Source organism: Martes martes (genome assembly GCF_963455335.1).
Source record: "Martes martes genome assembly, chromosome: 9".
Classification (NCBI taxonomy): Eukaryota; Metazoa; Chordata; class Mammalia; order Carnivora; family Mustelidae; genus Martes; species Martes martes.
In genome coordinates, this window is record NC_137896.1 from 10135791 (window position 1) to 10277938 (window position 142148).

A 142148-nucleotide genomic window follows, 5' to 3' on the forward strand; every position below is an offset into this window, starting at 1 on the left:
CACCAACTGCAAGCCTGTCACACCGAAATGCTCCCCCCCCCCCACCCCGGAAGAAGAGGGTGCTCGCGCCACTCAGAAACGGCATTCCAACACACCAGTTACCAGTTGGCCACCGTGAGGTGGTCTAGAAAGACACAATTAAATTCTTGATGGTGCATCCAGTTAGGAAATAAGGTATTTTCTATCAACTACTAGTAGAAGGTCAGCTTGAAAACAGATCCAAATTTGAACCAGAGAAGGGTCACTGGTCTGGAATTCTTTACTATTTCCCATCAATGTACTCCACTTTAAACAACTGTAACATTCACTAGAACTTAAATCTAAGTGGAATTGCAAATTAGCTGGGAGTTGTGTTCAAAAAATTAGTATATAAGGCAAAAGTTGCATATCCTGGAAATCCTCCAGTCGTGATTTCAAGTGCAAGTAAGAGAAGGACAGAGGAAGGAAGGTCCATAGTCATTTCCAGGGCAGATGATCTATGAATGGAATTAAGGGCAGAATCTTCACTATTTAAACGAGTTGCTGTAGCTGTGTGTTTTTCAGAATACGAGGTTCTTGGATCTGTGATGGAGGCCAAGCACCACCACCTGCCCAGCACCATCAGGCCTCAGAGCTGTAAGGCCATTTAAAGCTCAGCCGGCTTTTGCATGAATCTTGCTGGAACTTTATTAAGGTTTTATTACTAAGTGAGGCAAAATGGATATCCTAATAAGCCAATTGTAGTACATGGTACTACATTGTACTGAGTGTATGTGAAGCAGCCAGACATGAGAGCCTGGGGATTAGTGATCAAGGTCTTACATGACTTGCTGGTGGCTGCCTCTGCTGGCAAGGCTAGCTGAGTGGGGTTCCCTGGGAAGAGGGAACCAAGAGAGGCTCAAACACAGAGCCCGGTCCTTTAAGGACCCATCCTCCAGACTAGGGACATGACTACACCTTTCCTAGGAGCTCAGCACACACCGCAAGTATTCAATAACTTTCCGACATTCCTGAAGTGTTCTTGGGACTAGTAGCATAGGTACTAAATTCCAGGATAATTTAAGTCCTCAAAATAGTCCTGCCCTAGTGCTCCAATAACCCCCACCCCACCTACCCACCCACCCCCAAAAAAAAGTCCTGTGAAGGGAATATCAGCTCCAGGTTTGAGAAATGAACTTGTCCTAAGATCCCAGCTGGCAGAGGAGAGATAGATGCTGACTCGGACCCAGGACATCTGAGTCCCCAGCCACTGGCACTCCAACTGCACCATGCAGCCTTAACCTGGGCTACGAATGAACCTCTTAAAGTCTTTCCCCGCTGCGAATGCAGACACACAAGCCCTGTCTCTAAACCAACACACCATGCTTTTCCCGACGCAGCATCTCCCACACTACTCATTCTCACTGCCATCTTGGTCATCTAACAACTGCTTTATGTACTTCGTATGTCTCAAGGGCCCTTTTTAAAAAGGAAAACTTTGTTTCTACAAGAAAGGACAGCCAGCAGAATTGGCCATTAATGAAGACGTTGGTAAAAATAAATACAACACTTTAGACTAAAACTTTGCCACCTGTTAATTGCTGGCTGAGGGCTGTGAGCCTGAGTCTGGCTCTGCTTGTTAAAAAGGAAAACCAGAGGGATTCAAGGCACACCAACACCAAAATGAGACTTCTTCCTTGGCCCAGGCAAGACTGAAAGAATTGGGGGAGCTGCGTGTCTTGGTGTCACTTAACGTCTCCTAGTTCATTCCAAGGGGCCCCGAAGAGCCCAGGAGCAGCTCTGGCTCGCAGTGCTTCCCAGGGAAGTCCTTGCCCATCAGTGATGACCTTACTCTCCTTATCCAGCTTCAGACACCTTTTTTATAAGTGGGACTGTCACTGCCAGGGGACAGGAGCTCCAACTCAGACTGTGCTGGATAAAGGGGACACACAGATAACAACTATGCTCGGTGGTATCGGCAAGGGCTGGGGTCCTCTGTCCTTCCACCCACCCACATGGTCACTCTCATCCTAGGCCGGTCCCCTGGTGTCCACACGGTGCTTCCCATTCACCTTCCCTCACTATTGAACAAGAGTCCTGACCTTGAGCCAAGCGGACCATTCCTGAGCTGGTCTCTGTGGCTGGAGGGCTTAGGTCAGAGCTAGCTCGTTGAGTCCCTGGGAGCTCGGAGGACCCTGACTGGCTTAGATCAGTCAGCACCCACCCATCTCTGGAGCTGGGGTGGAATCAGTTCAACACAAACCAGAAACCAACTCACACCCAATCCCGTGCCACACACAGGAAGGTGGGAGGCGGACGCTGAGGCCCCCGCACCCTTCAAAGGAAAGCGAGCTCGTGCAGATTGTAAGACAGAAGAAGCCGTGTTTGCTGGAACGCAGGTAGCCAGTCGCAGTAAACCTCCTGTTCTGCCACCGCGGCAGTGTTGGGCGCCCACAGCCTGAAATGCCCAGGGGAGTTCTACCGAGCCCCTCCCCCGCCCCCAGGGTCGGTGGTCCCCTGGCCCAGCTGATTCCTCTGTGCGGCCAAGACTGGGAAGCCCTGTTTTAAAGACACTTAAAGACACACACGTGAATGTGGCCTACAGCCTGAGCCCTCCCCTGAGTCATACCCTTGCTGCTGGGCTTCCTATGTAAGACCATTTGTTCTGTTTCTCCCCATTCAACAAACACCAGCTGGACAGCGGAAGAACCCCCAACTCTACACCCAGAGAGGCGACCTGTGTGCAGAAACCAATTGAAAATGATTTTTTTTTTCAGTTTATCTCTACACCCAATGTGGGGCTCAAACTTACAACCCTGAGATAAAGAGTCACATGCTCTACCAACTGAGCCAGCCAGGACCCCCCCCACCCCACTTTTTAAGTTATCACCACACCCAATGTGGGGCTCGAACTCATGACCCTGAGATCAACAGATTCTCCACCGACTGAGCCAGACAGGTGCCCCTGCAGAAACCCATTTCCCATGTGCAAGCAAATGCCCCAGCACCTCCTGGGGTCCCGGTGGGGGGGCAATGAGGAGGCTGTGGGCTCCCTGGGTGGGGACCCTGTTGCCCCTGCCCCCCACCTAGCCCCGAGTCCTCAGCTCTTTCACTGATGAGCCGATGGAAGAAACGCACAAACCTCGTTCTCGGGCGCATCCAGCTCTGCTCCCTCTCCTCCGTCGGGGGCCCGGCTCCCCAGTAGAGTGGCAGGGATGAACCCCACGAGCAAGTCCTTCCAGGGGGGAGGCCTTGCCTGCCACTGTCAGATGTGGCAGCACAGGGCCGCCAGCAGCCTGTCCTGACTCCACACCCGGGTCCGCTCAGTCCTCCCTCGATGCCCTCCTCACACTCGGCTTGCGTGCGGCCAGAAGCGCCCGGGCCCTAAGTCCCCGCAGGGAGGCCCACGCAGCCTCCGCCCCATGGCCATGCCGCGCCGCCCACAGGCCTCAACTGCGTCCAGCTGACCTTCCCTGGGAAGAACGTGGACGCTTCTGAGGCCACAGTGGGCCCGCAAGCCTCACAGAGGAAAGTCTGTAAAGTGGCCGAGGCAGAATTGCTGTGAGTTCTTCCAAAGCCAAGGACGGCTGTGCTCTTGACCAAGAGACAAAGCGGGCCCAGCATATCCAGGAGGCTTCCCAGAGCCCCGCGGACTTGGAGGGCCCCTCTGCAAACCTCCCCCCACCACGCCCCGCTACTATCCGAGCTTCTGCCTGAGCCTCTCTCTGTCCCTACCAGGCAGCTAAGTCACATCGACACCCAACACGGGGCTTGAACTCACCACCCCGAGACCAGGAGTTGCATGCTTTACCAACTGAGTCAGCCAGGTGCCGTCACCAGGGAGCTCTTTAAGCAAATTCTTCAGCCCTTATTCGAGCTGTGGACCAACTAGAAACAATAAAGCTTTCTGCAGAAGGGGAAAAAAAAAAAGATGAAGTGGGATTTTGCTTTAAGATGGGGAGGAAAACGCCTACTGCGTCCAGCTTCTTGGTCAACAAATCAACCCCAGAGAGCTGGTAATCCTATCAGTAGACACCTTTTGGGGTGTCGGCCCAGCCTCTAACCCTGCTGAGAACTGCCTTTACCACCCAAGAAGGACAGCTTTCGTCTCGCATGGATGTTCGATTTTGGCAGATGCTTTCTTCTGCATCTGTGGAAATGACTGTGTGGTTACTGACCTGTATGAACACAGCGGGTTACACTGATTGATCTTCAGATGTTAAACCGACCTTGCATTCCTGGGAGAGATCCCACGTGGTTGTAGGGTATAATCCATTTTCTACGTTGCTGGGTCCAGTCCGCCAATATTTTTTTTTAAATTTATTTATTTGACAGACAGAGATCACAGAGAGAAAGAGAGAGAGAGAGGAGGAAGCAGGCTTCTCGCTGAGCAGAGAGCCCGATGCAGGGCTCGATCCCAGGACCCTGGGATCATGACCTGAGCCGATGAAGGCAGAGGCTTAACCCACTGAGCCACCCAGGCGCCTCCGCCAATATTTTGTTGAGAACTTTTGCATTTGTATTCATGAGGGATATTGGTCTCTAGTAGGTCTTCATCTGACTCGGTTTCAGTCACTTCCAAAAGGAGGGCCATGGAACGCACACATTCTGCAGTAAGACCACACCCCCTTGTCCCCAGGAAATTCGGAATCGGGGCACCGAGAGGCTTGCTGGCGGGCCAGTTGCTAACTACACATAATGCTGTCACAACAGCAGCTGTCCCTTCCCTGCATTTCTCCACATACTCCGTATCCTTGCAGTAAATTCTCCATGTCGCAGGGCCTCCGGTTCTAAGGCTCTCAAATGCAGATGCCCACAGGGGCCAGGCAGATAAAATAAATTAGCGGAACACTTGGGATACAAGAGAAACCTGGAACTGCGTGGCCATCTAGAGCGACTCGGCTTTGGTTCATCAATTCTGACAACGACGTAAGCCTCGTAGTGCCTTTTATTCCAGTTTTCAAAGACGGGTGGGAAATCCAGCTCTGTCAACTGTCCTCATTTTTAATTGCTGGCAACTGATTTGGGTTAAATTTTTTTTGAAGAGGTAAACACCAAAATAACAAAAAGGATTAAAAAAATGGAAACATGAAAAGTCTACTTCTGCCTCAAGATGAGGGACTCACTGTTCTCAGATTTCTGTGCACCCTTCCAGGGAATGTCAGTGCCTTTCTCACACGGACGGTAGCATATCGTGTGCAACTTCTCTGCACCTTGGCTTTCGTGTGTTGGTGACATTTCCAGACCAGCTCATAAGAAACTCCTAACTCATTTTTACAGCTTCATCGGATTCCATCCATCTGTGTGCATGTGGACGTACTAGGACTGAACCAATCCCACTACTGATGGACACTTAGGTGCCTTCCAATCTTGGGTTATTTCAACACCTGGACAATCACTGTTTGGGTTTATCATTTCTCTCGTGTGTGTCTATTAGGAGGCGAAATCCCTAGAAGTAGAATTACAGGTCCAAGGGCATAACATTTCTTATTTCGATCAGTGATGCCCATAGCCCTCACAAGCATATCTCACTAGCAATGCATGAGAACATTTGTTTCTTCAAAATTTCACTGACAGTGTCATCAAAAATGTTTCATGTTTGCCAGCCTCACATACTGAAAATGAAGGAATTTCAATGTTATTTCATACTTATTGGTAGAGATTGAGTATTTTTTCATGTTTTAAAATGCCTTTTACATTTTCTTTTCTGTGAGATGCCTGTTCATATTCTTTCCCATTTTTCTACTTTGTCTCTTATTTATTTGTAGAAGCTGTTTATATATTAAGGAGATTTTCCCTTTGTAAAATGAGCTGCACATAGATTTTTCCCAATTTGTCACTTGTCTTTTTGATCATTCATCTTTTGAATTTGCTTAGGGTTTCTTATTTGTTTGGATTTTTTTTTTTTTTTTAGTTTTTGGTTTGTTTTTTACCATTCAGAGGATTTAACTTTTTTTGATATAATCAAATGTATCTTTAAAGCTTCTGGATGTTGAATGATTCTCCAATGTTTCTGCCTTCTTACATGAATTCATTTTATACATCTAACTCGTCCTTAATCCATTTGGAATTTTGGAAATGTTCCTGGTGTACAGAGTGAGGTATGGAACTCGCTTTATTTTTTCCAGATGGTTACCCAGTTGTCTCAACACGAAAACATTTTTAAACAGTTCAGGGTAAACCACACATTTCTGCCAACGCGTGGGCCACCTTCTTGAAACCTCTTGCTTTGACAGACATGAAGTTCACATCCACTGCAAAGCAGGGAGGCGGTTGAATGAAGAAGAGCCTGGTTCTTCTGAAAATTTGCCCTCCCCTTTCTACTGGCGTCCCATAAAAGAACCTTTTCCCAGGCTGCACCCGAGCTAGTGGTCAAGGCTTTCCTCTACTTGACAGGACATAGCTCACCTAACACAAGGACAGTGACTCCAGAACACCAGCAAAGGACTGGGGTCAGAATTGCTGGCAGGCTCCGTGTCCTCGCCTTCCCTCCCCACCAAGGTGTCCCCAAATGTCCCTCAAAGGTCACTGTTTGGCAGGCTCTGTGTCCTGGCCTTCCCCCCACCCAGGTGTCCCCAAATGTCCCTCAAAGTTCACCATTTGGCATCAGGAGTCCCAGCAAACTTGGAATGACCAGTCCTCGCTCATGAGTCAGCTTCCCACAGATGTTCTCATGCAACCACTCCTGTCCTCGCTGCCCTGGGGGAAAGCGGGTGTCCCTGAAAGGATCCAAGAACAGTGAAACACAGAGAGGGCTAGTGCACACCTCCACCTGTTCTTACTCCATAATTTAAGGGTGGTCCCTAAGTCACTTGCTGTTGACACTGCCGGATGCCACCGATCAACTGAGAAACAGCACAAAAGTTGGCCCTTTCCCGGCCAGGCTGATCGCCATAGCAACGCCGTTCACTGTAGCGCCCGTTGCCATCCCTGAGACCAGCGCTCACAGCGGTCCCCCCATGCCATCCACACAAACACCCCCCAGGGGGCATGTGCCCTTGTTTGCTGTATTCCCACTGAGGAGGGAGCTGGGCTCAGAGAGGGTAAGCAACTAGCCCAGGGCCACACAGCTGAGGTGAGCAGGAGACAATGGTACCACCCAGGCAGGCTGACCTCAGAGCCTAGAAGCTCTAAGCCACAGTCCTGTGGGTCTCTATTTTAGGACACTCACAATGCTGTGGCTTGGTCACATGACGTTCCCTTTCACCTCTCCCTGGCCCCTGCTTCAGGCCCTGAAAGGAGAAGGGCCTGGGCGTCACCAGCAAGCCACATATACTCGGCCTTCCGGAAACTGGTGTCCTCACCGCTTGTCTGAAAAATTAACTTTCCCCCGGATCCCGGCTCTCCTCGAGTGGACGCGCTGGGGCCCAGGAAATACCTGGGCTTCCTTCATTAAAAACAGTCCTGATCAGTACAGCACAGCCACAGGGATGAACATGTAGCAACAGGCATGGTGTCAGCCACAGGGAAGCCAGACACACAGACCATACCACGTGGGCCCCGTCCACCCATCTGCCCATGACACAAAGTACATCACCGACATCAGCGTGCTGGTGGCCCGGGGCGCGGTTTGTGAGAATTCCCTGAACCTTCCGCCTAGAGGAAACTATACCTCAGTCATTTAAAATAGTGTATACAAGGGGCGCCTGAGGGGCTCAGTCCGTTAAGCGTCTGCCTTCGGCTCGGGTCATGATCTCAGGGTTCTGAGATCAAGCCCCACATTGGGCTCCCAGCTCAGCGGGGAGCCTGCTTCTCCCTCTGCCCCTCCCCCTCCTCCTGCTTTCTCTTTCTCATTCTCTCTCAAATAAATGAGTAATCTTAAAAAACATTTAAAAAAATAGCATACACAAGTTTTTTACTAAAAAAAAATAATCTCCACAGGAAAATAGCTCTTCTTGAAACAAGGCACCCACCTTTTTTTTTTTTTTTTAAGATATATTTATTTTAGAGAAAAAGAGAGAGAGAATGTGAGAGCAGGGGGAGGGGCAGAGGGAGAGAGATCCCAAGCGGGCTTCCCGCTGAGCTAGGAGCCCAATGCGGGGCTCAGTCCCAGACCCATGAGACCGTGGCCTGAGCTGAAACCAAGAGTTGGATGCTTGACCTACAGAGCCACCCAGGAGCCTCTGGCCTGTACCTTTAACTCCAAAACCATCCTAGACTTGTCAAGATCCAGCTTTATTCCTTGTTTTTCTGTTGCTCTCTCTCTCTCTCTCGGTTCATTATGTGAAATTTCCTTGAAATTTGAATGCAGCTCTGCAGTTTGGCTGTGTGTGTATGTGGACTCTAGGCTCTTTGAGGAATTCCAAACACACACGCACACACACACACCGGAATTATGCAACACCAAGGTGAGAAATCTGGAATTCCAGGACAAGAGCAAGAAACTCATTTGCCTGAAGCGAAATTAAGGCCAACACACCTTTGAAGACCCCTAGAAATCCCTAGGATCTCCCCGTTCTCGCTGGGAACCTAAAGACCCAGGGAAGGGCTTCCCGATGAGCAGACTCCTGGCCTCGGTGGCAGGAAGAAACATTTGCACCCAGACCACACATGACTTCTTGACACCTTTATTGAGATGATTCACAGGCCGGCGGGCACCGGGGATCGCAGACAGATGAGCCACTGCAGGTGACCCTGGAGCCGTGTGCCTGGTGGCAGCGAGCGGCCACCAGGGGCCTAGAGCCACGGTGGTTGCTTGGACCCGGCCGCACGGGCCCCAGATGGGTCTCCGAACCCCGTGGTTCCACATGCAGCGAGGGAGGGGATCACGGCACGAAGGGACAGCATGAGACAGGCTCCCCGGCTTCAGAGGCTCACACCCGCCGGCGCCGGGGGCGGGGGGTCCGCAGTGCGGCAGGGCCGGTGGCCGGGGGGAAGTAGTCCTCCGTGCGGTACAGCGCGGGCAGCTCGAAGGCCGGGGCCGCCAGTGGCTTCTGGAATGACAGAAACGAGGTGCCCCGTGAGCCTCTGGAATTCCCTTGCTCTGTGACCCAAGACTTCCAGTCGTTGGAACGAGCTTAGCCCACGGGCAGTGTGGCCGCTGTGACAAGGAGACCACAGTCGTTTGGCAGCACTGCCCAAGAGAGCCAAGTTCCCCCCTCGCCCCCCAACCCAGGGCATCCGGCCACCAGTGTCGGGCCACCAGTGTAGGTCCCCATCCAGGGTGGAGCGCTGCCGGTGTGGGGACGTGCCGTTCTGAGAGAGAGTGACCGAGAAGGCAGGTGTGTGCGTGCGTGTGTGTCTGTGTGTGTGCATGCACACCCACGTGAGCTCTGCAGGGAGCCCCAGAGCCGGGCCCAAGGCCTGCCGCTGAGCAATTGGGGGGGTGCTGAGTGTGCTTTCCCTGGGTCCCCATCTGCACCGCCTCGAGCTGGTGCCATCTGAATGTGTTACTTTAAAAAAAAAAAATCAAACCATTTTAAGAAGTGCTCACTTATATCTGGTGTGGGTCTTTGTTGAGAAGGCTGGGAGAAGAGCTTTTCCATCAAGCAGCCCTCCCCTAGTTCGAGCTGCTGAGACCCTTTCTCGGGGAGAAACTGGCTTCACAGACGACCACGTCAAACAGGGCTTCTCGATTGTGGCTGCGCTGTGGCCCCCCCTGGTAGAGCGAGGAAACGCCTCAGGGCCCCACCGCGCATCTGAGGACACTGTTGGGGGTGGGTATGGCCTGCCCTGGGGGTATTTCAAAGTCTCCAGATGGTTCTCATGCAGAGCCAGAGCTGATCCCCATGACAATGGTGGCCCCCTTGGAGGAGGGAGACCCGGGCCCTGCCGGGAGAGGGGCAGGAATGACGAGGTTCTTCTGCGTGTCTCCACTGGGCATCCCTCTCACTGCCCTCCCCGTTTCCCCCTCCCTGCTCCCCGTCTCCTCCCCCTTCACTGTCCAGCCTCCTGCCCCCTCTAGCTGAGACCCCCTCCAGCTGAGACCACCTGCAGGTACAGGTGCCTGGGCTGGGGTTGAGGGGACTCTGGCCCATGACCAGCAACAGCTCCCCCAAATCCCAACACCTCCACGTGCTCAGCACCGCACCGCGAGCATCCTGGGCCTCCCCGCACACCTTTTCCCCCAGCGACGCCCTGACCATCATCCCCATCGTGGAGGTGGGGAAACCAAGGCTCAGGGGGGTGCCTGACCCGTGACCTCCAAGTGTCTGGCCACTCCACCCCCAGCTCCTGAGTGCCCGCAGCAGCCGGGGCCCACCCGCGCACAAGACGGCAGCCCCAGCCATCCCGGGCTCGCTGGCGGGGAGACAAAGGAACCAACGGAACAACACGGCCATGTGAGGGCTAATGGCGGGGAGGCGCAGGGACCTGTGGAACCTGGAGGAGGCCCTACTCCCCCCGGGGGAGGGGGCAGGGAGGTTTCTGGGGGCTTGAGCAAGCAGGGGGCTTCCAGACTGAGGGCGTATCACAGTGCATGGCGGTGAGGGAGGGGCACTTGGGGACTCCAGCGGCTCAGTCTGGAGTGGGGCCAGGTCACTGTGCAGAGAGGAGGCTCTAAAACCAGGGCCAGATCGCATGGGCTCTTGGAAGCCATGCTAAGAATTTCATCCCTAGGGACCAGGGAGCCACTGAAGTCACTAATGGGGAGTACAGGTGCAGAATTAGGTGTTTTAGAAAGAGAACTGCGGGGAGCAGGAAGGAGGCTGTGGCCAGGATCGCCTAAAGGGGAGCAGCCAAGTTTAGGGCAAGAGTGGACAGATTCTCATGTCTGAGTTCAAAGCCCTAGAACTTCCCCGCACATCAAACTATTTCAAGTAAGACAGAATGTGCTCAGGTGTCTGACCACGTACCTCCCTGTGTCACCATCCCACAGCTGGAAAACCAGGATGAGCCAATCTCCTTGGCCAAGGGCCAGCCTCACGAAGGGCAACAGAACATTCCATCCATCAACCCTGTATCAGCCATTCTTGGTTCAGCCTACTTGGGGGCACTTAAGGCCCAGGCCTTCCACCTGCCCCCTCTTTCTAGCACCTTCCTAGGCTGCCCCCGCCGCCACGGACGGGATGCAAGGCCTCCAATAGCTCCATGACCGGGGCACGACTGAGAAGTGAGCCACAACATCGACCTCCCAGCCTTGGGGGGTGTAGTCTGTGGGTAGCCCATGGGCTTAGGATCTCTTCACCCCATTTCTCTTGAAAACTGGTCATTGTAGTAATCTAGAAAATGCAACTTTCAAGTGAATAATGACAGCACAAAGACCAGCTGCCTGGTCCTGACACACGGAGGTCAAAGAACATTTTGTGATCCTGAAAAGCTAGGTCCCTTCTCCCAACCCTCGGGGCCCAGGAAAGGGAAGGGGGCCCATGAGGGACCAGTGTGGCCTCATCCTGACCCCCTGTTCTTTTTGAAATAGTGCCACCATTCAAAAGGGGGTGCCTCTGAATGGGTAAGACACCCCTCCCAGGGGCGGGGCTTCTGCCTCCTCCCTCAAGGAGAGAGACTTCCAAAAAAGGGAGAAAATCAATATAATTATAACAGAACTAAAGAGAAGTCATCCTAAGAGCCTCCTAGCAGGCCTGGACCAAACCCCCGCCAACATCTTAGAGCATGTGGGGAAATGTGGGCTGTGACTCATGGCTGGCTGGAGAACTGAGCCTGAAGTCAGCCAGGAAGGGGCGACCTCTTATGAGCCAGGGGGCTCCAGATGGGGTCTCCAGGGTACAGATGCTGCACTTAGAGAGTGGGTGCAGGGGCCCGTCCAGCCTGCACTGCCCCCTGGGATCAACCTCCTGATCTTCTTGCAAGATCACTTGGGCCTGTGCTGGACCCTGCCTCCCTCCCCACCCACTATGGCTCAAGTGGGGCCCCAGAGGTGGGGGGGGGGGCGGGGGTGGGGGCGAGGAAGGCCTGACCCACCCAAGCTGTGACAGGTCCGGGGCTGAGCCTGTGACCCGAGCTGGGCCAATGGGAATCAGTCTTGGGGCTCTCACTACTGAGACAAGGATGCCGCCCCCAGGTTCCAGGTGGGGGGTGGGGGGCTGGGGGGGGGTGGTGAGGGGGTGGGGAATGGGCCATGAACCTGAAGGCCACCTCTGCCACCACAATGCAGGGCCTGCATAGGATTGAAGCCAACACAGGGACGCAGAGCTGGGGACGGAGTGAGATAAAGTCCTAACAGCATCGTCTGAGCAGCTGAATCCATTATTGCCTGAGGCGGGTGTTACCCTGGGCTGTCTCCTGTCCATGAGCCATGGACTTCTCGTTTGCTCCGGCCAAGTTGACCTGTGTCGCTGTCACTTGCCGCCTAAAGCAATAAACCCACAGCGAAGCCAATGAGTACTTGCCAACCAGCAGCTTGAACCCGCAGGTAAGGGCTGGTGTGCGAGGCTGAAAGGAGCCAGATGCCCCCGCTGCTGTCAGGAGGAACAGACCACATCCTGGAGGCCAGGCCCCAGTCACAGGCACGTCAGGGTGCCATGGAAACCCAGTGCTCCACGCCCGTTTTCTCCCGGGTTCTCCTGGCAGCCTGCCAAACAGGTGTCTTCCCTGTGTCTCAGAAGTGGCAGGAGCCGGGGGACCAGGGCGTGGGGTCCACCAGGCCTGTCCAGCTCGAAGCCCAGCCTCTGCCCATCCCCACACAGGGCCCAAGTCTTGGAGCAGCAAATCCAAACCCTTGGGACTCTCAGAGGGCACTTCAGAGATCTCTACCTCCCCCACCTCTCCTTCTACAGATTCCCGGCGGCGGCGGGGGGGGGGGGGGTGGGGTGCTGCCAGGTGAGCAGGGAGGAGTGTCCTACTGCTCCCCAGCTCCCAGCCTGCCGGCAGGAATGTTCCACCAGCCTGGGACTGGTTGGGAGACCAGGGCCATCCGACCCTGCAGGTCTCGGATTCTGCCGCACCCCCTCTTGGAGTCTCCCCTCACTGTCCCCTCTGCCCCCAGCCCAGAGCTCACCTGCAGGCTTATTGCGCCGGGCCTAGCCTGCTCTCCCCCATCTACCCACATCCCTCCACACATCCTCTCTCCCACCCTGGACACCCGAGTTCTCAAACCTGTAGCCCACACGCCAGGCAGATGTACTTGGTGGGCTTCATGATGTCTAAAACGTGAATAATTGCAAACATGTAACCAATCAGGAGATTTCTCATGAACACCAGACTGCCAGCTTGTCTTGGGCAGATCACTGTCTCCTAAAGCAAAGCTCACCCACCTCAGGGTCCTGGCTCGCCCTTGCCACCTGCCCACTTGTTTCCCGAAATCCCTTCCCCCTCCTTGGAAGTCCTGGCCCGCCTCGTGCCTCCGTTTGGGGAAGCCCTAACTGCACATCCCGAATCCTGGTCTGCTTTCTGCCTGGGCCAGGGTCTGCAAACTTGCTCTGTGAAGGGCCAGACGGTAAACGTGTTAGGCTTTGCAAGCCGCAGGTCTCTGTCGCAACGACTCAACTCTGCCCTTGAAGCCCCACAGCAGCCGCAGAGAAATGTGCAAACCGGCAGCTCGGCCGGGCGCCAGGAAGACTTCCCTCAACAGTGGCCAGATGGGGACCCCCGGCCACGGTCTGCCCCCGAATGAAATCTATCTTCCTAAAGAGGTCAGGACAAAATTCCTTCCCCCATCCTCCATACCATGGACACTGGGTGACAGGTCACCTGACCTGTGCCAGAGGATTCCGCGCCAGGCCCACCGTGCTGACTGTCCCGGGCCTGGGTGCTGTTTGGTTGGCTGCCCTTGGCCATCACTCTGGCTCTAGCCTGTCCTTCCTCACCCAGCATCCCCCCTGCCAGAAGCAGCAGGCCACGGGTCAGCACCAGTCGGGACCTGGCTTCTGAGGTCCACGGGGTCAGCCCCAGAGCCTGGTCAGCCCTTGGCAAACAGAGGCCCCAGGCTGAGCTTGTGCAGGGGAGCTCGGGTGCCCAGAGGCCCACAGTCCTCCCCTAGGTCACCAGGCACTCCCAGCTCTCCGGGGCTTGGGAGAGGCTCCCCCGACTACAGTCACTACACCTGCCGTGCCCCAGGTTCCACACGGTGTCTGTGACCCTCTCAGCCCTCTTCAAGGTAGGGTTTTCTCTGCCCTTCGAACCTCACCGGAGCTTAGCTGTCCCTCCCCTTGATGGGGCTATACTTGGCATGGCTTCCAAGGAGCAGACTATGGAAAGGAAAAGGAACTGCTCAGGAGGGACCTGGAGATCACTGCCCGAGCCAGGTGGTCAAGGTCAACAGCATCAGTGACAATCCTGTTGGCAGCCTGTGCCCTGGGTGGGATGGAGGCACTTCACCTCTGTGGTCTTCCTCCCAAAACCCATAGCCCCGATCCAACCACGAGAAAAACAACAGATCAGCCCTAATTGAGGGGTACTGTATGAAATACCTAACCGATATTCCTCAAAGCTGTAAAGGTAATCAAAATCCAGGGGAGTCTGAGAAGCTGTCCTAGACCAGAGGTGGCTAAGGAGGCATGAACTAAACAGAATGCGGTAGGTAGCTTGGATACCATCCTGGAACAGAGAAGGACATACGGGAAAAACGAGTAGAATCCGAATAAATTGTGGAGTTTCACCATTAGCAATCATTCGGGGCTGGTCCCCGGGTTGGGACAAGGCACCCCAGTAAATACCATCGTAACAACGAGGGAAAGCAGGTGACGGGTACAGGAACTCTCCGTATTATCACAGCAACCTGTCCCTAATTCTCAAATTTAAAAAACATAGCTGGGGGTGGGGGAGAAAAGCAACAGAAGGAAGAAACAGCTCTATCCACACAGACTGGACCCCAGCCTCTCCACAACGGCCGTGACCGAGTACCGAGCCCATTCTCAGCCTCCAGCCCAGGATGGGCCCTGAAGGTTCACAGCCCGTCTGCTCTCACAACTGCAAAGAGAGGCAAGTAGCCTTAATCCCATTTTGCAGAAGAGGAAACTGAGGGTGAGAGAGGTACTTGCCCAAGCTCAGCCAGGTGGGAACTGGCAGAGCTGGACTGGAACCCAGGGGCCACCCAGCCCCAGCCCGAGCCTGGAGGCAGGAAGCCCTGGGGCTGAGTGGGGCTGGGGGTGCACTCTCAGTGCAGGGCTCAGGATGTCCCTTTATCACCTGCTTTCCAACCATAGGGACATCGGCAGCCCCAGACCACCCCCCTCCCCACTTTTCAGCCGACTCAGAGATCGCGAACTGGTGGCCTTTGGTTAGCATCTGGCCCACAGACGTGACTGGTTTGGCTCATGCAAATTTAACATGAGTAAGCTGCCAACATGGAAGAACTGGGATGTTTCAAATAAATACCGAGTTCCTATTTCTCCTGCAAGGAGCCATCGGGCCACGCTGGGTCCGCATTCCTGCGGGGTGCAGGGAGCTGGCCCCCCGAGACAGGGCATGTGCTGCTGGGCTCGCCGCCATCCCCGCCTGGCCCGACTCGCTCCTCCGCAGGTCCTGCCGAGCCCCGTGGGCATCGGAGCCGGCAGGGGCTCCAGGCGCATGTCCCATCGCCCAGACACGGGGCTGTCGAGGAGCCGGGTGGAGAAGGCCTTGCTTCCCGCCCCTTGCCCTGGGCCCCACGGGCTGGGAACCGCCAGCCTGGGGCTACTGCCAAGCCCAGCGGCTGCTGCCCTTCCGGGCTCCCCCACTGCTCACCAGAGCCCGGGAGGCAGGCACTGAGACGGGGCCTATTTTGTGCGGGACAAAGCAGGCTTGGAGAGGGGAGGGGAGGTCACATGCCCAGGGTCACCCAGCTGGTGAAAGGCCGAGCTAGGAATCCCAGTGGGCTCTCCTGAGCTTTGGACCTGGCCCCTGCCACAGCCGGCCCCCAGGACCTTCCCCTCGGTCCCAGCCTCCCTGGTCCGTCCCGGCCAAGGGCTTTCTGCACCTCAGGCCACGCCTGGCAATTCTGCCTGCAATGTTGTGTGTCTGCTCCAGGGCCCCAAGTCTTCCAGAAGGCTCTGACAGCTGTGAGCAAAGCTCCTCCCACTTCTCTGTAAGCAACCCGTGTGTGTCCAATCCTGCCCGAAAGGGCTGCACGGGCCAGCCTCGCCGCGCCCCTTCCCCTCCGAACGCTCCCACCCAGCTGGGCCCCCGGCCCCAACCTCCGCCAGCCCAGTGACCAGAGCAGCTGGTGGCAGGGGGAGGCTGCTGAGGCTCTGGTGACAGAGGAACAGGGCTGGGGGCTCCCACAGTGGGCAGCCCCTGCCCTGAAGGACCCCAGCAGCAGGGACGAGATGGTGCCATCTCGCCATAGGTGATGCTGACCCTGGGCAGCAGCTCTAGAAGGTTCGAGGATCCCCAAGGCTTCTGCTTTTAGCTGGAGGAAAAGCGTTAACATGGAAACTAGCAGAGGAGGAGCCCCTGGAAGTCCTGCCAAGATCCGGCTGCTAAATGCAAAGTCACAGGCGGTCTGGGAGGGAAGACAGGACGGCCAGGAGGGCGGGGCCATGTCACGGCCTCTTCCAGAATTAGACCTTCCTGGGGGCCCCAGCTCCCGACCCAGAGTCTGATCCCTCCATCCTGGACCTGGGCTCTGCTGCTGCAAGCCCGGCCCCTCCTTCATCAGGGCCCCTCTTCTGGGGGTCCTGCCTCCCCCACTGGCTGGTGCTTTCATTGTCGCCAAGGGCCCTGGGCCTTGCTTCTCAACCCATGGCCACTCGCAGAACTGTCTTACCGCCACATACTTCTATGTATGCTTTTAAAAATATTATTTATTTTTAAAGATTTTATTTGAGGAAAAGGGTGAGAGAGACAGAGAGGGCATGAGCAGGGAGAGAGGGAGAGGGTGAGGGAGAAGCAGGTTCCCCCCTGAGCTGGGAGCCCGATGTGGGGCTTGACCCCAGGACCCTGAGATCATGACCTGAGCTGAAGGCAGAGGCTTAACTGACTGAGCTGGGTACCAGGCATCCCTGCGTGTGTGTTATTGAGCACCTGCCATGTTCCGGAGGCTCGAATCTGCACAGGTGTCACAAAGCCCTTCTACAGATGAGCAGACTGAGGCTCTTGGGTTATGTGACTCCCTGTGAGGCCCCCCCACTGCCCAGACTGGACGCCCGCATCCCGCCTGTCCTCCATCCCTCCTGCTAACTCTTCCCGGATCCCTCTCGCCATCGCCGCTGTCATCTCATCGGGGCCACCTCCAAGCTGCTCCCCTTGCCCTTAACCCACTCTCCACATGGCAGCCCGAGGGACGGTCCTAAGAAACAGACCTGACCCTCTGGTAAGTACAGGGCTTAGAAGAAAATGCGAGTCTCCACTGTCACTGTCAGGCCCTGCCAGCGAGGTCACCGATGGGTGCTCGTCCAGCCAAACCCAGACCAGAGCTGTGTCCTGCTTTGCCTCCACTGGGCAGAGTGTCCGCACCAGTATTGTTGCTTCTGTTTGTTTGGTCATTGGTGTTCTCCTGTTTTTGAATGAAACGCCACTCTCTAGAAAAGATGAATCTCCAGCTTCTCGTTTAAAACCTCCAGAGCTCTGGGGCACGGAGTGGTGATGACGAGCTGGTACTGAGCTCTGGTCACACCTTTTCAAAGGGGACACGCGCTCCCACCTCAGCCACCGGCCTGGCCCTGAGAGATGGCGTTTGCCACCCCAGAACCTCGTGATCCTGGCTGGCAGTAAACTCGGTCTGTCCCCTCCCAGCACTCATAACCCTCCAGCCTGAAAATCCCTTCCCAAACTTCCCCGGGGTCTTTCCTGACTTGAACCCTTACATCTGCTACTCCCCGCTCAAGGCTTTGTCGCCAGGGTCTTCTCGGCTTGGTGTCTTCCTTCCGACCCTCCTAAGGGACCCCCAATTTCGCCGGTCACCTTCCCTCCCCCACTGCACCACGAAGGAGCGTATCCTGTCTGCCTCTTTCCTCAGTCTCCCCACTGCGCTGAGCTCCACAGGGATGGGACCCGTGTCAGTGCTCAGAGCCACAGCTCCGGGGAGAAGAGAGTCTAGCGACGAGAAGCGAATGAATCAGAATGTGCCCCAAACCCGAGACAGAGCAGGAAGGGCTGGCCTCTTGCCAAGTCAGGGCTCGGAAGCCTGAGACCAACGGTGACACACATCATCGGCAGAGAGGGACACTTGAAAGGGCCCGTTCTGGAGTCACCAGGTGGCCTGAGGCTGGCCTCCCTGCCTTGAGACACCAGACCGTGTTAAAGATAAAACACACACAACACAGCGCCCTGGTCTGGATGGGGAGCCTGGGACGGAGAACGGTCGTCTACGAAAATTCTGGTGAAATCCAAGCCAGGCCAGAATTTTCGTCAACAGTAAGGGACCCCCGTCGGTGTGTTGGTGTCGCCGCCGCCGCCTTCGTGCCGTGAGAGGACAGCGAAGGAAAGTGATTAAGGCGCCGACGGGAACTCTGTTTTGTCTTTACGAGCTTCCTGCAGGTCTAAAATCATCCGATACAGAAAGGTCATTTAAAAATAAATAAATAAAGCGTGTCCATGGCAGCATCTGCAAAACACGGAGCCAACGACCCAGAGAAGAGCTGTTAAATAATGACCCAAGTGTCACCAGGAACAGGAACAGCCGCTACACCTTCCGTGACTTGAAATCACGGCTCAAGACGACCCCTTGCAGAGGCTCGAACTCTAAATCCTGCTGCACAGGTGTGGGGAGCGAGACTCAGCTGGCTCGGGACCTCACTCAGGGTGTGACGCCTGCAGGTGACAGACACACGGGGACAGCCTCGTGGCCGGGTCATCCCCCCACCACCCCTTGCCCCGTGCAGTCATACTCTGTCACATGCTCTGTTGTCCCTGCCTGGAAATTCTGAAAAACTTTTAACAAACTCCTGCAGCCGGTCCCAGGATCTCTGGGCTCCCAGGATCTCTGGGCTCCCAGGGGGGTGTTCACACCTCAGAAGGGTCACTCATGGATGGCTCCATGGGGAGCCTGGGGCCCGCACCCTTGGCTGAGGAGACACCCCCGGGGGGCAGAGGGTGGCAGCAGGAGCCGTGGTGTATTTGAGGGGGATGGGGACAGTGGCGGTTGGATTTGGGCGGAGCCAGGACTGACCCACTCGTGTCAGGGAGCAAGGAAAGAAGTTTCCTTCCCAGCCCAGAGCAGCAGACCAGCCGCCCCCTCCCAGGGGTCTGCTCAGTCCAGCAGCCGCCTTGTCAGGTTCTCGACTCCCCTCCGGAGGCCCGGTCATGCCCGGATGCCAGCCAGCGGTGGTCCAGCTCCCGACGAGCGTCCACGGCCTCGGTCAACATCGGGCCGAGGCCCCAGCTGGCCACTGTCGTGTGGGAGCTGTACGGCTCTCACTCTGATGCTGGTCACCAACAGACTCCTTGGAGGTTTTGTCGGCCGGCCTCAAAGGTGGTTGGGTCCACAAAAGAATGTTGAAAATAGCACCAACAGCTCCGGGAAGCAGAAAGCAAACACAGACAGGTGCAACCATTGGGTCAGGGTCCCTAACAGGGGCAGCTGTTCTCCATCAAAGAATCAAGCCATTAGGGCAAGAACAGAGGCATCCCCCCGAAGCAGCAGGTGTCAGGAAGCCGCCTCCACGCCTGCCCCATGCCCCTGCCCAGCGGGGAGAAACACTCTTCCCCGAGGGCTGGGCAGCCGCCTCCTGCCAGCCCAAGGAGACTGCCTCACAGCCACCGCCCAGACTGTCCCCTGTCCCGGGCACCCGGGCAGCCTTGCGAGCCTCCTCTCAAGCCACCCTTTCTTCAGACCCAGGGGCTCTCAGAGTTTTAGTCTGGGCCTACAAACCTCGGCTGGGCCTGCCTCCTCCGAGCAGGCAGCCTGGGCTGCGGCCACCCCATCAATGATGCTATTCCCCGCGGCCCCAGCACTCGCCTCAGGAAGCCCTTTTCCAGGAGGTTGCGCCTCCCCCCCCCACACACCCCCTCCGCCAGCCCCTGTGCTTTCCTGGTCTGATTAAGACATTTTATCCACTGGGCTCCCTGAGAGTGACAAGGGATGATTTTGAAGGCCTGGAAAATAACATCTGAAAGTGAGAGAAAGAAAGAAAGAGGGTTCGAGATGGGGAGAGCAGGACGTAACTGGCGACGGGGAAGGAGGCTCAGACAGAGAGAGGGACAGCCAGAGGGGGACAGAGACACACCTGAGAAAGAGAGAGAAGATGTGGAAACAAGACAGGGGAGGCGGAGAAAAAGCAGAACTAGATGGGAGGCAAGAGCAGGAGGGAAAGTGAGGGAAATGGGGAGAGGGGGGGAGACGCAAGGAAGTAAGACGAGAGGGAAGGATGGGGCCCGGGAGAAGAGGGAGGCACGCCAGGGAGAGGGTGACGGTGGAAGGCTGGGGACAGGAACCTGGAGGGGAGAAGATGGTGACAGGAGTGCGTTCAGGGTCTCCCCAAACCCCAGCCAGGTCGCTGCGCCAGAGGCCATGAGCAAACACTCGCCAACCACCCCCAGCCCCAACCCTTCGTCAAAGAAATAATATTCCCGAAGGACAGAGGCCGTGAGATGTCAGTCATTGTGGAAGGGGACTCTGTCTCATCTCGGAGGCAACGCTTTGCTGTTTTCCCTTGTGGTTCAAGACTCGTGGAAACTCTGGTCTAAAACCCTGAGCCAAAGAGCCCAGCCAGTGGGGCCCAGCATTCTGGTGGCAAAGGGACAAAGTGGGGTAAGGGAGAGTTCCTAAGCACACGCCCTCTCTCGCGCCGCCCCCTGCCACCCAGCCCTCAGGCAGCCCTACCCCACCTGCGGGGACTTTATCGGTCTGTCCATCTGTCTGGCCAGGGCTGGCCACATCCCTGTGCCTGGTGCATTTCGAGGCTGAATCAGTTCACTCTCAGTCCTCAGCCTGGAGCCCCTCTGCCTCCCTGGGTGACCTCATTCAGCCTCCGGGCCAAAGCCTCAGCTCCACAGCGGGACACCTCCAGGCCTGAACCCCACACTCGCATCTCCAACGGGTCTCCGCCGGCAAATACAGCCACACAGACTCTCGAACCACACGGCAACTTGGACGAATCTCCGGGGAATGATGCTGAGTGAGAGAAGCCAGTCCTGGAAGGATTCCGTTTATAGGACGTTTTTGAAATCGCAAAATTTGAGAAACGGAGGGCAGATCCGTGGTTGCCGGGGACGGAGCAGAGGTGAAGGCGGTCATGAAAGGATGGCGGGAGACCCCTGTAATGTTGGAGATGTTCCCCAGCCTGACCGTAGAGGCAGAGACAGGAACCCAAATAATAATGTAAAAACGTACAGAACCGATACAACTGTAGAGAACCAACTGTTTCAATGTTAAGACCTGGCCAGGATACTTTACTGCAGTTTTGCAAAATGTTACCACTGGGGAAAAATGGGCCAAGTGCATAAGGGATTTCTCTGTATTACTTCTTAACTGCCTGTGAATCTACAATTTACAATTTAATCTACAATTAAACACCGTGCCCCCTGCCCAACCACGCACACACACAGGAAGAATGGACCCTGTTTCCGCAGCCCCACCCTGCTCCACCCTGGTCCAGACCATCGGCATCTCTCCTGGACCATCCCAGTGGCTCAGACCTCCCAGTTCCACTCTGGCCCACAGGAAGCCTCCAGAGCTGAGTCACAGCCCCGGGCCCAGGTCTGATCTCTCCGCTCCCTCCACCTTTGCCTCTGGCTCCCGAGGGCTGCCTTCTCAGATCTCACTGTTCCCGAAGTTGCCCAAGACACCGGCATACCCCCTTTCCTACCTCCTCCAGTGTAACCCCTGCTCGAGTCACCCTCTCAGGGAGGCCTTCCCTGACCACCTCCTGCCCTCAGCCCACTCCCTACCTACTGCTTCCTGATCTTCTCTGTCCCCTGGGGCCCTAGGGGGTCAGCTGCTGGAGGGCAGGAATATTCTCTGTCCTCCTTGGGTCCTGAGGATCTGAAAGACCAAAAGCTCGTACAGGTGGGTGGCTAAGTATTTGCTGAAGGAGGAAAGGAATGTGTGAATGAACAGAAGAACCAAGGGGAGGTCCGTGGAGATCTGGCATCAAAGGAGTTAAGTCTGGCCCAGGGGCTGGGGTCCTGGAGCAGCCCAGGACGTCTAATAGGGGAATGGGGTTGGGGGGAGGCCTATGTGTGCCTCAGCACAGAGGGGGGATGGGCAGGGCCAGCTCCAGAGTAAAAGCCCAGGGGACAGAGAACATCATGTGCCCACCCCCAGCACACATCCCAACACGCTTTCAAGAAAACCCGGAAACTGGGTTTAGGTGGAGGCTGAGCTCACTTTCTGGGGCCTCCTGGGGATACAAGGGTCAAGACTGAGGGGTCAAGTCTACCATCTGCCCAGTTCCTCCCAAGTGGCTCACTGTTTTGGGAGCAAGGATGTGCGTGAAGGCGGGGATGGGGGGCGGGGGTCACAGAGGGCCTTGGATTTGCTCTGAAGTGGTCTCCAAAGCCCCACCGTGGACCTACCAGTGCCGAGAGCTGGTCCCTCCATCCAGCACAGGAAACTCCCACTCCCACATCCCTCGGACAGCAGTGGTCCCCCTGCCTAGCTGTATGATCTCGGCCAAGTTACTTACCCTCTCTGTGCCTCAGTTTTCTCACCTGGTAACAGGGCTAATAATGGTTTCTCCTTCACAGGGTGTTATGCCTACGTAACCGTGAAGTACTTAGAAAGCAGTAAGTGCCCAACGGTTCCCAACTAATGTGATTATTACTATGGCCCCCGGAATTCATATTCTTTTTAAATACCGTCAGTAGCTTGGAAAGAGCCCAAGCGTACAATTTCATAACATTGCATTTTTGGTATTAAATGCATTCAGTTTCAAAACATGAACATTTAAACTAAATCACAGTTGTGGGAACCCATGCTGGTACTGCTCCGATTTTTAATAAAAAGGGGCCTCAAAAATTAATAAGCATGGGGGCCTCTCCCGGCCACTGCAAGGCAGGGCTCATTTATCAATCACGGCAGCTCACAGTAGATACTCAACAAACGCCTGCTGGTCACTGACAAGTTACCGGAGGCCACACCAGGCACGGACATGCTGGCGGCCAGCCCCAAGAGCAGCCCCTGGCCGTGGCCTCCCATTTCTCTCAAACCGATGACTGATGCTATCTGAGTCGCTCCTGGCCACCCTCCCCCCAACCCACTCCTGGGGAATCGCCTGAGGCCTCTGGAGCCAGGTGCCAGCGGGAGAAGAGCTGCCAATCACAGGAGGGGAAGAGAGGGTGAGTGCCGAGACCCCCAACCCAGGCCCCAGGGGGCACCTCCCTGCCAGTGTTCAGCAACATCCAGGCCTGGAAACAGCCCTCCCTGCTCCCGCTCCTCACTCCATCTAAAAGCCAGCATCACCCCCTTCTGACTGAGGCTCCAGGTTAATTATTAGGACTCTCCAAGTAACGGGAACTTTGGCCTTGACTTTAGGTCTGGCAGCAAGACCAGGTGTGATGGTATCGGCCGGAACAGGCACCTGGACAAATTTACTGCTTAATGAGACGTGGTTTATTTTCCCAGAAGAAAGCTGGCCGTGAACACAGGCAAGTTCAAGAGCTTCCCAGGCTCCTTGGGCCTCAAAGGGATCACACTTCCTCCAGAAGCCCCAACCCCAGCTGCGGGCATCACACACGTTTCTGCGCTAACCGAGGGCTGGCCTGCGCGCGTCACGTTCCCTCGGAACCAGGATGGCCCGTGGCAGCTGCCCGCCCTCTGCCAGCCCGCCCTTGCCTGCGGGCGCCGAGCAACCCAGCGTCAAGCCAGTCCTCCCTCTCTGTGGCAGCCACTCTTCTGACCGCTCAATCCTTCTCTGTCACATGCACGGGTCAGAGGCAGGCAGCCCTTTTCAGCTCTATCTGCTAAGAGCACCTGCCCGGGAAGCTTCACTTTCTGGGGAGAACTTGAGACTAGGCGGGGACCCAGTCTCGTCATTCCATCATCCGTGGGCACTCAAGTCACAGCTGTAATCACTAAAGGCTCCCTGTAGCGTGCGTCACCGTGGGACTCCCTCTCCCAGGGTGCCTATGTCCCCAAGGATGCCGGGGCTCTGAGGGGGCGGCGGTGTCCACGGTGCAGCCCAGTCAGTGCACGCAGAACCAGACTCAGCCCTGGGGTCCCTCCACTCCACCCCTCTTTCCATCTGAGGAGGGAGGGGCCCTTATGAGACCCCTGAGGGGAGGATGAGGTGAGAGGGAGGGAGGGTAGGGGGCTCGGTGAAGCTTTGTGTGGTGCGTGTGACACAAGGAGACAGAGAGAAGCCCAGAGACACGTGGAAAGAGGCAGAGACGGGCAGATGAACGCTTCAGAGATGGGGATCCAGAGGGACACGGAGCCTGACAGGGGCTGACCTCTCCACGTGTGGCCAGTATGGCCACCAGTGTGTTCAAAGTGGTGGGGACTCAGAGGGGGACCCCAGATGTCCCTGGTGCCTTCCCCCCTCTGAGTTGCCACCTGGGCCAGGTGAGCTGCGGTCCTGGCACGAGTGGGGGAGTCCGGCCCGGGGAAGAGGGCTGTGGAACACCAGTAGCTCAAAAGGAAGTTTCTACAAAATGGACCCCAGCAGCGCATACTCACAGAGCAGCTGAGGGCCGCACACACGGATCCCCATTCCCAGAGGCAGTGTGCAAGCCCGCAGGTGCTCTGGGGCAGGACGGCCGGGGGCATCTGGCTGCTTCTCTTCCCTCTTCCTCTGCCTGATTCTGGGTGAGCAGCTCTACCTCTGTTGCTCTTCTATAAAATGGGCCAGGGATGGCCACCCACCTCTCTACAGCAAACAGGAACTGAGGCCCGAGTTCAGCAGGGAGCACCCAGCACAGCACCTGCCCTGCGGGAGTCCTCCCTGGCTCCTCCCCTAGTGAGTTATGAGCCTCATCACCCAAACAGTGCTCCCGTCAGAGCAAGGGCCCGATGAAAGAAAAGCTTGCTGAGTAAAGAGGGAATCCTGCACGCTGAAACCCTCACCTCGATTCCAGGAGGTGTGAGCACTGCTCCCCCATTTCATAGAAGGGAAAGGTGAGACCCTGTTCCAAGGCCACGGAGCTGATGAGCAACTCTGCCAAGACACAAACCCAGGCTTGCTGGGCTCTAGAACCCATGCTTTCACGTTTTTAAACTCCTATTTTGGAGGGTGCTGGGGTGGCTCAGTCAGTTAAGTGTCTTAGGCTCAGGTCATGATCCCAGGGTCCTGGGAACTGGGCTCCCTGCTCAGCCCTCTGCCTCTGCCCTTCCCCCTGGTTCATCTGTGCTCTCTCTCGCTCTATCTCCAATAAATAAATAAATAAATAATATTTCTTAAAATTTATTTTAAAAAATAATAACATTAAATAATATTATTTATTATATTTATTAAATATATATTACTTAATATTATATAACTATATAATATATAATTTTATATAATAAATATATTTACATTACATAAATATATTATTTAATAAATAAATATTAAATATTATTTAATATTAATAATATTAAATAATAATATTTTTTAAATTATCTTGGAAATTTTCTGTATTTACAGGAAACACAAGAAAGCAAAGAGGGGACGATGATGAGCCCCACATACCACCCACCGTCTGGCTCTGGGAACTGTCCTTCACCTGGGCCAGCGGAAGTTTCCTAACCCAGGGCAATTTTGCCTCCAGGGACTTTTGCAATTTCTGGACTTTTCTGATGGTCATAAATGGGGGCATCTGGTGGGCAGAGACCAGGGATGCTGCTAAAATCATACGACGCACAGGACAGCCCTGCAGCAGAGAACGATCTGGCCCCAAATGACAGTAGTTTCAAGGTTGTGGAACCCTGGTCTGAACCCGTGCTTTCAACTATCCACCTCTGAGGACCACAGGAGTTTGGTCTACACTTGGGGAGGGGCGGGGGCAGTGCCTTATAACCAGAAACAGGGGGAGCGGGATCGAGGAAGGATGACTTTGAGGGGGACACTCCCACTCCCTCAGCCAACAGGCATTGACCCTACACCTGGGCAGGCTCTGTAGGAGCCCGGGGGCCAGTAGGTTCCCTGAGATTTCTCTGAGCCTCAGATTTGTTTTCCAAATCAATTGATTGCACATAAAACTCTGCATTCCCAACCTCTCCTTTTTAAAAGAAGGTCAAGGTCAGGCTACTCTGAGCCTTAGCTCTGGGCTGGCGTTGAGGGCACCCGCCTCTCCCGTCGGCAGCGCCTGCCCGGCCCCCAGTGCCGCACTTAGGGCCACCGGACCCCAGTGTCTGAATTTCAACCCCCGGAGCACGAAGAACATAGGGCTCTAGAGTCAAAGGAACGAAGTCCAGTGTTCTAACTCCCGAGTCTGTTTCCTCATCCGTACAGCGGACAGGGTAAGAGTACCTGAGTGACAGGTGGGCATGGGGGGAACCCAGCCCGGGCAGGTAGGGTACTGGCTCCCACTGGCCCTTCCGGCTGCTTACCACTAAGTCAAAGACAAGATAGTCCCTCCCCGTGAGAAACTCTCAGTCTGGGGGAACGACAGGGGAAGACACAGATGACACCCTGCTAGGACACCAGAGGATGGACAGGAAACGGGGAGCCCAGAAGAATGCTGCCCAGGGTGGCGGGGGCAAGGGCAGCTTCCCAGGTGTGGTAACGTTCAACTTGGCCTTGAGCAATGAATCAGGATTACCAGGGAGGGTATTCAAGGCAGGGGACCAGCATGTGCAAAGGGCAGGGTGTCTACCAGCCCCAGGGATGCTGCGATCACAGAGATGCTGGGGGTGGGCACCGAGGCTGATGGTGGTGGTGCTGGAGAGGGCGCGCCGTGTGCCACCCCCCAGGGAGACGTTGGAAAGCTCCTACATGGGCTTCAACGAAGGGCCCGTGAGATAGAAACCCCTTCTCATTGAAAGGAACTTTCTTCTCAGTCGCCATCAAAATCTCAACAAGAATGTAATGCTTTAAAAAAAAAATCTGGTTCGCAAACCAGCCTGCCGGGAGCCCTCTGTCCCTCCCCAGCACACATGCCACCAAACAACCGGAGTCAAGCAGATCCATGAACGTGTGAGTATGTAGCTCCCGGAGGGACAGTGTGGTGGGGAGGGCGGGGTGCTGGTGAGTAGGGGGGCTGGGGACCGAGCGCCACTCAGCCCTCCATTGTTGCGTTAATATTTGCCATCTGCTCGTGTTGCATTTCCACCGCAAGGGATGACGGGACAGAAGGAGAAGAAGAGGCCAGTTCAGGGCCCGGGAGAAGGAGCCTTGGAGCCTCCTCTGCCTTCTTTGTGTTGGTGCCTGGCTCAGCCTCCACCGCCAGATAAAGCCCCAGCCAAGCCATGCCTCCTTCCGGGAGTCACCCCTCCAGGGGGATTGGGCAGAGGGAGGGGGAGGCGCCCTGGCCAGCCAGAACCTCCCTCCCTCCCTCCCTCCCTCTGCTGGACTGGGTGGGGAGGGAGCTGGGGGTGCACAGAGCAAGCGAGCTGGAGGGGAGGAGACACCGAGCCTGGCACTGCTGACTCCTACAGGCCAGCCTGGGCAAGGCTGCTCCGCCCACAGCCTCCATTACCTCCAGGAAAACCCAAGAGGCGGCCCCAAGCTGCAGGGGAGAGGGGCAGGCCCAGACACTCACCCCAGCTCAGCACAGCCTGCAGGACCGCCTCCCAGGAAATCAGCAGGGAGGCCGCCAAGGGCCACGGATGCCAGAAGAGCATCTGCCGATTAATACTCACTGAACACCTACTATGTGCTCCACTGGGGTAGGAAACTCAAAGGCCCTGGGGCAGGTACCCAGCAGGGGTGGCTTGGGCCAGATGGTGTCTCGGCAGGGATGCTGCTTTGTCAACAGAAGACAAGTACAGATGCTTCTGTGAAATGTGGTTTTTAAATGCTGGCAACTCATTCCAGTTACACACACACACACACACACACACACACATACACATCCCCCAAGTGGGGCAAAGAGCGTACTTTGGTAGGGCCAATTGGATCTAAGGATCTTGCGTGCACCACCGTGGCTACTGAGGCAGGGGTCTGGGGCCTTAGAAACAGAAAGGGGACAGACGCATGGAACAAGGTCCAAGTTGGATCAAATCCTGGCTTTGCCACTGACGCTCGGTGACCGTGGGCGAGTATATAGACCCCTCTGAACCCCAGGTTCCTTCCCCATGAACAGGGATGACAACAGCTCACTTTGGGCTGGTTGTGGGAAGCGGACTCAGGGTGCAGAAGGCCCTTCGTGTATGTGCTCGCAAGAGCTCTAATAGTTGGGGCTGTAGTAGATGTTCACGGAAACTGCAGGCTGGGGGTTGCCCGCTGGCACCAGCGCAGAGAAGGCGAGAAGATGCCTCTACGTGCTCCCTGTCTCCAAAAGCCTCTAAGGAGGTGTGGGCCATCAGCCTGACATCCAGAGCTGGGGAGGATGCCAGACACAAGGCGCCATGGGTTTTCCCCACCGTGCTTACCATTTAGAAACATTTCCTGCTGACTTTGGACATCAGAAGGTTCAGGGCACCTGGGTGGCTCAGTGGGTTAAGCCTCTGCCTTCGGCTCAGGTCATGATCTCAGGGTCCTGGGATCCAGCCCCACATCTGTATCCGGCTCTCTGCTCAGCAGGGAGCCTGCTCCCCCCGCCCCCCACTGCCTACTTGTGATCTCTCTCTCTCTGTCAAATAAATAAATAAAATCTTTAAAAAAAAAAAAAAGAAGAAGAAGAAGAAGGTTCTTAGAAGACTTTCGAGGTCTAGCTTTCTCTCCAAAACAGGAAAACTGGGTCATCCCAGCGAGAATGTAGTTGAGTAGCCAGACAATCCGTCCCCCTTTAGGTGGGGTGTGGGCTCTGCAGTCCCCTGCGGGTCCCACTACTCCTTGCCATGTCAGGGCGGTGGACATGGTCCCATGCACAGCTGGGCTGCCCCTGGGCATCTGTCGGCTGCGGAGGGGGCCAGGCCGGGCTGCAGTGCCCCCCACCCCTGGGCAGCCTGGCTCTGTGTGGGTGTCACGACTTGGCCCCGAGTGGTTTTGCTATTAGCCAAAGAGATTTCCTTGGAAAGCATCACACTCTGATCCACCAGAAAATGAATCAAAATGACACCTCCTGAACAAGATGTTTTGGCTCAATGGAAAACAAAACAAACAAATTAGCGGGGCTACTCAGGGCCTCCAGGCACCGGTGCAGAGAAGGAGGCCTGGTGTGATCCGCAGGACGCTGGGGATGGCCACGCCGTACAGGGCGTGAGCCCCAGGGACACCCGACATGGTCTCCCATGCCCTTCCAAGGCCCCTGACTCCAGCTCCATCTCACACTTCCAGTCCCACACACGTCTAGAAAGATCTCCAGGAGCGAGGGGCCCTCTGCATTGACCTGGGTTGACAGTGTCTGCTCAGGTGGGGTCCCTGGAACCAGACAATTGTCCAGGAGACCTGGGTCCCCCACCTGGAGCCTCTGTTCTCACTTTCGACTGGACAGGGGCCCTGATGCCCAGGGAGGCAAGGACTCTGGCGAGCTCAGGGCACAGCATGCGACGTTTCTAGGCTGAGGACTCTCCCTCCTACCAGCTGAACCCGGGAGCTTGGACGGTACCACTCACCCGCCTCGATTCTCACATGACACTGTTCAGGTCTCAACACAACACGGCCGACCCTGGACGCCAGCCCGAGCTAAGGGGAGAGGAGCCTGGTGGTTCTCCAAGCGAAACAGTCTTACCACGTCGCTCGCCTGCTATGAACCCTTCCATGGCTCCCCATTGCCCTCAGAATAGTGTAAAACACCCCCGTGTAGCCTGAGACACCGCCTATCCTGGCTGTGACCTCATGTCCCCTAACTGTCCCCTTTGTTCCCTCGGCCAAGCCACACAGCACTTCCTGCCGTTGCCCCGCCCCATGTGTCCGCCCCATTCAGGGCCCTTTTCTCCCAACTTCACCCGGACTTCCTCGTCATTCGGGTCCCAGCGAACGTGGCCCTTCCTCAGAGGCCATCCTTGGCTCCCTCAGAGCAAGCCAGGGCCCCCTTTCCAAATGACTATGTACTGAATTTTCTTAGGATTTGGTCACTGCCTGTATTCTCTCCCACTAGACACAAACTCTCTGAGGGAAGAGATCACAGTCCTCTCCCAAGGCAAGGCAGGACAGAGTTAAGAAAGTGGGTTCATATCCGGATGCCCAGCCGTGTAACCTGGGGTAAGTTACCGAACCTCCCTGTGCCTTAGTTCGCCCGCCTGTGCAATGGCGATAAAAGCAGCAACCCCCCCCCCACCTTCTGGGGCGCTGACCAGCCGAGGACAGCGCGTGCCGCCACAGGCCTGGCTCTATGTCTCCGTCGCCGTGATACCCGTGTCCCGCTGAACAATTGGACACTCTGTCCGGGTCACTCCGTTCATGTCCAGGCAGAGCTGGCTTCTCGGGTCTTACTGATGCTCAGACTCAGAACCGTCCTTCGGAGAGTTCTGGAGTCGTTCTCTTCCTTTCCGTTCCTCCCGCCTGGGTGGAGGCCCTCGTCCCCATGCATCAAACACCGAGCCAGGTCCCTGGCAGGCTGAACGTCCCTGGTTGTGCTCCGGTCAGTGAGCCAGCAGCTGAGCGGTCTGAGGCTCCCGGAGGCCGAGGGACCTGCCCACAGACACGCAGCCGCAATTCGCCGGAGACGGGGCCTGGCTACCGCAAGAGAGAAGTGTCATGCTTAGCCAAAGGCTATAAGTTAAAAATCTTGGAACGTTGTAAGAATCAGTGTAACAGTGTAACGGGAAACGCAGCACATCATGACGCTAGACCATCGTCCCATAAGCACACACGCGTGTGTCGGCCGTGAAATCCTACCATGAACCACACACGTTCTTGGGCCTGGGGTGGCCTGGGGTGCCAGCCCTGCCCTCATCTCAGCCTGAGGACAGATGGCCTGCTTCTCGGGCGGCTCGGGTCAGAGGTAAAAGGCCTGGGTTTCAGGCGAGCCGGCGATGAGGTGCTGTCCTCAGGCCAGCCCAGGCTGCAGCCGGCACCCTGTTCTGGGTCCCTGGCGCTGGGCTCGGGGTGGAGGGACCACTTCCCGGCCCTGTTCCTGGGGTGCGGGGAGACCCCGGTCCAGCTACCCTGCACCCTCCCTGGGCCTCCAGCTATGTCTGTAAAGTGAGGAAGGAGGGAGAGGAGGAGGGTGGAAAGGAGGGAGGGCGGGCTGGCCAAGTTAATAAAAACAAGGACCAGTTTTCTCTCTGGGCCCCCCCTCCTTCCCAGGAGCTTCTGTTCTAACTCATGGACTAGCAGGAACAGGGCAAAACATACCCTGAGAGGCCCCTGCCCGACTCTAGGGGTGAAGGCTGAGAGCCCTCCCTCCTGGGCCCCACGAGGGTGTCCCCACCCCTCCCCTGACTCCAGAAGGGTCACAGGGAGCAGGGATGGTTGGTGGGATTTGGGGGAGTGCTATGGCTCATCTTATAGGGACGGGACCCCTTGCCAGCACTCCCACAGGGCCAAGGGAGACTGAGAGCCCTTGCCTCGTCCTTCACTCCACAGGGCCCTCAGGGACCCTTGGGGACCCTTGGAGGGAGTCTAAAGAGGGTGAGCGAGGGTAGGAGATGGAATCTGGGGCGGTGAGGGGGGGCTTCCCACCGTGGAGGGGAGGAAGGCCTGTGTGGACTCACTGAGAGGAAGCGGCTTGAGCCCAGCGTGGAATCCTGGCTTCGGGGGAGCCCACTCCGTACTCTGCGAGAGCCCCCATCTCCCAGACAGCGGTCCCAGGGCCAGAACTGGGCATCGCGAGGGTGCAGGGCCGAGCGGAGCAGGATAGCTGCCCGGAGCCCAGGCCGCACTCACGGATCTGAATCCTGGTTTCCCGACTTTCTGGGTGGACAAGCAATTTGAGTCTTTCTGCCTCAGTTTCCTCCTCCGTAAAATCGGGACAGTGACAGACCTACCTCCTGGGGGACATCTGTTGCCTGCAGAGTCAGGGCCCCAACACGAGCTGTGACGACCACTGTGCTCGAAGGGCTCCTCCGGCTCACACCCTCGGGGCAGGTGCAGCCCTGGACATCCTTGGGTCTGCACACACTCGTGTGCACACACCAACGGGCACCACCTGCCCCAGACAAAGCCCTCCTGGGGCCAAGCTGAACCCGCTGGGTTGCTGAATGACTCACCACCCCTGGCTGGAATGCATTTCCTGGAACAAGTCACCGCAGGTAAGCCTGGGGGGCCCCCTCCCCGCCGGCTGGTAGACATGAGAGGGCGCAGGTCCCAGCATGCCCAGCCACACCCACGTGGGATCCTGCTGCAGGAGTGGGCAGGGGAACCCCAGTTTCAGAGGCCTGCGGGCCTGAGTTCCAACCCCAGCACTGAGTTCAGATACATGATTCTCTGTCTCTGAGCCTTAGTCTCCGCCTCTAAATGGGGACACTAGTGCCAACCACATGGGGACAACAGCAGATCACAGAAAAAGACTGGAAAGTGCAAAGACCAAGGGCCCAACAGAGCCCACTGTTAGAAGACTTGCTGGAGGCCACGGGCAGCCCTCTGACTTCCCCCCCGCTGTGCTTCTGAACACCAGTGGGAAGAGCACTGCGTGACTGGGTGGGTTCCTGTTTGCCAAGGAATAGTCACCACAGCTCAAGGGAGAGGAGGACAGAGAAGCAGCTCCGGACTTCATCATTGTTGGATGACAGAAGGTAGCCTTGGTCTGGAGATGGGGCAATCCCAGAGGGCTTCTCAGAGGAGGTGGTGTTAACTTAGGCCCTAAAGGATTAATAAGACTTTCAAGACCACGAGCTCTGCGACGCCACTGTCTGGCTGTCACTGGCCTTGGGCGAGTGACTCACCTGGAGGCAGGCAAGTGAGCAGCACATGCCTCAGGCAGGGGTAAGACAAGATGGAGCAACCGGGTCCCGGCGGGACTAGACAGGGAAGCCCAGTCAGGTATCCCAATTCACACCATTGAAATAGCATTGCCCGGCCAAAGGGAACGGAGTACACCAGCTAAATGCTGTCCGTGGGCCGCGAGAGCGTAGCCGCTGAAACCTTCCGAACGTCCACTGCACTTCCCATCCGGTCAGAATCACGGTCATGGCCAGCGCACGTGACGGCTGGGAAAGGTAAATGAACCCACACCCACGAAATGCATAGGGCAGCGCCTGGAACACCGTCAACAAAGTAGAGATGTGCAGGCAGGCAGAGGGTCGGAGGAGCGGAGGGGGGACCCCCCAGGCAGACCCCAGGAAGAGTGAGAGACCCTGCTGAGGGGCAGGACAGGGCAGCTGGCTGAGCTGTGAAGGGCAAGGCCCCAGAGACAGGTCAACCAGGGTCCACTCCTGCCTTGCCACACCGGGCTGTGTGGCCTCCCACAAGTCCCTTCCCCTCCCAGAACCTCATCCATCGGTAAAGCGGGGGCTGATGATACAGGTCTTTCCTCCAGAGACTGGTCTGAGAACAAGGTGCCCCAGAAACCAGCATACGGAGCACTTGGAAGAGACCTGACAGGAACCGTGGTGACAATGACCGGAGGCGGCTTTGGGCGGGGTTTCTCAGACTCGGCACTACTCAGGTGCACAGCTAGAGAATCCTCTGATGTGGGGGGTCTTCCTGGACAGTGCAGAGTGTTTAACGGCACCCCTGGGTTCTTTCTTTTATAAAAAAAGTTTTATTTATTTGAGAGAGAATGAGAGTGTGTATACAGGGAGAAGCAGGCTCCCCGCTGAGCAGGGAGCTTTATGTGGGGCTCAATCCTGAGACACTGGGATCATGACCTGAGCCGAAGGCAGACGCTTAACAGACTCAGCCACCGAGGTGCCGCATCACCCCTGGTTTTTACCCAGCAGATGCCAGCAGCAACCCCCTACCCCACATCCAGCTCACAAACAAAATATCTCCAGACACTGCCCAGTGTCCCCTGGACTGGGAGGCCAGCAGATAACAAGTGGCAAAGACAGATGTGTCTTAAACACTGAAGATCTCCACTGCAGAATCAGTCTGGCCTCAGCCTTCCCATTGGTAAAAAGGATACAATGATAATTTCTTTGGGCCTGTAGGGAGGATCCCAGGGAAGCAGAGATGTGGAGGGAAGACACCTTTGCAAGGTATGAAGGGCCACGAGCAGGCTGGCCCTCCATCCCCCAGCCCTCCATGTCCCCAACCCTCCGCCGTCCCCAGCCCTCCATGTCCCCAACCCTCTACCACCTCGGCCCCTCTGGTCTGCTGGAGGCTAACTTGTGCCTTCAGGAGAAGGACCCACCCTGAGTTCTGAATGTCACCCTGAGCCTGTCCTTAAGGGTGTAAAGACGGGACAGGAGGGCAGGGGCTGTCCCTGCTTACTGCGGTAATCCCAGAAGGACCACAGTACTCAGTATACAGCAGGCGCTCAATGGTGGATGAATAAGCCCATGGTCACAGCACTGAAGCTCAAAGCTCAGGGCAAGAAGAGGTACTCAAGGGAGGGACAGAGACACTCCAGCACGCCCCCCCCCCCCAACCCTCCGCCCGCCCTGGGTCAGCGCTCCCTCAGCCAGCCGTCCAGACGCCTGTTTCCGGTCTGTGGAAGCGAGATGTGCCCTTTGAACTCTCACTTCCCGAGCCCCTCCCCCACTCTGGGGCCGGGGAGGAGGCGGGCGGTGGGGAGATACTCACGCTCCCGAAGGAGGGAAGCCCCGCGGAGCCCAGCCATCTCCGCAGAGCCTGCGGGAAGGCCCCGTGGTCCCGCTCGGCCCGGAGCACGTGGGCCTCCAGGAAGGAGACGTGGTGCCCAACCATCTTGACGAAGGCCTGGCGGAGAGAAGGGAGAGCCCGGGATGCCGCAGCTGCCACGGACTGGGGCACGGTCCTGGCCACGCGGTCCCAGCCTGTGGCGAGGCCAGGCCCTCCCTCGCGGTGGCCTGCGGGCTCCTGAGGAGGTCACCCAGGGCCCGCTCGGCGGGGGACATCCTCAGACACCCTGACTGTAGCTGTAACGGCTCCGCGGGAGGCCCGGCCACCTCTGCTGTGTCCTCTCACCTTCTCCCCATGGGGACCCTAGTTTCAGCCTCTGTTTCATAGCGGAGGGACACTGAGGCTCAGAGAGGTCGGGTCGCCTGGCCAGTCACGCGGCCAACAAGCGGCCGAGAGGGGACTCGGGGCACATCCCCCAGACCGCAAAGCCTTCTGTATTAGAAATGAGTTTTTTAGAAATTGCCAAAATGCTCACTTTCATAGTTGATGGCTTTCAGAGTCTCACAGTCAGAGGCCGCACGGGGCAGGCCGGAGACTAGCAGGTAAAGGAGGGCGGAGGGGAGGCCAGGATGGCCCAGAAAGCTGGGTCCAGGCCCACGGGGGCCACTCCACGCAGGGCCTCTGACACAAAATTCCCAGTGGCAAAAAAGAGAGAGATGGAGAGGGAGGGAGAGAAGTCTGGGGTCACACTTTGTGGATTAGAATCCAGGTTCTGCCACTTACTAATTATGTGCCTTCTGGCAATTTAGTTAATTTCTACAAGCCTCAATTTCCTTATCCCTGAGATGATGCTGATATCGCCGTCCTGACTACAAACAATAACAACCTTGCTAAGCAGTTAGGTGATCAACAACACTGAGCTCAAGAAATGTCTGGGTTCAGGGTGCCTGGGTGGCTCAGTGGTTAAGGCCTCTGCCTTCAGCTCAGGTCATGATCTCAGGTTCCTGGGATCGAGCCCCGCATCGGGCTCTCTTTTCAGAGGGGAGCCTGCTTCCTCCTCTCTCCCTGCCTGCCTCTCTGCCTATTTGTGATCTCTGTCTGTTAAACAAATAAATAAAAACTTAAAAAGAAAAAAGAAAAAAAGAAATGTTCGGGTTCGCTTTGAAAAAAAAATTGTTGATTTTATGAAAAGTCTCCCATTTTAATCCACGCTAGTAATAAGTTCACAGTTTAAAAAAATAACACTGTGTAGGCCCAGAAAAATTCAACCCACTCATCTGCCTCCTTTTTTTTTGGTCTCTCTGCCTGCCTTTCTCTATACTGAGCACACGTGTGTGCCTGTGTTCACGTGTGTGTGTTCATGTGTGTGTATCTAAGTGTGTTCATGCGTGTGCCTGTGTTTGCGTGTGCATGTATTCACGTGTGTGAACGTGTTTGTGTGTTGCGTGCATACATGGCTAAGGCCACCGAAGGTAGCGACTCCAGAGCTGTGTCAGAAGAGCCTCACCTCTGTGGGCCTCCCTTGAACCACCGTGGACTGGAAGAGAGTTTCTCTCACCAGGAAGGAGGAGGACATCTCAGTGCTGGGCCCTAACGAGGGAGCCTCCCTTCAGTAGAAGGAAGCTCATGGCCCCCAAGGCCTACCAGGAGCCCACCATCCCCAGCTCTGCCCTCTCCTCCTCCTGCACACCAGGCACACAGGCCTCCCTTGGGTTCCCTGAAAACGCAGGCCCCACTCGCCACAGGGCCTTTCCACCTGCTCTCTCCATGCTGGGCCCTGCTCTCTGTCCTTGGTGGGGTGAACACGGCCCATCTCTCAGGCCCTGGCCTGACCGTCCCCTCCACAGAGAGGCGTGCCCTCACTGCCTCATCTACCACAGCCCCCGGCACTCTGGAGACCCCCAGTGTCCCTGTCTTCTTAGCCCTCTTGAGCCTCCCAACTTCCTGTCTGCTGATTCATAACCCGTCTGCCTCTAGCATGTGGGTCCTGAAAGGTCAGGTGTGGAGTCCATGCTGTTCACGAGGCCAAACCCGGAGGCCGGTCCGCCTGCAGGGGCTCCGCTGGATGGTGGGGGCGCGGAGGGGAGCACGTGCAAACGAGGGTGTCCTGAGCGAAAAGACGCTGTGGCACGGCTGCCACCCTAGGTTGCTGGTGGGGCCAGAGCTGAAAGGTCCAATGAGCCTCACGAGACCGGGGGGCGGGGGACGGGAGATAAGGGGTCCCAGGGCCAGGGAGCTGCCCCCCAGCCAAGGGGCATCAGCTTGTGAAACCCAGCACAGAGTCCCATGGTGTCTGTCCTCCCTGTCCTCCCCGTGGTCTGGTGGGGAGCGTGAGGGGACACTGAGGAATGCGCGTTCCCGAGGCTGAAGGACCCGCCGGCCAGGGAGAGGCCCGACTCAGGGAGGCTCTGGCACAGGCGGGGCAGGGGCAGCAGGAAGGCGACCGCTTCGTGACATCGGCCTGGGGGCTGCACCTTCTAGGATGAAAATGTGCGACTTTTATTATCAGGAGGGAGGGAAGAAGGGAGGAAGGAGGAAAGCCCCCTTGTTTCTGAACATACTGGTATGTACTGGTGGGCGTAAATACTTCTGACAAAAGGCCCCGGCTTCAGACCAGGGCGCTGGCCAGCCGGGAGAGCCAACACTGGGCACAGGGGAGCAGTCGGGAGATGTCTGCGCCCCCCCCAACTCTACCACCTCCCAGCTGTGTGACCGTGGGCAAACCACCTCACCTCTCTGTGCCTCCCCTGCTTCCTCTCCCAAATGGGACCAATAACAGGGCTTGGCTCCTGGGGCTGCGGGCCGACAGGGTGCCTCCTTCCCGGGAAAGCACTTCAGGTTCCTAATTCGCAGCAGGTGCCCTGTATGGACTTGTTTTTAATACTAAACCTGAGAAAGGCCCCAGTGCCTGCCTGAGGGGTCACCCTGTGGTCCCCAAGTCTCTCCTGGTAGGTGGCACTGATCTGAGGGTGGTCCTGAGCTCCCGGGAAGGCCCTGATTCCCTCCCCCCCCACCCCCCAGACAGCCGGGGGTCCTCGGCCAACTGGGCAGAGCGGCGAGCAGCTGTCCCAGACCCTCTGCTCTCCACCGGTACCAACGACCAGCAGAACAGCGGTGGTCCTCACTGAGCACCTGAATGTCCCCCCAGAGAGGTCCACGTCCTCATCCCCTGAACCTATGAATAGATCACCTTATAGGGCAAGAGGGACTTCAAGGACGGGATGAAAGATCCTGAAATGGGGAGGCGATGCTGGCTTGTCCGGGTGGACCGCATGTCGTCAGAGGGTCCTTGTCAGAGGGAAGCAGGAGGGGCGGAGTAAGAGAGTCTGGGAGATGCTACGTGTGGGTCGGAAGGAGAGGCAGAGGCTGTGGGCCGAGGAAGGCAGGCCGCCTCTGGAAGGTGGACGAGGCCAGACACGGAGGCTCCCCAGAGCCTCCAAAAGGAACCGGCCCTGCTGACAGCCCAGTGTTAGCCTGTAAGACCCATTCTGGGTTTCCAGCCTCGGGAGGATCGTAAGATACACATCCGTGTTGTGTTAAGCCCTTGAGTCTGTGGTTATCTGGTACTGGTACAGCAGTGCTTTGGGGTCGGGTCTCTCCTGCTAGAGCAGGACCAAGGACGGCACCTGTCTGTCTCACTGGGAGAGCCCCTCCGTGGCACACAGTAGGTCCTCAGTATTAGTGGACTGATTGCCACGGGAAGAGCCGGGCCAGCCCAAGGAGGGGAGAGCCAGGGAGGGCTTCAAATCTTCACGTTTTCTTTCCTCTGTCAAACGTGTGGAATAAAATTCAAATGAATCAGCTATTCCAAGGGCAAAGTTTTAATTATATTCCTGCCTCATCCTCTGCTGACAAGAAGTTTAACTCTCTGTTAACCCCAGCGTGGACTGCCACGTTCCTTTCCTCCATGGCTTGGGGTGGGGGGGCTCCCAGCCCCTTTGTCCAGGCGACCACGATTAAGTGGCAAGCTCCTCCCAGCCTCCCGGGTTCTTCCCTGTGTCAGGATCCAGGACCCCAGGCGGAGGGGCACAGGATGATGGAGCGCTTGGGCTCCAGCGGATGCCAGCAAAAGTCTCAGCTTCAAGGCATCTGTGGGGGGACACCGGGAAAGTGGCTTCCTTCTTGGAGTTCATGCTCCTCCTCTGGGAGAAGGGACAGGAGGCTGCCGACTTTGTAATGCAGCAAGGAGAAAAAGGAGATACCCCGAGGCTTAGCCTGGGGCTTCCACAAAGAGGATGCGGGTGAGGTAAGTCAGCAGTGAGACAACAGGGCATGGTGGGGACTGCGGCCAGCTGCAGGACACGGGCCCCACCGGAGGGGTGGCTGCCATTGGCTCCACAAAAACACAGCCCACGGCTTGGAAACGTTCTGCTTCTCAATGTGGGTCATCCTCACAGGGGAGTTTATGTGTGTAAAAATTCCCTGAGCCATACGCTTACAATGTGTACACTTTATGTACTTATACCTCAAGAAATAAACCTCGAGATTAAAGTATTTAAAGTATTTAAAGAAATGTGGGCTAAGTGCTATCCAAGCTTTGACTTTACAAAGGTAGCTTAAAAGTCAGATTTTTATTTTAAAAAGTACCCTGATTTTTAAGTGGGATACTTTATATAAATTTGTATTTGTCATATTTTTAAAAATACCACGTAAATGCAGACCCCCTTTTGCCACCAAACCCCTGCACTGGGTCTCACGCCCGACACTCTCGAGGCCAGATTAGCGTTTCGGAAGACAGGACAAAAGACCCAGAAAGAGCCCACGGATCTCACAAAGAAAGCTCACAGTCCCGGACCCACCTCTAGCTGGTTCACTTTGGCATAGATGCCACGCATTTCTGTCACTTTGGCCTGAAGAAGCGGGATGTTTTCCTCCAAGATCTGTGAAGTGTCACTCCTAATCTGCAAGGAACAAGACAGTTCATCAGGCCCCCTGCCCGGCTACCCCAGGCTCCTGCCCGCCTCTCGGCCCGCCCCGGGGTCTGCCGAGACCTGGTGGGTGGCCAAGTTGCCGAACGGCGTCCTGCACGGGGATGGGCCCGGGAACAGCCCAGACTCCCACGTGGGAGCCAAGCCCACCGCCTCTCAGGCTCCAGACCTACCCAGCTGTTACTTACTGAACCATCAGCTGGTTCCCCCACAAACACCTGACGATACCAGTCCCCGACGGAAGGGCCCCGTTTTCCGAACCACTCAGCCGGAGCCAATGGAAAGAAGCCGAGTCTCTCCTTGGAACCCAAGTTGAGAATAGTCACTGCACTGAAATTAGTGGTACTAAGTTGACCGCGATTGCTGATGTCGGTGAACAACGGGAACGGAAACCGCAGCTCTCGTGGATCCAAGGACGCCGTGACTGTCCACGCCGCGCCGAGTGTCCCCCCCCCCACAGCATCTCATGTTGCTTCTGCTTGGAAGGGCTCCAAAAGTGCCTATGACCTTTACAAAGCCACATGCTTCCCTTGATCTCCGAAATCGGACACCTAGGCCTCGATTTTCTTCAAGAGCCAAAGGACCAAGCCTAACCCCTCAGCGTGTGAGATAGAGAGAGAGAGAGAGAGATTGAGAGAGAGACTGTCTCTACATTAGCATCTCCTTTCGGAGCAGAGAGGTGGCGAGGCTCGCTCTCAGATGCCAGGTAGCATCAGGATCCCCCGAGGGAGACCCGTCCCGTGCGGATTCCCAGGCCCCTCCCCATCTGGGGTCAGCTGGGAATGTGTTTTCAGGCAAGTTCCAAAGCCGCACTGGAGTCAGGGTGTGGCGGGGACCATCGGAGAACACCAGCGGGGACGCTAGGAGCGGGACGCAGGACTCGGCCTGCTGTGTGCGTTCGGGTCTACCCACCCGTGAGCTGTGCGACCTTGGCAAGTCACCCCACCCCTCTGAGCCCTGCTTTGCTTCTCTGGATGGGGAAGCAGTCGCGGTGGTCCTTGCCTCCTTGGTGTGCGATGAGGAGACAACGTCTAGCAGGAGTGCCCGGTGCGGCTCCTGCAGGCGGCGCCTGACACGGTCCCCAGTGACTACTGCCCCCTGGTAGTCACACCCGCTGTGGGGTCTCCTCCCCTGGACCAGGAATCAGTCCTGGAGATTGACCTCTAACAGAGAGGACTCGGCCAAAAGGAGAGCGGTCCCTCTGGAGACAAGGTTCCAGAAGATTGTCCCTCCAGCTTGCTGGCTTTCTCTCTGTCTCGCTCACGCGTCCTCCCTCTCTCCCCCATCTTCTTTCTCACCTGGCCTCTCTGTCGCCAGCCAAGTGCCATGGCAGAGAGGCTGCGTGGCTGGGGACAGAGGGCAGCCTCCAGCCACCTGCCCGTGCAGAATGGAGGCCACGCAACCGCTGCTGCTGCTACCCGCGGTCCTGCCCTGGGTGAGCCGACACCTTGCCAGGAACCCGCGTGAGCAGGACCCCATGGACCACCTGGCACGGCCGCTCGGACTCCTGAGTCCCAGGCACTGCCAGGTCGTGAGGACTGAGAGTTTTGGGACAGTGTGTTAACCAGCAGGAAATAACAAACACAATGATAACTCAGCACAACAGTTTAATTTCAGAAATGATTGGGAAATTGTTTGTTTTCCCTCCTTTTCCTGCCTAAATGTATGAAGCTTCTTGTGGTCCTCTTGGAATTCTGCTCCTGTCGCCCTGCGGGATGACACCCCCACCCCTCCATTCCCTGGGTCTCAGAAGCGACCCCATCCCCTGAGTGTCCAAAACCAAACTCTCCCCTCCTGGTTCCCCTCCTCTGGTCACGGTGCTGCCATCTCCCTGGGCACCTGGCTCCAAGTCACTGTGTTGGGTACACCCCTGTCCCACGCCCTGGCCCCACAAGGGCACAGACAGGTCCTGAGAGGCTGGCATCCAGCATCATGCCACCTGGCCTGTCTCTGCCCTGACCTCCCTGTGCCTCGGTTTCCTAGTCTATAAGATGGGGACCATACAAGTACTTCTCTTGAAAGAATGCTCTGGAGGTTAAACGAGACCATCTCTGACTGGGTGGGGCCCACACATGCACCTTGTGCGGCTCGCAAAGTGTCTGAGTTTTTTTAATTTGACTTAATTTCTGACTTTAAGAGTCAAGAGGGGCTCTTAGGAGAAATGGCTGATTCTAGAGCTGGGGCAGGCAAGACAAGCCCCTGGAGAACCTTCTAGTGCAAGAATGTACGTGATTGTTGTTTGTTTTAAAACTTTTTTTTCCTTAGGTTATGTCTACACCCAGTGTGGGGCTCAAACTCATGACCCCGAGCTCCAGAGTCGCCAGGGGTCCACAGGTGACTGGGGCCAGCCAGGCCCTCTGTAAGGGAGCATCTGCAAAGATAAAGGACGGGGCTTGTCAAAGGATCACAGGAGCCAACCAGAAAGACCAAATGACCGAAGCTGGAATTATCGGGACGACAGAAAACGTAAGGCCATATGGGATTAGAACCCGAAGGACAAGATGAACCCATGCGAGTCTGCCAGGAAGAAACGAGTCTGTCAGGGACACAGGCCACAGGAAGGGGACCACAGGGGCCATGTGCCCCTCATGATGCCATGAGAAGGCCCCTTAGCTCAGCGGATTCTCTCCAGAAACCCGCCACCCCCGTCCAACCACTGGTAAAATAACAGACAAAGCCAAGCTAAGGGTCTTCTACGAAATATCTGACCAGAGCTCCGTAAAATGGCCAAGGTCATGAGATGCCGGGAAAGACAGAAAAGTCACAGAGGAGGAGACCACGTGGAGGGGATGACTGAAAGCAATGTGGGATCCTGGACAAGAAAGAGGGCGTTCATGGGGAGCCTGCAAAAGGAAAATCAAGATGCCCCTGCTGGTTTCTTAGTTTCAGCAAAGGCGCTATGGCCATGCGAGTTGCTAGCCCTGGGGTGGGGAGGGGGCGGGGAGAGGCAGGGGGAGCGGGCGTGTGGGAATCCTCTGCACCATCCTTGCACGCTTCCTATAAATCTAAAACTATTGCAAAACAAAACATATAAACGTGGCTTTAAAATGCTCTAGTGATTAAGCAGGGCTTTACAAGGTGTCTGAAAAGTCTGCCCCTGTGGCAACACTGGGCCTATATCTCCCAGGCACAGAGGGCTGGGCTGAGCAGGGGCTGCTCCCCCAGAGGTGGGGCACGAGCTCTCTGGGACACAGTCACCATCCCTCCCTAATGCCTCACCCCCAACCCCCTTCACTTGGGTCCAGATCCTGCCTGGCTCCCACGGGCACCTGTATTTTTTACCCTGGTTGGGGGAAAGACCTCACTATCCTCCTTTTCTTCCCCCAAGGCCATATCTCTAGAGACATACCCATTTCCCCCCCAGCCCCCCAAACAAGGCTAAACTCTGGAGAAATCACCAAGGTTCGGTGATGCGACAAAGAGCAGACAACTCACGGCAGGGTCAGAACATGGTGGATGAAACGCAAATCTTTTCTTTCTGCTAATTTCTAGAGAAACGAGTAGGGTGAGAACAAAGTAAATCAGGTGGGTCTGGTCCTGGTGACCCCCCCCCCCCCACCGGAGAGAAGGGATGGTGCAGAGAGGAGATTCACGGAGCACATCCTTCCCCTCCTCCAGCTCTGAGGGAAGCCAAGGAAGACAGGGTCTGGGGCCACCAAGAAGGCGTCTCTCTGAAGACACCTGTTCACGGGAATCGTGGGCAATGGGGAGCCAGCTACCCCCGCCCGCATGGCAGGCTGCATGTGTGTGGGGGAAAGTAGAGAGTAATCCTCGGGGTCTGAACGGCCCCCAAACATTTCTTGTGGCTCCCCTGTGAGCTGGGAACTGGAAGGTGAAAATGAGGTTGGAGGGGCACCACGCCAGCGCGCCACAAACTTTCACCACGTGCTGAGAACAGGTCCTGTGACTCAGGACCAATTTAATCTTCAACCTTTCCTGGCTGAGGACAAAGCAAAGACAGGAAGACGAAATGAGCCGGCCCAAGGTCACAGGCTACCACGCAGGAGATGGCAGGTTCCTATGCCGGTCGGTCTGAGGCTACGGGTGACATCAGAGGTCTGCACGCATGTTCTGTGGGGCCTTGCGGAGTCAGCCCACGTCACATCTGAAAAAACCAAAGCGCACCCACACCAGGCGCCACAGTCTAAAATGAGGCATATTTCCCTGAGAAGCTCAGATTTCCAGCTTCTTGTGAAAAGGCAGAGGACCTGGCCATCCTGGGTCCACGTCCCATGTGACAGCAATCACCTGGAGCTGGGTGACAGCTGTCTCCTTTGGTTAACCACAGTCCCCACCACTCCCTAGAGTCTCCCCGGCGTCTGTGGCCACCCTGTGCGCGCTCTTCTTATAGGGGAGTCAAAGGAAAGCAAGACGTTTCTGTCGTCACGCCCACTTCACACGCTCATGTCACATGCATCTGAGCAAAGAGAGGTCAGTGAAGAGCCAATGCGGGTTGAGCCTTTGCCAGGATGAACCCCCAGCCGGGTTTACCCGCCTGAGCACCCAGCAGACCCTTCTCCAGCCTGGTCTCCCACCTCCCCGGAGCTGGCCGGCGGACACGGGGTCTCGCTGAGCAAAGACGGCTGTCCAGGATGATTCAGGGCCTCCAGGAAGGACAGCCAAGTGCACTTGACCCAAGAACTCCCACCAATGCCAAATGCAAGTGCTGGCCCGAGGCCAACAAAGAATTTGCTCCATCCATGTGAGCAAAGAGCGAGCCTGCTCCCTGCTAGGGAGGGAGGGCCCGGACAAGGGGCCGACGCTCCAGAGGGCACTGAGCTGAAGGCTGTACAAATCCTCCTGGGGTCACGACCTCCTGGGGCTCTGGTGATGATGACGGTGGCCTCGGGAGCCACCACACGTGGGTCACCTCCTACAGACCTGGCACCTGGCTAAGCAGTTATTTTTAATTGAACATAGGAAATGACGGCCGGCAAAGGGCCCCGGCCTCAAGCGGACGGCTGGGTGAACATGTACGTGTGTGTCGGCATCTGTGTCAGCCCTACCCTGGCCAACGTGTAGGACGTCCCATCACCGAAGAGGCTCCGGTCATGACCGCCCTCCCGGAGCGAACCACGACCCAGCTCCCGACACGAGGTGTTCTGTGTCTGACTCCTTCCCCGTCTTCACGTTCAGGAGGGGCGCCCACGGTGTTCGGGCCACTTCACTCTTCTGCATTAAGGTTGCTTCCGGTTTGGGGCATCATGAACAAGGCCGCTCAGAACACTCGTGCGCGGGTCTTTGCGGACTCCCGTTTTCGGCTCTCGGGTAATCACCTCGCGCTGCAGCTGCTGGGACGGACGGAGGGTCAGCGCACGTGTGACTTGGTAAGAATCTGCCAGACTGTTTCCCAAGGGGCCGGGCTGTTTTGTGCTTCCACCGACGCGTGAGCAGGTGTCTCTGGGCTCCACGCTCGCCCATACTTGGTACTGTTGGTCTTCGTCGTTGTGGTCAGTCTAGAGGATGTAACGGGCCCATCCCCGCCTCATCACGTCCGCGCTGTAACTCTTAGGAGAAGGACATGGTTTGCAGATTAAAGAGGGCTACAAATTCTTTCCATTCCTTCCACGGACACAGGGGTCTGGGACCTCTCCCCCTGGATCTGGGTGTGCTACCTGACGGTTTCGACCCGTAAAACAGGACAGAAGTGAGACTGTGTCAATTTCCATCCCGAGCCCTCCAGAGAACTGGCAGCTTCTACTTCCCATCTGTCGGAACGCTTGCTGCGGGAGGCGGGATGCCCCACTGCAGGAGGCCGAGCTAGCGCCGAGGAGAGGCTGCACGGGGACAAGTGACACCAGCCAGTCCCTGGCCACCCAGCATTCCTAGCCCAGACGTCATAAGCAAGAGAAGGAGCCACCTTGGAAATCCCTGCCCCAGCAGGTGGCATGTGGCTTGGATGAACTGTCCCCTCTGTGCCCTGCCCTGGCCTGCATAATACATTGGTTGTTGATTGACACCTCTAAGTTTTGGGGTAGTGTGATGCATTATGGACCATTATGTCCATTTTACAGAAGGGAAAAGAAAGGCACCGAGAGGTGACATGCTATGTCCAAGGCCCCAGAGCCGGAAGAGTGAGAGCTCAAAGTGGCAGTGACTAGCATTATATCTAAGGTCTAAACAGGTGGCAGGCGCAGGGTCATGAATTCCAGCCACACAGAGTTGTCAGGGACAGGCTGACCGTGGAGCTAATGCATCCGACAGGAAGCCGGACTCTTGTTTCTAAGAGCCTGATTTGATCGGAAACGGAGCTGCTTCTCTCTGGACTGTGCAGGGAGCCTGGCGTCTCTCAGATTTCTAATGTGATCAGTGTTTCCAAAGGCCAACGCAGGGACCCAGGGGACAGTGTACGTGTTGTGACATCACCTGCTCCCCCAAGGTCCCCACTTATTCCTAGCTTGGATCAAAAGAGAGAAGGAGGTCCCAAGCCAAGGCTGAGAGCTGGACGCCTCTCTCTGTGCCATGTGGACAGACACACCGGGTAAACTGAGCCTCACCCGTTGGGGCAGGAGGATTTCCATAATCGAAACAGCGTCAGCACTGAGCATCATGGCAGGGACCAAAAAAGCATCATACCTGACATGTTCTCTTAATGCATGCACACTTGTTTACATATAAACTCATGAAATGGTCTTCCCTCCCATGGGAAACCCACTCTCTTCCCTTTCTTGAAACACAGGACCCTTTTGGTCTGGTTTCATTTTCTTGCTTTCAGTAGGGCCCAAAGTACAGAGAAACATACTCTGCCATAAAACGCACAAGCACATGACGGATGTACCTGGCAGGTGGCCATGGAGTCGGGGAGCCCCCACAGGAGCCGTGGACGGTGACCAGCTGGAGCGCTCACATGCTGTCCACAGGGGGAAGGACACTAAGCCACCCTCGCTGATGCTGGGCAGGTGGGACCAAGCACCCCCCAAGGGAGCCAGATCTTTGCTCTTCCAAAAGAAGCCAGAAATCCTGATTTTTTTGCATGACATTCTATAAATGTCAGCAGCAAATTCCTTTTTCTTTTCCTTCCAGAAACATCCAACCTATCTGCAGGTGGGACTGGGTCCATGGATCATGTGTGATCTCAGTCTTAAAATATTTGCATAAATGTATCTCCAGGCTTCTGGTTAGGGGAGGGCCTTGTCCGCGCTGCCTGACACCTTGGCCTCCAGATGACACACACACAGGCTCCTCCCTGCCACGCCAGGAGGCCTTGACAGTTTCTAAGGCAGGGTGGCCGAGCACCTCTGCCCATCCAGGTTGACTCCTGCTCCAAGCTCTCCCCTCAGGCAGGGAGTAGGTCTCCTTTCAAGGGGCAGGATGGCTGAACTTAAGAACAAAGTGTCCCTAGGTCACCAGTCCACCCATCTTCCAGATCCACCCCCTGCCTGTGGGCCCCCATGGTCCACACTGTGCCAGCACACCGTACCCATGGGTCAGTGCCTCTGCCTGGACGTTCGCCCTCCCCAGCGGCTGAATTCTTTCTGTTCCTTCTTCAAGCCCCAAATTAATCACCACCTGTTCGGCAAAGCTTTCCCAATTTTCCAGGCAGAATTTAACGCCTCTGCTTTTCCACTTCTTCTTCTTCTTTTTTTTTTTTTTAAAGCAAATTAAGTCTTAGGATCATGTGCCCAGTTCCTTCTAGACCCTCTCCTCTCTCTTCAAAACCTCCGCAATCTCCGTTTGCATCTTGAACACAGCTTTAGGCGGGTACCTCAAGCCTAGGTGACAGTCCTGGTCCCACGGGAGGCTCCTGCAGCAGGGGGGACGGGAGACAGAGCTGACTCTCTCTTTACCCTCAGGCTCACCAAGGCGCCCAGTCAGGGAAGGTGTCCAATGGCTGGTGATGAAGGAAGGACTGTCCGGGCTGTTTAAAGTCTGTCTCAGGGCACCTGGGTGGCTCAGGGGGTTCATCATCTGCCTTTGGCTCAGGTCGTGATCTCAGGGTCCTGGGATCAAGTCCCACGTCAGGCTCCCTGCCCAGCAGGAAGTCTGCTTCTCCCTCTCCCCCTGCCCGTGTGCTCTCTCTCTCTTTCTCTCCCTAATAAATAAGTAAAATCTAAATAAATCAATCAATAAAGTCTGTCTCATTACCCGGCCCCCACCTGGACCCACCCCCAAACTAGAAAATTGGTTCTCAAGAGAGAAGCACATACAGGTCCTCTTGGGGATGTTTCTGTCTCGTTCACTGCTGTGTCCCCAGAGGGTGGCATGAGGTAGGTCTGTTGAGTGAATGGGGATGACACGGTGCCCATCGTCTCACGCTGCTTCAAGGAGAAATGGGGTGACAAGGAAAAATGCTTCGCATCGTGCCCGGCACCAAGTACGTCCGAGGCTGCTGTTACTGTTACACCCTTGGGCTCTCACAAACACTCCCCCAGACACCTGCTTCACGGGGGCACAAATCTACCCCACTGGGTCCAGCTGGGCTTTCTCTGCTCCGGGGACAGGCAGGGCCTCACCACAATATGGAGCTCTGCCCTTTGGGCCTTTGGGCAGAAGCCTTCAACCCAGGGTGCTGAAAGTTTCTAGAAAATTCTATCATGGCTCCTCAGGGCCCCACATCTGGCTGGCTACCATCCTGGGGACACAAGGATCTAGAGATTTTTACAGAATTTGGAGTGGAGACCTTGTCTTCTGGGCCTAAGGCACCATCTTCCATCTTCTTCTCCACCAGCCAAGGGGATCTGATCCAACAGAACAGAGTAGGAGGCAAAAGCGAAGAGAGCAAGAGGATCCCCGAAGGAACCTGATACCCAACCCTGCCTCGGGCTACAGCCTGGACTGGAGGCTCCTCTAGGCCCTGCAGGCCTGAAGCCATTTCCTGGCTGTCTCCATGTTTGCCTGGCGGACCGCGCAGAGCCGAGGAAAGTTAAATATAGTCTTAGCATCCCCGCTGAACGGCTCCCCGCATCGGTGCCCGAGAGTGCCACCTGGTGGCCCACTCCAGGCTCCTCGGTGGAATAAGAGCCATCTGGGGGGGATGGGCGTTACCAAGATGGCCGCCTCAGGAAGCCTTGGTGTTGAGACAGAGCGAGAGAGTGTGAGAGAGTGTGTGTGTGGCTTTCCTCTCACCGCTGGCTGCTGCCCCATTCCTTCTGGTTGCTAAATCACCACCAAAATGGCTTCCCCAGAAAACTCCAGGAAGGGCCTGGAGTCTGGCCTGGGCCTCTCAGGCAGGCACTCACCATGTCAGTCAGGCTGCAGAACTCTTCCAGCCTGAGGAGCATCCCCTCGATGGTCTCCTCCACCTCCTTCGCCTGAAAAGAGACAATATCCTGGAGATTAGCAAGTGGTTTCCAGGGAGACAAACGCCCTTCACTTTTTTTTTTTTTTTAAAGCAAACTAAATCTTAGGATTATCTGCCCAGTTCCCTTCAGACCTCCCTTCCCTTTTCAAAATCTCTCCTAGCCTCATTTAAAATCGTGATAAGCTGGCAGCGATCTTGACGCCCGTGGACAGAGGCCTGGTTAAAGCCACCACCAGCCATCCACTCTGTGCAGATGTCACAAGGGAGGAGATGAGTGAAAACTAGCAGGAAGCAGGACAAAGCTACCCGCATCACCCCATTGTTCAGATGAGGAAACTGAGCCTCAGGGGCGAGGGAAGCCTGCTCGAGGTCACACAGGTAGCAGGTGGGGGGCCCAGGATTCCCACTGGGATTGAGTCCACAGCCTCAGAGCTCTTACACACCGTGAGAAACGCCCCCTAACAAAGACCACGGAGAGCTCACAAAAGATGCAGAAGAGATGGAAATAGAAACCCATCCTCGTAACAACGCACGAAGGACATACGTGGTTTACCAGGCCTGGAAACCCTACAGAAAGGCCTGGAACCACACAGACCAACCTGCTAATAATTAGGAGATGAACTTGCACTAAACGATCATTCAATTTGAAATTCAGATTGAACTGGGCATCCTCTACTTTATTTGGCAACCTGTTAATGGCTCGCCCTTGGCCCTGGGGAGTAGGAATTGGGGAACAGGGTCTGACAAGGGAGCCTCGAGTGCTTTATGTTATCGAAAGGGTCCAAACCTTGAGGTACCGGGCATGGGGAATTACATCATGAGTAACATCAAGCAGTAACATAAAGCAGGCCTCTGGGGCTTTGCGGTGATCTGAAAAGTGCTTGCCCAAATCTAGAACAGCCAGCAGCCATCAGTAAACACAGACTCGGGGCTGTGTTTTTCAAGAGAAGCCAGGAATCTTAATGTTATGGAAAATGTCCCATTTTTTAAAAAAGATTTTATTTATTTACTTGATACAGAGAGAGAGATCACAAGTAGACAGAGAGGCAGGCAGGGCGGGGCAGGGGGGGCGGGGGAAGAAGGCTCCCCGCTGAGCAGAGAGCCTGATGCGGGGCTCGATCCCAGGACTCTGGGATCATGACCTGAGCCAAAGGCAGATGCTTAATGACTGAGCCACCCAGGCGCCTCAGATGTCCCAATTTTTAAATGGTAGCATGGGTTCACATCCTGCCAAGCACTGGCCAGGTCGAACATGGCTGTGGAAGGGTCTGCCGGTCTACACCCCGTTCAAATCACTTGTGCAAAAATCAGCCTGAACCTTTTTTATCCCCCCTCAAGTATGTACCATGTTCACAACTTCTAAAATACCAGTTTTTTGCTTTTGTTTTGTTTCTGTAACGATGAGGCCTTTGGGAAGAAAGTTCGCCAAGAACGTGAGCCACCTGCTCGGGCTCACCGGGCCAGACTGTTCTGCTCCAGGAAGGCGACCCCAGACACTTCTGGGCAGGCCTGGTCCCGGCACCCCGACACCTGAAGGCTCCCCTCATCGCCCACTCGTCCTGGCAGAGACGCTGATACCCCACCAGGGCCCCCTGCTTGCGGCAGGAGCCGTCGCTACCACAACAAAATAAACGGCTGTGCAAAAAAAAAAAAAAACAAAAAAACACACAACATCTTTCCGGCTGGAGTAAAAATAGTACCAAGTTGCAATTTTAAACTCTGGCACCTTCGTCTCACAGCTGGGACTATTTCTGTGCCCGCACGGGGGAGGCTCGACAGGGAAGGGCACCACAGCGGAGGGAGGACTGAGAGGCAAAAGGAAGTTCTCTCCATCCCCCAAAAAGTAAGATCACAGGAAAAGAAGCTCTTATTGTGCTAAGGAGGGAAGAAGGAGGCAAGAGGCCACAGACATGGGAGACAGGAAGGTTGGGCGCTTCCTTCTGCTCGCAGAGGGAGGGATGAGATGGGAGAAGGGCACAGACGGGCGGGGGAGGCTCCCTCCAGAGTGCAGGTGCAGACGCCCCGGACCCCGGACCCACTGAGGAAGGCAACACCAGCCACCAGCAGAGGGACGTGGACGCCCCCGCCCCAGCTGGATGGGCCGCCTCCTTCCCCGGCAGAACCCGAAGCTTTTTCCTCAGAGGCAGCACATCTCACCCTACCCCGGTGTGTTCCGAGAGGAGGTCAATCCGTCCCGGGTTCAAATCCCATCTTCTCTTGGGCCAACCGTGGGACCTGAATTCAAGGGTTTGACTTCTGCCTTCGGTGGGCTCCCCTGTGACAGCAACCGCCACACCCGTCGGGCAGGGTTGTTAGGAGGTTAACCTCACATAATGGATGCGGTCGAATTGGTGAAGAGAGGACGGACACACGGTAGGTGCTCTTTGGTGGCTGCTTTACGTCTCTCCCTCACTAGATAGTAAAAATAACGGCTAAGCGCTGTATGTGCATTCTTTCACTTGATTCTCACAAGAACTCTGCACAGCAGGGGCTATACCTTCCCCCTGTTTATGGACTGGGAAACAGAGGACCAGAGAGCTTAAGTCACTCACTCAAGGTCACACAGCTAATAAAGTCTGAAGCCAGATTTGACCCTGAGCACTCCGAGTGCAGAGCTGAGGTCTGTCACTACCAGAGGCTCTTTGGAGACTGGGGAAAGTGTCCCCTTTATGGCTGCCTATCAGCTAGTCTCCGTCCCCTGCTTCTCCCCCCACCTCCTGGGGCAGGGCCCCAAAGCAGGAGAGAGCCGAGAAGGCATTTGCTGACTGGCCAGCTGACGAGGAACGGGCCGGAGACGTTCCCAACCAACAGGAAGGAGCTCGGGATTAGCCAACCCGCCATGCCCACAAATCATTCATAGGACAATTTTCTCTCAAGATAATCCCCTAAGTGGCCTCAGAAATGAGAGTCCTGCCGGCTGCAGTGCACATTCCTTGTTCACCAGCCCATCAGCAAAATGAATGCCCTCGCCCTCCCGTGCAACTCCCCGGGCATAAATTGTCACACTCTGAGGGGAAGAAAGCAAATGGCTCGACCAGCGTGACATTTGGGGCTCGGCCTGCGGGGACGGCGGGGGCATTTCTAACACACGTGAATCACAGCATCTACTTTCTTACATCAATCTCCCAAAGTGCCAATCCAAGCTTCCCAGCCGGGGATGCCAGGAAACCGAAATGCGACTGGTCCCTGCCCACAAGTGACAGGCACCAAACACCCCACAAACAGGCCCTTCGCCGTGGGCTTCTGCAGCTCAACAAGTGGAAACTCCGTTGTCCGTTGCTCAGGTGATGGGGGCAGCCTCGGTGCACTTGGCCCTTCTCAGGCCGCCCCACCTGGTGTGTTTGCAAATTCTCTCTGTGCTGCCTTCGGAACGTAGCCCGAAGCCCACGGCTTCCGTCCACCCCCCTCACCCCCCCTGCCCCGTGCCGGGCACCAGGCACACTCTTCACTCACTGGCCCCCCCGACCGTCTACTCCTCTGAAAGACCCTGTCACAACCACAGCCCTTGTCAGCTGGAAATCTCCCAGCCCACCATGCCCGGCCACCGGGGTGGCTACAGTTGCAAAACTAGACAATGACAAATGCCACCGAGCGTCGGGAGCCACTGGAACCCTCGTGCACCACTGGTGGGGGGGGGGAGGGCTGGGACCCCGTGCTGCTGCTGCGGAAACCAATCCGGCACTTTCAGAAGGTGAAACGCAGAGTTACCCTATGACCCAGCCACAGAGCCCAGGGAATGGGAAACACGCTGTTTTTGTTTGTTTGTTTGTTTGTTTGTTGACAGAGAGAGATCTCAAGTAGGCAGAGAGAGGGGGAAGCAGACTCCCCGCTAAGCAGAGAGCCCAATGCGGGGCTCGATCCCAGGACCCTGAGACCGTGACCTAAGCTGAAGGCAGAGACTTAACCCACTGAGCCCCCCAGGTGCCCCAAAACACATTGTTCTTACAGGAAAGGTGTGCGTTATCCATGAGAGTCAAAAAGTGGAACTAACTCCGGTTCACCAAGTGATAAACAAACAACAAAATGTGCCGTGTCCACACTATGGAAATACTATGTGGCAGGCCCCTGGGTAGCTCATTTGGCGAAGCATCTGCCTTCAGCTCAGGTCACGATCCCAGGGTCCTGGGATTGAGCCCTGCATCGGGCCCCCTGCTCAGGGGGGAGCCTGCTTCTCCCTCTGCCTCTGCTTGTGCTCGCTCTCTCTCTCTGTCAAATAAATAAATAAAATCTTAAGAAAAAAAAGGAAAGAAATACTACGTGGCAATCAAGAGGAATGTCGACCTGCTACGTGTTAGAGCATGGGTATGCTCTGCGTGAGGCTGAGTGAAAGCCGCCAGACACAAAAGGCCAAGCATCACATGATTCCTTTGAGGGTCAAGGTTCAGAAGAGGCAAATGCACAGAGACAGAAAGCAGATCGCCGGTTGGAGGTTAACAGGCAGCGGGAGAACGAGGGAAGAACTGCTAATGGCCATGGTCTTCCTTTCTCGGGGGATGGAAATGCGCTGGAACAAGGCCCTGGTGATGTTTGTACAACATAGTGAATATACTTATAACCACGGAATTGTATACTTTAAAATGGTAAATGTTTTGTTCCGTGAATTATATTATATTATAATTCCATGAATTATATCTTAATTAGAAAAAAAGAAAGTCCTCCCCTGTCCAAGACCTCCCTCAGCCATCACCAAATAGATGCCTTGCGAGCCCTACACCATCTGGACCCTCCATCTGTTCTCTAACCTCAGTGCCCACAGCTCACTCCCCATCAACTACACCAACCACATCCTCACCCCAGGGCCTTTGCACCTGCTGTTCCCATTATCAACTGCACATTTCTTTCAGCCTTTGCTCAACTGTCTCTCCTCAGTGAGGCCTTCCCTGGCCTTACAGTCCCTACCACTCCCCGTCCTACACCAAATTATCTCCCTCTTCAGCCTCCATCACTGTTTAACGTCTTGTGTATTTTGCCTGTTTTGTGTCATCTTCCTCCATCAGAAAGAAAGCCCCTATAGGGCAGGGGTCTTAGTGCCTCTCACTCACCTCTGCATTCCCAGGGCCTAGAGCAACACCTGACACCTAGTTGGGGCTCAGGCTTCTGGAGATGTCCCTCTGACTCCTCCCCCGCCATCTGTATACCTTTGTGCAAGCTGACTCTGCCCCCTGCCCAGGAAGAGGTAGAGGCCACTCTTCCCTCCCCCCGAATCCGGCCTGGCCCGTGACTCGCTCTGACCAATAAAACGGGTGCAAGAATATTTTGTGACATCATCAAGAGACCTGGCAACATCTGACTCACCCTCCTGGAAGACAACAGCCATGTCGATTGGTCCTGGCGATGCTGCCGGAGACCCCACAGGACAAGAGTGGCTGCGTGGAGGACTGAGACGCCCAGCCAGCACCCACTGCCTGGCTTGAGTGAGGCCGTGTTGCAGCACCCAGCGGAAGGCAGCCCCCGGACGAAGCCCAGCCTGCACTCTGGGGGCAGAACAGCTCAGGGGAGCCCCACAGACCTGCAAAACCATGTGCCATAATATGGTGATTGTTTTCAGCCACGAAGACTTGGGGAAGTTTGGTACCCGGCGATTGGAAACCAATACAGTGCCCAGAGAACCCCTGTTGCAGGAAAGGAGAGAAGGAGGGAGCGGGCAAGGAAAGAAAAATGAGCAAGGGAAGGAGGGAGAAATGGGGCTACAGCCTGAGGACAGCAGCCCAGACTGCTCTCCAGTCCCACCCCTGCGTGTTGGGCTGTGTGGGCTTAACTACACTCTGACATCTGTGTGCCTTGGTTTCCCGTTTGAAAGTTGGGGGAAAACAATCCTCAGATTCCGTCTTGAGATGGAAGCTGAGAAGGATCAATGAAGTAATTTCTCTGGGTTACTCTCGGCAAGTTGTCAAACCCATACAAAAGACAGGTGTGACTGGGACCTACCAGGGTCTCCGCATTCGAACGCCACGGACACAAAAGCCAGGTAGGAAAGGAATACAAGGGAGTAGTACGCTTTCTGCAAACTGCTTATTTTCAGTTTTTCACTTTTTGAAGAGACCTTCTACTTTTCTCTAGGGAACACAGCAGCACGTGCCGGATAATGAATGGCAGCTAATACTCAGTTTCCAGGCAGAGAGACAACAGGGAGGGGTGGGGACTGGGTCTCACAGGAGAGCCCGTCCCCGTCTAAAGAGGGCAGCTGCTACTTGACCCCAGCAGAGTGAACCAGGTGGTAAGGCGCCAAACTGGTTTTGTTCAAGGCAGACAGTGACCCAGGGATGTATGCAAACTTTCCAGGTCTGAGAATTCAAAACCCCCCAACTTAAAACACAGTATGAGAGCCAAACAAACCTGTCTGCAGGCTGAACGTGGCCTTTGAGCCACGGGTCTGTGTCTTTTCTTTTTTTTTTTTAAGATTTTATTTATTTATTTGACAGAGAGAGAAATCACAAGTAGGCAGAGAGGCAAGCGGGGGGGGGGTGGGGGGGGGGAAGCAGTCCCCCCGCTGAGCAGAGAGCCTGATGCGGGGCTCGATCACAGACCCACGTCTTTAAAACACAAGGATATATAGGGCACCTGGGTGGCTCAGTTGGTTGAGCGTCTGACTCTTGGTTTCAGCTCAGGTCATGATCTCAGGGTCGTAGGATCGAGCCCTGTATCCCATGGGGCTTTGTGCTCAGCAGGAAGTCTGCTTCTCTCTCTCCCTCTGCCCCTCCCCCGGCTAGCACGCACGCGCTCTCTCTCTCTCAAATAAATAAATAATCTTTTTTTTTTTTTTAAAGTAAAACGTAAGCATATATGAATTGTCCAGAACAGGCAAATCTATAGAGACAGAACGCAGACCAACGAGGAGGATCAGGGAGCAGAAGCGAGGGGTACAGGGTTAATTCCAGGGGTAATGATAATTTCTAAACCTGATTCAGGTTGATCGTTGCACAACTCTGTGAATAAACAAAAAGCCATTAAATTGCACACTTCCATTGTGTAGTGTATGTATTACATCGCAATAACGCCATTTACACACACACACACACACACACGCACGCACACGCACATGCACGCATGTTCGAGAATCCTCCTAGGCAACCACAAGGTCCATCCAGCCAGGCCAGGAACAGGGTAATACCTTCAGAGAAGCCAGACATTGGATTTTTTACGAGAAAACTCCCCCTTTATAGAATTTGGCAACCACTTAGCATTTTTCAAATCAAATCACGGTGCCAGCCAGAGGACACCCACCTGCAGCCACATCGAGTTCCAGGGCGGGTTTTTCAGCTTTTTCTGACACCACACCCGCTGCCTGCCCCTGCCCTGCGGCTTCCTCCATCCAGGCGGGGCCGGGGGTTCCCAAGGACACGACCTGGGTGGAAAGGAAGCGACCCGAGGACCGTGGGGCCTGCCCTCACCCTGGGCACGCCAGCAGGACTGTCACCTCTTCTCCCGAAGCAGCCGTGGTGGTCCCTTCAGAGGACCGCAAAGTAAAGTCTTTTTAACGTCAGTGTCCACTTTTCCACCAGCCCGACAGAAGACAGAAACAGCAGCCTTGTCTCTGTGCGCAGGACGGAAGGGCCGGAGCGATGGTCGAAAGCCCCTAGAAGCTGGGCCCAGGAAGCACCTGACAGGCTCAGAGACAACCCACTTCCCAAAGAGGGGACCCGGGAACTCCTTCCTCTCCGGCCCCCAAAACAGGACAAACAAGAGTGCCCAGCCAGGCCTCAAGGGACCCTTGACTTTGAGGTTTGAGCCACTCTACTATGCTTGCCTTGACCCTGGTTTTGAAAAGGGTTTACTTGGCAACAGCAACCAAAATTTAAAACACAGGTACCCTTGGGCCCAGGAAATCCCCTGCTAGGTATTTATCTGACAGACATACTTGCACAAATGCAACGATGTGTGTGCAGAGCTCCTCCTGCAACAGGCTTTGTGGGAGTAAAGAGGCCGCGTAACCTAAATGTCCATCAGCAGACAAATGGCTGTCGGGACCCGCAGTCCAGACGATGTAATTCTGCTGAGCAGCTAAAAATAATCGGGCAGCCCTGTGTGTGCTCGTCGGGAACATCTCCAAGACCAACTGAGTGAAGGAAGCAGGATCCACCAACGGAAGGCTACAGGTGGGGTGGGGAAGGACCTGTCACGCCTGCGGGAAGGGGACACGGACAGGAACAGTGGTGGCCTCCGCTTGGGCAGCAAGGGGCTGGGGACCTGGGTGGGAGGAAGCTTCCTCACCACTCCTTGGCCACTGGGGCCTTGGAATTTTGTGACAAGTGCATATACTTATTTTCTGAAGCAAAACTTATTTTTTACTTTTTTTTAAAAGATTGTATTTATTTATTTACTCGCGCGCGTGCGAGAGAGAGAGAGAGAGAGCGTGCGAGCGCACACAAGCTCTAGAAGCAGGAGGCAAAGGGAGAAGCAGGCTCTCCACTGAGCTGGGAGCCTCACGCAGGGCTCGATCCCAGGACCCTGGGATAATGATCTGAGCTGAAGGCAGGTGCTTAACCAACTGAGCCACCCAGGCGCCCCTAAAACAAAACTTATCTTAAGAGCAAAACCAACCCCAGCTTACTTTAAAAGAACCCCCAGGGCAGCGCCTGGGTGGCTCAGTCGTTGAGTGTCTCCCTTTGGATCAGGTCATGATCCCAGGGTCCTGGGATGGAGCCACGTGTCCATCTCTCTGCTCAGCAGAGAGCACTCCCCCTGCTTGTGTCCCCTCTCTCGCGGTGTCCCTCTCTGTCAAATACATACATAAAAAATCTTTTAAAAAAATAAAAGAAAAAAAAAGAACCCCCAGGCCACATTTCCATCACACTTGCACCAAGGAATTAATTCAGAACCCAAGGCCACTTTAGGCGAACTGGTGGCTCACGTGGACTGTGGGCTCAGCAACTGGGTTTTGCAAACCGAGAGCTGGAACCTACAGCCGGCCTCATGCGCGCAGGGCAGAGTGAACGCCAGGTTCCTAGGCCTCCACGAGGCCGTGGTGAGTGAAAACTCGTGATCTTCAGCACCAACGAAGGGCCTAAAAGGGCTGGAATCCTACTGCCCGACACTGTCCCGAACAATTACTGTGCATCCACCCCCACACCTGCTCTGTCCCTAAGGACAGAAGCGTCTCGCACGCATTCTCCCTCCCAGCACCCGGCAAGGGGTGTGCTCGAGACACACCTGCAGAACGAGGGAATGAATCACGGCCGCGGATGTTCCCAGCCTGCTAACCACGGGCCAGGCCCCACGCCATGTGTTTTCTGCAGATTCGCTCATCCAACCCCCCCAACCACCATATGAGACGGGCAGGCTGGCTATCAGAATCCCCACGGGAGAGTTTACCAGCCCAGCCTTGGGCCTTGTTCACAGGGGGCGCCCACGATCAGCAACCACACTGATTTCCCAACATGCCCATCAGAATGGAGAGCTTTCAGAAGGCCAGTGTCCACGTGGCATCCACGTCAGTGAAATCAGACTACCTGGGCTGGGGGGGGGGGGGGTGTTGGTGGTGGTACACGCAGCAGGCCCCGAAAAGATTTTTAATTTTTTTTTAAGATTTTATTTATTTATTTGACACAGAGAGAGATCACAGTAGGCAGAGAGGCAGGCAGAGAGAGAGAGGGATAAGCAGGCTCCCCCTTGAGCAGAGAGCCTGATGCGGGGCTTGATCCCAGGACCCTGAGATCATGACCTGAGCTGAAGGCAGAGGCCCAACCTCTGAACCACTCAGGCACCCCCCCAAAGGATTTTTTTTAAAAATCCCCAGATGACTGCAACCTTCAGCAAAGTTTGGGTACCATGCCCTACATCAGTGCTCTTGACCTCGGCTATGCCCGGCCCCACCCCTGGAGACTGCTTCCCCCTTATCTTCTATTTATAGGTGCATGAAATAGGTGTGGGGTTTTCTGCGGTGTAAGTGGCTGTATACACCACACACACCTCCGTGCCCCTCGCCTTTCTCCCCTGGAGCCGGGCGCCGCAGGCCACCATGAACGGCCACCCAGAGCTGACTCTCCCTGCAGCTGTCAACTGTCCACTGTGCGGACGCACTGCTGTTAACCGGCCCGGCTGCCAGGCACTGAAGTCCTTCCCGATCTTTCGGAACTTCTCTATTTTAAAGCTTCTCAATCCGTCCTGACACTCAGCCAGCCTGACCCTCCCACAAAGCGGGGACGTCCTACGAGAAGAGGTTGTTCAGACCCAGGTATGGCTCCTTCCACAGGGCAGAAAGACAGGAACTTCCTTCTGAGAGAGGCCGCCCCCTTTAAGCACCTGCCTTGGCCTTGGCCCCTCACATCCTAAAGGTTCTGATTCAGGGATCGTGGCCAGCTCAGGCCACGTCCCCTCAGACGGCTGCATCTGTGGTCCCCCTGCTCCCGCTCCAGCCCCTGCAGCACATTCGAGAACCTGCAGCCGTGAGGCCAGGAACCTGATCATGGCTTTCCCCTGCTGATGGCCAGTGCACCCCTGCTCATGGCCAGCACCCTAGGATCGAATCCAGATCCCTCCCCATGGCCCTACGCCCTGGTCTCGCCCCACCCACTATCACCCTTGGCTGCCGAGGTCCCCCCACACCCCATGCCTCATGTTTGCCCCTCGGGCCATGCACGTGCTGCTGGAACTTTGCCAGATGATTCCTTCCAACCTTCCCTGCATGTCCATCATCGTCCCTCTGCTGTCCCCTTCACGCCATTGGGCACCACTTAGTTATTCTGCTCGATCGTGACCAGTGCGCTCATCTCCCTCACCGCAGTGCCAGTCCTTCAGGCCAGACACCCCCTTGGCCTTGCGGGCCTCTCCCTGGTCCCCTGCCCAGCACAGAGCCTGGCACACAGGGGGCTCACCATAAAGATCTGAGGAATAAAGGAACACAGAACTGCACTTTGAGAACGGGGCATCTGAACATCCCTCACCTGAAAGCCAAAAGAGAACCAGCAGGTCACAAGGACACAGACTGGGGCGGGGAGGGGGGGCACAAGCACATGGTGTTTGCAGGTTGGACATACCTCTTTGATTTTTTTTTTTTTTCATGAAACTCCAGGGCATCTTTGGCTAGTTTAGGTTTTCCTACTTTAGTCCAAACACATGGTCTGGAGAAGTCATTCCACTTTCTCCCTATGTGATGACAGAAAAATCAAAAGTTCAAGCTCAAGGGTAAATGGTAACTGATGCTATGGGGAAGCTTCAGTACGGGGAAGACAGCAGGGAGGACTGGGGACTGTGGCAAACAGGGACCCAGACCTACCAGAACAGCTAATGTTTTATTTTACTTCATTTTTGTAAGTAGGCTTTATGCTCCATGTGGGGCTTGAACTCCTGACCCTGAGATCAAGAGTCACCTGCTCCACTGACCGAGGGACTCCGGGCTGGCTCGGCTGGTGGACCGTGTGACTCTTAATCTCGGGGTTGTGAGTTCAAGCCCCGCACTGGGCAGAGAGCTTCCTTCAGAACAAAACAAACACAACAACAGACTGCCTAATATTTTAAATAAACCAGAAACTCGGAGTTTTTCATGAGAGTGCTCCATTTAAGAAGACCTTTGTTGACAGATCCAGTCACATCAGACTGCGGGACTCGGCACTGGGGCCACGAGTTTGCAACCCCTGCTCTAGTCCGCCTGCGGTTAACAGGACCAGGTGTTTTCTCCGCCTTCATTCTCTGCTCACTCAAGCAGAGACCCTGGGCCCCGGAAAGTGCTGGCCTGATGTCCTCCCACCCAGGCCATGAACCTCACAAGCCTGTCCTGTGTCCCAGCAGAGGAACCGAAGAGGACTCTGAAAGAGCCCGGCCAAGGATTCACCCGTGCGTGGGTACCGACGCTCCACCATTCGGGAGGGCCCTGAGCGACCCGTCCTCGTAAATCAGAGCGCATCCGAGAAGCAAACATCTCTCTCTCTGCCATCTTGAAGCAGCTTCTCGAGACCGGCCTGAAACTCCCCCACAAAAGAGGAAGTTCAAACCAGAAAAAGAGAGAAAGTAAAACACACAAAAAAACTGGTTGAACAGAATACCCCAAAGGCACCAGAAACAGTAAAACACTCACCTGCCCACCAGTGTCTGCCAGCCACGCTGCGGCAGCGCTTCGGCCCTCCTCGCTGACCACACCTCCCACGGCGGCCCCTTCCACCTGCTGCTCTCCCATCCGGAAGGGCATCCTGCTTCCTTCCACCCCAGGGCCTTTGCAGGTTTTGTTCCCTCTGCCTGGGTGATTTTTCTCCTCGTAGCCTGGCCAGCTCTCATTCACACTTTAGGGCTCAATCTAAAATGCTGCCGCCTCAAGGCAGCCCTCCCTGACTGCAGCCCAACAAAGTCAGGTCCCTGGGCTGCTTCTTTCTTGCACATTCCTCAGTGGGTACCACTCAGGTCTCTGCTTCCCTGGAGAGACCTTGCCCGCTCCATCTCGCTGACTCACACAGATACCCTCTACCACACCACCACGTGTTTGCTCCCGGGGCCGCTGTCCCCATCTAGAGCTATTGTGTGTGATGTGTCTATGGTCCGACGGTGTCCTGAGAGCAGGGCCCCTGCGTGTTTCACTGCTGTCCCCAGCTCCTGGCACAGACCAGAGGTTCAAGGTGTTGAACACAGCAGGGTCCACTTCACTAGGAATCCCAGGACACCCCTAGGACCGGAGCTGGCTGGTCTGGGACCCATTTAAAACCCAAAAGGGGGGCACCTGGGTGGCTCAGTTGGTTAGGCAACTGCCTTCGGCTCGGGTCATGATCCTGGAGTCTCGGGATGAAGTCCCGCATCAGGCCCTCTGCTCATCAGGGAGCCAGCTTCTCCCTCTGCCCCTCGCCCTTTTCATGCTCTCTCTCTCTCTCAAATAAATAAAATCTTAAAAACAAAAACAAACAAACAAAAAAAACCCCAAAAGGGGCCCTAGGAGAAGGGCCCAGCTGTCCAGGTCTGTTCCCAACCCAGATCTCCCTTTTCCAGCTCACTGACCCATCTGCAAACAGTCTCAGCACGGGGACTCGCTAATGAATTAAGCTTCAAGTAGAGGTTACAAGTGACTCTGCTCCCGCAGTTTCTGCTGCTTCTGGTAAATAAACTTCAGCCAGAGCTCTAAGTGGGTTTATTGCCTCACGGAGCTGCAGGGAGCTGGGCTCTTCATTACCTCTCTCACAAACGAGTGTGAGCCAGCCCGTGTCTGAGTTAAAGAGAGCCCCGAGTGAGAAAATGAAGTTAACACACGCAGTTTGTCTTGAAGGCTGTCCCTAATAGAGACAAAATGAAGCTGAGGTTTAGCCGCTGGGCACAATGACATCTCTCTGCTGAGAGCAAGGCAGAGAAGGAACGAGAAACATGCTCACATTCCTTAAACCAGTGAAAAACTGTAGACACCCCAAAAGCCCATCCCTGGGGGCAGAGGTCATAAATGACGGCCCCTCCAGTGGGCAGTGCTGATTCTGCGAGGGCCTCTGTTTTCTCAGCTATACAGGCCACCCAAAAACCTCCTGGCCACTGGGTCAGTGGGAACAGGGCGTCGTACACAGCTAGCACATAGTATGTGCCCAGGAAACGGGAATAATTATTACTTCATTGTGGGATACTAGGAAGCCAAAGAATGATGGCACCTGCGCTCTCCAACACGGAAGCCACCAGCCTCATATAACTATTAAACACTTAGAATGCGGCCGGTCCAAATGGAGATTTGGGAGCGCCTGGGTGGCTCAGTCGGTTAAGGGTCCAACTCTTGATTTCGGCTCAGGTCATGATCTTGGGATCATGAGATCGAACCCCAGGACCGGCTCCGAGCAGGGAGAGGATTCTGCTTAAGTTCTCTCTCCCTGGCCTTCTGCCCTTCCCCACCCCCCCAAACTCTCTCTCTCTCCCCCTCTCTCAAAAATAAAAAAAATAAAAAGCCTGATTTTGAAAACCTAGCATATAAAAAAAGTAAAAATCTCATTAAAATTGTTTTATATTGATTACATATTAAAATGATTGACATTTTGGAGGCACTATTTTAAGTATATTGGGACTAATTTCATCTTGTTTCTTTTTCCTTTTTTATGTGGCTCCCAGAACATTTCAAATTACATGAATGGCTCATATTCGTGGCTCAGATTATATTTCTATTGGGCAGCTCTTATGGATACATTCTGACGTGAAAATATGTCCATGCTATTTTGTAAAATTGAGATGTAATTCACATACCATAAAATTCACCCCTTAAAAGTGTACAATTCTGTGGTTTTCAGTGTATTCACGAAGTTGCGCAACCATCACCACTAATTCCAGAACATTTTCATCACCCTGAAAAGCCCTGTCCCTTATCATTAGCAGTCACTCCCCATTTGTTCATGTGATTTTGAGTGGAAAAAAGCAACCTGCAGAACGGCATTACAGTATCAAGTGGGGTTTTAGAAAAACTAACACATAGCATTACTAATTTGTATGCATACCCACATTTGAAAATGCATTTTTTAAGTGTCTGGAATGAGGTACACCACACTGTTGGTGATGGTTATCTCTGGGGACTGGAGTTAGGGACGCAGAGAAAAAGGAGAGGGTGCTCACCCTTTATTTGCTATAGTTCTGTCCTGCTTTTGAGATTTAAAAAGAGAATGAGTTGAATTCAAGCCTTAAATAACTCCTGGCCGACTTGGATAAATAACTTTTTCACGGCACTGTTAACAGACTGGCTTCAGCGGGAAGATGAAGGGCCTAGTTTCAGATCTACTTTTTATTCTGTGCTTTTAAAATAGAAAGTACAGATAGAGACGAGGTATTTTCCCTCTTAGCAACAGCAGGACCATAGGCCCAGGGCTTCCCCGCACAGACGCAGCCCGCCCGCCTCCTCCCAGGCCCGGGGCCCCTGGCTCGCGGCGAAGTGGGCTGAGCGCCCGGCTGGGGGCAGGACCCGGGGGCGGCCTCCCCAGGGCCCCGCCTGGCAAAGGGCAGCGGCTGCCTGCGCGCCTTGCTCCACAGTCCCCGCCGATGCTGGGAGCCCTGACCGAGAAGCGACGCGAGTCTGCGACCCCGGGGGCCTTATCCGCTGGAGGAGGGAGCGGTGCGACCTGCCGCGTATCTCTGGGCGGTGCCAGGCATCACCTCTCCGCAAAGGAGGGGGCCCTCCGGCCCCTGTGCCGGGTGTGAGAGGATGCGGCGGGGACGCCAAGGGTTCGGGTCCCGGCGCTCCGGAGGCCGCACCCACCCTTTCCTGCCGCGGGGTGCAAGAGCCCAGACCCTCAACCCCGAGACGCGCCTCCCCCACCGCTATCCCCTATGCCCTACCTCGGCCCCGGGCTCGGGGGTCAGGAAGAGTGCGAGCTCGCGCGCCCCGCTGCGCACGGGCTCCGGCGGGTCGGCGTCCACGAGCAGCATCAGGAGCGCGACGGGGTCCAGCTGGAGGAGGCTGCGGGGGAGCCGGTGGCCGCGTCCCGGCCTCGGAGCCCCGCCCCCGACCGGCTGCATGCCCCGTGGCCCGCCTGGAGGAGGCGGGGCAGGTGCGCACCGGGCCACGGCCCCCACGCGCCTCCCTGAGCGCCGGGCCGAGTGGGCAGCGCCACCCAGTGGCGCGCGGTGCTCACTGCGCCCGGCCCTCGCACCACCTGGTAAAGCAAAGCTTCTCAAACTCGACTGCCCGTTGCCATCACCTGGGACCCTTAGAACTTCCAAAGTCCCGCCCACACACAGTCTCTGGGGTTGGGACCAGGGCACCAGTGTTTTTGGAAATTCGCCTGATGATTCCAACATACAGCCGAGTTTGAGAACCGCCCGTATAGACCACCCCTTTTCCCTGGAATCCGGGCGGAGCCACGGTTCCCAGCCCCCATAGCACTTTAGACTGCCCCGGGGAGCTTTCAAAAGCCCGGAAGCCTGGCCTCACCCGGGCCGATCCAGCCGGAACCCCTGGGGGTGGGGCTTGGGCATCAGGAGTTTTTAAAGCTCCCCCGGTGTTTCCAGCATCCAGGATAGAGAACCGCCATCCAGAGGATCCTTTCATTTAAAGACCAAAGCCCCGCCCCCAAGGCCGCCCTAACTCCAGCATCTTGTTTGCGCCCAGCGGAGAGTCCTGGGAATTAGGGAAACCGGCTGCAGCGGCCTTTCCCTCCCAGGAGCAGCTTTTAAAATAAACTCCCCAGGGAATTCGTAAATGCTCTAAGCTTGACCCCCCACCACCCCCCCGCATACACATACAGCCCTGGGAGGCTTGTGTAGACCCTCTATAGAGGCTGAAGAGGGCGCGGTGCATCCCCCCCCCAAAAAAAATCCGAAGGAGGAAAATCCAAAAAATGGTGAAGAGCTCTGGGGAAATCTAGAGTTCTCATTTTTCCTATGACGTCTTTTTTTTTTTTAATGTTGCATGCGTGGAACAAAATCAGGCTGGGCTTAGGGTTATTAATAAATATCGGCGACGCCCCCCGTTCCTCGCCCCCCTACCCAATCCCGGTTAAATCTAAATGTGGAGTTTATCTGACAACCCCAGGTAGGAGGCGTGAGCTCCTGCTCCCTCCGGCTTGTGGGTGATCTGTCCCCGTACAATCTGTACAATTCCCATTTCCACATCTGCTTCCCGCTCATTTCTCCACATCTCGGCCCAAACATTCAGGCCTTCAGGTCAGGGTCGCTTTCTGGAAAAATCTTGGGAAAGATTTGGGCCGCAGGTGGTTCGTTAAAGGATTTGATAGGAACTCACGGAACCTGAATGTGGCCGTTCATTACCGTCGTGATTTTCCTGATGCTCGGAGCCCTTCCTCTCATCACACAAGATCCCCAGGAATCAAGACCAGACCCTCACCGCGACAGGCGGGCTGGGATCCTCAGGAAAGCCCAGGACTGGCTTCAGATGACTTCAGCAAACTTCCCCCGGTAGATGAGACTCACGAACATAATGCTAACAAGTGAAGAAAAAAAGGAAAAAAAAAAAAAAAAAAAAGACATGTTGCAGAAGGCTCCGTAGGGCACTCTGCCATTAACATAAAGGTTTAAAAACATGCAAAACCACACTCTATATTGTGTATGGATACAGCCATATGGAGTAAAAGGCGAAAGCTGCGCCTGGGAGCGGTGCGGGCTCCATTCAGGAAAGCGGTGGGGGGAGGGGATGGAGGCGGCGATGAACGGGGTTTCAGTTAGGTCCCTAACGTTGTTGGCTATCGGAGTTAAACCTATTGGATGCCCAGAATGACTCTCTAAAAGCAGGGCAAATAAAAGGCCTGGGATATTAGCTGAAAGGGCCGGGGGCTCAGACCCCCTTGGCCCAGGAATTGGGTGGGGTGTCTGCGGAAGGATCCGGCCTCTTCCCCAGCGTCTCAGCGATTTCTACCCTGGGCTGAGTTGGCTAGACAACAGTCATTTTGCTGTCAGGTTTTTTTTTTTTTTTCCCCCCTAAATGTGTGATTATGCCTTAGAAACATTTTGCTAAAAATACAGATGCCCGGAGCCCTCCCCCAACTTTCTGAATCCGAATCTCCGAGGAGCTCCAGGCATCTGCCTCTTAACAGCCCCGCAGGTTCTTCTGATGCTCGCCAAAGTGTCAGAAGGACCCCTATTCAGGGGCTCCCTCTTGCTGCGGGCGTTACCCAGGGACCCCCCCGTGGGAGGCCACGTCCATGGTTTTCAACGAAGGGGACTGACTGTGGGACGATCTCCTGGCGGCTCGGTGGTGCCTGGCTGTGCCCCAGCGCCCTGCCCCCAGTTCCCAGCTCTTGGGGAGACCCAGGGGCAGGCAGCACGCCTGAGGCCTGGCATGCAGCCTGCCAGGGCCGCACCCTGCCCAAACCAGTTTGAACCAGCTGCAGGGATGGAACCGTGGCGTGTCCCCACGAGCTCCCTCTGGCGCCCAAGCCGGGCTCCGAGCTGCGGCACTGGTCTCCCGCTTGGGAGTCCTCCGCGGGTGCGGGCAGCGGCCCCTCTCCCAGCCTGGGGGTGGGGGTGCCAGTGGCGGCCAGGCCCGCAAGACCCCCTGGAGCCGCAGTAGGAGTCCCTAGCTGGGCCCCCGGGGTCACACAGCCTGCCACCCCACACCCCACCCCCATCTGGCTTCCCCTCCAGCTACAAAATGGTTGCTTGTTTGTGTCTTCTCAAGGTCAATTCTCCCAGTCCAGTACTCAGGCATACAAGGTTCAAGATTAGCAATGGTTCCCAAGCTTGGCAGCACCTCGGAAACTCCTGGGAAGCTTCCAGAAAATACTGATGCCCAGTCCCTACCCCAGAGATTGTAATTTAATTGGCCTGGGGCGTGGCCTCAGTTTGGGGACATTTAACAGATCCCCCAAGCGATTCTAATCTATACTCTTTCAGGGCTTACTTAACTTTGTGGGCGCTGGTGACCCGACGGTCCCTTGTATCTACCACAGTCCTCACGGCCACCGTGTCCTGTGCACTGATGGCAGGCCAGGCGCTGTGCACAGAGACAGGCCCTGTCGAATATCGACCACACCCCGTGAGGCAGGTAGGTGGGCCTTGCTGTGAGCCCGTTTCACAGATGAAGAAACTGTGACAGAAACAGAGAGGCTAAACCGCTTGCCCAGCATCATAACTATTATAAGCAAGAGCCAGGATTTAAGCTCAATCTGATTCCAAAACCCAACTCCTTACCTGCTTCTCACACCATCCTGCCTCCTACAAGATAACTCCTTTGGGTTCCTGTTGCCGCCTCCCTCCTTGTAGCCTGGCCTGTTAGAAGAGCCTGGCTGCCCTGCCCCTGTGCCAGCCCGCCCTCTTCAGTGCCCTCCCTCTACAGCACATTCTAGCCATCTTCCTTCTTGCTCAGAAACCTTCGGTGGCTCCCCAGTGCCCACGGAGTAAAGTTCAAAGACCACACCCCTGGCCCTACCTTGCCAATCTGTTTTCACTGCCTTTTTTCTTGAACCCTAAAATGACAAATGGGAGCCCATGGGGCAGGGTCAGGAATGGGGGGAGGCAGGAGAGGCATGTGGAGTGTGAACCATATGGGGACCTCGCTCTTGGGGGTCTCCTCATACTGTGTGTGCCCTGGGTGTCTTGCTTGCCTTATCTGAGTCCTGACCCTCCCCAAATTCCTTCTTTGAACCTAAACCCCACGTTAGGAGGTAGGGCCTGTGGGAAGTGATCAGGTCATGAGAGTAGAGCCCTTGGGAATGGGATGAGTGTCCTCATCCAAGATGCCCCAGAGAGCTCCCTGCCCCTTCCACCAAGTGAGGACGCAGTGAGAAGCCGGCAGCCCAGAAGCTGGCTCTCACCAGACATGCAATCCGCTCGCTCCTCGATCTTTCCAGCCTCTGGAACGACGAGAAATAACCGTTGTTTATAAGTCATGGTCTGTGGGATTTTGTGAGAGCAGTCTGAACAGACTAAGACATCTGCAAACGTGTTTGATGTGGATAACATCATGTTTAAAGATATATCTTTTAATATGGTAGACTCTTTTTTTTTTTTTTAAGATTATTCGAGAGATGGGGCGCCTGGGTGGCTCAGTGGGTTAAAGCCTCTGCCTTTGGCTCAGGTCGTGATCCCAGGGTCCCAGGATCGAGCCCTGCATGTGGCTCTCTGCTCAGCAGGGAGCCTGCTTCCTCCTCTCTCTCTGCCTGTCTCTCTGCCTACTTGTGATCTCTGTCTGTCAAAAAAAATAAATAAATAAAAGATTATTCGAGAGAGGGAGAACTCCCGGGGGAGCAGCAGAAGGAGAGGGAGAGAGAGGATCTCCAGCCGGCTCTGCACTAAGCACAGAGCCAGACACGGGGCTTGATCTCACGACCCCAAGATCACAACCCCAGCCCAAACCAAGAGTCGGATGCCTAGGCACCCCGAGAGGGTGGTCTTTTACAGTTCATGTGGACATTCAGACTCCTGGCCTCTCCTGACAAGAAAGGAAAGATCTGGAAACCACGAGCCTGCGCTGGAACATGGCAGTACTTGGCCAGTGAAGGAGCTGCCCCAGTCTGCCAGTCTTCCGCACCCACCCACCCCCCACTGTCTCTAACTGACCTGCCGGCCCCTAGAGGTGTCCGGGTTTCGGCCCCCCGCCCCCGGATCCCCTGGACACGGCCCCACATCTGTGCCCAGCGTTCCCAATCTGCAACGCCCTGCCTTCCCCGGAGCTGTCTCCGCCCGTCTTCAGGGACCCGGGGTTCTCCGCTGCAAGCAGATGTGCCCTTTAGGCTTGCTTTCTGAGACCTTCCACCTTCGAAGTCACAAATCCGCCCCCCAGACAGCAAGTTCCTGGAGGACGGAGAATATGTTCCATGTATTTTTTTTCTTTTTTTGCCAAGGGGGTCCAGTGGGTTGCCTTTGCACGTAGGAAGTCCCCAACAAACACATATATCTAAAATTTGAAGTTCCTCTCCTGCTTAGCCTCTCTGTTTCCCCCTAGCAAACTAATTTAGAACACAACCCCTCTTCAAAGAGGCACAGTGAAAACCCAGGTTTTGAAATTCTCACCCGAGAGGGGCAGGACACAGCAAGAGCACAGTCCCATTCTTTGCCTGCAAAGGAAAGCTTCGAATTCTCTGCAGTCATTCGATAGGGGGTTTTTTCCAATCTCTTTCCCTTCCAGAACAGAGCTGCACAAAGGGTCTCAGAGCCTGGGAGGCAAGGGGCAAGGTGCAAACTGCTCGTCACGTCCATGTCCGCATTTAGCTCTACAGCTAGAGCCAGCCTGGATTTGAGAAGCGAGAGGAGAATTCGGGGGTTTGGAGGAATGAGGACTTCCCCCCCCTTCCAGCTACTGCGATGGGGGTGGGGGGTCCCGGGTCATTCTCCCCGGCTCCAGCCCCACAGGAGCGGGGGGAAGTTGCTGCTGGATGCACAGAGGTCCAAAGTGCGGGACTGGGTCACTGAGGCGTGATCTGAGGGCTTCCGGGGACTTCTCTCTCGGGGCTCACGGCCGCCCCGAGCATTGCTCCACCTGGGGCCCACTGGCTCTCAGGAGGAGAGCCCGGTGGGTTCCAGGATGCTAACACCAGTGCAGCCAACATCCCAGGCAGCAACTCCAGGGCGAGCTGGGGCAGCACCCGTCATCACACTTGGCATTTCTCAGCAAAATGTGTGAATATTCAAAGTGAGCTGAATAAAAGCTTTAAATAAGCCGCAGGTCAGTTCAGCTTGGGCTTTGCTGGCCAGTGAATGTCTGCTGAACTGAATGGGGGGGGGGGTGATGGCTTTTAGAGTTTTCTGGATTTCAAAATTACAAAAAAGGTACTGTAGACTCAATTTCCTATTTTATGTTTGGGGAAACTGAGGCTCCATGGCCCAGGCGCATGCATGTAACAGTGAAGCAGAGTCAAGGTTTGGACCCACAGGCTTTCCAGGATCACACGTGGAGTTGGATCAGAACACATCAGAAGACGCTAGAAAGCTAGCACTCTTTTTTTTTTTTTTGCTAAAGATTTTATTTCTTTATTTGACAGAGAGCGAGGGCACAAGCAGGGGGAGAGGCAGGGAGAGAGAGAGGGAGAAATAGACTCTCCGCTGAGCAGGGAGCCCAATATGGGACTCGATCCCAGGACTCTGGGACCATGACCTGAGCCAAAGGCACATATTAACCGGCTGGTCACCCAGGCGTGCCCCCAAAACAGTACTCTTTACACAATTTGGGACATCTGAATATATTTGCTTTTCTGTTTCAGGAATGTGTAGCTCCATTCACTAGGATTCAAAGGTCCTTTTCTGTCCTTGGAGCACATGGTACAACCTTGTGCATACAGTAGGTACTCCATAAAGGTTCAACTGCTCTATATGCAACCTGCTGTCATTTCAGCAGCAAACAAAAAGGCTGAGAGGGGCCGCAGGTTGTAGCAATGGCCAAAAATAAACATAACAAAATTTCCGGGGCCGGGGGCAGATAAAGGCATTTCCCCTAATGACAATGTGGGAAACCCTGCCTTCAGCAGTTCAACTGACAAATACAGGGAATTTTAAAATTAGTCTGGAGTTTAACGTAAGACAGTGAAATAACACACCTGCTAAAAAGCAAATGAGCAAGAGGATGCTTTTCTGAAAAATGCGGAGCAAAGAGCTAAAAGCAGAATGTCCTTTGGCCCCAGATGGCCCCTGCTGGGTACAGAGCGCAGCTTTGAGAGGGACCAGTGCATGGGGGCTAACTGCACAGACTACAGAGTCAAACCGGCCCACCTAAAAGCCGCGTGACCTCGGTGGAGTTTCTTAACTTCTCTGTGCCCGAGTTTCCTCATCCGTAGAAGGGCATCCTGCTACCCCTTCCCGCTGCTGGAAAGATTCAACGAGCTCATCTCTGCAGACTCCTTCAGTGTCTGCAATACAGCTAACGCTCCATAAAGTCCACAGTACAAGTGGGCTATTGGCGAGGTAGAGTGTTTCCAAAGGAGGGCAAGGAAAATGGCCAGATAACGAACAGGTGAAGCCGCCAGGCAAGGGATTTGTCACGGAGGATGCACTGGATAAATCTCTGTTGAGACAAACCGAATAGAAAGTCCTGTCACGTGACGCCCGTTTGAAGGAGCTGGCGCTGTTCTGCGCGGAGAAAGCCTGGATTATGGGAAGGAAGATCACGAGGAAGGAGTCAGTGAGTTCCGCCAGAGAGACAAAAAGCCGGAGAAACCCCACCCGCCCGGCGGCGCGGGCCGGTCTTTGCAAAGCGCCGGAGCGCCACCGGGGGAAGGGCGCCCTCTGGTGTTGGCGCTGCGCAGCGGCCGAAGGAGGCCGAGTCCTTCAGCAGGCCCCAAGGTTCCTGGCCGCTGGGGTCTCTGCACCTTGTGTAATCCCCACGTGTGGGTGGGATCAGTGGATAACACGGGATGTGACTCCTGTGATTAGGTCACTGATTAGCTGGCCTTCAGTGAATCAAAGGGAACATCCTGGGTGGGCCTGACCTAATCAGGTGGGCCCTGAAGGAGAGTTTGGAGGTCAGAGATGAGAGAAGTTCCAGAGAGAGACGATCCTGCTGAGCTGGAAGAAGGCAGGCAGCCATGCTGCACACTGTCCATGGGGGCCACGGGGCAGGGGACTGCGGATGCCCCCAGGACTCCTGCACTTTGGACCTATACCTGCGGGAACTGCAGCCTGAATGCATTTGGATGTGGACCCAGGCTGCAGAGAGCCCCGCCGAGTCAAGGACCTGGGTCGCCCACCTGACCCACGGAAAGTGAGGTAACAGATCTGTGTTGTGTCAAGCCTCTTAGACTGTGGGAATTTGTTATGTAGCAGTAGAAACAGGTGCAGGGGCATGAGGGGTACCTGGACACGAGGGGAGAAGTTTCTAAAAGTGAGGCTTACACTCCAAGTAGTGAGTCCCCACTGATGGCATCACTCAGACTGTCAGGCTGCCACGTCCCTGTCCCCGGCACGTAGTAGAGATGGGGTTTCTGCTTGAGGTAGCCAGACGACCTGGGGTGGTGTAGACGACGCCTCTGCTTTTGATGACAAAAAGTCGACCTGTAGATCAGTGCCTGTCAAGCAGGAATGCACCCGGTGAAGGACACACCCCCTAGGGATTCTGTGAAAGGAGCAGACTGTGATCAGACCAGAGAGACTGCGCCCTTCCCACGATGTGCACCAGAAGCCCGCAGGATTTTTGAGGGTCTCCAAGTGTTTCCTCTTCCAAGCATTTGCTTTTTATCTTCTTTCCAAGGGTGTGATGGGGTATCAAGCCCAGGAGAATATTAGCTCCAGGAGGACAGGAGCCGAGTTTCCCTGTTCAGTGCTATGACCCCACCGCCCTGCCACAAAGTCCGCACTGGAGACAGTTGACACGTTTCGAATGAATGAGGTTTGTGAATCACTTTTTAATAGCTTTATTGAGCTATAATTTGCATACCGTTCAGTTCATGTATTTAAAGAGCGCCATTCAACGGTGTATACTAAAGTATGTTCACAGAGTTGTACGACCATCATCACAGTCGACTTTAGGATACTTTCATCACCCCAGAAAGAAACCCCACACTCCTTAGCCACCACTCGCCAGTCCTCCATCTCTCCCTCTCCCCCCCAGCCCCTGGCAACCACCAGTCTGCTTTTTCTGCCTCTCTGCGTTTGTCTCTTCTGGACCTTCCATAGAAAGGTGGCATTCAGTGTGTGGCCTTTGTGACTGAGCGCTCCCGTGTGACGTAATGTCTTCAGATGCGCTCCCTGTGGCAGCACATACCCATCCTTCGTGGCGTCACGTCCGACTCCATCATACAGACGTTCCACTGCTTGCTTATTCGTTCCTCAGTTGATGGCCATTTGGGCTGGTTATGGGACACTCTTTAATGGTCTCCAGCGGTTACCCATTAGTAGCTCATCTCTGTAGTCATGTTTTCTTCCTTCTCACCTTTTCTCATCTGTTCTACTCATCAAAGTGTCACCATATGAAAGGGTTTTTTTTGTTTTTGTTTTTGTTTTTAAAAACAGCCTTTCACACACTTACAAAAGATTGAGAAAGGCTGCTGTCTGGTGTTGACTGAAAAATGGAGAAGGACCCGGACCACCCAGTAGAATATAAACTCGGAACAACTTCCTGGGGCGCCTGGGTGGCTCAGTGGGTTAAAGCCTCTGCCTTTGGCTCAGGTCATGATCTCAGGGTCCTGAAATCGAGCCCTGATCTTTGCTCAGCAGGGAGCCTGCTTCCTCCTCTCTCTCTGCCTGCCTCTCTGCCTGCTTGTGATCTCTCTCTCTGCCAAGTAAATGAATAAAATCTTAAAAAAAAAAAAATGAAGTTCTTTAAAAAAAGAAGAAGAAGAAGAAGAAGAAGAAGAAGAAGAAGAAGAAGAAGAAGAAGAAGAAGAGGAAGAAGAACTTCCCCGGAGGGAAACCTGGCGATCAAAAACATTTTTTTTTTAAGATTTTGTTTATTTATTTGACAGAGAGAGACAGATCACAAGTAGACAGAGAGGCAGGCAGAGAGAGAGGGGAAGCAGGCTCCCCGCCAAGCAGAGAGCCCGATGCGGGGCTCGATCCCAGGACCCTGAGATCATGACCTGAGCCGAAGGCAGAGGCTTAACCCACTGAGCCACCCAGGCACCCCTGTATCAAACATTTTGTAATTTGTGCACCACCCTAGATCCAGAAATTCCGATTCTAAGATCTTTCCCAAGAAAATAATCATGGTTGTGTGTAAATCCTTAGAGGAGTTACAATAGGAGAAAAGGAAGAAATAGTGTGTACATGGTGACCGACAGGAGAACTGAGAAGATAAATCAGGCAATGTCCACAGACAGACCTTGTGCGGCCATAAACAAGGAGTTGTAGGTGAATATGTAATGAGGTGAAGAACTATTCACAATATGCTGAGTAACAAAAAAAGCAAGTTATAGGACTGTGCTGTCGGGTCTCATGTCTGCAAAAGAGAAGGTCTACACCTGCACACACGACACCGTGCTGACAGTGGCTACTTCCAAGGGGTGGTAATGCGGCGATTTTAATTTTCTTCTTCTAGATTTTGCCTGCAGTGAACATAGATTAATTTTTCAACGAGAAAAACAAATGTTTTATTTAAAGAAGTTATTCTTGGGGCGCCTGACTGGCTCCGTCCAAGGAGCATGTGACTCTTGACCTGGGGGTTGTGAGTTTGAGCCCCATGTTGGGTGTAGAGATTACTTACATAAATAAAGTTTAAATAAAACTTAAAAAAAATAAAGAAAGAAGTAATTCTTAACCATGAAATACTGGTGACATTTTTTAAAAGGAAGCATCATCATTGAATTATCTTTCTGGAAGGATTATCCAGTTAGAAATAGTGAACAAGGTATTTACTAAATGACTTTATACCAAAAAACACCCCCAACAATAACTAGTTAGAAAATAGAGTGGTTGTGGAGCACCTGGGTGGCTCAGTGGTTGAGCCTCTGCCCTGGGCTCAGGTCATGATCTCAGGGTCCTGGGATCGAGGCCCGCATCGGGCTTTCTGCTCGGTGGGGAGTCTGCTCCCCCCTCTCTTCCCCACTTGTGCTCTCTCTCATGGGGTCTAATAAATAAATAAAATCTCAAAAAAATTATTTAGTGGTTGCAATAACTCCTTTCTAAAAGAACAGAGCATATACTGCCTAGGAAGATACTTAACAGAAAATGTGCAGGAACCTGAGGAAGGAAACTGTGAAACTCTAGTAAAGAACATGGAAGAAGAAGCAAGTAAGAGGACAGACACCATGTTCACTGAAGAGGAGACTCCACTTCATAAAGCTGTTCTCCCCTCAAATAATCCACACACTTAGCAAAATCTCCATCTTGGCCTGCAGTGGATTTTTCTTTTGAAATATAACAAAAAGATCCCAATATCCACCTGCAAGAATTAAACATATCATATCTGACTGATCCTCAAAGACACTTTTCTTTCATATTTTAACATTTTTTAAAAAATTATTTATTTATTTGTCAGAGAGAGAGAGAGAGAGAGCACAGGCAGGCAGAGAGAGAGGGGGAAGCAGGCTCCCCACCGAGCAGAGAGCCCGATGTGGGACTCGATCCTGGGACCCTGAGCTCATGACCTGAGCCGAAGGCAGAGGCTTAGCCATCTGAGCCACCCAGATGTCCCTAAATAAATAAGATCTTTAAAAAATTTAAAAATAAAATGTGAAAACCTGGGTACAATGGACAATTTCCTAGGAAAATATAACTTGGAAAAATTTTAAAAATCTAAAAGACCGATTTCCCCAGGAGAAATAGAGATAGTTGTAAGAGATCTATGCCCCCAAGAGCACCAGGTACAAATGGTTTCACAAGGGAATCCTACAACATCTTTAAGGAATAAAAAAATCCCAACATTATTTGAACTTCTTGAGAGCACATAAAAATTTATTTTCCTTCAAACTGTCTTCAAAAGTAAGCGTAACACTGATGCCAAAGTCAGACGAAAGTTACCCGAAAAGGAAATGCAAATTTCCTCTTATGAATATTTATGCAAAAATATTGCATTAGGAAACAGAATCCAGTAGCACATTAACAAATAATAATATAGCATAACCCAATGAGGCTGATTCCAGGAAGACTGGTTCAATGTTAGAAAATCTCTTAAGAGAATTAATTCATATTAATAGATCCAAAGAGAAATATAATGATTTTTTTAAAGCTGAAAGACATTTGACAAGATCTGGCATCCTTGTTTGATGAACAAGGTATCCTGAATACCCGAATATACACAAATAGACACACACACACACACACACACACACACACACACTATAGTAGGAATTGATAGATTTTAAAAACTTGTTATTATGAAGAATTTCAAGCATAAATAAAAGTATTTTTTTTAAGATTTTATTTACTTATTTGACACAGAGAGAGAGATCACAAGTAGGCAGAGAGGCCGGCAGAGAGAGAGGGGGAAGCAGGCTCCCTGCTGAGCAGAGAGCCCGATGCGGGGCTCGATCCCAGGACCCTGGGATCATGATCTGAGCCGAGGGCAGAGGCTTTAACGCACTGAGCCACCCAGGCGCCCCTAACTAAAAATATTTTAAACATAAGTACAAAGTTCCAAAAGTTGCCAGTTCATGATCAAACTTGTTTCGTCTATACCCGCACAGGCTTTCTCTTGTATCCCGAAATACAATGGTTTTCTTATATGCAAACAACAGGCGAGACGACACGGTAGAAGATGAAAATACCCAAGGACAGACCTAGCCAGAGAGGAGCAAGACGCACCTGAGGAAAACCGCACACTCCGGAGGATGGGGATCTGTGCAACGGAAAATGCTTCTCTTGTCTTGGCTTGGACCACCCAGGATGGAGACGATGCCCGTCTCTCTAAATTAACGCAGAGATTTCATGCAACCCCAGTGACAATGCCAAGAGCTTTTTGTTTCTGCTTTTAACTACACAGAGTGATTCTCACACTCATATGAAAATCTAATGAGTAAAAAGATGAAAACCCGGGGTGGGGGACAAGGAGGGGGATATGGTTGGCAGAATGATCCCCCCAAAGGTGTCTGTGTCCTAATCCCTAGAACCTGTGAATAGGTTGTTACCTGACGAGAGGAAATTAAGGTTGCTAATCAGTTGATGTTGACATGGGGAGATTTTCCTAGATTTCCCGGTAGGGTCCAACGTAACCACAAAAGTCCTGAAAAGTGAAAGGGGAAGGTGGGTGGGGGTCAATGGCAGCGAGACACAGCGTGAGAGACTTGACCTACCATTGCTGGCTCTGGGGGAGGGAGGAAGGGGTCATGAGGGGAGGCATGGGCGTGGCCTCCCGAAGCTGGAACCCTCCAGAAATGTCTCCAGAAAGGAACATCGGCGCCCCACCAGCACCTTGAAGGTCGCCCTGTGAGACCCATTTCAGACTTCTGACCTCTGGAATTATAAAATAATAAGTCTGTGTTGTTTTCAGCCACCAAGTTGGTGATAATTTGTTACAGAAACAATAGGAAACGAATGCAGGGGACGATGTCTCCCCAATATTAAAACCTGCCACAAATCCTCAGTAATTAAAACAGTATGGAAATGAGGGGCACCTGACTGGCTCGTGGGGGGTGGTGCATGTGTGTCCTGATCTCGGGGTAGTGAGTTTGAGTGCCGTGTTGGGTGCAGAGATCACTAAAACAGTAAACTCGGGGCACCTGGGTGGCTCAGTCGGTTGAGCGCCTGCCTTTGGCTCACGTCATGATCCCAGAGTTCTGGGATCAAGCCCCACATCGGACTCCGTGCTCGGCAGGGAGACTGCTTCTCCCTTTGCCTGCCACTCTCCCTGCCTGTGCTCTCTATCAAATAAATAAAATCTTTTATAAAAAAGGAAAAATTAGAAGTTTCTATATGTCAAAACTACTATAAGCATATTCTAAAATAATACAAGGGCCTTAGAAATATTCTCTACCTCAGCTGTGGTGGGGGTTATATGGAGGTATTATATCTGTTGCAGATCATTGAACTGTACTTTCAAAGTACATTTTTTTGAAATAATTGTACCTCAATGAAGTTGGTTGTTAGCAAAAGTAATATGACCAGCTGGGAAAAATTATTTGTCCTTACCACATATTATAGTCAAAGGGTACTCTCCATCATATACAAAGGGCTTCTGGAAATTGAAAAAAAACATCAAATGGGCAAAATATATGAAAAGATAGTTGGGGGCGGTGCCTGGGTGCTCAGCTGGTTGAGCGACTGCCTTCAGCTCAGGTCATGATCCTGGAGTTCCTGGATCAAGCCAGGCATCGGGCTCCCTGGTCAGCAGGGTGTCTGCTTCTCCCTCTGCCCTTCCCCCTCTCATGCTCTCCTTCCTTCTCTCATTCTCTGTCTCCAATAAATAAATAAAATCTTAAAAAAAAAAGATGGTTGGAAGATAAGTTATTTCAAGAAGTTCATAATCTTATGGAAAGAGGTTCAATCTCACTCATAAATAAGACACATTCTTCAACCATTGGATTGTTGAAATTGCACAGGATTAGCAAGGCTCTGGGGAAACGGGCGCTGATACCCTTTGTTGACTTGAGTATGAACTGACGTCCCCCCCCGCCAAGGAAGACAAACCAGCCACACCTCTCAAAACTACAAGCGCATGCGCTTTTTCCCTCCATAATTCCTTTTCTAGGAATTTACTTTATCAATATATTTTCCATCTTGCAAAATGACCTCTGAATGGGATTACTGATTGCCACACAGCTGCCGTGGCCAAAGAATTGATGCAAGCCGAAGGCCCATCCCTAGGGGATTGTTTAATATACGAAACTGGTTACATATCATGGAGCTGTGAAAGCGAGGGGGGTTAGATGCAAGGTGGTATCCAAAGTTAGATCCCGGAACAGAAAAACAGGCATTTGTGGAAAACTGGTAAAGTTCTAATACATCCTAAAGTTTGGTCAGTGGTAATGCTGTGCCTGAATATCGTGTGTCTCTTCCCTCCCACCATTCGTCTGTTGAAGACCCAACTCCCAGTGGGTGGGGCCCCGATCCCATAAGAGTAGGGTCTTCAGTGTCCCGATGAGATGCCAGAGATGGCGATGACCGTTAAGTGAACTGGGGACAAAAAAAGGAGAAAGCGTTTTCACTGTGTACTTTTTTTTTTTTTAAGATTTTATTTATTTATTTGACAGACAGAGATCACAAGTAGGCAGAGAGGCAGGCAGAGAGAGAGGAAGGGAAGCAGGCTCCCCGCTGAGCAGGGGGCCCGATGCGGGGCTCGATCCCAGGACCCCGAGATCATGACCTGAGCCGAAGGCAGAGGCTTTAACCCACTGAGCCACCCAGGTGCCCCCACTGTGTACTTTCTAAAGCTTTTTTGTTGTTGTTTGAGCCACGTGAATTTCCTTACCGTTGCAATAATGAATTCTGTAAGAAGTAAAGAACAATTGGGAGAAGCGAGAGGATTTGCACTGTAGATGCTAAAGTGTATTTTGAAGCTTCGGGAATCAAAACAGTATGAAACGCTTCCAAAGGAGACAAAGAGATCAGTAAAGGAGAATGAAACAAGCCCAAGAATATCGAAGAAGTGCGTCCATGATCAGGGTGAGATTTCAGTTTGCTGAGAAAGCAGGGTCTTATTCGGTACATTATGGTAGAGCCACTGATGTGGGGGGTGCCTGGGTGGCTCAGTGGGTTAAAGCCTCTGCCTTCAGCTCAGGTCATGATCCCAGGGTCTTGGGATCGAGCTCTGCATCGGGCTCTCTGCTCAGCGGGGAGCCTTCTTCCCTTCCTCTCTCTCTGCCTGCTGCTCTGCCTATTTGTGATCTCTGTCAAATAAATAAATAAAACCTTAAAAAAAAAAAAAAGAATAACTGATGGGGCATTGAAAAACCAGACCTCCTTCACCTGACCATCAGATCATTTTCAGGTGGATTAAATATTTAAACGTAAAAAAAAAAAAATCGTAAAAGTACAATAACACTTGGGGTACAATCTGGGCAAATATTTATATAATTTGAGAGTGAAACTATAAGAGGAAAGAATAAAGGATCTTCCTATAGGAAATAAAAGATTCCTAAATAATAAATACAAAAACCAAGGATAGACACAGTAAGAAGCAAATGACTAATTAGGGAAAAATGACGGCCAAAATGTCAACTACCTGAATATATAAAACACTTGTACATGTCAAGAAAAGGCCAGGGGTGCCCAGCTGGCTTAGTCCATAGAGCGTGTGACTCTTGATCTCAGGGTCGTGAGTTCAATCCCCATGTTGGGTGTGGAGCCCACTTAAAAAAAAAAAAGCCAGTATCTCAATTTGTTAAATGTCATGCAAAGGACCGAAATAAAGAAGATAATAAATGGGGGCACCTGGGTGGCTCAGTGGGTTAAAGCCTCTTCCTTCCGCTCAGGTCATGATCTCAGGGTCCTGGCACTGAGCCCCGAGTTGGGCTCTCTGCTCAGCAGGAAGCCTGCTTCCTCCTCTCTCTCCACCTGCCTCTCTGCCTACTTGTGATCTCTCTCTGTGTCAAATAAATAAATAAAATCTTTAAAAAAAAAGATAATAAATGAAACACAAATAAACAATGAAAAAAAAAAAACCTTGTCCTAATGATCGAAGATCTGCAAAGTAAAATAATGAAAGGCTTTTTTTTTTTAAACTGAATAGGCAGAACATAAAAACAATAAATCTAGTGTTTTGGAGGGAAAAAGCTTCACACATAACCCCAGGTAAAGATGTAAAGGAGAACAACCTTTCCGAAAGAAAAGTGGGTATTTTCTTGAGCCAAATCCTCTCCTTTTCCAGAAAACACATGTGCTTTGCCTTGATGATTCCTCTTCTGGGAATTTATCCTAAGGAAATAATCAAGCAAAAACAAAAAAGATGCATTTATAAAGCTGTCGCCCACAGCCCTGTTTACAACTGAGAAAAAAATGGGGGTCCCTGGATGGCTAAGCCGGTTGGGTGGCTGACTCTGGGTTTCGGCTCAGGTCAATTTGTTAAATGTCACGCAAAGGACCCAAATAAAGAAGACAATAAGTGAAAAACAAATAAATGATTAAAAAAGAAAAAAGAAACAAACCTTATCCTGCGCGCTCAGCGGGGAGTGGGCTCGTCCCTTTGCCGCCTGCACCTCTCCCCTGTGTGCACTCTTTCTCTCTGTCTCTCTCTCAAATTAATACACAAATAAAATCTTTATAATCAAGGGGAAATGAAAGGAGCTAACAATAGGGTATTGGTTTTCCAAAACGATGGCTCATCTGTACAATGAAATACGCTGAAGCCGTAGTTATAAATGATGCGAAGCTATTTTGACAGAGCAGAGACATTCACAATGTATTGTCCTCTGAAAAAAGCAAACTACGGAATAATTTATATGTTGCTATGATCCTGGTTTTGTCGAAACACACATGAGGTACTATATATTGATGTACGTATGTACCAAAAAACTCAAGGGTGCTTATCTCTGAAAAGTGATTCTGGGGGGAGGTGACTTTTTTCTTTTATACATGCGCTTTCTTTTCTAATATTTCTCCCAAAATCTTCAATCACTTCCGTGGACACTCGGCTTGCTTAAGCAGTCTGCGTTTCGTAAGCAAAGTTACGTACGCAAATTCATGTTTCTCCTTCCTGGGTACGAGAACCTCTGAGCCCAGAGATGAATATATACAAAAAACTTCGCTTACGGTTTTTACTTTAGTTTCCGGTTGATGGGAAGAGCATCTAGGAACGAGTCCTTCAACAAGAAAAATGTAAAAACAATTAGCCTTAGGAAGAAAGGAGTAAAAATAAGCAGAATGTCTATTTGCCAAGGAGACAGTGGTTTGATGTTCTGAGAAGCCCTAATTGAGAGCCAACCACTGGGCTGGAAATGAGCATCCACTCAGGAATAAATTATGCATGGCCACTGCTAAATATTTCATCCGTCCTTCACCATTATTTGTCTTCCACATGGCTAAAAGAGGAAAGACATCCTAAGCACTATGAGGCCGGTCATCCATCCTCTCCTAGAACGGCCACTCACATTCAAACACAAACCCTCCTGCAGAGGAAAAGCTCTGACTGTGATTAAAATAAGAGATGACTCGGCAGGTCCAGTTGGAACTTCACGTCTTGATTAAAGGATGTCAAGGTGACCTCACCTTCCGCATCGTCTTCCTTCCGGATCCTGCGCGTTTTGCTTGGGTTAGCGTGCTGTTTGAGAGAGGGACGTTTGTGAGCTCTTGGCGGCGCCCAGGCGAAGGGCTTTTGTGTTTCTCTGTATCCACGCAGTGAGTGGAAGAAGCCAAGGAAGGTATTTGAGGAGTTGTCAGGAGCTGATGGAACCCATGCAGGCCTTGGCCACTTGGCCAGCCGCCCCAGCTGCCCTGCCTTCTCTGCCGGCTCTGTCCCTTGACCGTTGGTTCCCTCCCTCTCCCCTGGCCCCGTCTGCTTGGCTGCTGGAGGCACACGCCAGCCCCACTGGGCACAGGCCCTGTGAACCCCAGCCAAGACACCCTGGGGGTGTGGGAGGGACAGGCAGGCCAGCTCACTAGAAAAGCCTTCTCGTGTCGCAACTAAATGGCCAAGGTCATAGGGCTGCCTTCTGCGGGGGATAGAAAATTTATGACGATGGCCCTTTAGGGGTAAGGTTTATTTGGAATCCTTTCTCAGGTCTTGCCTGGCATTTTGTGGATGTGTGTGCCAGAAATTTATTTTTACCTTCCGACAGACCAGAGGGTGTGCGTGTGTGCATGTATGCGTGTGTGTGTGCGTGTGTGTGTATGTACATGATTCTACCCGATTTAAAATCAACGCGTCAAAAGCTGTCTGTGTTGTTGTTGTTGTTTTTTTTTAAAGATTTTATTTATTTATTTGACACAGAGAGAGATCACAAGTAGGCAGAGAGGCAGGCAGAGAGAGAGGAAGGGAAGCAGGCTCCCCGCTGAGCAGAGAGCCCGATGGGGGACTTGATCCCAGGACCCCGAGATCATGACCTGAGCCGAAGGCAGAGGCTTTAACCCACTGAGCCACCCAGGCGCCCCGCTGTCTGTGTTTTTAGGTCAAGAAGGCTTTTGCACATTTTCCTGCTTTACCGCATAGGAATTCAAACAAGTGGGATCTCCATTTCTGTGCGTGCATTCTGCAATCCTCGAGGCGGGTTGCTCCTCGGCGTGACTGACTCGAGGTTCTTTCTGCCTCCAGAGGGTTGTGGGGCTGGTCTCTGGCCCACCTGAGATGCCCCACGGTCCAGCATGGCTGTTCCCGATCCTCGTTGGCATTACTGGCAGTCCCGCATTCGCAAGCCCTCTCCAAGCTCGCTGTACCCACGCTCTGCAGGCATTTCCCGAGTTAATGATTGAGTTTCTGAGTCACTAAGCATACAGAGTTTTGCCTGAGTCACCGTGGGTTCATACCTGAGACAGCCCCTGAAGGCCTCTGGGGAATGTTGGAGAAAAGAGAAAACCTGATTTGCAACTCGCTAGCTCCCAGAAATTGAAGGCTACCCTGGCTGGCAGGGCTGGAGGCCCGGGAACAGGACCCCTATGTTGTCTCAGAACAGCACCGTGTTTCCTTAGAGCATAACCTGCTCTTCGTCAGAAGCAATGGGTGGGGGCGCCTGGATGGCTCAGTGGGTTAAAGCCTCTGCCTTTGGCTCGGGTCATGATCTCAGGGTCCTGGGATCGAGCCCCGCATCGGGCTCTCCGCTCAGCGGGGAGCCTGCCTCTCTGCCTACTTGTGATCTTTGTCTGTCAAATAAATAAATAAAATGTTAAAAAAAAAAAAAAAGAAGCAATGGGTGAATGCCATTTCCTTGGGGTTTGTGCGTTGCTGGAGACAGCACAGGCGAGGAAGGCCGCACAGATAGAAACAGGGGGTCGCACTACGAGTCAAATTCCAGCCTTTCTCGTCCTTTCTTTCAGCACATCACCCAGCCCAGAAATGCAGCCTGGGGTTTTCAGAGGCTTTTTCTCCGCACACTTGGAAGCCCCTGTGGGGGGTGTTAACCACAGTGGACCACACCGCAGCTCCGACAAGGCGGACTGGCTTACCCTAGAAGCGGGGTCCGCTGCAGAGGGGGCCGGAGCCTGAAGCTTCTTTTGCCGAGTGAGTGAGCAGTACAATGTATACGAGGGAGGCTTTTTGTCTTTTTTTATGAATTTTAGAAGAGACGGGAGCCATGCCCATGAAAGCAGTGCGGAGGAGCCCCGAGAGAGACAGAGGGACTGCATTGCATTTCAGAGCTCCCCAGACTTTAACATGCTCAGGAAGCACTTGGGGGGATCGGGCTGAGAGGCACAAGGCCGGGCGCCACCAGCGGGGCTTCTAGTCCGTAGAACTGAGGTGGGACCGACACCTGCGTTTCTAGCGCGGGCCCGGGGGATGCCGATGCTGCTGCTCCCGGGGGGCCGCGCCCTGGGCCGCTCGCTCGGTCCCTCCGGGCCTCAGCCAGCTCCCTGAGAAAGGGACAGCATTGTTGGCTGGGTGCTTCTTAACCCTCAGGTACTGTTCCAAACCCTTGGGACGCATTACCTAGTTCCCTCCTCCCAGGGACCCTCGAGGGAAGGGGGACACAGCACAGGGGACAGAGCCGCTGGTGGGTCCGTGGCAGCTGACGGTTCTGAGACAGCGGTGGCCAACAGGCAGCCCGTCTCACGACAGTTTTAAAAATCAGACCGTCTCACGGGAAATTCCGGGTTTCTGGCATCTTCCGCAAAGTTCAAAGAGCGGGCAACACTGAGACCACACATACCCACGTGGCCATTACCGAGTGTTACACACACGCACACACACAAGCGTGTAAAAGGGGACTCCGATTTACAAGCCCACCAGCCCTGCCCCACTCTGTCCCCCTGGGTATCTGAATGTACCCATTTCTCTAAGACCAAGATTCTCTCATTTCTGTATTTCAAAAGTAATCAGCTTTGAACTTTCTGCCATTTCAGATGGAGGTTTCTATTGGATTTATGTATTCTTTATATATTAGATTTAGATCAGAGTTAAATCAAATCAAATCAAACAGCAGTACCTGAAAACACAAGTCTAGTTGCTGTCATTATTAGATTTAAACTTGTCCTTCAAATTCACAACACTGCCGTTGGACCCCAAATAGAATTTCACCTGTACTGTTCCCTTTGATAGAGGACTGCTCTGTCCCCTTTTACCTTTGCAGAGTACTTCATGCCTTTGACTCTCTCTGTTATAAAACCTGAATGCCCACATACTTTTTTTTTAAGATTTTTTTTTTTTAACTTACTTGAGAGAAAGAGATAAAGAGAGCATGAGCGGTGGGGCGGCGGGGAGAGGGAGAAGCAGGCTCCCCGCTGAGCTGGGAGCCCCATGCGGGACTCGATCCCAGGACTCCAGGATCATGACCCGAGCAGAAAGCGGATGCTTCATCGACCGAACCACCCAGGTGCCCCTGCCCAAATACTTTATCAACAAAGCTGCCAGGGGTGATCACTATGCTCACTTCCTGGGGTCTTTCCTCTTTCTTGTGGGGGCAGCACCCTGATTCCTTCCCTGAGGAACGAGCCCTGCCTCCCCAGGCCAGATTCCGGCAGGTGACCCAGCCCCGGCTAGTGAAAGCTGGCTCTGAGGCTTCGGGTCTGAACAGCAGGGAGGACAGGCTCCCTCCCGGGTGAGCGGCTCCTATAATGGAAAATACACCGGAGATGCTGGAGGCCACTTTTGCCACCACAAGTGGGTCACTCGCCTGGGAAAAGAGCAGAGGAAAGCAAAGCAAGAAATGCAGAGAGAGTCTAGCCAGTGCTGTAAAATCCAGTACCCACGAGCTCCGTGTGGCTCCATATAAATCACGCGAACGTAAAAATTCAGCTTCTCGGCTGCACGGGCTGCTTCTCAAGTATTCAGCAGCCACGTGTGGGCCAGCGATGACTGTCTGGTATGAGCAAATATGGGACATTCCCATCATTGCAGAGTTTTAATGGACAGCACCGGTAGATAGTATCTGCCCTAGTTCCAGCCCCGGCTTTTCAGCTATGCAGCCGATAAAGCTTCGGATTTCAGCAGCTGGAGCTGGGTTTATTCAGAACCCACAGAATCCAAAGGCCTCCGACTAGCACTCGCCAGACATGACCGTGCACATGCTTTGGGTTTCACTGGGGCCTTTTCCTTCTCTGGAGACAGTGCTGGGGAAAGCCCTCCCTGGGGCCCAGAACCGCGGTCAGGCCGACGACCTGCGGGAACACTCCTGCCGGCTCACCGTTCCCATCACGTCTTCAGTTAGAAGACGAGCAAAGATACAGAACAGACGGATGGTGGACACAGATGTCTTTTCTAAGCACCATACGTGTCTGTTAGCCTAAGAATAATTAGAATCGTGGACGACTTAGAACGAAAGCAGTTTCCCCCATTAGCAAGCGTTACAGGGTGCCTGGCGGGCTCAGTCGGGAGAGCACGTGCCTCGGTCTCGGGGTCATGAGCCCCGTGTTGGGTGTAGAGATTACTAAAAAAAAAAAAAAAAAAAAAAAATCAATTTAACGAAAAACGTGTGGGGCGCCTGGGTGGCTCAGTCGATTTAGAGTCTGCCTTTGGCTCGGGTCATGATCTCAGGATCATCCCGGCTCATCGGGGAGCTTGCTTCTCCCTCTGCCCCTCCCCACCTTGTGTTCTCTCCTGCTTGCTCTGCTCTCTCCAATAAAAAAATCTTAAATAAAAAAATGTGTTTTGGGGCACCTGGGTGGCTCATTTAAGGATCGGACTCTTGGTTTTGGCTCATGGTCATGATCTTCCGGGTCACGGGATCAAGCCCCATACCAGGGTCAGTGCTCAGCATAAAACTCTGCTTCTCCCTCTCCCTCTGCTCTCCTCCCCCACCCCCCTCTTGCTTTCTCGAGCTAATAAATAGAAACTTAAAAAAATTTTTTGTTAAGTGCTTTTACATCAGCCGTGTTGAAATAAACCAACATGTTGTGCCTCCTGACATGGTACAAGGAAGATGTAACATCATATACGTGGTATTCTGGCCCAAAACGTGTAACTTGAATCTAATTATGAGGAAACAGACAAACCCAAATTGAGAGACAGTCTGCAAAAAGTTTGTCTTTACTTTTCAGAAATGTCAGTATGATGAAAGACAAAGAAAAGCCGAGGAAGTGTTTTGGATGAAAGGAGAGCAGAGATGTGCCATCTAAGTGCGATGCCTGATTCTGGAAGGACCCTGATTGGGGGAAATTTCCTGTTAGGGACATTTGGGGGACAACTGGTGAGATTCTCGTATGGCTTGTATATTAGATATTTTTGTATCACTGTGACGTTTTCTGAATTTGATAAATGAACTTTGGTTGAATAAAGGAATGTGTAAGAGAATATCTGTGTTCTTGGGAAATGTGTGCTTGTCTTTAGGGGGTAAAGGGGCTGTATTCTCTGCAACCAATTCTCCAATGTTTCAGGAGAAACTGCAGAGAGATAAAGCAAATGTGGGTATTATCTGGGTGAGGGGTGTCAGCCAAACTTCCATGCAGCTCTTTGCCATGTCTGAAGTGATTTCCAAATATAAAAGCATGCAGGCAATAGTGCTTCTCCATCCCCCTTAAGAAAAAAAATATATATACTAGTATGTTCTATGGCAAATCTTTCAAGTGGAAAGCAAAGTGCTTAACAAGTGTTTTTCAAATAGTGCATCCTGACATTGTTTTGGGATGTCCCAACAAACATTTTAAAGAATGGAATAAAAAAATCAGAGCATTTTCACATAACATAAAGTTTCACTTTGTGACACCTGCAATTTTATACATATACGTGTGTGTGTGTGTGCGTGTGTGTGTATGCACACATTCATACACATATCTGTGTACTGAATCACAAGGACCAATGCATTTCTTATTGTGGGTTAGTTAAAAAAAAAAATGTCTGAAAGCTGTTCTACTAGAGTAACTTCAATAGGGTGACTCACATTCTAATTTACGTGAGACGCCAGTTCATGCCTATCAACCTGTCCTGTCCATAGAATTAATAACAAACTCAGTCACTCAGAAGTGTCCTGATTTGGATGATAAATTATAGTCACTCTTATTTTATTTTTTTTTATTTTTTTTTCAAGATTTTATTTATTTATTTGTCAGAGAGAGAGAGAGAGAGAGAGAGCGCACAGGCAGACAGAGTGGCAGAGGGAGAAGCAGGCTCCCCGAGGAGCAAGGAGCCCGATATGGGACTCGATCCCAGGACGCTGGGATCATGACCTGAGCCGAAGGCAGCCGCTTAACCAACTGAGCCACCCAGGCGTCCCTAGTCACTCTTATTTTAAATGCTCACTCTTACTTTAAATGCGTGAACTCCTTCTTATAACAAAGTACAGTATACATAAGTATGCTTCATGGCCAAAAAAGAACTTTAGCCTTTTTAAAAATAAGAATGAATTTACACATTATTTGTATAATTGAAAAAAATTTCAAAATTACCTTTACTAATACCATATTAAGTAACTTTGTTATCCATCCCCTGGGATTATAATGAACTAGCTAATTATAATAAACTAGAAAAGAGTTATTTCGTATTACATGGAGAACATTGGTTTTGGAATACCATTTCTGAAAGAGAGGTTTCTTTAAAATGGGAAAACTAGGGGCAACTGGGTGGCTCAGTCCTTAAGCATGTGCCTTCGGCTCAGATCATGATCCCGGGGTCCTGGGGTCAAGCCCTGCATCGGGCTCCCTGCTCAGGGGGGAGCCTGCCTCTTGTGCTCACTCTCTCTCAAATAAAATCTTTTAAAAAATGGGAAAACTAAATACAGATTGTAAATAAAATATAAACTCTAGGGGCGCCTGGGTGGCTCAGTGGGTTAAAGCCTCTGCCTTCGGCTCAGGTCATGATCTCAGGGTCCTGGGATCAAGCCCCGCATTGGGCTCTCTGCTCAGTGGGGAGCCTGCTTCCTTCTCTCTTTCTTTGCCTGCAGAGTAGGCAGAGAGTGCCTACTTGTGATCTCTGTCATATAAATAAAATCTTTAAAAAATATATGAACTGTACTGAATTTTAATATTAACTTATAAAATACACAAATTTGATAAAGTAAGATTTAGGGAAAACATTCTTTTAAAATATTACCTAAATCATACATGGTTTTTAGAGAACTAAAAACTATATACTGAGGACTCTGAAATGATTAAATCCAATAAAGTAATTTCCTTTATATTTACCTTCTAGTAGAGACACCCACCCAACGACACACAGGAGACATCGAAGTCTGTGCTTTATCCTGCAGGGAAGAGCCGTCACCAAGCGATATGCTGTCATACAGTCAACACTTTCAGTGTCTTCTAAGACACGCCGAAACCTCTGTGTAGGAGCTCGGCTGCCAAATAACTGACATACACACTCTCAAAGCTTCATCACCCACAACCAAACTTTCGTCAATCCAGAAGACGGGAAGATCAAAGCGAACACCCAGTTGTGGCTGTTTGTCCGAGCACCTTAAGGCATACACAATCAGAACGGAGGGGCTAATTTTGCCTTGCAAACTTCTGTTTTTTCCTCAAAATCAAACTTAACTCTTTGCCCAGAACTGAAGACTTGGAAGCAGTAGGGATTTAAGATTCAAACAACACTGGGGTCCTATTTTGGTGGTGGGGGGGGGGATGTTTTAGTTCCATACCATTGTTTCACGGATCCTGAAACCCAGAGATAAGTATCGGGTCCTGAATGCAACATGGTCTGTACCAATCAGTGATGTGAAAAGTTCTATGTAGATGACGTTGAATTTCGACTCTAAGGATTTCCAATCTGGGTTTTTTATTTTTTATTTATTTTTTTTTTTTAGATTTTATTTATTTATTTGACAGACAGAGATCACAAGTAGGCAGAGAGGCAGGCAGAGAGAGAGGGGGAAGCAGGCTCCCCGCTGAGCAGAGAGCCCGTTTTGGGGCTCAATCCCAGGACCCTGAGACCATGACCTGAGCCAAAAGCAGAGGCTTTAACTCACTGAGCCACCCAGGTGCCCCCCAATCTGTTTTTTAAATTGGGGGAAGGCATCAGAAGGATTATCCTCCACTCTGGTTGACACAGAGCAGAGATCGGCTAAGCCAATGACAGTGGTGAATTTGGGATTAGAAATCGTTCAGTAGGAGGGTCCGATCTAGCTCAGGGCTCTTCCGTCATCCAGGATAACCCCAACCTGACCTGTACGGGCAGTACCACACACGGTGGTAATAAATAGCATGGCTAAGTGAATTTGAATCTCAGAAGATACACTTTCCCATTACAAACTACTTTTGTCTTGTTGCAAATCATCTTACTGCAAATGTTACCCCTCTGCACGAGTGTCACACATAACCTCTCACACGATCAGCGTAACTACATTTTAAATACTACCTTCCTGTCTGTAATCATATGCTCATACACAGCCGCAGTCGCTGTATCCACAACTTGGTGTTTATCTTTTAAAAAATTAAAAGTTGAGGAAGCCAGGACATTGTTAGAACTTAGCAATTTTCTTCCCACTCATTTTCTATCATATTGGTGCTTGGTAAGTATTTGTTGGGTCATTTTTCATATATTTGCAAACAAGAAAGTAGCCTTTATACAAGTCTATCTTTATTTGTAAAAAATAATATACAACTAAAGCTAAATTGATTTTTAAAATCAATGTTCATTTAGTGATAATGTACATTTTATAATAAAATTGTAGTAAAATACTGACATTTGAGAGTTTTAAACAAAGTATCATTCATGTAAAAATCATGTTGTCGCATGTAAAATTTAATTAGAAAATTCATAGTTCACAAAAGTACATATATTTTGTTGATAGCTCATGAGAACATTATCATAAATTTACTCAAGATACAGAACAAAATTCACAGTTAGGCTTGACGTTTAGTACTATAAAATTTTACACTGAATCCACTGATATTTCTGTTAATAAGGTACACTTCGAATAATTGATTCAGACTACCAATGAACAGACATTTTATTGTATAACCAAGAGCTATTGGTTTTACAATACGTCTAGTAATCAATTATTTCACCAATAATTTAAATGAGAAATCTAGTTTTAACAGCACTGACATATACTCTTAGCAGAATAATTAAAATAAAAAGCACTAGCAGCTTTGATTTCTGTTTTCATGAATACATACAAGACAGATCTGTACTTAATAGTTAAAATTTGTACAAAAAGTCAAGCCCTGAAGTATTTTTCCTCCAAGAGAAAAGTTCAGATGTTAAAACTTTGTTAAAAAATAAAAGAGAGAGGGAGAGAGAGAGAGGTAGTGTGTGAAAGGATTTTTACTTAAAATGTTGAACCCCTGCACCACTTATAATATAAATGAAATTTAACCTACATGTTAACATTTTGCTGTTCTACAGTCAAATTTCTATACCTCACAGAAGGTTAAAGCTGGAATGCCATTAGCAAACAGTGGTATAGAAGTGGAAGAAATTGGGTGAATTCAACAAAAAAGTACATTGCATTACATAACGTTGTGCAGTTAATAGTTCAGCGATAATCGGTTTAGTGGTAACGTGAACAAAATACATTAAGTATTCTGAGTCAAGTGACCTTCCTTCAGTCTAAGACTTCTTCATGTATCTTTACCCTAGAGAGAAAATATCCTTCAAAACGGAGTCACTGAATTCTTCATTGCTTCCCCAGCACGCAACTGTTACAAAGGTACCCATTCTAGCCCTACCATAAAATTAATTAATAAATAACTCTGAGAGAAGTAGCCATAAGCCACAGGGGACTTATGTGCTTCACGCAATCCTGGGCTTCTATATACAGGCCTACTGCGGTGCTTGTGGGTGTTGGACAGGGAAGTCAGGCGAGGGATGGAAGTCTGCAGCCTCACCCTTCACTTGTTCTAAGTGGATGCCCTGGAAAGTAATAAATAGCCTCATAAAATTAATAGCAATACACTCTACCTGTCCAAGGTGAATAGTCTTATCTTTTCTCATAAAGTATAGGTAGTGTTCCTAGAAATCCCATTAGGGAAAAAACCAAATCATCTCATGTAAAAAAGTGCACAAGTCTGTCGTGTGTAAAAATCTCTTAATTTGGGTGCATTTTTAAATCCAAAATGATTCCTACTACTCAAATACATAGCAGAGTATAAAAGCACACCAACGAAACACACACCAACAACAGATGGAATGATTTCCAATGAGATGGGGGTGCGGGTGAGAGGAGATGAAGGGAGTCTCAGGTATTACCAGCTGATGGGGCTGCCTTTTGCAACATTAAGTTATACACACATGGAGTGAGTCTGTGAATGTGAAAACTATGGGATGAATAAGCTTGGAACTTGAACAACAGTTACAGTTTCTTAATTCAGGAACACGGTTTCAATGCTTTATGACATAGGAAGCGACTCCCAAAAACAGGCAATTGGTTTGATTTCTTAAATATTAGGAAAAAAAAAAAGCATCTGAAAAAATTACTTGTAACAATGAACAACATAGGAACAACATTAAAAAACTGAAATAAAATATAGGGAACATAGGAGCCGAGGTCCCCAACGTACCAAAGGACAGAATCAGACTTCTTCACATTAGAATTAAAAAAAATATAGTTCAAGGAAAAGCTAACTGGGCTCTGCACAGCAGGTTAAAAAATATGCAACCACTTCGAACGGAAATGATCTGGTCCTCTCAGTTCTGAGAATGTGCTCTAACATCCAGTTCTCTAGAAACAAAATAGCAAAAGCACATAATTTCATTAGCAAAGGCCCCTTTCAGACTTAAACTCACCTCTGACAAACGGAAGTTTATATTAACAATGATCAAACTACTATTATAACAACATTTCAAGCTTGCAATATTAATTTTCTCATGCCTACTCCAGGTCACTGGTTCAGAGGTATATATGCTTTGAACTAGCCAAATTTACAAGTCCCTGCGGCATCCTCACTCCAAAGACATTCGGACGAAGGCTTCATAGTGTTATGATCGTTCCGTCTTCTTCTAAGAGTTTTTGATCAGGAGCATGTGTTTCTGTATTTGTGCCACTTGCTACAGGTGCTAAGCTCACTTCGTTAGAAGGAATAAAGCCGTTCTGTCCAGACTCAAAATTCAGTTCTATCTGCGTTAATGATTCGAGGCTCTCCGTATTAGGAACAGCTTTAGGAATCTGCTGCGGCATTCCATTATCTTCGATAACAATGTCATCTTCATCACTGTCTTCGTCCTCTGGCTCAAAGCTTGGTTCTACCTGCTGGAGACAGCCCAGGAGGCTGTTATCTGTGGACTGGCCGGAGCTGCCGGAAGTCCGACTGTTTCGAACCACATTATTCCTCTGGTTTGCTGGTCTCACCGTTATAATGAGGTTGCGGCTGTTGGCGATCATCATGTCTGTTACCTGGTCAAGACTCTTCCCTGAAACTTCTATGCCGTTAACTTCTAAAACTTCATCGTTAACAGCTAATAGTCCTGTGCTTTGAGCCAGGCCTCCTGGGACAAGTCTGGATATAAAGATCCCTGGGACCTTCTCTAAGCCATGTGGCGTGACCCTGACACTGGAGCCGTCGCGGATGTAGAACCCTAAGGGTTTTTCAGTGCCGTATTTGTAAAGACGAACCCTACGGTGTGTTTCTGGGAGAATGTCCACGTCTATAATAGAAGACACAGGTCTGAAGTCTTGAGGCATACTAATGACTATGTGTGGCTTTTTTCTATGGTTGTCAGGACGCAATACATTGGTTAAAACATTCTTCTTCTTTATTAGTGTGTCTGTACCAAAGGCACTGTAGTCTGCTTCTTCTGTTTAAAAAAACAAAATAAAATAATTACAGAGATGATGTAAAAACACCCAGTTTATCTACAGTTTAATCTATACAGAAGAGATAACTCACATGTATTTGGTACATAAACAATTTAAATATTAGCTTATTCTAATCAGATCAAAATGTAGCGCAGTAGTAAGACCTGCTGTACCAGAAAGAAACCACCAGGTGGCCTTCTCAAGCACACATCATAAAATCCCAAATGTTTAATCTGATAAAGCTCAAGGACTACTTAAAACAGTAAGAGGCGAAAATCAAATTCTTGTAAGTTTACACACACATTTTAAACAGCATTTCAAGTGAGTTACTTAAAACGTATTTTTCCTTCATTTGTTTAAGAAACTCCAAGTTGGGGGCACCTGGGTGGCTCAGTGGGTTAAGCCTCTGCCTTTGGCTCAGGTCATGATCTCGGGGTCCTGGGATCCTGGGATCCTGGGATCCAGCCCCGCATCGGGTTCTCTGCTCAGTGGGGAGCCTGCTTCCTCCTCTTTCTCTGCCTGCCTCTCTGCCTACTTGTGATCTCTACGTCCAATAAATAAATAAATAAATAAAATCTCTAATAAATAAATAAATAAATAAATAAAATCTCAAATAAATAAATAAATAAATAAATAAATAAATAAATAAATAAAAATGGGACACTTTTGATTCCCAAGGTAAATCAAGGGAACGAACTTATACTACAGGCAGCGGGACAGATGACGTAATTCAATGAAACAGACAATATGCATGAAATGATCATGTAAATTAGAGGAACGTATATCTAGAATTTAAGAATTTTAGTCTCCTGCAAATAAATGTTCTCCCTCAGTTTTCTGGGGGAGTTCTCATCTTCCATTTCCCCACTTTTGAAAGAGGCTGAAGTCTAAGATTGAACTTTTTTCTTCACTGTGTGAAAAAGAAGTGTGGAGGGCCCTTTCTTGGCAGTTGTGCCACAGTCTTTCTTCCTTCCACTCCAGGAATTTGTGTGGCCAAATCCCATTTGCCATGGAGCCTTGTTTTTTAAGTAAAAATAGCCTTGTTTTTTTAAGTAAAAATGTTCTCGTTTTTAAATGCTGACACCTAATTAAATAACAACAACGAACACCAGTTTGAGTCAAACAACATGCATGGATGGCATTCCTGCTTCCACCCAGAGGATCTACCCTCTCTGATGTAAAACTAAGGGACAACAGGGCACCTAAAACCAGATCTGCCTTCTGAAATCATCCTGCTGAAGGAAAATTCCTACAAACAGAACACCTCATCAGAGAATGAGAGGTTAAAAAAAAAAAAAAAAAAGGAAAGGAAATTAACATCAGGCGGGAAACTTGAAATCATGTTTCAAAAATAACAAAGGAGGAGAAACTAAAAATTCAGAATCTTCAAAGATAAAAATATATATCCGAAGAACAAAGGAGACAAAAGCCCCCTCCCGCAAAGAACTAGCTCAAAATCCTAGTCTCAGCAACTCCGGATAATAGTACTATCAGCACACTGCGACTGCACAGGCTCAGTATATATTCTTTCCTCTACTGATAAATATGATCATCTTTACTACATAAACCAGGAAATGAAGGGTACAAAGTAATGACTAAGAGTACAAAATACAAAGACGGGACCTTTATTTTCTTACTAGACCAATACTTGACACATTCCACAGAATGAGTATTAAGTGTCAGGTGTGTGTGTGAGTATGGAGAACTTTTTTTCTCAGGCTGCTTCAATTCTCAAGAGCTAGTTGCAGAGAAATGTACAAGACTAGGGGTATCTTAATTTTTGGCATTTTTTCCCCTCTGGGGATAATTCTGTCTTTATTTATAAAGTATGTATACCCTGTTCTCACAGAGACAAATTCGTTTTATAATCTGGCTTTGGAAATTAACTCACTGATATGAGAATCGTTTTGGCAACATTTGACCAAAAGCCTATCAACGAGGGTGTCCTACTGAATGTGTTTTCTCAGAAGTATATATGTTCATTTTAAAAAAATCAATTAAGAAAACCCACATAAGATTTACAAGGAAAATTCCAGACCAAACAGAGAGTAAAACTAAGTTGCCTACATGGGAAACCTGACCAAAAAAAAAAAAAGAAAAGAAAAAAGAAAACAACCCCAAATCTGCATAATTTGGCATCGCATCCAGACTGTTTGAATGCTCTCTGCTAAATTCTCAAAAGCAATATGCCCCAGCACAAAGGCACCTTTGTTCTTCCATCTAGCTAATCAGTTTCCAGCCACTGGGAAAAGAAATATTTTGGCGGAAAGCCAGGGTGCAGAGTGTTAGTTTAAAGTGTAAAGGTGACTGTCCACAGGGGACCGGGAATTCACTTTCTACCTGAGTCTGTGTGTCAAAGCACTGAACCCAGAGTAAGATGAAAAGTTCGCAAACCTGGTTCCCAGCAACCTCCGCTGCCCTAAAAACCCGGGCTTATGCAACAGCCTGAGAGCGAGGGTTCCACAGCAATCCCTCCCTCATCCCAAGCCTGTCCCTCGGCCACTATCTCGACTGACTGCAGTCAGCAAGGATCCACTCGGAATGCCTCCGAGGAGCCAAACTGCTTGTCTCAATAACCTTCCGAGCAGAAAGCTCCTGCGCCCCCTCTGGAACTCTCACTCTTCAGACCGTTAATTCCGAAAAGCCTGGTTATCTCATTCCTTAACTCACAGGGAGTCGCAAGTCACAGATTCAGAGCAGGAGGTGCGGGTCCACCAGTAGTGAGTGGCAGGCACAGATACACGAAGTAAAAGCCTACAGTGTTAGAGCCAATCTGGAGAAAACCGACCAAAAACGAAAAACCAAACCCTCATCTAACCCCCCTTCATCATCCCTGTACAGTAACGAAACAGTAACAGTTCATGGTAGGGTCACTGAGGAAGTTCAAGATGAGGACCTATTTGAAATTCTGTGAGAAGACAGGAAGAATGAAATAATTTTTGAAATTATCCTATTCCAGGGCTGACCACCTTTTGCCCCCAAGAGCTGGATGGTGAGCACTCCGGGTTCGGGGGGTCACCCAGTCGCTGCCGCAAGAGCCAATGGGCCAGACATAAAGAACGAGAATGGCTGCGTTCCAAGAAAACTTTATTTACAAAAACAGCCAGCAAGCCCTGTTTGCAAACCCCTGTTCTAATCCAAAATGGTTAAAAAGAACTAAATCTGGCAACTTTAAAAGGATTACACATCACCTAAAGCAATATTCAAAGTATGCAAATCCCTTCATTTCCTAATGTAAGGAATCCTAATCACCAAACATTCCAGAAGCACCGCAACCTGGCCAGGCCTTGTGTCCCAGCCGCAGGTTCGGTGAACCAGAGATGAGTGGGGGGCTTGCTCTCGTGGAGCTTACAGTCTGCAGGAGGAGAAGGCAAATTACCACTTGCAATCAAATTATTTCAAAGGGGCCCAGAGCCTCGGTGTAGACAGACTGCGCCGTGGGCGCCCAGCCTGCGTGCAGGGCGCTGCAAGGCTTCTCCGGGGGAAGTGAGGTTTGCGTTGAGACTGGAAAAGCAGCCAGCAGCTAATCAGGTAGAAGGCAGGGAGGAACGCTGCCGAGGCAGGGTCCAGCAAATATGGAGAGCAGGATGGGGTAGACTGCAGAAACCCAACAGCCAGAGAGGGAGGGGAAGGAGGAGGAGCCAAGGGCCTGGCCAGGGGCGGTGCAGAAAACAGGACTGGGGGGGAGGGGTGCTAGGGATTATGGACTTCAACCTAAGGGCACTGGGAAGAAAACAAAGAGTTGGGTTTTTCTATTAAGCTCACCCTGACTTTAAGCGGGAGAGTGACCCTGAGGGAGACGACAGGCGGTTACTGCCATCATTCTGAATAGTGCCTGGCCTCTAGCAGAGGCAGTGCTGATGGGGAAACAAATCTGAAAAATAATTAGAACTGCTGGAACAGGCTTGGTGACTGACTGAACGACAGGTATGCGTCACAGGTGACACCCAGCTTCTGTCGTGAGCAATCGGTGTCCTACGCTGTTCTTCAAAATTCAACTGACAATTACGATGCATCTCTCTTGGAGCATTTCGAAATCAGGGCCGGATTCACTGAGAAGTAATCTTCAAGTACACCTACAAACTAACGTCCGCTGTACAGGTCTAGGGATTGAGGTGCCTGCCCAGGGGGCCGGGGCCACCAGGCCATGTCTCAAGTGTGACAATGCGTAAAGCAAGCAAAGCAAGGCCCTTCTAGGGTTTCCAACAAACTCTTTCCAATAAATGCGCCTGTCTGGTGTCATCCAAAAGCAGATGGTAACACAGCAAGAAGTTGCGGTGTGGATGTTCTGATCAGATCCGGTAAGGAGTCCGTGCGCATCCACGGATGCCAGACTTGGCCGCCCCTCACTGACTGCTGGGAAACCTCTAAACTCCAAAAGGGGAAGGCGGCTGGCAAAGTATCTGGGAATCCTTTCTGCCAACCTGACTTTTCAGATAGCAGGGATTTTGTTTTCTTTGGTTTCTGCTTCCATGATAATAGTCCTAGAGTACGGGGTTTTTCTTCTAACAATAAATTACTGTACAAAACCTTTCAAGATATGCAACGATACAATCTTTGAGTTCATACTATATAGTTTATGCATTCAACTGTGAACTTTCACTTCGAAGAAACTTCTGGTAGAGGTATCAGATTTTAAAAGACCACGTGATTTTAAAATTCAAAATGGTTTTAAAATTTGTTTTTTTTTTTTAAATCACTTGGTACCATGTTAGTGTAATTGCTGCCCTACTGATTCCTAAACTGGCATCAACAGGCCAAGAAAACAAACTGTAATTAAGCAGTAAAATGTTACTATACTGAACGTCACCTTTATATTAATTTCCTGAATTTACTGTTCAGTGAAGTTTGCCTAAAATCAGCTTCTGCTCAACATCTGTCGAGCTTTACAAGAAAAAAGTATCACTGTGAATCACAAGGCACCACCGTTAAGTCTGTTAAGACAGACAATAAACAAGATAACTCATACTCACATAAGGTAATTCCAGGTCTGATAAAGGTGGGAGGGTCAAGGAGCTTTGGCTAAGGTGATCCAAAGAGACCCCTCCGAGCAAGTTATTTGCTATTATTTGCTATTTGCGTGTGATAAGATCTGAAGGATGGGGGTGCGGGGGAGTGAGGAGAAAAGCAAGAGCAGAAGCACAGGGACAGCAACCCCCTTCCCAAGTCTGAGACGGAAAGCAAGGCTGCCCGCTTGGCTATGACAACGGAGTGAGGGGGATGGAGAAGGGTGAGGCTGGGGAAGTCCAAAGCAGGAAGGATTTCACTCTGGAGGCAATGGGGGCGGGAGAGGGGGGCATGAAACAGGAACGACTTGACCAGCTTACTTTTATGCTTTCCTTAAGTCGTATTTGTATTACATTTATATTTTTATATTTTAACCGATTTTAGGGCACCGGGGTCGCTCAGGTCATGATGCCAGAGCCCTGGGACTGAGTGAGCCCTGTGTGGGGCTCTCTGCTCAGCAGGGAGCCTGCTTCTCCCTCTGCCCCCGTCACCGCCATGTGCTCTCTCTCACCAGCTCTCTCCCTCTCTCATAAATAAATACAATCTTAAAAAAGAAATCAAGATTGGATTTATTTATTTATTTGACAGAGAAAGAGACAGAACACGAGCAGGGAGAGCAGCAGAGGGAGAGGGAGAGGGAGAAGCAGACTCTCCACTGAGCAGGGAGCCCGGATGCGGGGCTGATCCCAGGACCCTGAGATCATGACCTGAGCCTAAGGCAGACACTTAACTGACTATACAACCGAGGCGCCCCATGTTCATATTTTTAAAAACAAATGTTCTGTTGAATGTACTGCCTATTTCTATATAAAACTTTTCTTTTTTTAAAGATGGGGGAAGGGGTAGGGGCAAAAAGAGAGAGAATCCTAAGCAGACTCACCGAGCCCTGTGGGGAGCTGACCTAGGGCTCAGGGCTTGATCTCACAACTGTGAGGTCATGACCTGAACAAAAATCAAGAATGGGACGCTTAACTAACTGAGCCACCCAGGCGCCCCTTTTTAAATCAAATTCTATGAGCTGTTTACTATACTGGACATTGATTTCTAGGACATAGAAAACTTCACATATAAACACATAAACATATAAACTTCACATATGAACATATTCAAAAGCAAAGAGCAGAACATAACCACCCTTAACAGATGTGAGGGTTGATTGATCCCACAATCACTAAGTGTTGCAGCATCAGTAATAAAAAACATGTAGTGGTATGATCCAACTCTGATCATCTAACAGAAAGGATAATCCAACAAAATTTTGTTGGATGGCAGTAGTTTAAAAATAACCACTCCACGCCTGAATACACATTCCAAATACAACAAAGTATTTTAATGAAAATTACAACTGCTAACAAGAAAGGCCTACTCATCAATAATTAATATTATTCTGCTTAAAATGACAAGTTCCACATGAATGCTTTGTCTTCTCTCCTCTACTGATGTTTTTTTGTCTCCAACAGTCTGTACACAGCTTTCCAAGGGTCCATCCCTGGTCTTCACCCCTACAAAGCCTGACGTCTACTCCAGAGAATTTCTCAAATATCACTTTTCCACAGACTTTCAATCTTCTCTGACTGGGCCTCTAGATTTCAATCCAAAGTTCCTGTCTACCATTTCCAATTTCCTACGTGGCATGGTTAAAACTCACCAGCCAAACATCCTAAAACCAAACCCATTTTCTTTCTAAGCTAATCTCCCTCTTCCAAATTCTGGTTGTTTATGACACTGTCCCAGCCATCAGACTCGAACCCAGAAAGCTGTTCTCTGTTGGACTCCTCTTCAACTCCCCGCCATCCAGTGCGGAGCACAGCGACTCTCAAATATCAGATATGCCCTCTTTAACACTGCCATTTTCGTTGCCTGCCTCCTCCACTGGGGCGGCTTCCCAGCTGTCCCTTCACCACCGGCTCCTGGCCCTCTCCTCTAAGACTCTGGTCACTTCAACTCATCCCCAACCGCCAAATTAATCTTCCTAGATTAATACTCTAACTATACCACACGACTGTTACGTATCTATGAAATCCATCTCAGAGGTCTTTGGGAAAATCAATTTGTGCGTTTCTAAGTATTCTCTAAACAGTCAAGTATTATAAACATGTCACCCTTGGAGGTTTATTTTGTTGGTGGACTTTAGTTCCTCCAAACCCAGAAAAGCAAAGCTATATAATCAGTGGAATTTCAAAGCCCTAGGAGTGGTCTAACGTTTATCAACTGGGAAATAAAGTTTCACCTTCAAGGGTAATCCCTATCCATTCTCTCAAACTGCTTTCTGGGTTGGTTTATAAACACAGTAAGGCTTTCATTGTCCTACCAAAACTAAGCTTGCTGCTGTCATGCTGGCTTTCTAAACCTCTTCATTTACCAGAAACAAAGAAATAAATGGCACACATCATACCCATGTGCAGCCAGGAGACACACAGACATGGAGGAGGCCACAGAGTTTAAAAAAAAAAAAAAAAAAAAAAAGTTCTACAACTCAAAATTCTTGTCATGTAGGATGGTTATTTCAAATGTTCTTTGCAAGACTAATATCAGTGTTTAAATTCCTCCATAATAATGACTTGCTATCTAATTTTCCAGATAATTAACTAACTTTATTTCTGTGAAGAACATTCTAAATAAGTAACTTTCCTTCAGGTAGTTATTTAGTAGTAAATACAGCACTTGAAAGTTGGTTGCCACCAAAAAACGAGAATCTTTCTCTGATTCCCAAGTCACAGTCTGTATATCACATCTTTCTGAATGGACACAGTTCTATTCAACGAAGTGAGAATTCAATGCATAATCCTACCTATGAGGAAAATAAACTACTTTTATTTCTAAAACAATGTCTCTACACAGTGGTACTTACCCTTTTTTTGTATAAAAATCCTAAGCAGTGGATTGGCCGTTGAAACAGCTTTGTGATAATTGTCATCATTATTTATAGGTAGCAAGTCTCCGTGGATGTCTGCATAGCCTACTAAAACGTCAACATTGGGTATCTTATGAACATGTTGCAGTAATCCATAAAACTCCTCAAATTTTCCAGGTTTTGATCTTTCCAGTGAAAACCGACGAAATTCAGCTCCAAACTATAAATACAATGAACATATTAATTAAAAACAAACAAAAGTAACAGAACCCAATCTGAAAATGCACTCCATAGGAAAATTAACAGTTGCAGTATTTCCCTTAATAAGAAAGAGTATTGTAGTGACACAGTCTATTGTCACAAATCTCATTAACTGGAGATAAAACAGCGTAAGACAGACACAGGAATGTGCCTTCTCACTGCTACATCTCCGAAGGGCATTCCCATCAAGGATGGGGCTCCACTCAATCCCTGGGGTTCCCAGGCCTCACTGGGGACTGTCCCGCAAGAGTGACTCAGCTCAAACCCTGTCTGGAGCCCAGATCTTGACAGCAGTCCTCTCCCCGCCCAGGCCATGGGGTAAAAAAGATGTGCCCAAGTCTTTATTTTGGCAATTAGCAAAAAGCACCGAAGTTTCTTCCCCCATAAAACGAATTATGATTTCACGGGAAGTGGAAAGAATTAATAGCAACACATAAAGAAGGGACTTTGAGCTTCTTGGCATAAAGGCACAATACAAATGGGAAGTATATCATATAAGAAATAGGTCTAGAGATAAGGAGCATCTTCCCTATAATAATGCTGGAAAAAAAGCTTTATTAATACATAAAATATATATCCTACAACCATCCTATTAATGCAAGGAGTGTTGATGTGCTTGGCACAGTGCCTGGGCCCTACAGATGGACGGCTCAGGCCTGCAGCAGGAGCTCACCCAGAAGTGGGTAAAGAAGACAAAGCCATCAGAGAGGTATCAAGAAACCACAAAACCACCTCTATCATGCCCCGTTCTGATTCCTCTAGAACCACACCTCTGCTCTCCAAACGCCGGATTATTAAAGCGGCTGTTATTCCGCACTCAGGACTGGCTTCATCTGGTCCCCGATAAACAGGATCTATGACTGACTATGGGCCCCGTGTGCCGTTTCCTCCAGGGGGAAACCCGGGTAAGGTTAATCAGCCTTCCTCAGAAAGTGCCCCGACCATGTAAGCTCAAGGAACGCTACAAAACGATGACCCCGCTCTTACGGATCACTGTGGAGACCAGATATTAAACACTCAGTTGAGTCCTCCAGCGGAATTTTTTTTTTTAATTTTAAACAAATGTTTGCCAAATGTATTCAACCACTGAACTCCTTTTTCCTCTAAATATCTACTACTAAGAAATACTAATGTATTCTAATGTAATGTAATACTAACACAGCCTTAAGCATCAGCAGAGACAGTCCCCATCAGAATAATTTGAGATTACAAATGTGTCAGTTCCTCTTCCAAAGGATAGATGTGATAACTCCAGTCACTGTATCTGTTACACTGAAGAAGTTCATCTGCTTCCTAATACCCACACCTACTCATCAGTATTAAATTAAGTTTAAAATTCACCCAAACCACCTCCTCTAAATGAATACAAGTTTTCATGACACATTCCTAAAACATAAACACCAACATTGGTCAAGAATATAAGGTGACTCATACCTAAAACTCTCAAAGTTTAGTCACACCTTCACGTTTCAAAGTCAATAAAAACTCGGCAACACCCTTCATATCAGAGCTAGTCTTATGATGTTATCAAAAGTCACAGTTTCTCCTCCTTGGTCTTTATCCTGGTATCACAACCTAAAACTCCTAGTGCCACGGATCTGCACCAGGGTTTATTACTGTCCCAGGTACGTGAATGAAAGTAACATCTAACCCATAAACATTTTAGGGCTCCAACGACTTTGCTCAATAAAGCTTTTGGGTGAGGGGTGCCTGGGTGGCTCAGTGGGTCAAGCCTCTGCCTTCGGCTCAGGTCATGATCTCAGGGTCCTGGGATGGAGCCCCGCATCGCATCGGGCTTTCTGCTCAGCAGGGAGCCTGCTTCCTCCTCTCTCCCTGCCTGCCTCTCTGCCTACTTGTGATCTCTGTCTGTCAAATAAATAAATAAAAAACCTTTAAAATAAAGCTTTTGGGTGAAAATCCTTTGCTCAACTTGTTTTTCTCTTCCTTAAATGTTATGATAAAAACAATGAAAAACTGTATGGCTTCACAGCTGACGTGCCCTTTTGCAAATGTTAGCAGAAAACAAAACCGAACAAGAGAAACTTACATTTCTTGCAGAAAAACAACAGGATTAAGAGAACGTATTACGACGTGAAGAAAAATACTAAGACAGAGATAAAATTAAGACCCAGTCAACAACTATTCACTGTGTGAAGCATCTGTAACTCTTATTTAGGCCAGTCTAGTTTGTCTTGGCCACCCAGGATGTGGCCTTCTCCCAGCATCTGCTGGGAGAATGGACACCCTTCGCCTGGCATCTGTTGGTACGTTCAAGAAACCGCAAAGTTAATTTCAATACTGTTTGCCCATGAATAATAATTAGAAAATGTACAGCCCAAAGACTGTTCCAAGGTCATTAAAGGATTCCACCTTCATTATCGATTAAGAACTTTCCCCGCTCTGCTCAGGTGATACAGCTGACACTGTTTTCTACACGGAAGAAAAAGAGAACCTGAAATGTGGATCTATCTGCACATCACTGGGTTGCGGTTACAACCTCTTGACCATCAGTTTTGTAAGAAGCTGTGCTATCTCCAAGGCAGCTGACAAAAGGAAATACTGTTTCAAACATCTGTCCAAATACTTTGTAAATGATAAAGATGACAAGTGTTTCATTTAATCCACTAAAAATAAATGTGTCAACAGCATCTATTTAAAACACAAGGTGTCACAGATCCACTAAAAACAGTACCTAATATTCTGTCTGCACACCAACTCCGAGAACAGAGGAACCACACTTCATTCAGTGCACGTTCTCAGAAAGCCTTGATTCTATTTCAGAGACACGGTTCACTACAAGTGCAGCCTGACAGCTCAAATATATAACATGTAGTACAGACATACGTGTGGGAAAGACTCACAGGTCAGCTGACAGAAGAGAAGGGGGCAGAAAGCCTGAAATTCCAGTCCCAGAGCGCTCCAGCTTTCCCGTCCAGGAGATGAATTACCATTTGATTGTACTTATCAGTGCACCTAGAATCTCTGCCCATTTTTTTCCTGTGATGAAGAATTAAAGACTTGCTACCAAGATTAGGACCACAAACTGAATTCGAAGATTATGCAATATCCTAAGTGTTTTGTCTTTTCTTAACCTCAACCCCCACAGATGCAAACTAGATTCATGACAGAAATGCCTGAGAAAGTTCAACCAGTGGGCACAGAAACCACTCCGGCCACTATACTGCTCGAGGAAAAACCCTGTACATTTGGAGTCATCTTAACCCCTAGCTCAAGCACATCTCTTCCATTTGCTCTAGCGGTTCTACTGAGGACACAGGGAAGAGCACATTCCCTCAACTGCTAAAATTACATTTCTGTTCTTATTAAACAGGATGGTTTCTGTGAAACTACTGCCCCTCCTGCTCCAGAAGTTACAAATAACATTTAAATGATGTTTAAAATGAATGTAGATCTCAGTTACTGCAACTTACAGAACTTTGCTTATCAACTCTAGATAATAAAGCCATTCCACCCACAGGCTCCAGGGCGCTCTCCTTCCTCCACTTCACTCAAAACCACTCCCTGATTTGGGATTTGCCCTATGTTTCATCATTTCTGAAGTCGATATGCTTGTACTGTTCTCCCATTCTTGCAGGTGTTTTGGGTTTCTTAACTATTTTTCATGCTCTCAAAAACAGTTTTATTCTATAGAGTCTAGAAGCTATTCTGTAAAAAGGCTTCCAGGTTTTGTCATAAAAGCAGAGCCTGGCGAAGTCTTAACCTTTCTGACCCCCTCCCGTTTCTCAAGAGAATCAAACTAGATCATCTAAACTTCTCTGGCTCTTCAACCCATGAAATGCTTGCTGAAAATGTGGCTGTGGTTGCCGATCACCTTCAAATTCCAGCTCAAAACCCCCTCTGGAAAGCATTCTCTACCTAATCCCTAAAGACTACCCAGCTCAGGCAGCCTTGCAATTTACAAATTCAGTGGATGCGGCGGGAATTATCAGCAGACTGGCATACCGCTGGTCAAGAAGGAAAACACTTGATGTGAAAAGGTAGCACGATGGAATGAAAAGAGCATCCAGCCTCAAACTGTAAAGGGCTACTCAAACGAAACGTGATAGTGTTAATTTTATAGATTAAACGCATACCAAAGGTAGTGCTGGAAAAATCCCTAACAGGAAGCAAAGCGAACTTTAAAAGGTCCCTTTAGTGCACTGGGCTCTCCCTTTCACCCCACTCGATGCACCATTGAACCAAAGAAAGGGGTAACACTTTGTGACCACGCGTCTTCCAAATACCTTTTCCTCGGAGACCACGAGCTAGAACTTCCCCTCAAGCCTTCGTCCCACACTGCGCTCAGACGCCTCCCATCCCTTAACAGGAATGAGATTCAAGGAGATTAAGTGCTCCATGGGTCTTCCCACCTGGGCCAGCAACAAACACAAGGCCCCTCCTTCTCCCCCTTCTCGGCAAGTTTACTATCCACCACCTCCTGCCCCCGCACCCCACTGCCGCACCCCCCGCGTTGCAGACACCGGGCAGTCCCTCCGGCCGCCCCGGGCAGCCCCCGGCCTCCCCCAGGCCCGGCCCCGGCCCCCATCAGCCGGCCGCTCCGCCCAGCCCCGGCGCCGCGCACCTTGCTCTTCACCTCCATGGTGCCCAGGCAGCCGCTGCCCGCCCCGTGCCGGTGGCTGCGGTTCATGCTGAGGCCGGGCCCCGCGGCGGCCTCCTCCGGCCGGGCCGCCCCTCGGGAGCGCAGGGAGCGAGTGCGCGGCCGGCGGGTTGGGGACGCGGCTGCGGCCCGGGCGACTCCTCACAGGCACCTGCAGAGGGGCGGCCGCGGCTCGGGTCTCCGCGCAGAGCTCCGCTCGGCTGGCTGCTCACGCGGCCGGACCGAGGGTCGGACTGGCGGCGCGGCGGGTGGGGACGCGACTCACTCCCTCCGGGCCTCGGCGGCGGCCGCGACGAAGGAGGAGGAGGGGGAGGAGGAGGGGGCGGAGCAGAGGCGACAGGCGCCGCAATCTCGCTCTCGGCCGCCTCCCCCGCAAGCCCGCGCGCGCGCACCCGAGGCGGGCGGGAGCCGCGGCGCGTGCGCGCGCTCACCTGCAGCCTCGGCCAAAGCCTCGGCGGCTCGCGCTCCGCCCACACCCAATAGGAACCGCGCACCTGCGCCAGCGTCGCCAACCAATCGAAACACGCTTCGCGAAGCGCGTGGGCGGGTCGCCTTCTCGAAAATCCCGCCCACCACCATGCGATTGGCTCCGCGCTGCGAGGGAGGGGCGGGATCACCTGAAGCCTTGGGCCCCCTCCCTGGATCAAGCAGGAGAGTTGGAAAGCGCATGCGCGGGCTCTGGTGTTTCCGCCTTGGGAAGGCCGGCCGGAAGCGAGAGCGCACCTGGAGAGGAGCTGGGTGGGTGCCTTTTGCGCAAGCGCAGGCACGCGCCTGACGTCCCGGTCCCGGCGAGAGCGCGCCGGGCTGGGGTTGGAGAGGGCTGTTTGGACGGTTGCCGAAGCGCGTTGGAGCGGTTCGGTTCCCGGCGCCCCCAACCCACGTCCACTTTTGGGTGCTGCAGCAGTGCCTCTCCACCCAGTTGGGTCGTTTAGGCGTCCGGCTGCAACTCTGGTTACAAAATAAAAGTTTTCCCGCTCTGCAGCAGTTAGTAGGAGAGAACATCAGAGCTCTTCGATCTTGTCCGTAGAGATTTTTCTGCAACCCGTCAGGTCCCAGGAGGTCGAGGGAGCGCCGCGGTTGGGGAGGGAAAGTGAACTGAGGCCAGGATGGCTCCCCTCAGGTCCGGCTTCCCTCAGGACTTCTAGATGGGCCCCCCCGCCCCGGGCTTTCTTTTTTCTTTGCTTATTTTATTTTTTAAACTGAAGTCTTCCTCTCCTCCTCTCCTTCCTCTCTCCATTTCTTGGCTGATTGCTGTTTCCACCAATGGCAGCCTCTGGATAACGTTCTTTTCTCCGAGGGTAGTGGTAGAGCTGTGTCCTTGATAAAAGACTGAACTCTCCTCTAAATGCCCCAGTCAGGTTTCTCCTTACGGGGACGCTGTTCAGCATTGGCGATGCGGGGAAAGCGGAGAGGAGACACTCAAGTCCCCCATCCACGTAGAAGGGCCCCCTTGACCCCTCCTCTGCGCGGACCTGGGCTTGCTGGGCGGGTGGGGGGGGGGTGTGGGGCCGGTGCCTGAGATGGCCAGGAGGAGCTGGTTAGGGTACTTCATTCCACTGGAGTCCTCAGGGCCTTCCCCTCATCTGCCTGCCTCAAATCCCTCCTGACCCTTGTACATCCTTCCCAGCACCTGTGTGACAAGTTTGTTTTTTCATGTTTTTGGAGTCATCTGCCTCCGCCCCAGAATGAAAGCACTGAGGAGGCAGGGACCGCGTCAACTGACTGTTACTGAGCAGGTAGAGTGGTACCTGCAGAGGCAGGTACTCACATATGGCTTCGCTGGGTGCCTCTGGTTTCTCCAGGCTAACTTTGCCCCACCCGGGCTCAAAGGTGAGAAGCCCGTCTTTCCCCGAGGGGGTTCCGTTCACTAACTGTTTCTGGGGGAATTTAAGTTTTTTCTGGCCATTTTGGGTGGAAGTACAGATGGAAAGGATTCCATCCTAAGCTGAATGATAATAAGGCTGTAGCCTCCACCCCCTGTTCAAAAGCACCTGCTCCGTGATTTGGGCTGTGCTGGACATTAAGTGTGGTGTTGTGACCCCTTAAGACCTTAAAAATTATGAAGAGCCCCCGAGTATTTAGTTTGTGTGTTAAATGCCTTTTAATATTCATTTTAATATTTTAATTTTAATTTTAATATTTTAATATTCATTGTATGAGAACTAAAACAATGTTTCGTCAAAAGAACACACAAGCACACACATTCCAGGAGTCATCAGGGTGACATCATCGCACGTCATGTCCCTTCTGGAAAACACCACTGGATACCTGTGACAATGACGGTGAGAAGAACAAGTAACAGGTCCGTAATCTGAAAATACTTTTAGCTTTGAGAATCCCCTCAAAAGGTCCCAGAGACACCCAGGGCGCACCCCCCCGCCCCGGGTTTACGAACTGTTGAGTAGAAAACGCGTCACGGCCTTTAGGAATCTTTATTCTCAGCTGTCACCCTCTATTCCCCAACTGCCAGGGCCATGCCCTGGAAGCCAGGCCCCAGTTCAACGTGAGCGAGTATGGGGTGGCTGAGCTTTATTACTGTTATCCATACTGATTTATCAGGCCCTTTTCAAAAGGAAGTTCATGGATGCCAACACACCTGCGTGGGCCCTGCATTCCTAGAGGCATTGTCATGTCCTCTCTCCCCTCCTCCGGGTGTGGTATCCCTCTTGGACTTTCCTTTCTACAAGGGAGGGCCGGGCCAGAGCTTCCTGGATCTCCTGAGTGGAATTTGCTCTGAGGCCTGCGTCACAGGTGCGCCTGAGCGGTGTAAGGAAGGAATGTGGAAAATAGTTTGAATTTGATAAAGGTATTGTGGAGGAGGGGAACCTTTTCATTCCGGGAGCTATTGTGGCCGCGAGTTTGTTGACAGGGCCTGAAATTCAGCCTTACTTGAGAAGCGTGAAGCCCAGAGCAACAGCACAGAGGAGGGTTTATATTTCTGTTTCTTTAGTTCTCAGACTGAACCCTAATCTCATTTCTCTCCGTCATCCCTCCCCACTCCCAAATCCTCAAGCCAAAGCTGATCAAGGCCTTAGTGTGGAATGAAAAGCTAGTCCCATGCCTGGGAGAATTAGTACCCAGTGAGTTAGTGAGATAAGTAAGGTGAGTATGACAGGGACTCGATAAATTATAGGGTCTCAAAATCGTTCGTTGGGAATGGGCTACCACTGATTATGACACCCACACGCTGGCAGGTCCGTCCAGCCTGTCTCCGCCCTCTGAAGAAGCCAGTAGGGGTTACACCGGTGCCACATGGGCCTTTTCAATACTTCTGTCTTTAAGAAAGGAAGAAAGAGGTGCCAAGGAGTCATATATACTAGTGGCGAGATTTTATTCAAGACATTTCTCTTGCCAGCTCTTTTTCTCCTTGATTGCTCAAGTTCCAGTTCTGATGGAGCTGGTTAATAATTCTTTAAGAGTTGAAGTGTATATTTATGAATCTCAGACTACACAGCAAAGCATTTTAAGCCCTTTAGCAGAGGTGGAATTAAGTCACATGACCGGTTTTCTGGTTAATAGCTTTTAACACTTTGGTACTTTGTGTGGGGGTGGGTGGGAGTGCTGGAAGCTCAGGAAATGGACGAATTATCTCCTGTAGCATTTACGAAGCTAGATGCCCTTTTAGGTAAAAGCCCCGTCTTCATGGGAGGCAGTATGTGCCAGGCACAGTGCCGGAGCCCTACCCTGGAGGAGTTTGCCTTCTGACCTCTTCCCTCTCTAGGACTTAATTTCTCCGTCTGTGAATGCAGGCGCTGGATGAGCTCATCTCCGCAACTCCTTCCAGCTCTTAACATTCTATGGTTCCCCAGGGATAATGGAGATTGATCATTATTTCAACATTACCAGGGATGAACTAGAATGAAATGGGTAATCTTTCCATCAGGCTTCACAGACGGTCTGCCATCATCAGCTAAAATATTCCAGTTCCTAGGAGGTGTTGATGAAGATGATGATAATTCCCATTTATGAGGGTCCTACCTGGTTCCATGCGCCCTGCCGAATGCTCTCCTGTGGATTATCTTATTTACTTGTAAGTGACATGGAAGAACCTTACACTTGAAAACACTCAGATCGGGATGCCTGGGTGGCTCAGTGGGTTAAAGCCTCTGCCTCCAGCTCAGGTCATGATCTCAGGGTCCTGGGATCGAGCCCCGCATCGGGCTCCCCGCTGAGCTGAGCGGGGAGCCTGCTTCCTCCTCTCTCTCTCTCTCTGCCTGCCTCTCTGCCTGCTCGTGATCTCTCTCTGTCAAATAAATACATAAAAGATCTTATATAAAAAAAAACACTCTGGGACGCCTGGGTGGCTCAGTTGGTTAAGCGGCTGCCTTCGGCTCAGGTCATGATCCCAGCGTCCTGGGATCGAGTCCCACGTCGGGCTCCTTGCTCCTCGGGGAGCCTGCTTCTCCCTCTGCCACTCTGTCTGCCTGTGCTCGCTCTCTCTCTCTCTCTCTGACAAATAAATAAATAAAATCTTTAAAAAAAAAAACAACACTCAGATCTTAATATTTTTCTGAAAGACGTTAACTTGAGCCCTTGCTCTGCTCCGCACTGGTTGGGTGACCTTGAGCTTGTTCGTTTAACCGCTCAGAGCGTTAGATTCCTCTTCTATGAGAGGAGACAGAAGTGGCCACCTCATAACATTGTTGCAGGGGTCAGCTGAAAAGCAGTGCATGAAGCCACTCTGCCAACCATCAAGTGTAATACGCATGCTAGTGGTTATTATTTAGCAAGTAGTACTGCCTACCAAAGCCTTTGGCGGAATTTCAAGAAATCCCTTGAAATAAAACAGAAATGTATAATAAACCATTCTTCTTGTCTTCACACGGGGTGGCCTTGTAATGGACATCTCTTAGGTGAGATGCAGTCCAGAGTAGTTAAGAATGTGATTCTCAGGTGCCTACATTCAAATCCTGCCTCTGCTATTTCCTAACTGTGTGACCTCCGGCAAGCTCTTAACCTCTCTGAGCTTCCATTTCGTCGTCATCTATAAAATGAGGATAGGAAGAGAGTTAATCATCTTCATTTGTGCGCAAAGCATTCAGGAAAGGACCCAGCACAGAGTGAGGACTTGTAAAGGTTACCCATTATTGTCATGATTGCTAATTATTTTTATGACCCAGTGCCATAACAGAATTCGTTAATGTAGTAAGTATTTAAAGCCTCAGGTATGTCTACAGCACTGTTTTTAGCATGGAGATAAAGGACAAAAAGTGAGGATAGGATTTCTACCATCTAGCATTTCACAGTTCACATATAGATTGGTTCCGCAAATATCCTTGAGCTTCTACCATGGATCATGCAAGGAAACAAAAATCTGAATACAATAGAGTTCTTGCTTCCAAGGAATCCACATCCAGCCGAGAAGTCAGAGCCAGGGAGAGATGTCTTCAGGAAGTGGTGGCTGCTGTAGTTAAGGGTGGAGGGGGGTCGTTGGAGTTGACATTCCAGAGATCACATTTGACTCTACCACCTGTGGAACCCATCTTTCTCTCTAGACCATTTACCTTGGGAGTCAACCGAAGATAGTGATAACATCTATCCTCCTTGAATTAATAAGTATTTATGGTCTATTATGTGCCAGGTGCTATTCTAGAAGGTAAGCTTACAGTAGTAAACAAGATGTAACAACATCCCTGCCCTCCCGGAGCTGACATTCCACGGGTAGAGACTGAACACACAGATTAATCAAAATTAGTGTGTTAGTGATACGAGTCGTGGAGAAAAATAAAAGCAGGGAGGGAAGATGGGGAGGCCAGGGGGGTAGAGCAAGGTGTGGAAGGAGAAAGAAAATCCAACAGGAGGTGGCAGGGGTGGCTTCCCTGAGAGGCCACCCCTGCCACCTCCTGTTGGATTTTCTCACCCTGTTGGGGTGAGAAAGTGATCCTCCTGCATCTCTGTGTGTTGGGGGGGGGGCGGAGCGGGGATGGGGGGAAGGCTTCCTTGCAGGCAGGGGCTCAGCACGAGTGCAAGGATTAAAGGCGATAAAGCTCACTCTGTCCTGGCACACGGCAAACACTCAGAAGACACCAGCTGCTATTTTGAGCCATTACTCAGGGCTGAGGCCAGGGTATGAAAGGAGGGGGGTGGGAGCAGAAAAGAGAGAATGACTAAGTCAGCCTGGGGGTGGGGGGGCGGTCTGGAGTGTTTCACAGTGAAGTGACTCTGGTTAGCAATCCTGCAGAAGAATGAGTAGGAGTTTGCTAGAGGCATGGCGGGCTGTGGGACGGGGGAGGAGGCATTCCAGGGAAAGGGAGCTTTGCAGCAGAAGTGTGGGGGCGGGGAAAGAACATGGTGTGTTCCCTAAGCCCTTGCGTGGGGCATGGGTGTGCCCGGTGGTGGGGGGCCCTCTCCTCTCTGGAGGTGGGAGCTGGAGAAGTCGGTGGGAAGGGATGATGCGATGGGCCTCACATGCCCTCCTGACGAGTTTATGCTTTCCCCAGTCGGTGCTGGGAGACTCCTCGAATGTTTACAACTGGGCGATGAAAGGATCAGATTTGTATTTTCATAAGCTCTATGGAGGAGGGAGGCACCGCACCGGGGGCAGCAAATTAATGAGTGCTGTGGGGAAGGATGTAATTAAAAGGCGAAATGAATGGTATGGCTTATGGGACACAGGGGGAGTCAGGACATCCATCCATCCATCATTCTCTCATTCAGTTCATGTTCGGTGAGGTCCAGCTCTGTGCCTGGCACAGGCGAGACACTGGGGCTGCTCTTGGGACCAAGACCATCTCTTTCCACGAGGCAGACACATGATAAGTGAATTCATTCTGGTAGGGGGTCAAGGAAGTGTCACAAACATGGTGGTTTGGGCCCAGGCAGGTAACTGAAGGGAGCAGAGAGGCTGGGGGGTGGTCAGGCCAGGGCTCACCTCCCACCTGTGTCGCTGGGGGAGAACGTGGCTTTGTCATGGCAGGTCTTCTGATTCCTTAAGAGGCTGGACATTTTTATGTGACACTTCCTGATTTTTAAATGTTGGCAATTGGTCGAACAGGGTGGTGATTGAGTATAAGTGGAGAGTGTGTACGCGCGCGTGTTCTAATTAGGATGGGTTGTAGGAAGAGCTCCGAGGACATGGTATTGAAGTATTATAAGGTGTTGGGGGTGGGGAGAGAAGAGCATGTGGCAAGGATCCAGGCGGGGAAAAACACGGTGTGTTTGAGGAATTACAGGAAAGCCCATGCCTGGAACTTTAAGACTGGAGGACGGTTCAGGCTGCTGTGAGAGGTGGGCGGGGCCCGGTCACGCTGGGTCTTTGCAGGCGGGGTGTGGGGTTTAGTTTTTATTGAGTTCACCGAAAGGCTGTGTCTGAGTAATCAGAGATAACTTTAAGGTCTGTGGCATCATTCAGATTCTGGATTCTAGATTTAGAAGAGGGAGGAAAGGAAGAGCAGTTCTTGGGGGGGGGGGGGAAATGGCGAGGCCAGAGTGGTTCTCAAAGTACGCAAGCATCCTTGGGTAGAGGATGAGCACGCTGATGAACGGCGAGGCAGGCAGCACAGCGGGATGAATTCTGAGGCCCTGGAAACCTTAGGAAGTGACATTCGAATAGGAGGTTGGTGTCATGGTATGGAAGTCACAGAACCAAGATCCTCGGTCTCTTCTGGATTTCATCTCATGGGCCAGAGTGCCCCAAATGTCCCTGAGGTTAGCAATCATTCTGGATGCTCATTAAAAATGCAGATTCCAAGGCTCCCCTTCCACAAGCCCATTTCCGGAGGTCTGGAATGGGGCCGGGGAACCTGTAATTTGAAGTATCATCTGTGGGATTCTCACCCTCTGGTAAATTTGGGAAGTGCTGATGGAGGCGCTGAGCGTTATGGGGTGTCTCTGACCTGGGAGCCAGAAGCTGGTGTTTTCAGACAGACATGAGGAGAGAGAGGTAACAGGCAGGGAGACCAGTGAAGAGGCCCTTGGATTCGTCAGGACACAAGACTGGGAAGGTCTAGTCTCGGGTCATAGGGGGGCTGTCCTTGATACTTCGGGCTGCTGTAACAAAGTGCCACCAACCAGAAGGTTTAAACCGACAGAAATCTGTCCTCTTACGGTTCTGGAGGCCGGAAGTCCAAAATCAAGGTGTTGCCAGGGTTGGTTCCTTCTGGAGGTTGTGAGGGAGAAGGCTCTAGGCCTCTCCCCTTAGCTTCTTGGGGTTGCTGGCCATCATGGCTGTTCCTTGGATGTGAATACATCAGTCTGTCATCACATGGCATTCTCTCTATTTTAACCTTCAAGTTCGATGCTGCCTGAGGGTTGAGGGAGATGAGGAGGGGAAAGACTACATTTGTTGAGAAGCTGTTTGCCCGGCATATAGTCGATTCTCTGGAAGCTTGTTCTATAAACAGCAAGAAACATATCCTGGGGGACTTTGGCGGTGTCAGATCAGTGGCGTTGTGGGATAAAAGACACACGGAAGGTCCCTATAGAATGGACGATAAGTAAACGAGAGCCATGGCAACCAATGGCAAGGAAGATGGCTGCCGGAAGTAGCCGTGAACAGTGGCAGCTAAGACTATGTACGGAGCAGTGAAATGTGCCTAAAGCATTACAGTGTACCCCCCTTTCCTCTTAGGGTGGGTTTGCCTGGGACTTTCCCAGTTGTGTCCCTGAGCGTTCTGGGACAATCCTTCAGTTTGACAAACCCAGTTTTGTCTTCACAAAAATACATGGATTCGCGTACTATTATCACCCGCATTTTACCGGAGGAAACCGGAGCACAGACACGTTAAGCAACTTGCCCAGGGCCCCACAGATAAGGGGTAGAGCTGGTGCCCAAACCCAGGCAGCTGGGTTCCAGGTCTCTTGCCCTCTGTTGCCTTTGACAGGGTCCAGTGAATTTCAATTGTCGGTATGAAAAGATTTCTTCCATTATGAAATACATAATTTTGTTTGGAAGCAGAAAGCATGCCTGTGTCCTTTTCCCCTTGCCCTGAGACAATCCAACAGGTAAGAAGTCAGTTAAGAGTCAGGTTGCAAGACTTGTTGCCTTCTAGGAGCCTTCTAGAAACACGATAGCCTCCAGGGGATCTGCTCCACAGCTCCGGCATCTGATCAGAATTCCTCATGGGATTTTTTTCAGCAGAGGGAGGGTGGTTCACTATGGAGAGGAGTTTCCAAAATGAAAATAAACCAACAAACAACCCAACTTGTTAGCAAAGATCCAGTGACTTAGCCTTATTAAATTCAACATTAAGGAGAAGACAATGAAATCCTTTATAGAAACCTTCCCCACCCCCAGGGGACATTAAGAACCGAACATATATATATATATTTTAATTTAAGGGAATGCCAAATTTTTGTAAAATCAAGCCAATGAAGAAAGCTTGAGAACCACAAAGCCAGTCAAAGCAGATGCCCGCAATCTTGTGCTTTCTCTTGGGAAACACAGAAGACAGCAAGACCCAGGAAACCAGGACGGCGAGAGGTGGGTGATGATGGGGAGCGTGGCAGGGGAGCCTGGATCAGTTCCCAGGCCCCGATGCCTCCAAGCTGGCCCAGCTGGGACAGGGGACCTCACCTCTCTGAGTCCTGTCCCTAAAAGGCGCTACTGAGGAGCTACTCAGAGGTTGTACCGAGAATCCCACCAGATGATAAATGTGTCACTTGACGCTGTCTCTGGCACATGCCCTGTGTTGAATTAATGGTACCTGTCACTGCTCACGACTCCTTTGGGTTTGCACTTTGGTCTGTGATTAGGAAGAGCCCTGAGCTAGCGTGTGTGGAAGGCTCACGCGGCGTCAGGCCTGAGCTAAGTGTGCTACACGCGTTCTCCTATTTCGTCCTCACATGAACGTGGGTCCTGCTATCATCCCATTTGCAGACGTGGGGACTGAGGGTAAATGGGCTGTTTAATGATTCACACACAAGGGAAGGGCTTAGGACTCAGGTCCATTCTGACCCTGCTTTCTAAGGCGTGACCTTACAGGAGAGCTTGAAAGCGGAAAGAGCAGTCATCTTTCTCCTTCCGGGTCTCTCTAAGTATAAGGAAGACCTGTTTGTGTCTGGAAAGTGTCTGTGGGAAATTTGAAAACGGAGCAAGGTAGGCCCAGCCACCTTCAGGGCTGGGGAGTTTTTGCCCGTGCACTGAGACAAAAACTCTGCAGGCTGGAGTTGTTTCCCTCACGGCTGAACCTGTGACCCAGGGTGGGACGCTGCCCACTCCTCGTTTTCTTCCCTCTGAAGTAAATGGTCCGAAAGCTTCCTCTTAAACAGCAGCTCTTCAAATTAAGAGCTTTGTGCATGGGGCCTGTGTTTCCTGTTCCTTGTTCAGGCTGGTAAGGAGAATGTTTATCTGAGTCTGCTAACTTCGTCTGACCTTGTAACCGTGAGCCGTGAGTGCTGCTTTTTATTTGTGTGTGGCCCTTGCCTCACTTTTCTTATATATATATTTTTTAAAGATTTTTTTTTATTTGACAGACAGAGAGTGTGAGAGAGGGAACACAAGCAGGGGGAGTGGGAGAGGGAGAAGCAGGTTTCCCGCCCAGCAGGGAGCCTGAGGTGGGGCTGGATCCCAGGACCCTGGGATCACGACCTGAGCCGAAGGCAGATGCTTAACAACTGAGCCACCCAGGCACCCCTGAAGGGCCAGTTTTTAAAGAATTTTCCAGTCATTGCAGATGCATACTTTTGTAAAATATAATAAAAAATGAATTGCCGGAAAAGAAGGAAATTAAAAAATCCCAAAGGCCTATCAAATGCAAGCCCTGATTCTGTAGTTAGGGTTCGGCAGGCTCCATTTTGAACAGCGCTCTGCTGGAGCCCACGATGACGGTACAGTGCACTAAGTGTCCCCAAAGGGATGAGATCCCAAAGGACAGGAACAGAGAGGAGGCAATCCTGTGTATGGTAGAAATAGCCTTGAGAAACCAGTCTGGGGCCTCCATTTCCCACTTGCCAAATAGTCTGCCCCATGGCTAGTGTGTGTAGCTGGTGTGGAAAGCACTAGACACACTGAATCCGAGGAACACTGCGAATCTCAAATCATCGGGTTCTTCTGGAAGTTCAAGAACTCAAAACTGCTTAGGTGAGATGCATGTAGACTTACCTTATAGTATTCTACACATTAAAATATTTTAAAGTAATTTTTATTATAAAAGTAAAGCATTCTGTAGGGGAAGAGTTTCCCCCTCACTCCTCCTACTAGATCTTTCATTATAAATACAGCAATGTGCACATACCATACAGATTAAAAAAAAATTTTTTTTTAAGATTGTATTTATTTATTTGAGAGAGAATGAGTGAGAGAGAGCATGAGAGAGGAGAAGGTCAGAGGGAGAAGCAGACTGCCCAAGGAGCTGGGAGCCCGATGCGGGACTCGACCCTGGAAGTCTGGGATCATAACCTGAGCCCAAGGCAGTCACTCAGCCAACTGAGCCACCCAGGCGCCCCCATACAGATTTTTTAATTGGGCAAATCTTGCTTGTTTCACTCAAGAATGTATCATGATGGGAGTGCATGGATGGCTCAGTGTATTAAGCATCTGACTCTTTTGGCTCAGGTCATGATCTCAGGGTCGTAAGATCCAAGCCCTGCCTCTGTGCCCAGCACAGAACCTGCTTAAGGTTTTCTCTCTCCCTCTCCTTCTGCCCACTCTCTCCACTTCATGTGCACTCTCTAAGAAAAAAAAATATCATGGTGATACTTCCACTTTACTACTTACATTCCTTCTTCATACTTTTCTCCAGGCTACGTTGCTTTCCAAGGGGTAGGTATGCCGTAACTTATGTAGACAGTCTTATGATGGTGGACATTCAAGTCATCATCACTCAGTGTTTCAGTGAACATCCTGGGCATCTGTCTTGTGCACTTCTGTGTGTATTTCTCTAGTCATACTCCAAGAAATTAGTGGGTGTGCATGTTTAAATGTGTAGGGACTGCCAAAGCTATCTTCTTGAGGGACAGTGCCAGTCATCAGCAGGGTTGGAAGTTGGAAAATGTGCTGTTGAACTGAACGCCTCCTTTTGCTGATCAGCAGACGGGACAGGGGAAGAACCTGATGGAAGTCACATGTGAGTTCCAAACACAGCCAAGAACACGGCCTCCTGATTCTCTGCCCAGGGAGGTCCTTGTGTTTTTATCAACCTCTAACAGCGCTATGGTCCTTTACCTTGGCTGGTCTGGTGCCCTGTCCAGACCCAGGAGTAAAGGCTTTGAATAAGCATATTCTGGTCACATTTCAATCTCGGCCCTTAAGATCATGTCTTAAGTTACCTAAGAAAGGGACTCTGACTTGGGTGCCTTGGCAGTCCTTTTGAGGGGGGAGCATCTGGTCCCTTTGGACCAAATCATTCTTGCCATGTCCAGGGACAGCTGAGTCTACTGAGTGAAGCATGGAGCTCGGCCTCCAAGCTTAGCTCTGACCCGACTGGGGTTTGGGGCGTGGTGCTCAGTCTCTCTGTGCCTCAGTGTCCCCACCTTGGAAACAGGAGCCTCTCACAGAGCTATCCTGAAAGTAAAACAGTAATTGTATGGGAAGGGTTGGGAGGCTCTTGGGATGTTTGTTTTCCTTCTTGTGCGGAGTTTAAGGACTGGGATGTGGGGTTGAGGCGTCCAACAGAGGGCAGTCTGAGCTGGAAGCCCGGTTCTCCACACTGAGGAGCATCTGCAAGGCGTTCCCCGGTGCTAATTTGTTCCCAGAGTTGAGATTTAATTGAGGTCAGAGTCATTTGCACTTATAACGCTGGTGAGCTGCTCTGAAGAGGTGATTTAAGGACAAGAAATGGCCACATCCCAAAATTCCTGACACTCCCTTTGCTCTCATTTCTCTCTGAATTCTTCATCTTCTAAATATCATCATCTGTCTTCACTTCTCTATCGTCAGCACACTCCATTTCTGTCCACAGCATCACCGCCTCTCTGGCCATCCAGGACCGTAACTCTACTGTGAGCCCTGGACCCCCTCACTCCCCATGTCCACGCAGCTGCCTCATCCCGGACGAGTGCCCTGGTCCTTCCCTGTGGCCAGGCAGCAGCACCCCCGGGGCAGACCTCCCTGCCAGCCAGCACAAAGTACCACGTCCAGACAGGTCTGGGGAGGTCCAGTCTGAGCCCTGGGGCTGGGTGACCTGATCTGCTGCTCTGGCTGACTGGGTGACACCCCTCCCCTTCCTTCACAGGACACCAGGGCTCGCCAGCACCTGGTCCCACCCTCTGCCTTCCCTTCCCACTGTAATGGCGGCCCTTTAGGGAGAGGGGACTGTGGAAAGCCAAGGCTTTCACAGGTCTGATGTCATATACTTCTCTGGGGATGACTGATGGGAACCGTTAGTGTTCCTGTTGATGGATGGAGAAACTGAGAGCCTGCGGAGTGCAGTGACTTGCTTCTAGTCACGCAGCTGGGAGCGGTAACACTGAGATCTGACGCCCGATGTGTCTTAACTGTTTCCCAAACGGTGGCCCTCAACCCAGCTAGCGGTATGTTAACAGTGTCCCATGAAATGTCTAAAATGCCAATGGCTTCTGTCTCAATTTCTATTTTAAAAAGATGAGTAACTGTGTTTGAGTTTCCCTTAAAAAAACCAGTCGGCGTGGGAGCCTCCGCTTGCCCAGTGAGCACAGAAGCGACAAGTGTGCACGTGGCCCACCCTCCCACTGGGTCTTGGTGACGCTCGAGCACCAGCATGGTGAGGCTCCACGATATTAACCGGTCTTCACTCTCACGCTATCTTGCTTCATTTCCACCGCAGCAGAACACCACCATGGTCCTGTGCCCAGCTCACGAGTGTCCTATGTCACTGAAAAACCAACGTCACAAAGGAAAACACAGCAACAATCCTCTACATGCCTGTGCTCCGTCCGTGGAGCAGTGCCTACAAATAGAGATCTGGAATGATCTCTGCTCACCTCTTAGAAACAGACACAAAAATGGATAAAATACACTTTTAGAAGCACCAAATGTTAGGAATCCAAGAGAAGTAAGACTATAAAAGGTGGCAGTTAGGACAGTGGCCACTTTGCTAAAAAAGAGGCTCCCCGAAGCCGGGGACTGTGTCTACTTTCACGGTCGGTTACCAGTGCCTGGCACATAGGAGACGCTCAGGAAATGTATGTTGAATAAATGAACATCCGTGATACGGTCTGACCAGGACGAACCCGGATTTCTGCACCTGGCCCCCTAAGAAGAACTAAATGATGACTAAGGCTTTCTGCCCTTTGTGGTTCGCAGCCCTCTCCCATCCTCTTCTCCCTGGATCCTTCCCTCCCCTTGCGCCGTGGCTGGGGAAGGAGGTCGGCAGAGGTGAAATGTGGCGCTCGGGTCCCCACGGTAGAAGGTTCTGGTTCCACATCTGCTGAGGGAAGCTGTGACTGGCCCCCATTTCTAAAGGCTGGTACCCCTGGGCCTGGGTCTCGGACGTCTTCTACGACTCCTTCTGTAGGTCACAGTCTTCAGGGTCATGGCTTCAAACACCACCTGTGCTGGTGGCCTTCACTGCCATCTCCCACCCCGATCTCTCTCCTGAACCCAGACGCACATTAACTTGCCTGCTCAGCCCCTTCATTATTCCTATCTACTAGACATCTCAAACTGAACGCAGTCCAGACTGAACCCCTGATCTCTCCACCCACCGTCTCATCGAGCTTTTCCCATCCATGCGGTTGTCGCTTCTAGGTGACTACTGCTGGACTCATCCTGGACTCCTCTGCTTCTCTCACACCCACATCCAGCCCCGTTGGCTTGACCTCCCAAATAGCTCCAGAATCCAACTCCTTCTCACTAATTCCACGTCTTCTACCCCGGACCAAGTTGCCGCCATCTTTTGCGCGGCCTCTTGCAGAGGCCTCCTCCCTGGCTTCTCGCCTGCTCCTGCCCCTCTCCAGTCTAGCCCTGACTCCGAGCCAGAAGGGACCCAGTAAAACCTGAGTGAGCCATCAGGTCCCTCCTCTGGTTGAAGCCCTCTGAAAACTTCTTATCTCGCTTGGAGGCAAAGCAAACTCCTCTCAATAGCCTCCGATAGTCTCTATCTTGCCTGCTTTCCCTAACCTTATCTCCCACCGCCCTTCCCTGCACTCGCGGCGTCCGCGGTTCCCTCTGGCACTCTCACACGGCTCCAGTTCCACTTCCAGTAAGAAAGGATGACATTCTGGACAGACGCACTTGCTTTCTTTATTATTTGCATCCCCCGTGACACCATGAGCTCCACGTAGGCATGGACCTTGTTTTTCCCACTTGGTTTCCGGAAACTAGAACAGTTCTGGCCCGGAGCAGTGCCCATGAGTAAATGAGGGTGATCAATCAAAATCTACGGACGGTTGACCCCTGAACAAAGCGTGGGTTGGGAGCATCGGCCCCGCCCAGTCAAAAATCCACGATAGCTTTGACTCTCAAAAACTGAGCTAGTAATAACCTCCCGTTGACCGGAAGCCCTGCCGGTAACAAACAGCAGATGAAAACGGTAACAGCAGTAGATTTTTGCATGTTATATGTACTGCGTGTTGTATTCTTACAGTGAAGTAAGCTAGAGAAAAGAAACTGGTATTAAAAAAAATCATAAAGAAGAGAAATGTATTTGTAGTACTGTGCTGCACTTATTGAAAAAAAATCCACGTGTAAGCAGATCCACGCATGTTGGACCCCCATGTTGCTGAAGGGCCGGCTCCGGTTCTAAGAGGCAGTGACCATCTTAGACTGAACCCAAGGCGAGTCCACCTCTGCTCACTCAGGTGAAGGGTGAGCCGGCACGCGAGCACAGGCCAGGGCCCCCAAACACGACACTTGAGGTGTATTACTTAAGGCTGGACCGAGATGCAGGTGGGCTCTGCAGAGGTTCTGACCAGGGGCCACCTCTTGAGACTGAGGTTAGAGAAGGCGATTTGGGAGTTTTGTGACTTACCTGGAACAGGAAACAGGAGGTACGCAGGTAAGGGCTACCGAGCGTGAGTCAGGTGCCGGCACGCTGCTGAGGTCCTCACCCGAGCGCCCTGATTAAAGCCTCGCACAAGCCCGCAGCTGGCCGCTCTTCCAGCACTGTTGCACGATGAAGAAACGGAGGCCTGTGGGAGTTAAGCAACTTGACCATGATCGCTCAATTAACTCTCTCTCCTTGACATTCTCTTTCACCGGGTTTGGGGTGAGGCCCTTAAACCTGCCTTTATTATTATTTTATTTTTTTATTTTAATTTTTACAAAAGATTTTATTAATTTGAGAGAAAGACAGAGAGAAAGAGAGAGAGCGAGCGAGCGCGTGAGCAGGGGGAAGGGCAGAGGGAGAGGGAGAAGATGACTCCCTGCTGAGCAAGGACCCTGAGATCACGACCTGAGCCCAAGGCAGACGTTTTAACCGACTGAGCCACCCAGGCCGCTCCTACAGACCGTTTTTCAGGAATCTCTACACCCAACGTGGGGTTCCAACTCACAACCCTTCGATCAAGGATTGCATGCTCTGCTGCCTGAGCCACCCAGGTGCCCCAAACCTGTCTTTCTAGAAAGCACCAGTGGTTGTTTTTGTCCTGAGGCAACTGGGGAACACTGAACTTTCTGGAAACACGTAGACCAACTTTGGAAGTCAATTTTGCTGTCTTTAGGGCTGCTGCCCCCTTGTCCACTGCTGTGCCCAGAAGTCCTAGGGTCACTCCTGCCCCACAGACATGCTCCCTCCGGGTGTCCCAGACTGCATAAACGCCAGATGGAAAGCAAGCTGGTGGCATGTGCTTGGCGTTTTTCCCAGTTCACTTTCCTCCCCTTCAGAAGTCTCATTTGCCTTCAACTTGGTTGGTTTGCACTGGCTCTTAAGTTTGATAACTGTATCTTTTATCTCTGTCACCTCCCTCCTGCCCCACCTTTTTCCCTTTGAAAATATTTCAAGACATTTTCCATGGCTGTTAAACCATAAGGTAAAGATTCAAGTACCTTTAAAAAAAATGCGTGACACACAAGAAACGATTATGTCTCAACAATGGGAATGCAAATGGAATGAAATGAAACTTCAACAAATATGTATTTGTTTTTGGTATTTACTTCTCAGAGCAAAGCCAGGGAGTTTAAGTGGCAGAAAGGATACACGTCTCCTATTTACTACTGGGCGGCTGTCCTCGGCCCCCGATGGAGCGTTCCTGGGGTATGGTTTTTGTAACACTCGGACACCCCACCTCCCTGCATCTCGGTGTCTGGGGTCCTCAAGTGTCCCCGGTGGAGCGGTGGATCACATTTTCCCAACAACGAGCACAATTTCTCCCTTAAGGGAACTTGTTATCAAGAGATTCGAGGGACTGGAATGTGTAATACAAAACAGACATGCAAAGACGACAGAGTTTTATGGCTCAAGAAGAGAAAGAATGACTTTATGGACTATAAAATAAAGTCCACATGCTACAAGTTGGCCTGAACCCACCTTGGGCAACTTCTTTTCCCTCCCAAATAGATCTGAGATGAAAAATCTGCCAGCCGCTTTGTAGCGCGGTGGGACTGGAGGGATCAAGTGCTGTTTGAACCACAGTCTCCTGGGAAGAGGGGCTAAGCCGCCCCGGGGAAGTTGGGGGGATGTGGGAGGACACACTCTGCTGGTCAGTATTCCTGCGCCTTCGGTCATGCCCTGGTTGGTGGTACCATGTTCAGCAGAATTAGGACTTAAGTCATTGTCTCTATTAGGAAATCAAGCTCTGTTTAAGGAGATGCATATCGCTGTCATGCTGACATGGAGCAGACTCGTGATAACAGATTTCTGTGTCGGCCCGGCAGGATAAGGGATGCCCAGAGAGCTGGTAAAACCTTACTTCTGAGTGTGTCTGTGAGGATGTTTCTGGAAGAGATGAGCATCTGAGTTGGACCGAGGGAAGAAGGTTGCCCTCACCAGTGCAGGTGGGCACCACCGGGTCAGTGGAGGGCCTGAACGGAACAGTAAAGGCAAAGGAAGGGCAGGTGTGTTCTTGCTGGAGCCGCCATGTCCATCTTCCGCCGTCCTCAGACTTGGACTGAATTACACCACCAGTTTTCCTGGTTCTCCAGCTTATAGAGGGCAGACTGTGGGACTTCTGGGTCTCCATAATCTCGTGTGTCAGTTCCCATACTATTCCCATACTAAATCTCCTCCTACATGTATCTTTAGATCCCCTATTGGTTCTGTCTTTCTAGACAACCTGAATACATTCCCATAATTTTTGTTTCCCTTCCTGCTTGGCCAAATGGAACCACGTAAACTTCTGTTCATTTGCTTCTTTCTTTCTAGTGTACCCTTTGACTCTCTGGATGCCCTAAACCAACCCCACAATGTTCTGCTCAGATGCCGCCTCTTCCAGAACATCCTCCCGGAAGCCACCATCAGACGCCATCTCTCCCAGCAGGCCTGTGCCTGTGCCAGAGGCTCCCACACACTGCTCTGGGCGCCACTGTCCACCACCGGCTCGCCCCAGCCCGAAGCCAGGTACCGGCCCACACCCTTGCTCGTCCTCGCCCTCTGAAGTCATCCCCTGTCCCCATCTCCAGCCCGCTCGTCACAGATTTTTCTCACAAACAAACCTAGGCTGCCACATGCATGCCCCAAACCTTCCGCGGCTCCCCTGAGTCTGATGCTGACGACAAGACTCCTCCGCCTGGGCCACAAGCACCCTGCATGGTATGGCCCCGTCTAGCCCTTCAGCTTTGTCTTTGTGTTTTGCCTGAAATGTAACTAAGAGGGCATAAAATTCACCCTTTGAAAGTATACAGTTTAGGGGGTGTCTGGCTGGCTTAGTCGGTAGAGCATGTGACTTTTTTTTTTTTTAAGATTTTATTTACTTATTTGACAGACAGAGATCACAGGCTGGCAGAGAGGCAGGCAGAGAGAGAGGAAGGGAAGCAGGGTCCCTGCTGAGCGGAGAGCCAGATGCAGGGCTCGATCCCAGGACCCTGGGATCATGACCCGAGCCAAAGGCAGAGACTTTAACCCACTGAGCCACACAGGCAACCCCCTCTTTTTAGAAGATTTTTAAAAATTTATTTGAGAGAGAGAGAGCGCGCGCACACAAGTGAGGTGAGGGGCGGTGGGAGAAGCAGACTCCCTGCTGAGCAGGGAGCCCCATGTGGATTTGATTGTGGGACCCTGGGATCATGACCTGAGCTGAAAGCAGACACTTAACCGCCTGACCCCTCCAGACACCCCGATGCCTGTGGTTCTAACCTGATCAGACCTAAGTCCTCTTCGTCAACCCTGAAATGAAATTCCACAATAAGGTAACCTATGTCTACGGAATTCTCAGACTGTAAGATAAAGGCGAGTAGAAAGTAACTTATGATAAAATCATGTGGGGGCGCCTGGGCGGCTCAGTTTTTGAGCATCTGCCTTCGGCTCAGGTCATGACTCCGGGGTGCTGGGATCGAACCCCGTACTGGACTCCCTGCTCAGCGGGAAGCCTGCTTCTCCCTCTCCCACTCCCCCTGCTTGTGTTCCTTCTCTCGCTGTGTCTCTTGCTGTCAAATAAATAAATAAAATCTTAAAAAAAGATCCTGTGTATGTTACTGCTGGAAGTCCCAGTGCAGCCTCCAGGGGCTTGAGCATGCAGGTGGAAACACGACGGCTACAGGTGCAGGTGGGTCTAGGTGCTGGGTGTGGACCACCCACGCGCCTCAAGCATGCTGGGTCCAACCGCTGCCGGAGCTGTTCCTCTAGAATAGCAACCAACGTGAATTCCCAAAGTTCAGCCTTCTCGCAATTCGCACGGTCACAGCATTCCAGGAAAGTTCAGTATATATAAAAACCATGAGGAAAACACTCTGTGTTTGTACGTAAAACAAAGTTGGGCTCCAGGCTGACCTAACTAACCCAGCAAACCTTCCAGACCTCCTCTCACCAGGTGAATTCTCCTTCCGGCACCCCCTGCTACTTCTTCACATCACTGGACACCATTTGTGGTCATACATTCACATGTGTTCTTTTTAAAAATTTTTAAAGATTTATTTGAGAGAGAAAGTGCATGAGCGGGGGAAGGGGCAGAGGGAGAGGGTATCCAAGCAGACTCTCTGCTGAGCCTGGAGCCCGACGAGGGGCTCGATCTCTAGACCCATGAGATCAGACCTGAGCCGAAACCAAGAGTGGGATGCTTAACTGTCTGAGCTATCCAGGCACCCTGTCTTCCTTTTATTTAAGTCCCTGTCCCCCACAAGACACACACCCCATGAGGTCTGCACTTGTGACCTTCCCATCTTTGTATTCCCAGCCTTGAACGTGGCGGCGCCTGGTACTGGACATTTCCTGAATGAATTCCTAACAGCGTTTTTGCCCACTTCCTCTCTTGTCCCGGGAGTTCTTAGAGTACTGTGCCAAATTAATCTGCCTCTCCGGTGCTGACGATGGTTCCTTTTTCATATGAAAAACAATGGTCAAATATTTAGTAGGTGAACAGAAGTGAAATTACCTTTGGGCTACCAGTGTCCTCACAAATGGGCTAAGGACACATTTCGACACATGCTTCCACAAATCCTCCAGAAACTCTTGTGCTAGAGACATGGTCATATGGGAATACTCCTTACAGTTGTGGTTTCAGCAGAGAACCTTCCTTTTCGCTGTGTGAACAATGATGATTTCCGCTCTAGCTGCTGTGTAGCAAACGACCCCAAAACTTAGTATCTTAAAGCAATGATGGCTTGGTTGTTTCTCATGTGGGGTGGCAGTCTGGGCAGTAGTGCTGCTGACCTTCTTGGGCTCACTCCTGGGGCTCCAATCATCTCACAATTCGACTGGGGCTGGAGGGTCCAAGGTGGCCTCCCCCACACACCCAGCAGGGTTCTGCTGTCAGCGGAGCTGCCGTGGTTCCCTTCCACACAGACATCTGGTCTTCTAGGGGACTAGCCCAGGCCTCTCCACTATTTGTGGTCTTGAAATTCCAAGCAATGAAAGGAAAGGCAGAAAGTCCGGGGTGAAGGCCTGCTTCCAAAGCTGGCAGACCACCGCTTCTACCTCATTTTGTTAAAGCAAGTCACAGTGCCACCCAGATTCAAGTGGGTGGAGACAAAGACGTTCAGAAGGAGTCGGTCAGCACACTGCAAAGGGCAGGGGACCCCAGAAAGACACTCACCAGGGACTCTTATTGTCATGCCCACCACAGCGATCTCCCCGGAGCACACTCTTCTCCTTCTTGGTTCTGGAATCCAAAGGTCAGCACTGGCTCTTTCTTATTGATGGAGATCCTCTGGGACGCTGGGTCTCCCCTTAGGACTTGGCATCTCCTTCTCTGGCCCTAAAGATGGCCGCGCAGAATGTAGAGATGAGGTTGAATGTGTTCTTTCCAGATTGTGTGGATTAATTTGGGGAGCGGGACCTCATTTCTCCTCTGGTTAAGCCCTCATATCATTTTATTATTTTCTTGCCATTTGCTTGTTTCTCTTCCAGCTCAACGGCAGTAAAAAATTGGGTTAATGGGGCGTTCTGGCTAGTGGTTCTGTAGACTTTACTACAGAAGGACCTAAGAGTTGAGAGAGCACTGATTCTGTAGCAAGACTGCCCGAGTGTGAATCCTGGCTCTACACCTTGCTGTGGGAGCTTGGGGAAATGACTTCACCTTCCTATGCCTCAGTTTCCTCCTCCCTGACCTGGGAGTAATGAGGCCAAGGGTGAGGCTATTGCAGGGATGGAGCAGGTGTGGAGAACATCTGAGAAAGCGCCAGATCAGGACCCTCGCCCATAAGTCAGGCAGTCTCCAGCTTCTGCCACAGATGGGCTTTTTTTTTGGGGGGGGGGGTGTTAGGGGAGGAAGAGGGAGTGTGGCTTAACCAAAAAGCAGTCTGTAGTCTCCGGTAGTACGTCTGTGAGAGAACAGAGCCAACATGTGCATGCCTCCTGCTCATAACTGTGTCTTATTCTAGCCCTATTACGAGGTATTTGTGCTTTCGGTATAAATTATAAATCTAAACACATGCAGGGTTTGTTTTTCCCCCAAAGCAGATTCCAACCAGCATGAAACCAGCCAACCCAAATAAATTGTGCACTTAAGTCCATTGTTTCCAGCAACATGTAAACTGTTGGGTTGCAGAGAATGGCTTTGAAGAGGGCGCCCCATTAGTGTTCCTAGCATCAGGGTTCAATTTAGGCAGTGCATATTTGAAGCTTTTACTAGAAGTCTGCGGCAAAGAGAGACACGCATGCTTGGGGAGGGGGGCAAAGGGGTCTTGTCAAAATTGTACAGGATGCATTTAGGCAGTGTTGTCATAAAAGCACAAAATACAGCACCAGCCCTGAACTCAAGGAGACTCGCAGAATTCCTCAGCTGGGGAAGTCATTCTGGGAATGCAAAGATCGCTTTCAATGTTATGTTTGTAAGGAAATGACAGTCACCAAGTGGAGAATGTCAGGTCCTCAGAGAAACCCTGTGGGCACTCACGTGCAGAGAGCTGTTTACTTAACTGGAGTTGGTTCTGAAAATATTTGACTCTGGAGGGTCCCAAAGGGAGTGCGGAGGGTGGCTGGGATTTTCTCGCAGGTCAGGCCTCGGCTTTTGCTAATCCCCCCAGCTGATAAAGCTCCAATCTTCAGGGCGGATTCATTCCTCTGTTGAACCAAGGTTTATGGCACTGGCAGACGCCAGAGCGGGAACCTGTCGCTCTAAACGTTTCCCCAGCAAAACAGAGCCTTCTTCTATCTGATGGACTGGGAGCTTGTCACAGTGGAGCAGAGGTGCCTGGGGTGAGGCTCTGGGTGAAGACGAGTATGGAGGAGAGGCCTGAGAATGAAGGATCTGGGCATTTATCTCCAGGAAGAATCCAGCAACGTGACATTCTCCGCAGCGCTGAAGGTTGACAGCGCTGACAGAGGAGGGGAGTTTTGATGTCACTATCAGGCAAATCATGGATTTTACCAAGTAGGTTGAGTTTGGGGGTTTGTTCTTTCTGTTAAGCTCACATCCCCATTGCCCGAGTGGGAGGTCCTTTCACCACTCTAGACTTTGTCTCTGCTGTCCTGTTGGGGCATTAATGGCAGTAAGGAGTCCAAAAAGTCAGGAGTGAGGTCACCTGGTCCCCAGTCTGGCTTCTCCAGGAGAACTGGACAAATGAGGGAATTCAGCCCTTAATTACCGACCACCTCCTCTGCTCCGGGCACTAAGGGTGCAATGGCAATACAGCTGTCCTGGGCAAGACGGACTAGGTGAAGGAGAAGAACACGAAAACAGGTCATCTCATGGGATGACACAGGATGATGGTGATGATAATGGATATTCAGCAGGAGCCAAACACGGTCCGCTGTCTTGTGCTTCTCAAGTTGAACATGCATGCGACTCACTTTGGGATCCTGGTAAAATGCAGGATCCAGGTCTGGGGTGGGATGTGGGACTCTACTAACAAGCTCCAGTTGGCTGGTCCCCAGACTTTGCATTAAGAAGGAAGGCATTATTTCACTCAATCTTCAGAACATACCACTGAGGCACTATAGCTATTCCCATTTTACAGACAAAGAAATGGAAACCTGGACAGGTCAAGTGACTTGCCTGAGGTCATACAGCTAGGAACAGAGGTGCAGACTCCAGGGTCTGTCTGCTTACCCAGCTCTGCCCTGGTAAGGCAGTGGGGGTGGCATCAAGGGGGGCCCAGTGCCAAGTAGGGGCTCAGAGAAAGCTCTGGGAGAATGTGCCTCTTGTGGGCGCCAGCAGGTTGAGGGTTAAAGTATCAGCCAGGTGAGAGGGAGGAGGGTGGGGAGAGAGTTCCCAGCTAGGGGGCTTGGCACACTATAGGCAGTCAGGCTGTTTACTCAACAGAGCAGGAGGGAGGTAGAAACCAAGGCTCTGCAGGGCACAAAGGCTGCCGTTTCTGGCCTTACCCTGAGGGCCCGAGAAGGAAGGTTCTCTGGAAAGATCCTGTAACCTGTTTACTCATCCGTGCCTGGTGACACACTTCCTTGGGGCATCCCCTTCATTCTCAAAGGCACTGTCCCACCCAGCACTCACTCCCTGGCCTGCAGGGAGCACTTGGCCCTGTGGGTCTCTGTTTACACATCGGTCACCTGCGAGAACATTTCCTCCTTACTCATCTCTGTCTCCGAAATACCCAGCCTGGCTTGTGGGGTAACAGCACCTGCCCGGCTTGCAGCACAAGGGTGCTGGGGGGAGAGCATGGGTGGAAAGAACTGGGTATGCCATGCCATCTGGAGGGTATGTGCCCATGGAGGCTGTGGCGAGGGTCCTGGGGCAGTGGGTAGTGGGATCTCCCTGCCAGGCTGCCTCTTTGCCTAGTGTCCCCCAAAGGCCCACAGCTCAGGCATCACTTTGACAACTCTGGCCATATTCATGCCCCGGGGGCTCCCGTGGACTTAAGATTTTCCTGTGCACTGATTTCCTTTCCCCCCTGACTTCACTGTGACCAATTTCCAACCTGCAGCAAGTTGAGTGAAGAGCATCAGGAGGCACCCAGCCCCTCCCCTGGGTCCAAGTGTCAACGTTGTTGCCACAGTCCGTCTACTTTCTCCATTTCTCTCCGGACCTACAAGTTAAAAAAAAAAAAAAAAAAAAAAAGCATGGGCCAATTTTTCTCTGGGTTCATAATGAAAATATTAAAAATATCAATAATAAATAAACAAACAAGTAAACAAATAAATAAATAAACTGGGATGCCTGGGTGGCTCAGTTAAGGGTCTGCCTTCGGCTCAGGTCATCATCCTGGGGTCCTGGGATCCAGCCCTGCGTCTCTGTCTCTCTCTCTCTCTGTCTCTCGCTCTCTCTCTGGCTCCCCGCTCAGCCGGGAGTCTGATTCTCCCTCTCCCTCTCCCTGCCACTCCTCCTGTTTGTGCTTTTCTCTCACTCTGACAAATAAATAAAATCTTTAAAAAAATATTTATATAAACTGTAACATTTAGCCTAACTTCAGATTCATGAAAAAGCTGCAGAGAAAGTGCAGGGAAGTCCTCCACGCCCTGCACCCGACCTCTTGCGTTACTCCTGTGGCGCGACTGTCCCAACAAATGAACCAGTGTGAGTACGTTACTGCTAACTCTACCCCACGTCTATTAGGATTTGGTGTCGTCTCCCCTTACCTGGTGGACTCACTGTTAAACTTTAAGAGATTCAAAACAGGAAACTGTCCACGGAAAACCATCATCCCTTGCCAAACACGGTTCTAGCCAGATGCTGTTGGTTGCTGAGTGACCTCAGCCCGAGGCCTGCTTTCTCTTGGTTAAAAAGCGAGATGAGTAAATGTTGGAGAGGTGGTCAAGTCAGGCGGGCACAAAGCTGAGACTTCCTCACAGGGCCTTCAGCATTGTGTCGGGCCCAGTCCCCGTGGGAGCCCCATGCATGGTCCCCCTGGGCCACATGCTCTGACAGCTGCAAAGCCCATGTCTGAGGCCACGGGGCTCCCAACCCCGGAGCTTCCTTCCGTGCTGGAGGATGGCATTTGTCTTCTATACCAGAGCTCCCCCTCGATCTGTTCCCTAAGCCAGGAGTCATGTGACAGGGGAAGAATTCCATCAGTGGCACGGGGGGAGCACCCCGTGCCTGTTGTGTCCGAGACATGGTCCCGAGTGTTGTCGGTGACGGGGAAGGGGCCTGTCTAATCGGCTCCGCAGCGGTGGTCGCTCGGTAAGGCCCGGACTTGTTCATATTCATTCCTGGCAAGTGTTTCAAAGTGATTTTCATCTTTTCTAAGTTAGAGTAGGTGACTCGGTTTCCTGAAACCAAGTCGGCACTTTTTTTTTTTTTTTAATGGAACCATTTGCAAATATATTTGTCAGACACACACATTTATCAGTGAAAAACACGCAATTCTCAGTGCAGTGACACAGGACGAATTTTCAAATTGTTTGGTTCTCATTTGATCTCTAGTTAATTACTTGTCAGTCACTATTCTTTCTTTTCAATTTAAAAATTTTATGACTAAGACTAAATACCAGCTCATAATAATAAAGACATATTAACCCATTTAAGAAAAGTGAATTAAATGTCTAAGTTGGCCTAGATCTATGATTAACTTCAACTTCTTAAAGAGTAACAGATTTTTGTCTCGAGAGAGTGGTTGTTAATAGCCTGCCTCCCTTGACAGAAACGTGAAGATAATTTCATTTACTAGTGACTGTGATGCAGGCAGAACATACTCCGCTTTGGATATTAAGGCTTAAAGAGAAAAAAACTACTCCAGAGTCTGGAAAACGTATTTCCTTCTACTGATATTAGCCAGTATCATAAAGCCATAACAAACAGAAAAGCTGAGTCTCCCAAGAGAGAGAATTTGCTTTTAGCTTTAAACGGCCAGCGTGGAAAACATAATAAAATAGAGAACACAACTTTTATCTCCTGCCCAGATACAGGATGGCTACCTTTGGTAAACGGCTGATAAAACTCTGACTTGGCTTTGAACAATTCCATGGGTAACCTGATGGAAAACCTCCAGCCATATTTAAAGCAGAGAGAACAAGTAAGAATTCTCCAGAATAGAAATCTGTCAATCCTCCATCGGGAAGTTCCCTAAATAACGGTGTGATCTCTCTGACAGCCTGTAACAAGTAGGAACTGACTTTGTACATAGTATTTTACATGCTGCTCACCTTCTCACCCGTCCCAAAGGATTCTCATTCTAGCCCTGACGTTTTCAGTGTATCTGGGTATTTTTCATTTGTAAAACCCACTCTACAGAGAGGGCCTTTCAATCTCACCTTTCATAAGATGCATGAAGCCCTTTAGGATCACAGATGTTTCTGAATTAGGGAAGAACCCACTTGCTATCGATAGGTTGCAGCAAATTTGTTTGTCTTCATTTCCCTGGAAACATAGGCTGTGAAGGAAAGGAGGAGCAGGAGGGAATCACAGATGGGAAGGAAAAATGTGGCCAGAGAAGGTGAGACGAATTCGTGCTCTGTGCTGCGGTCAACATACTGTCCAACTCGACAGAATCCACTGTCTGCGACCCCTCGTCAAACGCCTCGGGAGACATGGGGAGAGCGTCGTCTGTGGTCTGAAGGCGAGAGCGGTGAACTTCACACACACAAATCAACTCAGTCGTGAGGCACCCAGTTCCTTTAGGGCTAATGAGTTCCATTAGACCTGGGGCTTCCTCTGGCCTGGAGTAGTATTTCCCAAGGGCATGGTCTTTATCAATACCCGGACGCAGATACTTCGGGGGATTCTCTGGAGTGTCTTCCTCAGCCACGACTTTGCAATTGCCAATAGTATCAGGAAAGTAACAGCACAAAAGTTCTTTCTTCGTGTAGGGTTCAACGGCATGGAAGTAGGTTCTGAAAGAGAAACATTTGGCCTTGTCTTTTAAAAACCATCATTTCCACCGTACGTGCCGGGCAGTGAATCACAGATATTCCTGGCAATGTACTAAACCCTCCCCGCGAGACTCAGAGGGAGGTGGGGAGTGTCAGTTTTACACCCGCCCGTCTGCAGCGAGGGAGAAGGGCTTTGGTGCACACGGCGCTGCTCAAGTCAGCACTTTTCAATACTGTCCTTTCCAATATGTATCTGCTGTCCTCATTTCCAGGAGACCTAAGCCCCCGAGGAAGTCTCTGGGATAGCTCTCCTGCTCCTGAGACATTCACTCTGTGACATATCACTGCTGGCTCAGGGGTCCCACATCTAACTGCAGGTCATCACACCTGAGCAGCTGCAGCACTGTGGGGTTCAGTCCTCAGCACGGCTGGTGATCTCTCCACGGACCTACTGGAGAATTCTCTGAGTTAGTCCAAGGGGACATGTGCTTGGATGAAACTCTCTCCGCACCTGGGTGCGGAGGAGGAAGCTGCTTGAGATACAGGTAACAGATGAGTCCATCTTCACTTTTTTAAGATTTTATTTATTTGGGAGAGAAAAAGAGAGAGAATGAGCAGTGGGGAGGGGCTGAGAGAGAGAGAGAGAGAGAGAGAGAGAGAGAAGCAGACTCCCTGCCGAACAGGAAGCCCCATGCTGGGCTCCATCCCAGGACCCTGCGATCACGACCAGAGCCAAAGGAAATGCCTAACCTACTGAGCCACCCAGGCGCCCCTCTTTTCTTTTTTTGAAAAAGATTTTATTTACTTATCTGACAGAGAGAGAGCAGCAGGCAGAGGGAGAAGCAGGCTCCCCACTGAGCAGGGAGCACAGGTGAGCCTCCATCCCAAGACCCTGCGATCATGACCTGAGCCGAAGGCAGATGTGTAACCCCTTAACCGACAGAGCCACCTAGGTGTTCCCGTTTTCACATTTCAAAATGAAACCGTTACAGGTAAGAGCACCACCCTTAAATCGTTTTGCCTCCCTTTTCCCAGCTCTAATGACCCAGTTTGGTTTAAATCCTTTGAGGCTATTTTTCAGGCCTGACACGTGTTTCCATAGGATCTCATTCTTTGTGTGTGTACGTAGGGGAGGGTTACACAATCAGGATTGTACCAGATATGTCACTTTGACCCCCTTCTCACTCAGTAATATGTCTTGGAGACCCACTGTTGCTATTACCTACAGACTTAGCTCATTCTTTTTAAACCACAGCCTGGTAAGCCATAGCATGGCCCTTCCGCATTGTGTAATCAGTCATTGTTTGATGGATGTTTACATTATTCTCAATTGTTTCCTATGATAAAACTTTTTTTTTTTTTAAACAAAACTCTGTGTACACGCATCCTTAGGCACATGCATAAGTTATTCTGGGTGGTGGCATATATGCTCATTTCTGATTTTCAAAGGTTTTGCCAGACTACCCTTTACAGTGTGTGCGTGTGTTTGTGGGGAGGGGTGTCAGTTACTACTCTTTGGGGCTGTTTATTCCTGGTTTCTTGTCTGCAGTGGCTGCAGGGTGGAAGGGAGCCAAGGGAGAGAGAAATTCATCTCTAGGTGTTACAGGCTGGTTGGCTCCGCAGGGTGGGGCCTCTCTGCAGTGGTGGTCAATGGGGGCTTTGTTCCCTGGTCCATCCCTGAGCAGGATCTGAGAGGTGATGGGCCAAGGTGACAAAGGGAGCCTTTCGTGTGTGTCGTGCCTGGATCCCACCCCCAACCGAGACACCGGTCAAGTTTGTAGGAGTTGCACATACAAATGTAACAGGGGTGGGGGGGGGTGGGGGGAAAGCCTGAAAACATTAGGTGGTAAAAAAAGAAACAAAGCAGTAAAAGAAGCTGACCACTAACTCTAAAGACGTAAAGGGAAAATGCCAAGCTAATTCGCACCCCGGGAGAAGTGGGAGGTGCAGAGGGGACAACGGGGCTCGGGGGAAACCAGGACCACAGGAAGAGGTGTGCGGAGGATCAGATCCCCAGATCCGGCAGACGGAGGGGGACGCACGGGGAAGAGGGAAGAAAGGAGGAAAAGAAGGAGTGAGGAGGGGACGTGAAAGTGGCCAGGTACGAAGAGGAGGCAGAGACGGAGGAGGGAGGGCAAGGCTGTGTCCCTGTCTGTTTGTGATTAGCACACAGCCCGCTGAAGAACGGAGTAAACAGAAACTTCCAGGCGTCCCCACACCCCCCTCTGAGGAGAAGCAGAAATCAGATGCTCTGTGATTAATCGTAGAGAGTTCAGGACACGACCACAAGCGCTGTGCGGACTTGAAATTAGCTGCCTTTTCCCGTCCCCTTGCCAAGATGGGAGTGGGGGGTGGGACGTGAAGGGGTGGGGGCCCCGCCTGCTGGGGGCCAGCATGGAATTCTTCCTGGCAGAGCTCAGTGACACTGACGGGCAATCGGCCGCGTCCAGAGCAGCAGGCAGCATCCGGGGAGCACGGGCCGGCCGGGGGGGGCCCCAGGCCTGCTTCCTGGAACCCCGGCTCCACGGCCGCCTACACCCGGACACAGGCCAGATAAGAGGCTGACGGCACTATCAGAGCCCGGCAGTGCGATGTCCCCTGGCCCTCAGCACCGCAAAGAAGACCAGGGGACAGTGGCTTCCTTGTGAGCAGCCTCCGAGTGGCTAGTCTGGAAGGGCTTCCCGAGTCCCAGCCCGACCCCTGCGGCAGATGCGGTGGATGGGAGTCGCAGCTCCCCTCAGCTACAGAGAAAGCCAGGCGGTCTGGAGGAGGAGGCGTGCCCCAGTCGGAACGCCCGTACCTGCTGGATGGTGAGTGATTCTGGTGTGTGGACCAGACGCTAGAGGGAGGTGAGGTGTGAAGAGGCGAGCACTTGCTCACACTCCAGCCTAAAGCTCCCCTGGAGAAGGGAGCCAGAGAGGGGGGAATGGGATAGTGGGGGCTTGCTGTGTGGTCTTGGGCGAGTTCTCTCCCCTCCCTGGGCCTCGGCTTGTCCATCTCTGCAATGGAGTGGCTGGAACAGAGGCTCTTTAAGGGGCTTTCACTGTCACTGTGTTTCTTGTGTATCTGTCATATGCCAGACACTGAGCTAGGCATTTATGAAGCTCTAGCTCAGGGAATCCCCATGAGCCTTCAGAGGGGCAAGTGTACCCTCCTGGTACCTGAGCAAACAGAGGCTCAGAGAAGTGAAGTGACTCACCCAAGGTCACACAGCTGGTCAGTGGCAGAGATCAGAATTGGATCCTTGCCCTTCTGACTTGACTTGCCCTAAACTCTCCACTTCCAGTAGTCTGTATTCTGTTCTGATTCCATGATCTCCGCAGGAAGCAGGGGTGCAGGAGAAGAGGGTGTCGAGGGGAGGATTACCTGTGGGAGGCAGGCAGAGAGGCTGGAGAAAGGCAGCCACAGGCTGAGCGGTCTTCACCTCTGGATGGGTGGGGGCATGCGTCCCAGGCAGGGGCTCCTGGCTGGAAGGAAGAGTGCCCGATGCCATGTGCTGTGCTCGCCTCCCTGCTGTCAGAGGCTCCTCAGGATGGGAGAAGAGGGTTAACAGCAGGCAGGGGTGGAGGGAGCTGGGCGTGGCGAGAGTGGCACATGCCTCTACTAGGTTTTGTTCCAATTTTATTTTGCTTTTCCAAAAATCTGTTTCAAATCATTCTGGGCCCCCACTGCTCCTCTGGACGAAACAGAATTGTGAAACACATACAGAGCTTTCCACACGCCTCCCCCGGGGGGAATCACGTATTAATATTATTGGAGGCTATCTGCATATGCAGCCCCACAGCTGTGGCAGCAGCAGCCACAGATAAGCTGCGGATCGAGTCCATGAGTGTCTCCCTGGCACGGAGGAGAAGGATGCACGTTACATCCGAGGGCCCGGGAAGCACACAGCAGGGCCTAGGCAGGTGGGAAATCCCTTGGTGCCAGGCATCTGGGCAGAGTTGGAGATCCCAGCACCCAGATGTGGTCGCTTTTCTCTCCTCTTGGAAAATTCCACCCTGCAGCAGCTCTGTACTGACACAGGCCTCCCTTCCTTTAGGGGATTGGTTCAGAACCTCTGCCTTGGGCTTGAGTCGAGACCTGAGTGGGGGTCCTGGCCCCATCACTCCCCACCCCTCCCCCAGTCCTGAGCACACTGGGACGACTGGTCATCCTACCTACTTCTGGCCTTGATTTTTCTTGTAGGCACTTCAAGGTGACTTCTTCAAGTCACCTTCCATCTCTGAGCCTCTGTTTCCTCACCTTAATAATATGAAGGGTTTATTTTACCCTTTCCTATTTTAGGAAATCTCTAAAATCTCTGTGTAATACTTAAAATTCCGAGAGCCTGCTTGGAGGGCACTGAAGTTCTCAGGAAGCTAAGAGAAGACAAAGGTCTCCCATGAGCCCTGCCATCAGGGAAGGTCCAGAGGAGGTGGGCACGCAAGTGGGCTTGAAGAAGGGACTGAGGGGTTCACTGCTGACATCAGTGATCCCAGGCCTTTGGCCCTGTGGGCCTCTGAGGAGCCGAACGGATTGCTTTCGTGGGGAGTGATTTAACCCAAATGCGTGCTGGCTAGGAGGCCCTTACCTACAACTGCATCAGAAGCTCAGCACCCAACCCCAGGACCCCCCAGTTCTTTCTGGGGAGCAGTGAAGGGGTATCTCACATGTGCCCACAAACTGGGCTCTTGCCCTGCTTGTCCTCTCCGGCTTCCTCCCTCCGCCCACCTGAGACTCTCAGAGCGCACCCCCTCGCGCCCCACCCTTGTGGTGCCCAGGCTGCTCTGGGTTCTGGGCAGAGACAGAGGGACCAGCTTCTTCCCCAATCCGTGACACTCTTTGCCACGTGGTCCCTACACTGTGGTGTGCTGGACGCAGCTTGTCCCGGCTTTTGAAAGCCAATGGTCAGACTGTCAGAAATGTGGTGAATGAGTTGCTAAACAGAGCTATTATTAAAAATTAAATCTCGCAGACTTCTAATTAAATCAACGATGTTACAAAGGTAATGAGTACTCACTGCTCGTCCCTTTCCACGTCTGAAAGAACATCTGGCTGCTCTGGAGGCTCCCAAGGTGACTTCTGTCCGCGCTGCCTGGTAGAAGCCCGTCTGATAGTCCACTGGTGTGTAGCTCTCCCTGAGTCCACGTGCAGCGACCCCAGGTTGGCGGCCCCGGAAATTGGCCCCAGTGGGAGTCCTTATACCATGGGAACTGGTAACAGGACGACGCAGGGCTCAATTTATTGTTTTGCTGATTGCCTAGATTTGAGGGAGGAGACAGGAAAAGTTAACAATGAAGATTAAGCATAAGACTGTGTCCCGTCTGTGCTGCTCTGTTGTGAAGAGCCCCAGAATGAAGGCACTTGTTTCCTTCACTGACAAACTGCACTTTTGTCTGACTCGTTAAGGTAAAGGAAAATACCCACCAGCCTTGAGCTACCCTCGCTCGTCACTTCTAAGTGTGGGCTGACTACAGATACAAGGGCTGGGGGCCAAAATCAACAAACCCTTTCCGTGTGACTCAGTTGAGTATATATGAAACTTCCAAGGGGGTATTGTAAATTTTGTTTTTGTTTGTAAATTGTGTGCTGCACACCCTTCATACCAGTACAATCTATAATAAACCCAAGTGTGCATCTATGTGCATATATTCCTATGTATACACATATGCACGCACACACATGTATACACACACACATGCTCTCTCTCCCCTGGAGTGCCAGCTGCTAACCTTCACCAGCTGTGCTTGTGCCCAGGGTCTCAGAAACCCTGGCATGGACCGTCTTTGGTCCTTACCCAGAGGGAGTCAAACTCCAGGTACTGAGCCTGGACACAAATACTTCAGCTTCCTCCTCTTGCCTAAAACATACCCACAGCTCAACTCCTCACTCCCGTTCTGAGCAACGGAATGGATACAGAGACTGGGCTGGGCAGGAGCTGTCGTCTCCACAGGCCACCTCTGGGCCCCAGCGTGGACAGTGGCGGCCCGGGGCTCCCTCACCACCTTCCCTGGCTCTGCGTGCGGGGGCACTTCCGGTGACCTGTCGAGCAGCTCCCGGTTAATTTCATCCACTTAAGGTCTTGCTCCCGCCGTACTTTATTTTCATGTGCAGAGCATGACTCTCTAATAGAAACGGCATCTTGGAACAAGGAGGAGGAACAGCTAAGCCAGATCTATAGGAAAGTTAAGACAACTTTCTATTTTTAGAAACCCTGGGAGCCAGGTGGGCCCTTTCCAGTTCTCCCAAGCCAGTGAGCGGGAGAGGAAAGTATTTCTCATTCCTGAGTTCTGTCTCTTACGGTCGAGGCCAAGGCAGAGGCCCAGGTGGGGACACTGGCTCAGAACAGCACAGTTATGAAGGCGAGAATGGAGCCATGCTCACAGCACTTTTAAAAATAATTATAAATGGGTTTTATAATTATTTTATTTTGTGTACTCAGAAGGGTGATCCTGAGTTTCAATCTCAGTGGCCCTCACCCCAGGCAACCCATTAAGAGTCAGGTGTCTACTCCTCCAGACCATTCGTTCACTCATTTTTGCATTTCTTTTTTTGTTAATTTTAGTTTTCAAATATGGATTCTATATGTTCTATTCTGCATCTCCCTGTTTCCACTTGATAATGTATCCTGAGTGTTCATCCATATAAGCTCATGGAGACCTAAAACCTTCCTTTCAATGCCTGCATATCAGAAGTCCCAGGAGTTTGGAAGAGGGGATCTATTTTGATAACCGAATCTCTATTTTCTAATCAGGTCGCAAACTTTCTTGACCCCAAAATATAAGTAGAACCCAACTGCCTCTACTTTTCAGTAAAAAGAAATTCTACTGGCTTTCCCTTCAACCTATGTCTGGAAGCTGACCTCTTCCTGTCCCCTCCGCTCCCCTGCCCTCGCCCTGGCCCAAGAGGCCATTGCTCTCTGGGCTTTTACAGTTGTCTCCTCACTGGTGTCTTGCTTCTCTTGCCTCTGTGATGGTCTGTTCTCTATCTGCAGCCAGTGGGGTCCTGTTAAAATGAAATCAGATCCTGTCCCTCCCCTGCTCAGAACACCCTCCTGACTCCCCAGTCCTAGGTCCACCTCACCCAGAGTAAAAGGTTAAGTCCTCACCATGACTGCAAGGCCCTATAAGATCTGGACTTCATCTCCCCTGCTCTCCCCCTTGTCACATTTGCTGTTCTCAATTGTGTCAAGACACAGTCCTGCCCCAGGACCTTTGCACTGGCTTTCCCCGCTGCCTGAGACACTCCCTCTCCAGATTTCCACATGGCTCATTCCTTACCACTTACCATCATCTGGCATACTATATTTTTTTCTTTTCTTTTTATTTTCAAAATTTATTTATTTATTTATTTGAGCGAGAGCGAGCAAGAGAGCACAAGCAGGGGGAGTGGCAGAGGGAGAAGCAGACTCCCCACTGAGCGGGGAGCCTGATGTGGGACTTGATCCCAGAACTCAGGATCATGCTGAAGGCAGACACTTAACCCACTGAGTCACCCAAGTGCCCCATATTTTTCTTTTCTTAAATGTCCCCTACCAGAATTTGAGTTTCCTGAGGGTACAGTGTATGTGTATAAATACACACACACACACACACACACACACACACACACACATATTTTTTTACCCTTATGTTCAGTGTTCTATTCCAAACTTGTAGAAATACCTGGTTTGCTTTGTTGCCAAGAGTGACAGAGCAGTCAGACCTCCTGGGAGAACTGTGAATTAGGGTCACCAGGAATCTCTAGCCAGGGACTCCACTTCATTTAGGAATGCCACACTTACACGCATGTGTCAACTCACGCAGTGGCCATTCATTTGCAGAATGGTGAGAGTCAGCGGACGCATACATCCTCAGACGCGCTGTCAAACCAGCCCAGGCCCAGACTGGACTCCTCAAGTGGCTCCTGTGCTCAGCCCCCGTCTGTCTCAGGTGGGCTTGCAGGGCTGGTAAAACACCACCATCTCCCACACCGGTGTTCAGAAATACTGAGGATCAGGCAGGTTATGAGATCTGTTGTGGGATCTGCTATGGCCTGGCAGCTGTCACTGTGCTGTCCCTTGGACTGGATCGGTCGCTCCTGGTCCAGAGCATGCCCGCCCCTACCTTCCGAATGACTGAGGACAGACCCTGCAGATGCCAGCATGTGGAGGAGGGCAGGCACGCACCTTCCGAATGCACCGCTGGATGCCCCCCCCCCCACCCCATCAGGGACCAGACAGTCCTACACCTGATTAATAGCAGAGGGAAAGGCCAAAGACCTTGCTCACTTGCCCAGCAGCCGCCATTAGATCCCTGGTCTCCAAAGCCTCCCTCAAGACTTATAAAAGAGAGCTCAGGTAGAAGTGAATTAAGCATACCTCCTCAGAACACACTCGCCCTTCCATCTAGCAGTCTCACCACATTTATTTATAAAATAAAACCCCCCACAGAGCCACCCCCAGGCTGGGGACTAGAGCTTTGACAACTATCTATAACCCACTTACATGCTCCTTCCCACCGCAGTAGTTACGATCTTGAAATTTGTGTTTTTCTATGACTTCTTATTTTTAGGTTTTTGATTTTTGTTTGTTTGTTTTTTAGAGAGATAGGGAGAGAGTGTGCATGCATGCGGGAGAAGGGCAGAGGGAGGGGGAGAGAGAGCATCCAAGCAGACTCCCTGCTGAGCACGGAGCCCAACACGGGGCTCGATCTCCACCCAGAGATCATGACCTGAGCCAAAATCAAGAGCTGGGACTTAACCGAGGGAGCAACCCAAGCGCCCCTTTCTATGGCTTTTTAAAAAATGGTGGTAAACGATACATAAAACTCACCATTTTACCCATGTTCAAGTATACAATTCAGTGGTATCAAGTACATTCTCAACACCGTATGGCCGTCCTCACATCTGTGTGCAGAACTTCATCATCCCAACTTCCCTTTTCTAAAAAAAAGTATTTATGTCCAAACAGTAGATTACTGACTTTTACTTATTTTTGAACTTTATAAAAAGATCTATGTTGTCTTGTGCCACTTCTGTTTTCATGAAGCATTTATCACTACAACTCATCCCCGTGGTTGCACAGGGCTCTGTGCTTCCTCATCTCCCACTGCCAGATGCTACTGCGTGGCAAACCAGGATGTGTTTCCCACGTGTAGAGGCTTCCGGGTTGTTTGGCACCAGTGTGCTTGCTATCACAGGCGCCGCCACTCTGAGCATCCTTGCACCTGCCCCAGTACGCACATGCTGGCGTGCGTCTCCTGTGTCCACCCAGAAGCAGGACTGCTGGGTTGTAGACAGTATGAAATCACACCCCGAACTATTTTCCATAGTGGCTCTGCCAATTCACATGCGCCCTTGACCGTGTGGCATTTGTCTGATGGCTTACTTTCTGCCACTAAAATGACTGGAATTTCCCCTGCATCTCCACCACTGCCACCATCACAGGCCTGGCTGCCACTCGCTGTATATCTCCAGGTCTAA

General features: G+C 51.5%; 2 protein-coding genes and 1 long non-coding RNA gene across 4 annotated transcripts; 1 reads left to right on the forward strand and 2 right to left on the reverse strand.

Annotated features, from left to right (window-relative positions):
- Positions 1-8511: 8511 nt before the first annotated feature.
- On the reverse strand, positions 8512-64422 carry BCAS4 (breast carcinoma amplified sequence 4). Of its 2 annotated transcripts, XM_080813232.1 has the most exons (5): positions 63702-64422; positions 48430-48501; positions 39122-39223; positions 34305-34439; positions 8512-8891 (listed from the first exon to the last, which is right to left on the reverse strand). In XM_080813232.1, exons 1-5 carry the CDS (start codon positions 64161-64163, stop codon positions 8772-8774), a joined length of 891 nt encoding a protein of 296 aa, XP_080669358.1. In that variant the 5' UTR covers positions 64164-64422; the 3' UTR covers positions 8512-8771. The 2 variants fall into 2 exon arrangements, with proteins under 2 accessions (XP_080669358.1, XP_080669357.1); XM_080813231.1 differs by lacking the exon at positions 34305-34439 and having other exon boundaries at positions 63702-64219.
- Positions 64423-81688: 17266 nt separating this feature from the next.
- On the forward strand, positions 81689-86493 carry LOC308349257. Its single transcript, XR_013967432.1, has 3 exons — positions 81689-81806; positions 83085-83268; positions 86241-86493. It is a non-coding gene; the product is annotated as an uncharacterized lncRNA (long non-coding RNA).
- A 3197-nt stretch (positions 86494-89690) lies between these two features.
- On the reverse strand, positions 89691-105984 carry PARD6B (par-6 family cell polarity regulator beta). Its single transcript, XM_080814008.1, has 3 exons — positions 105577-105984; positions 100731-100953; positions 89691-92871 (listed from the first exon to the last, which is right to left on the reverse strand). Exons 1-3 carry the CDS (start codon positions 105640-105642, stop codon positions 92048-92050), a joined length of 1113 nt encoding a protein of 370 aa, XP_080670134.1. The 5' UTR covers positions 105643-105984; the 3' UTR covers positions 89691-92047.
- Between the last annotated feature and the right edge of the window lie 36164 nt (positions 105985-142148).

Excerpts from the sequence above, each read along its gene's own strand:
- BCAS4 (XM_080813232.1), bottom strand. The coding sequence starts at position 64,163 with ATGTTGGAATCATCAGGCGAATTTCCAAAAACACTGGTGCCCTGGTCC. Across the intron at positions 34,440-39,121 it reads CCAAAGTGAACCAGCTAGAG|GCCTTCGTCAAGATGGTTGG; the intron begins GTGGGTCCGGGA and ends TCTCTCCGCCAG. Across the intron at positions 8,892-34,304 it reads GGCTTCCCTCCTTCGGGAGC|AAGCCACTGGCGGCCCCGGC; the intron begins GTGAGTATCTCC and ends CTGTCATTCCAG.
- PARD6B (XM_080814008.1), bottom strand. The coding sequence starts at position 105,642 with ATGAACCGCAGCCACCGGCACGGGGCGGGCAGCGGCTGCCTGGGCACC. Across the intron at positions 100,954-105,576 it reads CCATGGAGGTGAAGAGCAAG|TTTGGAGCTGAATTTCGTCG; the intron begins GTGCGCGGCGCC and ends TTGTATTTATAG. Across the intron at positions 92,872-100,730 it reads GATTTTTATACAAAAAAAGG|AAGAAGCAGACTACAGTGCC; the intron begins GTAAGTACCACT and ends TTTTTTAAACAG.